The following is a 131,919-nucleotide window of genomic DNA, read 5'->3' as shown; positions in this document are numbered from 1 at the left end:
ATTGTTCCACTGAATTGGAAGTTGAGCCTACCACCTGGCTGTTTGGAACTCCTGAAAGGCCACTGTCCCCACAAGCAGAGAAAGGGGTCACTCTGCTGGCTGGAGTGACTGATGACCAAGGGGGAAGTGGGACACTGTACCCTGGAGGCAAGGACAATGTCGGCAACCCAGGGGGTTCTCAGAAGCACCTTTTAGCCCTGCCGGGTCCAACAGCACAGGTGGTGGAAGCAGCGGCCACAACAGCGACAGGGCTGTTGAGGGCTCAGACCCTCAGGAAGGAAGGATTAGGGCACTTCACCAGGTAAGGGCTTCTGGTCAGCTAAGGTTCTGGCTGAGGGTGGAAGAAATATGGAATGGTTAGCGGAAGAAAGAAGTTACAGATAACAACGATGGTTTGGGGACCAGTTGTAGAAATGAGGACTGGAGCAACCAGTTAGGGGGCCATAGACAACCATGGCCTGAGTCTAGGATTTGTGGTGATGGGTTAGAATGGCTATAAGTATACACCCGAACTCTTGTGTCTGGAGTTTCTGTAAATGTCTGTGTAGGTTGCATTTGCAGCCCTGGATTCCTCACCCTGGAGTTCAGTGGATTCTGGGCTCCACGACGGATGCTGGTGCCCTGCCTGCTGGAGAACCAGCGATGGGCTCAGCTTGGGGGAAGCAGGGGCAGTGTCCAGAGAAGAGTCCCTGTATTTTCAGGGTCGTCTGAGCCAAGGCTTCCCGCTGTCTGGCCCTTTGAACGAGCGTCTCTCCCACTGACTGCAGAGAGACCAATCAAGCCATCCTGAATCCGTGAAATCTGGTACCCACCGCTTAGCGTTGTTGTGCGAATGTGTGTGCTAATCCCTGTAAAGTACTGAGCTTCGTTCCTGGCCTTGATGCGCCCTCAGTAAATCTCGGCCATTATTGCTGAGATCCCAGAGAATGGTGTTGCTGGGACACAAGTCCAAATAGAAAGCCCCAGATAAAAAAGGAGAAACCAGGGGCCAGGACAAAAAAGAACTAAAAGCCTGTGCTTGTAGGGAGCTGTCGCACAGTATTGGGGAAGGAGGCCAAGGCTGTACAGGTGCCCTTACGCCCACCTTTTCAACCTCGGTGAAACTGCGCCATGACACTGGCCTCCCTCCGTGTGGCCTCATCCTCCCTTTCCTCCCATCGTCCACCTTGACTGTGAAGGGACCAGACTCCCGCACAGTTCCCCCCAGGCCCAGCCCCACTTCAGGCAGGCCTGCTGGGGCTCAGAATAGCCCAGCTGCTGTCTCAGCAGATGGCCAGGCTAATTTTAGCCATGTGGTACTCACCCGGGGACCAGGCTGGGCTTTTTAGATTTGAATAAGCCAGTGTGCAACTTTGGTTTGGAGCCAATAACAAAGCTTTGAGTTGTTATGATCTATGTGTCTGCCTAGCACTTTACAGCATTCCAGAAATATAATTTTTAAAGGACTTTGTTTCTCTGAACCGACAAGAGGCCAAGCTATAGAGCCAGCAGGCAGTCAAGTGTATGGGGTGCTGGGAACAAGCCAGGAGACTGCACGCTGATGGAGACAGTGACTCCGGCTCCTGCCTCGCTCCCCTGATCATGCAGCAGCAGGTCCTCCGTCTCCTGGGCACACTTACCTCTCATCACTCTCTTTGTCAAGTGAAAGAAGAAAGCCAGCATCTTAGCGTCCCAGTTCATCTTCTGAACCACTTCTGGATGATGGGCTACATTTTGATCCTGTGGAAGGACTGTGATCAGGAAGGACTTAACCACAGATGCCAGTGAGAACCTACTTTGGCACTTTCATATGCCGTCCCTCATGATAACGTAGCTGAAATAGCAGATGCAGAAACTGAGGCTCAGAGAGCTAAGAGACTCTGACCAAGGTCCCAGCATGGGTTGGAATTTAGCAGGTTGAGAACCTGTATTTTCCAGCCTGATGTTTCTTACTCATCATCCCTTTTCCCATCCCATCCCAATGAAAATTGCCTTTCATACAAATTCTCCCAGAAATTTAAGAGACAGCCCAATGTGGCTTGGGGGCCAGTGTTCCAGCCTCCCTTTGCCTTTCTCCAGGCTGATGACTGGTCACCGAAGGAAGGAAGGTCATCGAAGGAAGCTGAGGACCAGAGAAGACATCACTGGAATGAGACCAGTTCACAGCTTCCTAAGCTGGGTCTGTGAACTCTCAGAAGATGCTCGGCTGTCATCAGGGAAGCCACTTTGTCAACAGCTGCTTTCAGCTACATGAAAAGGAAAGCCCTACCAGCAACAGCTCCAACAAGAAGGATATGTATTATCTCTGTCAACAAGTGGACAGTGGCAAGATTGGTGAATTCAGCTCTGTATTTCTCTTGTCTTTCTCTTGCAAGATGGCAGATGGACTCCTAGCATCAACATCCAAAGGCAGAAAAGGGAGAGTTGCCCCCTCATTCTCCTCTTTTTATCAGAAAGAAAAACTCTTCTCCATTGCTCCCGGTGGACTGCTCTCCCAGTCTCATTGGCCAGGGTTGGGATGCATGCTCATGCCCCAGCTCCAAGGGAGGTTGGACATGGAATATTGGGCATTTTCAGCCTGTTTAGGAGAGGTGCATTCTACCAGTAAGGACGAAGGGGGTCAAGAACGGTGGCTGAGTGCATGTCACTCCCGGGAAAGTCTATGCAGAAGTGTAGGCTCAGGCACACTTTTTTCTGGGCAGCGGATCCATAGAACCCATCAGATGCTGAGCGGTCCGTTAGTGCAAGGACTTTCAGAACCACGGCTGTAGAGGACCGCTGAATCTCCCTCAGCTCCTGAACATTCTGCATTTGTCAAGAAAGATGTACCATCACAGAAATAGAAACAGTTGCCCAGAATAGATTAAATGGTGGTACTTAGTGCTAATCTCACAGTCAGGCTTCGATGACACTGCTGAGGTCCTTGTCAGACACCCCTAGGACAACTCAGTGCTTCTTTCCCTCAGCTTGATTTTTTGCTGTGAACTGCAGTGTCTTTGCCCAGAGGATCGTCCTGCTTGTCTGGAGTCCGAATCGTTTGCTTGAGCAGTTACTGGATTCCAGTTGTATTGATGGTGATTCCAGTCCTTCTGGGGGTTGGCAGCCACTGTGGTGCCCAGGACACCGGGAAACAGCTCCAACTAGCATGACAATCTCTGAGGAGATCTCCCTAAGGACGAGCGCCGGGTGGGCACAACACTGAGCCCTGGCATTGAACCACCCCCTGGTCTCCTCTGGCACCTCCCACATTATCCCCAGGGCAGGGACCATCTCCAGGCAGGCCTTGCCTGGGGACAATGACTGAGGAAACACATGTAACACCACTGCCAAACTCAGGGACGCTTGACAAAACACATCTTATCTACATTATGTTGAACAAGCACAACTTGTGATCAAAACCATTTCTTGAGGCCGGCCCCATGGCCAGGTGGTTGAGTTCGCAGGCTCTGCTTCGGCGTCTCAGGGTTTTGCCGGTTCGGATCCTGGGCGCGGACATGGCACCACTCATCAAGCCATGCTGAGGCGGCATCCCACATGCCACAACTAGAAGGACCCACAACTTGAAAAAAAAAATACACAACTACGTACCAGGGGGCTTTGGGGAGAAGAAAAAAGACAGATTGGCAATCCTTAAAAAAAAAAAATTTCTTCTTCCGCTGCCCTTTTAAAAAGAGCGAGGCACTCTTTCTCCTGCCACTGGAAGAAAATTCTGCAGGCAGCCTCTGTGACTCTTCGCTTCTGCAAAGACAGATGGCCTTTCACACCCCACGGTGACGCTAAGCTTCAAACACAGTTTCAACTCAGCAATTGGAATGCCCAGTCCAAGACGACAGTCAAATCTCTGAACTTGACTTAGCATCACCGGCTGCCCCTCCCTTCGCTCAGCTGGGCCTGCTTCTGGCTGAGGGCCTGCGGAGGAAAGGGATGCTCTATTTCCCAGCCTCTCCTCTTCCTGCCCAAGTTTCTAGCCCGTGTCAGGGCCCCGGGGAGGGAAGGGGGCAAAGGCATGGGATAGGAAAGGCCTCTCCCTGCAGTGGGCCCTGGTTAATCGGGCTCTGGCAGGAATGTGATGCTGGCTCACTCTTAGGGTGCTTTCATCAGCTTTTCAGGGGGTCCCTGCTGGGCCCCTCGAACCAGGCAGGTGTGTGTCTGTTGTGGTCACCTGTGCAGGTCCTAGCAATCAGGCATTCACCTCCAGCTTCCTGCGACCAGGCTCCCTCATCCCCATGGGCAGTCCCACTGGACAGGACCCAAGAGGACTCCTCGCTGCACTCCCCCTGGTCGTCCACACCTGGCCTGTGTGCGTCACCCACACAATCCTTGCCCTGACCATCTCTAGGAGCTTGGCCAATCCCAGTGCAGTGGCGTGCTCAAACCTCTCCTGCAAAGTAGTCAGTCGGTCCTGTGTCTTTGCCAAGTGGGAGACAGACACCGGTCCCCTGTGCCCCCACCGGAGGGGTTACAGAGAAACTCTCCGAGGAGACAAGCCACCTACTTGCCCTTCATGGGGGAAGAGGATGGGTCCTTGGCACAGCCTTCCTCTAAGACAGCCTTCTTATGAAATCTCTCTCCACGTGCTGAACCCCCGTTATGTCCCCGACCTGGCCGAAGGGTCTAAGAGTCCTAGAACTCCTCTCAGACTGTTTCCTTTTCACACCTGTGGTATTTCAAAGTCACCATCAGAACTTCACTCTTATCCTATTGCACACTAATTTTACTCTCACATCAACTCTGTGAGATAGATGTTATTATCCATAGTCTACATAAGGGAAACTGAGGCACAATGAGCCTAAGTGACCTGCCCAAGGCCATACGTCTAGTAGAAGACTGTTCTAGACATGCCTTTCGTTGCCTGACCGACAGAAATCCTGCTGAATGGGTGGACTGAGTGAAAACCCCATTCCCCCAACCCAGGGCCAGCGGCGGATGACCAGTGTGTTCAGTAGTTTGTACAAAGAGAAAAATGATTGCACCCCAAGGAATCTTTTGGGAGTGATGGGAGTGTTGTGTATCTTGATTGTGAAGTCAGTCATTGAGCTGACACTTTAAAGAGATGCAGTTTATTGTAAGTTACACCTCCATGAAGTTGATTTTAGGGGCCGGCCCCGTGGCCGAGTGGTTAAGTTCGCGCGCTCCGCTTCGGTGGACCAGGGTTTCTCGATTCGGATCCTGGGCGCGGACATGGCACCGCTTGTCAGGCCATGTTAAGGCAGCATCCCACATGCCACAACTAGAAGGACCCACAACTAAAATATACAACTATGTACTGGGGGGGCTTTGGGGGAGGAAAAGGGAAAATTAAAAAATCTTAAAAAAAAAAAAGTTGATTTTAAAATACCAATAGATTAAATAATAGGAATAACCTTTGCCCGTCAGTGGTGAAAACTAGAGCTGAGATGTCATGTAGACCTGGAATTGGAGCCAAGTTGGACTCTGTGTGATGAGCTGATGGAAGTCATCAAAGGGAAGACAGGTGCCCAGCAGATTTCCAGAGAAGCCAAGCAGAGGAGACCATGTGGTCCCCACCCCCAGGCGGAGGAGCAGACTTCAGCTCCTCACTTCTGTTCCCACTTCCTGTTTCCCACAGGGCCCGATCCCCTGGTTCCTTCCTTTGGATCAAGGTCTCCATAACTTTATCCTAGGGCTCCCTCTTCCTTGAGCCAGTCCAAGTGGGCGTCTGTTCCTCAATCCAAGAGCCTTGACAGCACGTGCAGCAAGGGGACCCAAGTTCAGGCTCTTGGGCCCGAATTCTCTGCCAGTGTTCCTGTCACGTTTCTGCTGGGCCGGAACACGGGGCATGAGGCTGGCCCTCTCTTTCTGGGACCTGTCTACACATCCAGGAACCCTGGTATCTGACAAGCTCACCCTCACGTCCCTACAAACTGCCACCAGGGCCTCCTGGGAAAAGGGGCAATGAACAGTGAAGGTTATGATGGCCTTCCAAGGCCAGACAATCAGCCCCACGCAAGGGTGCTCCTGCTCAGAGACATGTGCCAGAGAAGCCACAGAGACTATCACAGCAGGTGAGCTCACGGGAGCATCTGAGTCTGAACCAGGGGACCAGAGGGACAGAGCCACTGATGCCTCTAAGTGAAGCAAGCACTGGGTTTGCCCAAAAGTAGGTTACTGCGAATCTTCTGACCTCCTTGTAGCTTGAAGGGCAGGGGGCCGAATGTGGCAAGCCCACAATCCGAAGCCCCGGGGGTGAGAGTGTGGACTTCAGCCAGACTGCCTGGGCTCCAGCAGCTGTGAGACGTAGGACAGGTTACTGAACCTCTCTGTGCCTCTTATTCTTGACCTGTAAAGGGGGGATTACAAGACCTTCTCATGGAGTTGTCCTGAGGACTTATGGGTAATTTTTCTCTCTAGTTTTCCTGAGTTACTAAGGGGTGAAGCACTTGGGTCAGTGCCTGGTACACAGTTAGTGACCTGTGTGGCCACAGCTGCAAGGACCACACGGCTTTGGAAAGTCTCCTGATAGTCGACACTGAGCTCTTCCCACCCGGGCGCCAAACACCCCTCCTCCCAGCTACCTCCATCGATGTTAAACATTTCAGCTATCGCACTTGCTCATCACACTATCTACGTATACTAATCTCATTAAAATGGAAATTAGACTTGAAGTCTGTTCAATAATGTTTATTAAAATTTTTTCAAACCCATATTATACAGCATGATGCAATTCTATGAGAAAAAAATTAAAATATACATTCATAGAAAAAAAGATGGAGAAGAAAATTCCAAAATGTGAAAGGAGCAGTGTCCAGGTAGTAGATTTATGGGTCATTTTTATCTTTCAGGTTTTTCACATTTTTCCATAAGAAGCCTTTATAATCAGGTGATAAACACAATAGACCTTTTTAATATGGCTGGGAAGTCTCTCTGTTTCCCTGTCACACTCTCATTATCCCTGCACTGGTCTTGAGTCCCCTAAGTCTTCTGAGGTTCCCCTTGACAGACCCTGAGTGGCCTTCGGCTGGTGCCTCCCCTCCAAGGCGGGTCATCTGCCGGCTTGTCAGGCACCTTAGCCGGGGCCAGGGCTGGTCATCTCCAAGAGGCTCCTGACCTTTACTCCCAGCACGCATGCCCGAAAGACTGCTGCTGGCCAGGGCTTCTGCGAAGACTTTTCCCAGGCCTCATCCCTGGGTGGGGTACCATCCCTCACTGGAGAGAGACAATGGGGCTCTCGTTTTCGTGCCTGAACCACTTGCAAAGGGCTGATTGCCTTTTCCGACTGAGAAGCTGGGTTCACAGAGGAAAAGGTCCAGTTGGTCAAAGGTGGATTCTGAGGGGAAGGGATCGGTGAGCTCTGCCAGCTGATGGAGGATAGGGAGAAAGATGTGTGGAGCGGGGGTCCCCGCTGTGAGAACGTGGTAAGGTTCTGGAACCTCGGGAACTTCGCCTCATCGGCCCTGACCGGTAACAGTTGCCTGCTCCCATAGTGATTAGCAGGAAAGCTCTTGAAATGAAAAAGGGTCTATTTGTTTGCCTTTAAGAGCAGCAAGGAAGAGGGAAGCGGGGCAGTCTGGGCCCCACTCTTCACCCTCTGAGGGGCTCACGGCCTCCGGCAGAGGGGAGAAGGCTGGGGGCGGCCTGACCCGGGGGGCTGGGGGCCTGAGCAGTGGGAAGCCCAAGTCTGAGACCCCAGAAAACCCCCTCACATAATAAATCCCACGTTCTAAGTGAACCCCAGAAGGCTGGCTAAGACCCAGGATGTCCCCCTGTAAGGTGCCAGGTGTCCAGTCACCCCACCGGGCCCCCTCCTTTCTCCCATTCGGCGATAAATGGTGTCCGCTGTGAGGACACATGGGTTTAACTTGTGAGCGGGGCTGAGAGGTCATCAGGTGGTACCTGCTTCCCCAGGAGTGGGCTCATCATTCATTTTCTGAGGTGCCTTCATGCCACAAACGCTGTCCATTCGCATCCACAGAGGGCCTGTGAAGGGAGGCCCCCTCTGACAGACAGACACTGTTTTGCCAGCACCTCCCGTTAACACTCAGATCTCTGCCGGTGCTGCCTGAGCCTGACAACTCTTCACAGCCCTGCTTGTTCCAAAGGTGATCAAAAGGGCAGCAAGAAGTAAAACGTGCAACGTTGCCAGGCCAGGAAAACACCTGGACCCTGTTTTTTAAAACCCTTTGCTCTGCTGATAATTTGCCCCAAGTGCTCAGCCGAGGCGTTTCAAGGGCAGGTAACCAAGAACATGAGAATTTTTCCCCTTTGATCCATCAAAGCACTGGACCTAGAAAGCCATTTCACATCCAGAAGCCTGTAAGCACTTCCCTCTCTGTTTTAAGAAGAGAAAATCGTTACCAAGAAGAATGATTTTGTAGAAAATCTTGAAAAACATCTAAGTACAAAAGTTAAGTATATTCTGTTCTTTCCTATTCCAAGGAACCCTCTTGGAACCACCATCTTGGAAACTGCTGGTATTTCATGGAAAGCAAATAAATTAAAGGACTGAAATTAAATAAGGCGTCAGGGAATGGTGAGTGGCTCTGAGCACATCCCTACCCCGCCCTTCACTTTCTCTGATGAGACAGAGAGAACCACCTTTGCCCGCAGCGTGAACAGTCCTGCTTGTATGACATCTCACGGTGAGGGAGGTCTTGAAACCTCAGCCAACCTTTCCCTTGAAATGGAGTCTTGATTCTCCAATCTGTAAATGTCAGTGGCTCAGCACCTCCTTTCTGCTCTAGCATGAAATACAGTGACACAGTAAGTTGCAAGGATCTTGGATTGAAAACCAAGGAGGAGCTAAGGAAAGGAACAGTGTGAGAGCAGGGGCTTGAACGAAGGCCGGTGTGGAATCCTGAGGGCTTTGTTGTTTTGTTGTGTTGCGCGATTTTACCTGTCCTTGCAGATTTCCTGATCACAGCTCATTAGATCATTCATATATTATAAGGCTGGGAGGAACCTTAGGGAGTATTTAATTTAGGGATTCCACGGAGGGGCTGTGGAATCTGTGAAACCTCAACTTTGACATGTAAAATTTTGTTGAACATGGTGTATTCGTTTTTAAATTTGTCCACAAATTCTTTGATAATTCTCCCCTCCAAGAGTAGAAGCGAATTCCTCTCTCCTTTGGTCTAGGCTGTTTCCAGTGACTTGCTTCTAGCAAACAGGTCGTAAAAGGCATTGTGCCTTCCTCCTTGCCCTCTCTTTGTATGCTCTGGGGGAAGCCAGCTGCCATGTTGTGAGGAGCCCTCCCCAGCCACAGGAGCCTGCCATCTCAGAAAGGGACCCTGCTAATCCAGTCATGCTGTGGATCAGAGTTCCTGAACCTCAGCGCTATTTACATTTGGGGTTGGATCATTTTGAGGGGAGGCCCTCTCCTGTGCACTGTAGGAGGTTTAACAGCATCCCTGGCCTCCACTTATTTATTAGATGCCAAGAGCACACACACATCCCCTTAGTGACAATCAAAAATGCCTCCAGACATTGCAAAGTCACCCCCAGTTGAGAGCCACTGCCTCAGATGGCTGCAGCCCTGCTTGACATCTTGACTTGAACCTCATGAGCTAGAATCACCCAGGTCAGCTGCTTCGAATTGTGACCCACAGGAACTGTGAGGTCATAAGCCACTAAGTTCTTGGGGTGAGTTATGACACAGTCATAAAGGATCAATTCAACAGGCATGTGAATTTTTCAGAGGAAAAGACTTACCTTTCTTCAGGTTCTTGGGGGGGCACCTGACCCTTAAAAGATTTAAACCTTTTAAACCCCGGATGTAGTCCAGCCTCCTAGCCAAAGTAAAATCCTGTCCACAGCATCCTCAAGTGTTAGTCAAACCAACGCTGCTTGAATATTTCCAGCATTCCTACCTCATAAGGTCACTCAGTTACTTATTCAAAAATTTGGCTTGGACTGAGCCAAAATCTGCTACCTACTCCCACCCGTGTGGCTGGTGGCCTGTGTCTGTTCAGATTTCCCTTCCTGGCTCCTCCATCCCTATCAAAACTTAGCTTTTCTGTGCCCTGCTGCTGCTGCTTCTCTTTTTTTAAGGCCCCTGTTAACTAGTGAACTTACTCTTGCTTCTGAAAATATTGGCTAGCAAGACAGTGCATATTCTGTTTGGCATATTCTATTCTGGAAATGAGAGCGTCAGGAAAATCAGTTCCGTGAGTGTCCCCACTGGTGGAGGTTCAGGGCACCAGCCACTGCCAACTGCTCCTCCCTTCTCTCCAAGTCCCCTGACGTCATGGATGTGCTTCCACCAACTGAGTTTCTTCCCGTCAGTCAGTGCCCCTGGGCACAGTGTTTATGATTTCCTTCAATAAGTGGGAGGTGTCCCAGCGATCCTTGACCCACCTGTCGAGCCTCCTTTCCTGGACTGTTTCCTTGAAGGCCCCTTTAGTCTCTGTTGACATCCAACATGATACTTCTCCTTGGCTACTTTGAAACAGGTCCAGCCCTATTATTTCTAAAGTCAGCCATTGTGGGTCAGAACTACTTGCCAGAAACAAAATGGATGCAGAATGAAAGGCCATGAAGGAATGAACCTCACTCTTTCTAGAGCTCACTTAACAAAGGAGAATAGACAGGACGCTCTTTGGCAGAGAGCTTATGTGGTAGGAGGCACTTGCTCTTGCTCATTGGCTCAGGGTGCACAGCACAGCTTGCCTCGCTAGCTCTCATTGGCTGAGAGCTTATGCGTTAGGAGGCACTTGCTCATTCTCATTGGCTCAGGGTGCGCAGCACAGCCTACTCTCATTGGCTAAAAATGCGTGCACAAACAGTACTCTCAGAATAGAGGAAAGAAAGTTATTAACAGAGTACTACGAAGAATTGTGTTGGCTTTGCTTTTCTTTTAAAGAAAAATGTTTCTAGAGACAAATAACCTTAAAATGAATTGGTGCCAGGCAGGATGGCATTATATAAGGGTATGCACGTATATTCACTCTCCTAGTTAGAAAATAGGCTAAATTAAAAGCATTTGTCTTCTGAAAAGCCATAAAAATTTAACGATCAAACTTTAGATGGCTTCTGCTATCTTTGCCCACCCCTGATAAACTGTTAAAAGCAATTGGTATGTTTACCTGTGTGTTTCCCTCTTTCAGACTGAGGGCCTGGTAGGTGGGACCCATGTCCTGTTAATCTTTGTATTCTTTTCAGGCCTTCGTGTACAGTTAATGAGTCTGTACACTGCACAAGGATACCCAGCCAAGGGAGTGAATAAGGGCTCGAATCCAACATGCTCTTTCCTAATCAAGCTCCATGCCTTGGGGCTGTGCCTGCCCAGAGGAAGTGTACTTTTTCTATTTTATCTGACCTACAACTGCTTCTCATTCCCTAGCAGTGCCCTTTGACTTCTCAGCTCCTAAACACTGTGGGAGCTCAATAACTGTTTGTTGAAAGAGGAAATGAATCAGTGACAGAATGGACCTACTTCGCTTTCAATGGAGGTGATTGGGTGAGGCAGACACTATTTTTTTTTGCCAGCCCAATAATCATTTCCCTCCTTCCTGGCCCCATTTTTTTTTTCTGATAACCACCCCTTTCACATTCTCCCCACCCGCCCCCCCCCCCCAAACTCAGGATAGATCCTGAGGAGTCTAAGCCAGTGGTTCTTGATCTTGGCTACACATTAGAATCACCAAGGGAGATTTTCAAAATCCCTATGCCTAGGGCACATCCCAGGCCAATTAAAGTGGACAGCAAGGGGTGGGCATCAGCCATCAGTGGTTTTTAAAACTCCCCAGGTGATTCCACATACATGTGGCACCTGGTTGCTAAACTGACAACCCCTGGTCTAAGCCAATCATGGTGGTTCCATTCCTGTTGCCGACACATCAGTTAGGAAACAGCACATGGCCCAATTCTGGCCAGTGAGGCACAAGGGGACATCTGCCAAGGGCTCTTGGAAAAGAGGTCCTCAATGACAAGTAACAAGTGACTCCTTCCCCTGGGCGTTGTGATGTCTGGATGCCCATGTGCTGTAACCCTCAGTCACCATGAAAGGAGCTCCCCCCAGGATGAGCTGATTGCTGCGGAAGGCAGGGCGAGGAGAGAGAAGGGACCCAGGAGCCTCACTCCCTGAGACAATGCCATTTCTTAGTGTTTAAAGTCATTCGAGTGAGGGTGTTCTATTATTCAGAAAGGCATCATAACTAATACAGTTAAGAATTCGCAATACATAAAGGTCTCAATACGTAAAGGACTTTAGAAAGAGTTTCCTCATTAGAGGGTAAGTTCAGAGTGTGTGTATGTGTGTGTGTGTGTTTTCCCCTCAAAGGAACAGTGACGTGTGAGAAGCAAACGAAACAGAACATGAGAACAGAGGAGGAGAGGGGAGTAAAAAGGCAAGAGCTAAAAATAGACAAAAATCCATATACACGGTCTGGGAGGAAATTACACTTTAGAAGAGAAATTAGAATGATACAGGAAGAAATTAAGTAACAAGAGGTGCTAAATAACTTTGACAAGTTAAAACTGCTGATGATTCATGGAGATGTAATATGATTTGCTGAACACAGAGGCCCAGGGGAAGGGTTAGAATTAAAGAACTAAGGTAGCAGGAGAAAGAACAATGCACAAGTAGTTATTAAATACCCACTCGGTGTTTGCTCATGCAGGCAACCCAGTAAAGCCAAGAACACTTGCAAGTACAAGATTTGCTCTCAAAAAAGCAATTGGAGAGCAGTCTATCCTGCACGTAAGACACACGCAATAAATATTGGTTGAATCAACTGGGGACAATATATGATCAAGAAGCAGATTGTTGGGTCAGACTATTGCTGACTATTGTGGGCTCAGTCTTTGGAGTGTGGAGAGAGGAAAATGGGCGGAGTCGCTAGAGTGATTCTGGAAGGGACCATGGAATAAAGGAGCTGGGTTTTGAAATTTACAGAGGATTTATTCCGGTATAGAAAACGCAGAGAGATTTATGACATTTGGTGGGTGAATTCTCAATCATAGATCCCTGGCCGTTGCTACAAGCCAACTAATTCCTATGATTACCATCCAGGGATGAGCACAGTGTCAGCACAGTAGAATCTGATGTGAGGCTAATTGTTTTTAATTTGGAAAATGCAAAGTATTCCATTCAAACAGAAAAATGTATGAAAAAGCTTGAGGGTGACTAATATAATCTTTGTGCCACTCTTTTCAATGTTAGCAATTTTTCTATTTTTTAATTAATAAATGGGCACCATGTCGAAGCTTGACTGAAAGAGAGCCTTTGTGAAGCTTGGTGCTCATCTTTTTTTTTTTAAAAGATTTTTTTTTCCTTTTTCTCCCCAAAGCCCCCTGGTATATAGTTGTATGTTTTTAGTTCTGGGTCCTTCTACTTGTGGCATGTGGGACGCCACCTCAGCATGGCTTGATGAGCGGTGCCATGTCCGCACCCAGGATTCGAACCGGCGAAACCCTGGACTGCCGAAGCGGAGCACGCGAAGTTAACCACTCGGCCACAGGGCCGGCCCCCATGCTCGTCTTGTTGAGAAATTGGAGAAGTCACGGTCATTCCATGGTGAGGAGCATAAGTTGCCTGGCTCTGCCACTTGCTAGCTGTGTGACCCTGGGAAGTCTCAAACTCTTGGAACGTCAGTAAAATGACGATAATAATGGTGTCTCTTCTCGGCAGGTTCTGACAATTAACTAAGAAAATGCAGGTGATATTAACTAGTGACTGGTATGTAGTGGGTACTGTGTAAATAGTAACTACTAGTTATTTATATAAAAGCAAAATAATTACCAGAGGCATGCAAAATAGTCTAAGGGCTAAAATCAAATAGGCCAGGAAAAAAAAATAACCAAGAATTACCAAGTAATAACCAGTAACCAAAGCTAGTTACCATTAACATTTTGGTCTATTTCTTTCCAGTCTTTTTTCTATATAAAATGTTTTGGTTGTAACCCTACTATATATTTTGCATCCTACTTTTCTGGAAGGAATTTCTTATAATCTACGACCTTCAAATCAATCCACAGTCTATTTTGAGGTCTGTCCATGTACAGTTTTCTTTCTTTTTTGGAACACTCTTGGTTTTGCAGAAACGCCCACGTTGCTGGGAACTCTGAAGTGTCCGTCTCCCTTAGGCTCTGGTACTTCTTTACCCTGTTCTGTGATTCTGGAGGGAATGGGCACCATCTGATTCAACTTTGCACTCTCAGCTCCAAGCAGGCGCCTGGCTTCAGGGCAGGAATGAAGATGCATTGGCTGAATGAATGAATGAGGAAATGAGTTAACAGGGATGTAGGTTGCCTGAAGCTCATTTAAAGACTAAGGAGATCATTTTAAGGTCAGCCAGCTTCCTTCTGATTTGGATATTCTTATTCTCCCTCTCTCTCTCTCTCCCTCTCTCTCCCTCTCTCTCCCTCTCTCTGTCTCTCTCTCTCTCTCTCTCTCTCTGTCTCTCTCTCTGTATTCTTGCTTATGCACATGGAGCAAAACAGAATCATGCCTGGATTATGACACTCATTTTTATACAACTTTGGCTCTTTTCCCCAAAATGGACATTTTGGGTGCCAAATAGATGCACACTAGGGATCATAAGGCCTGGTTTGGCATCCCAGGTCAGCACTGACGAGCCGTGCCATTTCATAGCTCTTTCCCTTAGCCAGGAGTGCACTGCCCTCCCGCACTGACTAAGAAATCCTCCTTTACAATTCAGCTTAAGTATCATCCCCCCAGAAGCCTTTCCTGACCCCAGATCCACCCCCCGCCTGCACTGCACCCATTGCATGCCATGTTTCTCACATTCTGCCTGTCACTAGATTGAATACCTCTAGCAGAGCGGGACTTTGGTCTTCTCAGTGCCTTGTACTTAGGAGATGCTCAGTACATGTTCCTTGAAAGAACATGAATGTGATCTTGGGTAAGTTACTAAGCCTTTCTGAGCCTCAGTTCCTTCATCTATAACGTGTGATAATAAAGAGATGATGGATGTGAGTGTACTTAACATAAAATGTAAATTAGCTCATAAAACGTGAGAACTTCTGTCATGTAGTACCAGCATCATCTGGATCCAAAATGACTATCTTTCTCTCAGTGGTATTTATTGAGGCGCCAAGAGTATCAGGCAGTTACCAGGAACAGATGAGACCACAGAGCAGTCCTGTACGCTGACTAAGACAACCAGCCACCCTTTATAGGAGGTACAAGCCAGGCACTGTGCAAGATGCCTTACATGTCTTACTTTTCTATTTTCATTACAGTCCAACAGGGTGGGTTAAATTACAACCATCATTTAGCATGAGGAAACTGAGGCACACAGAGGTAAAGTCACTTGTCCAAGGTGACTGTGGTAGTCTTTTATATTGATGGCCCCCAATGAACCATGCCTCCCAGTATATACTCCCTTCCTCTTGCATCTGAGCCGACCCATGGCTCACTTTAAGCAATAGAATGTGGCAGAAGGGACACTGGGTCAGCTCCACGTCTGAGACTCAAGAGACCAGGTAGCTTTAGCTTTTGTGCTCTTGGAAGCCCTGAGGCACCACGTAAGATTTCCAGATATTCTGCTGGAGAGATCGAGCAGGGAGAGTACCTGGAGGATTAGAGGCCCTGAGACTACATGGAGAGAGAGAGAAAGGTTCTTATAACTTCACAGTCAAATGTATCAAAATATAATTTTACTTAATTCTACAAGAAACATGTACTTAAAAGCCTCGACTCTGAATTACAAAGGAACCCGGATGGAAGATCATCATTTTACTATATCAATAAACTGAGGACTGTCCGGTTTACCTGTCACTTTGAAAGCAGGTGTATCTACCTTGGGTACAGTAAATAATGGATATGGCCAGTATTTATTCAAGGATGAACATGAGTACCCAAAAGCAAAATGGAGATCTGACACATTTTGGAAAAGGTAAGCCCAAAGAAAACAAGTAGGGTTTACTTGAGTTGTCTTTTGTTTTATTCACTAATCAAATGTTTAGAAAAAAATAGGTACAAAAGAGCTAAAGGAAGGAAGGCTAACATCAACAGGGCATGTTAGTAGATGAAATGTTTAAAATTTCAATTATTGAGGGGTACTTCTGTTTCCCGCTATGACAGGGTAACAGGTATCAGACATGCTCTCCTGCTGTAATGAAACTGGGCCAAACTTATGAAACAGATGTTGTTAGACACTGTACAGTAGGCAATGCAAGACTGTGATCCTTGAGAAGGGGAGGGAATGAAATGAGCCCAGGGCTCACCTAGGCTGTCTGCCTGGAGAGACTTCCCAGACTGCCATGGTGCAAGAAGAGAAGCCCTAGAAAGAGTGGCAGTTTCACTGAGTTGAAGGACAGAGATTGGTTTCAGGAGGCTAAGGTGGCTGGAATTTGCAAAGCAGAGTAACAGAGAGAAAGATGCTCAGAGAAAGAGCCCAAGAAATCTGCCTGGGGTCCCCTTGAGTCTTGTGCTGGATACTAAGCTGTGTACATCTAACATGAACTCTACAAAGTCAGGTGAAAAATAATCATCGGGAAATGTAAGTTGGACAATTCTCAGAGCTCACACTGTGCTGAGAGATGTTTGAGTTCTATCTTAGTCTGTTCATGCTGCTACAACAAAATACCATAGACTAGGAGGCTTATAAACAACAGAAATTTGTTTTTCCCAGTTCTGGAAGCTGAGAAGACCCAAATCAAGGTGCCAGCAGATTCGGTGTCTGGTGAGGACCGATTTCCTAATTCATAGACGATGTCTTTTCACCGTGTTCTCACATGGCAGAAAGGGCAAGGGAGTGATCTAAGGTCTCTTTTAGAAGGGCACTAATCCCATTCATGAGGGCTCTGCCCTCATCACCTAATCACCTCCCAAAGGCCCCACCTCCTGATGCCATCACATTGGGGATTAGGTGTCTTTCTTTTAAAGATTGGCACCTGAGCTATCATCTGTTGTGAATCTTCCTTTTCCTCTTCCTCCTCTTCCTCTTCCTCCTCTTCCTCTTCCACTCTCCTCCTCCTCCTTCTCCTCCTTCTTCTCCCCAAAGCCCCCCAGTACATTGTTGTATATTCTAGTCGTAGGTCCTCCTAGTTGTGCCACGTGGGATGCTGCCTCAGCATGGCTTGATGTGCAGAGCCATGTCCATGCCCAGGATCCAAATTGGTGAAACCCTTGGCCACCAAAGTAGAATGGGTGAACTTAACCACTCAGCCACCAGACTGGACCCAAGGGATTAGGTTGCAACATTTGAATTTTGGGGAGACACAAACATTTAATCTATGGCAAATTCCAATCAATCAGAGTAAGGAGACCTGATTAAACACCCAGCATATTCAGTAGAGATCACAGAAGGGACACACCTTAGGAGCAGAGCTAAAATAGTTCTTAGAACAGTGCTTCTCAACTAGGGGTGATTTCATGCCCCAGGGGACATTTTGCAATGCCTGGAAACAGTTTTTATCTTCATGACTGGGAAGATGCTACTGATATCTAGAAGGTAGAATCCAGGGATGCTGCTAAACATGTTATAATACACAGGACAGCCCCATAACAAAGAATTATCCAATCCAAAATGTCAAAAGAGCCAAGGTTGAGAAATCCTGCCCTAGAGTAAGAATTTCTCTGGAGCCACCCTAACAAAGCTAAAAACAAGACCTGAAAGGATCAAACAAGCCCACAGGTAATATAATTACTTATCAAAACAAAATATAACATTCTTTAAGGAAGATGAAAATCCAAATGCTCAACAACATAATATGTACAATGACCAGCATCCAATAAAAATTACTAGACAAGCGAAGAAACAGGAAAATGTGACCCATGACCAGGGGAAACGTCAGTCAATAGAAACAGACCCAGAAATGACAGGGAAACATGAATTAAACAAGGACACTTAAAAAGCTATTATAAATATGTACAAAGATTTAAAGGAAAACATAGATATCATGCAGAGAACAATGGAAAGTATAAAAAACAACCAAATGGAATTTCCAGAGCTGAAAAATACAGTATCTACTGAAGAAAGATCAGTTAACTTGAAGACACAGCAAGAAAACCAACCAAATTAAAGCACAGAGAGAGAAATTACCAAAAGCATGAACAGAGACTTAGTGGCCTGTGGCACAATGTCATGGAGTCTAACATACATATAATTGGGGTCTGGGATGGAGGGCAGCAGGCAAAAAGTATTTAAAGAACTATTAACCAAAACTTTTACAAACTTGATAAACCATAAACCCACGGACCCAAGAGGCTCAACAAACCCTAAGCAGGAAAAACACAAAAAACACCATACCAAAACACATTATAATCAAATTGCTGAAAACTACTGATAAAGAGAAAAATCTTAAAAGCAGACAAGAGATATATTACATATAGGTGAACAAAGAATTTTAATCAGAAACAATGCAAGCCAGAAAGAAAAGGAATGCCATCTTTAAAGTGCTGAAAGAAAAAAAGTTACCAATCTAATGAAATAATGACATTTTTAGATAAACAAAAGCTGAGAGGTTCATTTCCAGCAGACTTGCTTTATAAAAAACGTTTTAAAAAGAGTTCCTCAGTTTGAAGAAAAATGATACCAGATAGAAAAATCAGACCTATACAAAGAAATGAAGAATGCTCAAAATGGGAAATATAAAATACTTAAAAAAAAAATGTCTCTAAAAGACACCTGACCATGTAAAGAAAAATGAAATATTTTGGCGGCTTTATAACATATGTGGAAATAAAATGTGTTAAAACAATAGCACAAAGGTTGAGAGGGGAAAATGGACATAAATTATTAAAAGATTCTTATATGTGAAGTAGAATAACAATATTTAAAGATAAGTGATAAGTTAAAGATTTATATTGTAAATCCTAGAATGAACGTTAAAGAAGAAAAAGAAACAACAAAGAGGTATAGCTAGTAATATAGAAGAAAAAATGGAATCCTAAAAAATAATCAAAAGAAGGCAACAAAGAATAGATGAGACAAATAGAAAACAACTGCAAGTGGTAGACTAAAATTCAACCACACTGATAATTACATTAAATATAAATGATCTAAAAATTTCAATTAAAGGCGAGATTGTCAGACTGATTAAAATGTTAAAAGAGTAAGACCAAACTATATCCTGTCTAAAGAAATGTGCTTTGAATATAAAGACACAGTCAGATTAAGAAAGAATGGGTGAAAAAAAAAGATATATTATGCAAAGACTAATCGTAAGCAATTTATATTAATATCAGACAAAGTAAACTTCAGAGTAAGGACTACCACCAGAGATAAAAGAAAAAAACTCATAATGACAAAAGGGGCAATTCGTCATGAACAGAAGAATCCTAAGTGTGTGTATACCTGATGACAGAGGTTCAAAGTACAAGAAACATGGGGCCACGACCATGGCGTAGTGGTCGAGTTTGGTGTACCCTACTTTGGCAGCCCAGATTCATGGGTTCAGATCCAGGTTGTGGACCTAAACTACTCATCAGCTATGCTGTGTCTGCGACCCACATAAAAATAGAGGAAGATGGGCACCGATGTTAGCTCAGGGCCATTATTCTTCAACAAAATTAATTTAATTTAATTTAATTTAAAAAATAAGAAGCAAAAACTGATGGAACTGAAAGGAGAAATAGACAAATCCACAATGATGGGTGCAAATTTCAACAATCCTCTCACAGTAATTGATAGAACAAGTAAAGAGAAAATCAATAGGCACAGATTTGAACATTATCAGTCAACTTGACCTAATTGATATTTATAGAACAGTCCACCTAACAATTGCAAAATACACATTCTTTTCAAGTGCAAATGTAACATTCACCAAGATAGTCCACATCCAGGGCATTAAACAAGCCTCATATTTAAAAGGACTGAAAAAATATAGAGTATGTCCTTTGACCATAAAAGAAGCTAGAAATCAATATCACTATACACCTATTAGAATGGAAAAAAAAAATTTAAGCCAAAAAACTGACAACACCAAGTGCTGACAAGGACATAGAGCAAATGGAACTCTCATACGTGGCTGGTAGAAATGTCAAATGGCACAAGTACTTTGGAAAACTATTTGGCAGATTCTTATAAAGTTAAACATACGCTACCATATGACCCAGACATTCCACTCCTAAGTATTTACCCAAAAGAAGTGAAAACACATGACCGCAAAATGACTTGTATGCACATATTCACAGCAGCTTTATTTATCCCAGCTCCACACTGGAAACAATCCATAAGTGCATCTACAGACAAATAGATAAGAACACTGTGATGTCCATGTAACGGAATGCTACTCAGTAATAAGAAGGAGCAAACTACTGATATGTACAACAACATAGATGAATTTCAAAACATCATTGCTGAGCTAAAGAATCCAGACCCAGAGAAGCATGTCTGTGTGTGTGTGTGTACATATATACACACACATATATATATTTATTTATATAAGGTTCTAGAACAGGTAAAAGAGTGACAGAAAGCAGATCAGTGGTTGCCTAGCCCTGGAAGCAGGTGGGATTGACTGCAAAGGAGTATGAGGGAACTTTTCTTGGTAATGGAAATTTTGTGTTTCTTAATTTTGGTGATGTATACACAGGTGTCAAAATTCATCAAACTGTACACTTGAAATGGGTTCATTTTATTATATATAACCCTTGTCTCAATAAAGTTGATTTAAAGAGAAAAAAATTGTCAAGATATGTATTTTTAAAATACACTTTACAAATATATGTTATGCTTCAATTACAAAAATCTTAAAATTGGTTGTGATGCAAACTATTTGTAGGATTAAAAATAAAGACCAACATTCACCCATGATCCCACCCCCCAAATAAATTACGCTGTTTTCATTTTTCTTCTTTGCCTCCCATCCTTTGCACGTCTGCAATTTAACTGAACTTCGGCATAGGAACATAGGCTAGTAAGGCCTCAGGTTGCAAGTAACCCCAGGGCAGGAGTGCAGCCAGGCCTCAGGAAGGAGGGCAATGGAAGCAGGCCTGGAACACTGCTGGGGCTCCCTCCCTCTCTACTGTCTGTGCCTCCTGTGAGTCCACCACTTTCTTTTCTTTGTAGACTGGCTTTTTCCGCTTTTTCTAGTCATAAGGCAAAAAACATAGGCAGAGGGGCTGGCCCCGTGGCCGAGTGGTTAAGTTCGCGCGCTCCGCTGCAGGCGGCCCAGTGTTTCGTTGGTTCGAACCCTGGGCGCGGACATGGCACTGCTCATCAGGCCACGCTGAGGCAGCGTGCCACATGCCACAACTAGAAGAACCCACAACGAAGAATATACAACTATGTACCGGGGGGCTTTGGAGAGAAAAAGGAAAAAAATAAAATCTTTAAAAAAAAAAAAAAAAAAACATAGGCAGAAGAAAGGACAAATTTGTACCTTATCGTGTAGCTGTCACCGACTAACTGCCCCAAGTAACTCAAAGGGGGTTTCTGAAGCACTTAATTGTTTCTTAAAGGTGTTTTTTAGTTATGCTAAGAGACGCAATCACCAACGGCCCTGAACCGGTCCAAACTCCACTACAAGAGTGGTCCAAACTCCACTACAAGAGTGGTCCAAACTCCACTACAAGAGCGGAGCCTGGGCAGACAGGCCCAAAAGTGTCCAAGAATTACCTTTGCATCATTGTAATGTTAAGGTCTCTGCCTCAGGAGCTTAGGCCTTATCACCATAACATACAACATATGTGGAGACATGTTTTCCAACTGCACCTGCACAAGTGAATACCCATCTCTACCTGTGATGACAAAGCCTCCCTTTTGAGTATTCATTCCCCATCCAAAATAAAGATACCTGTTTCCCCTTCCTCGGGGGCCGTGGCTTTGGAAGTGATTCCCTGTGGTCTCTTTATGTGCTGCAAATAAATTTTACTTTGTGTGACAACTACTTCTGGTGAAGGCTTTGATTTCAACTCACCAAGAAGCAAACCCACTTTGGTTGGGCAACATAGCCACTTAGAACGTGACTTAATCTACTCTTCTGGATCCCATTCCACAATCCCTACAGAAGAGACTCATAGATTTAGTTTCCCATCCTTGAACAAATCAACTGTGGCAAAGTATGAGAAAGAAAACCTTGGGTAGGAGTTGCCTCTGAGCCAATCGGTTGTGCCCTGCAGCCCCTGGAGGAGACACATTTTAAGCCTCACAGAATTTGCTTAGTTCCTGCTGTCTGACAACACCTTGGGACCCTCTGCTACAAGTAGAACAAGGATATTTAGGACAGAACAGTCACATGTTAGCATGCCTGAAATAAGTATTGACAATTTTGATGGGCAGCTTCAGTTTCTAGCAGTGATGTGTACTCTTATTGATGAAAATGACAATAAAATTGGACCTAGAACTAAAACGAACTGTCACTGGAATGAAAGCATTGCGAAAGGACTATTGCATTGAACCTTAAGTGTCATCTTATTCAACACAGAAAATAAGCTACTGCTACAGGAGAGGTCAGACACTAAAATTTCCTTTCTAGGTTTTTTTTTGTTTTTTTACTAATACTTGTAGTTATCCATTAAGTTATACAGGAGAACCTGAAGAAAATAATACAATTGAAGAGAAAAGGGCTGCACGGAAATCTTTAAAAGCTGAATTATGAATATCCATGGAGCAGGTTTCCCCAGATTACTTAATACAAATTCATTCAATCTGATGATATTTGGGGTGAACATGAAATGGATTAAATTTTTTGTTTGTTTGCTTTGGTGAGGAAGACTGGCCCTGAGCTAACATCTGTGCCAACCTACCTCTATTTTTTGTATGTGGGATGCCGCCACAGCATGGCTTGATGAACAGTGTGTAAGTCCGCACCCGGGATTCAAACCCATGAACCCCGGGCTGTTGAAACAAATTGTGCGAACTTAACCACTGTGCCACCAGGCAGGCCTTGTGATTGCATTTTGTTTGTAAAGATTGCATTTTGTTTGTTTGTTTGTAACTTTGGATCCAGATCCCTGTGAGATGAAGAGCTATTGTTATGTGTCAAAGGAAGAACTAGAAAAACTTGTGAGAAAAGCAGCCAATAGTGAAATCAAGATGCCTTCCTGGGTCAAAATGATTGCACAGACTTTTCTCTTTACATAGTGAGATAACTGTTCTTGAATCAATTTGTTGAAAAAACACGAACATGAAAGCATGGCTGAATGACTTTACAAGTGTGAAAAACGTGTCCATATTAAACTTAGAAAGATTTTAAAAAACCAAATCCGAGACCCCACGTCCTTTAGATCTTTAATGGTGGCACTAATCATCACCATCCGTCCCCCAGGATCTGATTTTGGTTTTGATTTAATATCTTGTGGGGGGAGGCAGAGGGAAGTCGCAGGGGCTTCCAGTTACCCTTTTAAGCTTCCCCACTACAGTAGCTCTTACCCCACAGGCCAAGGACCCAACTGCCAAGTTCTGCTCTCATGGCCTGCGGAACTGACCACCAATTGCATCCACAGACCCACGGGACCCGCTGTAAGCCAGACTTGAGTTAGGACTCCATTTATGACCTCCTGCCTCCACTCCGTATGCCTCAGCTTTAAAGGGGGTTTTTGATGACTTCAGGCTTATGACTATCAATGTCAACTCAGGCCCTGTGTTCAGTAGTCCTTGAAATGTCTGGGTATTCCTCTTTCCTCAGTGTCCAGTCACCTGAATAAATGGCCCCTTTGAGGAATGACTAGGAATCAGTACAGTGTACACTTGCCACCGTGTTCCAGGGTCCTTCCTCCTGGGACGTGGCCATCTCTTCAATCAATGAGTTCCAGATGTGAAATTTGGCTCAAGTCTGGGAACTGAGCAAGGCATCATGATTCTTTATTCGGGTGATGGCCCTCGGCCTCCTACTCCTCCAGTCATGACTTCTTTTGATTGTGGATATTCAGCAGCAGCTCTGCTGGCTGCCCATCTGTTTTGTCCCTAGAGACACCATGTTCTATTAACCATTTCTATTTCCACATGTCCCTATGAATCAACCTCCCTTGGCTGTCCCACCAACCTTGCTGATTTTTCATGATAAATGCAGCCTCCTACTTCCCCATGATTAAGCACTGCCACCTGCCTCTATTACTTTCAGTGGGGCCCCCATCATCCCCATCACTCTTAAGGAGCCCAGCCTGTGACTGCCTCTCCAACTGTCACCCCCAGCCTGCAGAGGAGAGCCACTGCTGAATTTCTTCTTGATACTGGTGTCCTCACCAGCACGTTCCTGCTGGCCTTGCTGAATGACGTTTCCTCTGAGCCTTCCCAAGTAGCATCACCGTCTGCTGGGTCTTCTGGCCTCATTGAATGTACCCATTCCAGTCTGTCACCTCCCTGAACCTTTTTATTCCTTCCTCTACCACCTGCCAGAGCAACTTGGGAACTTCCACTTCATTCAGTGCAACTCAGTGCTTTCTCCAGGCATCTCAGTGACACCCTGGCGTCCCTTGAGATCCTTGCCACGGCATTAAATCCTATGTCCCAAGAAAGGGTCCCCAAGTTAATGAATTCTTCCTTGTCCAGTTTTATATTCTGTTCTTCTTGATCAAAAACTCTCAAAATCCAATCCCAGAGGTACCCCCCCACCCCAGCTCCCACAGTACATGCTGGGTAAATCTGGCAGCTCCATTGGGGTATCATATCTCTCCTTGCTTATCAGGCCCAACACGTCCTCAGGCAGGTCATGCTGAGATTTAACCCTGGTTATCAGCCTGGCAGCCAAGTGAGAAGGTGGGGCAGCTCCTGAGCAGAAACCTGCTGTCTTGTCAGAGAGAAGATGCTGCAGTGTCTTCTTGCATGGGAGGAGAGCTGGCTCTTAATGGAAGCCTGGACACCTCTGCAACTCTGAGGGTTCAGGAGACTCCGCAGAGCCAGGTCCTTGGGGGTATCCCTCCAGGTGTCTCCTTCCCATGTGTCACGTCCCAGGTTTTCTCAACCAGGACTCTGACCCTGGTGTAACCACCTGGCCTTGGCAAAGCATTGAAATGTCTCTGGAGCTCAGTGACTCCAACTGCTAAGTCCAGCGTTTGCTCCTCAGCTGGTCCACTCGTCATGGTGGTGATAAGGGCCTCTTTGTAAGCTACCAAGAGGCCCTCTGGCTCTCCACTTAGCTCTTGGGTGGTCGTTAACTCCTTTTTCAGTATTCCTGTACAGGGCATCAGTACAACTTAGTAACAACCAGCCAACTCCACTGTCCTTGTAAGCATTGTTTCTCCCTATCTTTCACTGCCCGAATCATCACACCAGCAAAGATGCTACCCTCAGGACATTTTCCTGGGACACCACACGTGGAATCTTCAGTCACCCTGTGTCAGACATTAGCCATGCCCCACATTCCACTTGGGATGGGATGGTCCCTGCCAGGCAGGTGGGGAGTTACCCAGTCCCAAACCCCATTGTGCCACCTGCTTTTCCAGACTATTTCCCAGCACAGAGTGTTCCAGCGCAGGTTCCCTGAGAAGCAGATGCTAGGATGGAATCAGATATGCCGAAGATTTATTTGGGAAAACACTGTTGAAAGATAAAGCAGAGAGTACAACTGTAATTTCACAAGGTTGTTAACTATCATAATCTTAATTTAAAAAAAATAATAAAAAATTTTAAAAAAGATAAAGCAGAGAGGGAGCAAGAGAATGTGTGGAGAGCTCAGAGCAGAGTGCATGTCTGGCACCTGTAAAAGGAGCAAAGGGCAGGAAGGAGACGGGGCTGGAGTCCGGCCCTGAGGAAATCTTAGCCATGCCGGTGGGGAGGCTGTGTTAATGATGCTTGAATCACCTTCCATGTTTGATTGCTGAAAGGACACACAGGACTCCAACAGTTTACACTCATAGTTTTTTTGTTTTCTTTTGGTTTTAGACTTTTTTTTGAGCAGTTTGAGGTTCACAGCAAAATTGAGCAGAAGGTACAGAGATTTCCTCTCTAGCCCTCCCCACACTCATGCACAGCCTCCTCAGGTCAACATCCCCCACCAGAGGGGTACATCTGTTATGATGGATGAGCCTGCACAGACACACCTTATCACCCAGAGGCCACAGTTGACATGAGGGTTCACTCCTAGCACAGAACAGTGTTTATAGGCAAAGGATAAGGTACAGTAACAGCAGAAGTTCTGTGAGGAAGAGCGCTGGAGCTCTCAGGACCTCCCCTGCTCGGTAGCACAGGATGCGCTTTGTCTCCAGATCTCAAACCATCATCGACTATGCACTGAGAGTGAGCTGACCATGTAAGCATATTCCAGCTCCATGACCAGCCTTGATGTTTGAAATCCCCAAGGCTCCATCAAAGAAATGATTATTAAACAGTGCTGACAAGCTGGTATGTCCTGCTCCCCAAACGATCCACAGACCAGTAGCCATAAAATGTCATTTAATATCTTCCATGGTGTTGGCCAAGGGTCACCATCATGCTGCAGGCAGCTCTTTAGGTAAGCATGCAGCCATTCTGGACCATGCCACGCAGGAGCCCCAGAGCAAAGGTTGCTCATTGTAGGAGGCCCATATCGGGTAGAAATGGCCTGGCTCTAGCAGCTCTGCCATGCTCACTTAGCGGCTAGAAGCAGCCTGGGAAGAGCACGACACTGGCATGAATGCTGTGCTGTATCTTAGGGTGCAGCAGCTGGAAGCTGTCAGCCAACTACGCTCCTCACAGCTGGAGATCTGAGAGGCATGGCTAACAACAGGCACTTCAGGAAAAGTTTCTAAAATCTCCCCCCAACTCTTGTGTGGCCGCTGTTTCTCTCTCTAGTCTTACCTCTTGCATATCTTAAACTCTCCAGCCATCCTGAACTGCTTAAAGTTCCTGGAATAAAAGTCATGTGCTGTCTCACCTCTGGGCCTTTGCACATGACCCTTAGCCAATGATATTACTTTTTTCTTCTACTTCCTCTCCCTAACTTCTATTCATTCTTCAGGTTTCAGTTCAGAGGCCACTTCCATGAGAAAACTTTCTTGTTCCCCAGCCCCAACTCTATGCTCCTGTAGCATCCTGTCCTCAGCCCTAAGGTAGCACTCAACACACTATTGTAATAGAATTTGTCTGTGTCTTCCATTAGACCACAAAATCTGTAACGGTAGACACTATGTCACATTGAATTTTGCCTAGTACCTGCCACAGAGTAGATGCTTAATAAATATTTGCTGACCAACTACTGGATAATTGTACCCTATTGAATTGCTTAGAATACCTGGGGTTAAGAAGAGAAAGTAAAATCAATGATCATCCAACTCAATGTTTCCTTACATCCCATGGAGACATACATGTCCTGAAGGGACAATCTTTCTGGGTTAGAATCCACAAATCTGCTATGTTGAGCTGTCCAACCTTTCTGGTCTGGGCAGCTCTGATGACAAGGCACTCCTCCTTGGGTGGCCTGGTCTTTTGAGCTCCCTGGTTGATGTGCCCCAATTCATTTAGGAAATTCTGGACAAGGATTGAGTGTGCGTGGGGGAATACGTCTTTCTACTTTCCCTCCCATAAGATAATCTACCATAATTTTACCATAGTTGGTTACGCAAGATGCCTGGGGAAAGAGCTTGTCATTGCTTCTTCAAAGAAATCTTCTTCTTCCTTAAATTTTGCTCCATTTTGCAGACTGAAAAACAAAGAGCTCCATAAATACCCTGGGGTGCACCAGTAAATTTTGCTGAGCCTCATGTCTTTAGAAGTCGTGTCTCAGAAATACAACTAAAACATTTAGCTCCTTCTGGGTACAATTTAGGGAAAGAAGATATAGGAAAGAGTGGCAGAGAGCTGGTGTTTGTGGGCTGGGATGTGGGCCAGGTGTTTTACATAAGCGATCTCATTTAATTCTCCCTACAGCCCTAGGAAATAGGTTTAATGATCCCCTCCTGTTTTGTTTTTTTTTTTTTGGTTTGGTTTTTTGTTTAACCAAATGATACTCTTACCCGGGTCTCAGGAGAAACAAGTGCTTGATGACCCTCCTAGGGGTCATTCTAAAGAAACAGGGTCTGTCAGGAATTCAATTTGCATCTTCTTGTAGCCACTCGGGTACAACAGGAAAAGTAGCTCCTCTTTCCAGCATAGTTTGCAGAATAGTAAGTAGAACGTGTGGCAGAAAAGACAGAGTGGAAAGGAAAGCAGTGTGCTATTTTCTTTTGTTTGTAGCTATCATTTCAAATTGCCCAGCAGAGGGCTTCGACTTTGCATCTTCATTTGTGGCTTAGAAAAAGATTCTGTTAAGTGACTGCCAAAGATTTTAGATTGAGAAAAAACCCAAAAAGTCTGAAAATAAGGTTTTCCGTGTAACAGTTTTCTTGAGATATAATTCGTACATCATACAATTCACCCACCTAAAATGTACAACTCAGTGGTTTTTAGTATACAAACAGACTTGTGCAGCCATCACTACGATCAATTTCAGAACATTTTCATGAGTCCACAAAGAAACCTTGTACCCTTTTGCAGTTACTCCCAATTCCTGCCCCTCCACCACCGCCCTAGGCAACCACTAATCTACCTTCTGTCTCTATGGATATGCCTATTCTGGACGCTTCCTATAAATGGAATCATACAATATGTGGTCTTTTGTGATGGCTTCTTTCACTCAGCATAATGTTTTCAAGCTTCATCTATGTTGTAGTATGGATTAATACTTCACTTCTTTTTATGGCTGAATAATCGTCCATTATATGGATATACTTTTTTAAAAAATAGCTGCTTTTATTATAAAAGTAATGAAAATTTTACAGCAGAAAAATGATAAGTATAGACATAAAGAAAATAAAAATCACCCATAATCCCACCACACAGGAATAGCCACCATTTAGATATCTTTTGTTCTGGATTTTAGTCTATGCATATATATTTGTAAATGGGACCATACTGTGTGTACTGTTTGTGCAACGTGGATTTTTTTATTGTGGTAAAATATACATAATATAAAATTTACCATTTTAACAATTTTTAAGTGTACAATTCAATGACCACCATTCATCTCCAGAACTTTTTCATCTTTACAAACTGAAACTCTCTACCCACTAAACAATAACTCTCTGTTCCTTCCTCCCCCAGCCCCTGGCAACCACCATTCTGCTTTCTGTCTCTATGAATTTGACTACTCCAGATACCTCACATAAGTAGAATCACATATTTGTTTTTTTGCGATTGTATTATTTTATTTAGCATAATGTCTTCAAAGTTCATCCATGTTGTAGCATGTGTGAGGATTTCCTTCCTTTCTTTCTTTCTTTTTTTTTTTTTTTGGGTGAGGAAGATTGGCCCTGAGCTAACATCTGTGCCAATCTTCCTCTATTTTGTATGTGGGACACTGCCACAGCATGGCTTGATGAATGGTGTGTATGTCCACGCCCAGGATCTGAACCTGCAAACCCCGGGCCACCGAACTGGAGTGCATGAACTTAACCACTATGTCACCGGGCTGGCCCCTCCTTCCTTTTTAAGGCTGAATAATATTCCATTGTATGTATATACCGCATTTTGTTTATTCATCCATTGATGGACACTTGGGTTGCTTCCACTTCTTGACTACTGTGAATAATGCTGCTATGAACACGGGTGTAGAAATATTCTTCAAGACCCTGCTTTCAGTTCTTTGGGGTATATACTCAGAAGTGGAATCGCTAGATCATATGGTAATTGTTTCATTTTTTGAGGAACCACCATAGCAGCTGCACCATTTTACATTCCCACCTGCCATGGACAAGGGTTCCAATTTCTCCACAACTTTGTCAATACTTGTTATTATCTGTCTTTTTTATTACAGCCACGCCATGAGTGTGAAGTGATATCTCATTGTGGTTTTGATTTGCATTTCCCTAATGACTATTGACTGAGCATCTTTTCATGCGCTTACTGGTTTATTACATCTTTCTTGGGTCCTTTGCCCATTTTTGAATTGGGTTATTTGTGTTTTTATTATCAATTTGTAAGACTTCTTTATGTACTTGGTATATAAGTCCCTTATCAGATAAATGATTTGCAAATATTTTCTCCCAGTTTGAGGGCTGTCTTTTTGTTTGTTTTTTGTGGGGTTTTTTTGGTGAGGAAGAGCACCCCTGGGCTAACATTTGTAGCCAATCATCCTCTTTTTGCTTGAGGAAGATTGTTACTGAGCTAACGTCTATGCCAATCTTCCTCTATTTTGTATGTGGGATGCCACCACAGCGTGGTTTGATGAGCGCTGCTAGGTCCACACCCAGGATCTGAACCTTTGAACCCTAGTCCACCAAAGCAAAGCATGAAAACTTAACCACTACACCACGGGCTGGCCCCCTCTTTTTTGCTTTCTTGATAGTGTTCTTTGAAGCACACAAGTTTACAAGGAAGTAACTCAATATTTGATAAATGGGCCATAGGACTGGAAATCATCAAACCTGATATGCCTAAAATGTGACTGTTTGTTTTTCTTAAGATGTATTTTTATCTAGATTTTTCATGACTTACTGTCCTTGTCCAAATTTTAGGGCTTTTGTTTAAGGCAGACAATGACGTACAATCATGTCATCTTAAATTGAAATACACAATTTAAAATTTAGCAGTCCTGTGGTGGGTGTTGTCCTCACATCACAGAGGGAGAAACTGAGGCACTGAGAGTGGGCCAGATTCCCGATTCTAGCACCTGGTCGATGTTACCTTTAAGCAAGTTACCAGGTTGTTGGGAGAACCAAGGAAGTCAATGACTATAAAACCTCCATCATAAACAGCCAAGAAAGAACCTCACTGAAGATCACAGTGAAGGGCCTTGTTCCCAGTCACACAGCTAACAAGCCGTAGATCTGGGGCTGGGACATGGCTTCAGGCCTCAGAGACTAAGACTCATTTAGGGTTTTTGTTTAAAATGCAGATTATGAGGAAGGGCCTAAAAACACTTATTTCAATACAGCAGACCTGCCATTGTGAGTTTGTAAAAACTGCCTTAGGATAAAACGTGGCCTAATGATACCTTGACCATGGTTTACAGTCATAAAAGGCATCCTCCTCCCACTCCCCAACCCACCTTCCTGCCTACCCTACCTCGGCTGTTTCTTCCTACCCTTTCATTCTCAGAGGACAGACCTTTTCTTGAACTCATCTCCAAATTGATAGTGACCCACCCCGCAGGTGTTGACAACAGGACCAGTTGTTTTTCCTCTTCTTAGAAGGCAGATCAGATTGTGCTCAGAAGGCACAGGAGGGGTTAAGTTAGCTACGAAGGAGGGATGACTTTGTAAAATTGAATTTTTTACCCTCTGCTCAAACCCTGCTCCCCCTCCTACCTCAAAAGTGGCAGCACCTAATTATCCGAGGCATAAAGTTGGTATCACCAATGATATGAGAAACTGAGGCACAGAGAATTAAGAAATGAACTTGCTGGGCCAGCCTGGTGGCACAGTGATTAAGTTCACAGGTTCCGCTTTGGCAACCAGGGTCCGCATCCCAGATGCAGACCTACTCGCCACGTGTCAAACCATGCTGTTGCAGGCATCCCACATATAAAGTAGACAAAGATGGGCACGGATGTTAGCTGAGGGCCAGTCTTTCTCAGCAAAAAGAGGATTGGCAGCAGATGTTAGCTCTCAGGGCTAATCTTCCTCCAAAAATAATAATAAAATTTTAAAAAGAAATAAACTTTCCTGAGGTTATACAACCGGTAAGCAGAATCCCACCCAGGCCTTGGGGCTCCAGAGCCCACCCCCTGAAGCTCTAGGGTGGCAACTAGACCCTCTCTCCTGGCCTTTGCCTGCCTGACTGCCCAACAAGCTTCCTCCTCATTCCCAGGACTGCCATCTTGTCACACTCTGATCCATTTCCCACATTTTTGTTCTCCAACAAACGGAAACATGCCATCCCCATTAGGTAGAACCCAACTCCATCCTCCCAGGCTCTTAGCAAGCCCACCTGCTTAGCTTGGCCTCTGTGTCCTGCTCTGTCCTCATCTGGGTCTACCATCTCTTTACTTTTCAGTTCCTGGAATTCACCCATGTTGTATTTTCATTGCTTAATTACCCCCCTCCCCACCCTCCATAAATTCCTGGAAAGAAAGGATTGGAGCTCAGGAACATTTGTTAAGTGAATTATTGAAAAGCAACAGTGGTTTATAACTGCAGAGTGTTAGAGACAGGAGTTGTGAAATCTTTCCCCGGACTTCTTTCAAAACCGGATGAATCCTCATCCAGAGTCTCCTAACACTTCGATCGGGGTACTCGATCATCTCGTGGTGTCACTGTCGATTTCTGTCTGTGTCCCCCAGCGACTGGTTCTGTAATTCTCTCCCAGCTCCCTACACGGTCTCGGGTCGAAAGAGCTGAGCCGAACAGCTGAGACGCGGCCCTAAACGACTAACTTCGCGACCTCTCAAGGTCCCTCCGCCCAGCTCCACGCAGCCCCGGTCCTGACGTCCGGGAGGCGCGGGCTCCGCGGCGGGCGAGCGCCGAGCGATGGCGGGACGAGCTGCGGGGCTCCTTGGGCCAGCCCTCCGAGGAGGGAGGGGACGCCTCGCCGGAGCAGCGTAGGCTTTGCAGCCCTGAGAAACCGACTTGGAGCTGAGCCCCCTCGGGTAACGTGACCGCGCACCAGGGCTTCCTCCCGCGCCGGGCCCACAGGTGCCGCCTCCCAGTCCCGCCGGCCTCCCTCTGCCCCTCGGAACGAACAGCCTGCAGCGCCCGCAGCTGCAGCGCGGGCCGCGAGACGCGCGCCGGGAGCCGGGCCGCCGGGCCGCGGAGCCCGCGCTGCCCCCCCGCGCTCCGCCGCCGAGCCTCTCGGCGCGGCCTCCCTCCCCGCCCGCCCTCGGGCCGGGCCCGGGGCCGGGGCGGAGGGGCGCGGCGCCCGCGGGGCACCCTCCCCGGGCGGCGCCGCGCCGGGCCCGCCTCCGCCGGCCGCGCCGCGCCGGGCCGCGAGCTCCGCATTCGAACCTCCCTCGCAAAGACAGTCTCCGCCCCACAATGCACCGCGGCGGGCAGCCTTTGAAAAAGCGGCGCGGCTCGTTCAAGATGGCGGAGCTCGACCAGTTGCCTGACGAGAGTGAGTAGCCGCTCGGAGCACCCCCCCGCCGCCCCCGGCCGCCCGCCCCCGCGCTGCTGCGGCCGAACCGGGTCGCCGAGCCCCGCGCCGGGCACGGGGGCCGACTGGCAGCGCCCCCGCGGCCCCGGGTCCTCGCACCCCGGGGCTGCCGCCGCGTCGCCGCCTTTGTTATGGTGTCGGTGCGCTGCTTTCTGGGCTGCGGGAGCGCCGGGGCCGGAAGCCGAAAGCCGGGGCGCAGCCCGTGCCGGCGGAGGCGGCGCCGCGCCCCTGGCCCGCGCCGGGCAGGCCGAGGCGGGGGCAGAGCGGCCGCGGCCCGGGGCTGCCGGCGCGGAGGCGCCCGGCTTACGTAAGCCGCCGGCCGGGCGCCCCCCTCGGGCCGCGGCCCCCGGCGGTCCCGTCCCGGGCGCTGCCCTCAGGCACCCGGGAGCCGCGCCTGCTCCCCTCCCTCCTCTGGGTGTCCAGCCGGGAAGCGTTTCCGTGTCAAAGGGCTGGCCCCTTCCCCGGGGACCACAGGTGGCCACGGACCTTTGCGGGAGGGTCCGACGGGCACGCGAGCGCGCAGGCAGCCCCCAGCCCGCGCCTCCCGCCCGCGCGCGCGTCTGCAGGCGCTCGGGGGTCCCTGGCGGCGCGGGGGCGACCCTGCCGCGTGCATGCCCTGTCCCCTCCCTGACACCCACCCTGTCACTCCCCCTGCGTCTCGGACGCGGATGCTCACCTGGGTTTAGCAAGTGGAAGCACTCATCTCACAGCTTCAGGGCAGAGCGCGTAATTTTGTGATGTGCAGTGTTGTCGAAGGTAAACAAAAAAGGCGGCTGTCTTGGTTAATGACAGGAAGGTCCCCATCCACGCTCACTCTCCCGTTTACGGATAGGTGTCGTTTGTGAGAGTTTTAGTGTAACACAAGCAAGAGGGTCCATGTTCAATCCGTCCGTGCGAGAGGCCCGTCGACACTTTTACAGTGAGGGCTGAAGACAGCCGAGTCCGTGTTCTTTGTGGGGTCAGCCACTCTTCATGTGTCGTAAACTTGAACCAACAGCTGAAGTTGTTCAAGTTGGTGAAAAGTTGAATGGAAGGCGTTGGTGTTTTAAATTTGCTCTAGGCCAGCGCTGAGTTCCGGTGGACCTTTCCGGGGATCGAGCTGTGCTCTTTTGCAGTGTCCAGTACGGTAGCCACGAGGCCCGTGCGCTGTGGAGCTCCAGGTGAGCCTAGGGTGACTGAGGACCTGAATTGTAAGTTTCGCTTGGTCTTCGTTAATTTAAGTTTCAGCAGTCACGTGTGGCTGGTGGCTACTGTATGGGACAGGGCGCAGCTGGAGAGCGTCCGTGAGTTTGGTCGTTTCTTGTTTGGAGGCTCCCGCACGAGGGTGGGCCTGCTCAGCACAGGGCGCTTGTCTGGAAATCCTTGCTGTCTTGATCATGAAGACGTTTGGTCACCTCTCAGAAGTCACCGCCGCCAGAGCTTTATTTTGGTTGCTGTAGTCATTCTCTTGAAGGGAAAGGTGTTTTAAGTGGCTTTCTTATACCTGTCATTTGGAATGTTTGCTCTCACCATTGGGCGTTAATTGAGGACTTAGTGTGGTTCTTCGTGGAGGCTTAGGAGTCATACTAGGGTTCAAATTCCAGTTGCATTCTGAAACTGTGGAAGTCATCACTGATACTGCTTTGTAACATCTCTGGTAGTTGGGAGGGTGTGAGCGTGCATGTTTGTGTGTGTGGGCCTGCATGTTTGTGTGCTGGTGTCTTGCTGAGCTTGACCCCGGCTCATTGAAAGCAAGGATCACCTTACCTGGTCTGTCACAGAGTACCACAAATCAGGTACACGTAAATACTTACATGGAATTTAATGCAGAGTAAGAGGCTTTATTAATGAAACTGGAGCAAAGTCTTGAAAAGGGAAAGTGATTTCAATTTAATACCGGAAATAGCAACATGTTTCTTTGCCAAGTTTAGTCAAGGGGGCTACCTAATAAGCCAGTAGCCCGTATAACGTTATCAATGATAAAAGCTACCATTACTTGAGTACTTACTGCGAACCAGATGCTGTGCAAAGCATTTTACATACATTTGCTCATTTAATCCTCATTTCAGTTGAGCTAAGTCCTCTTAGGAGTCTGATTTTATAAATGGGAAACTGAGGCTGTCCTCAGCCCAGACCTTTCCTCCGAGCTCCTAGACGTGATATCTCTTGCCTGTTTCACATCTCCTCCTGGATGCCTCAGAGGCCCCTCAGACTTCCTGGGTTCTAGATCTCCCTCCTGGTCCCGCCCCAGGACAGAGGTCCTTCCAGTGGCTTCTGTCTTAATGAGTGTCTCCGCTGTGCATTCAGCTGAGACCTAGAGGGTGTCTTCAGCACTTGCCTCTCTTTCACTTCCCATATTTAAGTCTTTACTAAATCTTGTAACTTTTACCTCCTAAATGTCTCTCAGTTCTGCCTGCTTCTCACCATCACCCTAGCCCAGGCTGTTACCATCTCTTCTGTACTAATCACTCAGCCTCCTGTTAAGGCATCACCTCCTCCCCTCAACCCACACGCAGCCAGAGTGGTCCTTGCAGAATGTATGTGTCTCCTGCTGCTTAAAACACCTCAGTAGCTACAAGACCCTGTGTGGTCTGGCCACTCCCCACCTCTCCAGCTTCACTTTGTACCTCTCTTCCTCGCCTTCCATCCCTTTGAGCTAACTCAGACTTTTTTATTCCCTGCACTCACCAGGCTTTCTTTGTTATAGGGCCTTTGCACATGCTGTTCTCGCTACCTGGAGGGCTCTTCCTTCTCCTCACTTCCAGTTAACTTCTACTTACTCCTTTAGATTCCTCTGTAAGCTTTTTCAGAGAGCTATGTTCTGTCCTCCTTGACAACGGTTACACCCTCTTGTTAAATCTTTTCATACCACTCTAACTTCTTAGTGGTGGCTGTCACCGTGCAGCTTTGCATTTGTTAATGTGTGTTTGGTTAGCTTTGGTTAGAAGCCGCACAGAGAAGCACCATTTCTCTTTCTTCAGGCTTGCATTCCCCTTCCACGTGGAACCTCTGCTTGACTTCTCTCATGTGTTTTCATACCCCTCTTCCCGTGCCCCCGTCTTCCTTGAATATTCTAAATGTTCTCCCTCAGGGCTTTTTTACCTCCTGCTTCTTCCCAGCTTGGAGCTTTGGCCTGCTCTCTCCTGGCTGGTCCTTTTCAGGTGTGACCTCAGAGAAGCCCCCCTCACAGCCCTGCTGAAGTTGCTCCCCCACCTTGCCATCACCTTGTTTGTTTTCTTTATAGCCACTGCCCGAGTACAGTTCTCCTTTTATGGACTTGTTTATTGTGTGTCTCCTCCCACTAGAGGGTCAGCTCCCTGAGAGCAGAGGCTGTGTCTCTATTTTCCCTCGGGTAACCCCAGCTCCTAGAAGAGTGCTGTGGAGGCATTCAGTGAGTATTTGTTGAATGAATGAATGGACATACCCAGTTACAGCAGGATTCTAACTTAATGAAATTCACTTGCCTGTAAAATCTGTGTTCTTAACCTTATGGTGGTTTTTTTTTTTTTCCTTCAGGAAGTTTCGCCCTGAGCTAGTATCTGCTGCTAATCCTCCTCTTTTTTTCCTGAAGAAGACTGGCCCTGAGCTAACATCCATACCCGTCTTCCTCTGTTTTATATGTGGGATGCCTACCACAGCATGGCTTGACAAGTGGTTCATAGGTCCTCGCCCAGGATCTGAACCGGCGAAGCCCGGGCTGCTGAAGCAGAGTGCCTGAACTTAACTGCTGCGCCACTAGGCTGGCCTCACCTTATAGTTTTTTGATTGATTATAGTAATACAGTAAGCATGATATAAAAATTAGCCATGTGCTCTCTGCATTGTTCTCTAAGTGCTTTTACATAGATTAACTCATTTAATCCCCATTTTACAAATTAATCAGCACAGAGAGCTTAAAGTAACACAGCGAGAAAGTAGCAGAGCCAAGATTCAAACACAGCTCAGCTCGATCTGTGCTCTTAACCACTGTGCTGTGCTGTCTCTCAAAAGAGGAAAAAGGGAGTAGGTCAGAATCCCGAAGATATAGTTCTTGCCTTCATGGAGCAGGAATAGATGTCCTTGCGGCTCACGCCTCTTCTTTCAGATCTCTGCTCAAATATCACCTTTCAGAGAAGCTAATAGTGAGCACCTTATAGAAAAGTAGTCGTCCCTCCCTCAACCGCCACCCCACATTCTGTATCCTTATTACCCTGCTTTGTTTTTTCTGGTAACACTTATCACTTGATGTGTGTGTGTGTCTCCCCCCATAGAATGTAAATTCCCTGAGCGCAGGGACTTTGGCTGCTCTGCATGCTGTCTATCCCTGTGTCTAGAGCGGGGACTGGGATGCAGTCAGCGCTCTGCATACTCACCAGAAGAGTGAGTGCTTACTGCTTTTTCTCTGATGACCAGACTTCTCTTGGTCGCTTCATCGACATGTGCCCTGTCTGCTACTGCTGCTTCCCACTTGTGTTGTACTGTTGGAGGCTTTTTAGCAAGACTTCATGGCATCTCTCCCCCACGGCTCCCCCAGCTTTCCTGCTTTTAGTCATTAAACTTCCGTTTGCACGCAGAAGCTAAGGTGTCCTGTAAACCCTGCTCCACGTCTAGGCAGGAGGGTAGGGTGAGCCCATTCAGAGTGGCGTCCATGTCGAGGGGCATCTGCTCTACAAGCCTCTCACTGCCCTGCAGAGGAAAAGGCAGTTGAGGGTTAGGGATCCGAGATGCATAAAAATATTTCACAGCTGGAACTGTGTTACTTCATGTTACTCCTCATTTAAAATCCATTGTTCATTTATAAAGGAGAATTAATGTCTTCTCTGATTTTTGTTCCTGGTTCATGTTCTTTCTTACTTTATCCCCTGAGAGCATCCTTTCTTTTTGTGTTTTCTGTAATATGATATTGGGCTGGCTCCTTAAAGATATTTGCACACATTTTGAACATGCTGTTTAAAAATTTCTTTTCTCAATGCAAGTAAACCAACCTTTCAAATAACATCACTACTGCCTGATCATAGATTATATTCTTTCAAACATAAATGGATGTCACAGTAACTGAGAAGTAGCTGGTTCTAAAATAAAACAAATTTTAAAGTGAAGAGTGATATGAAGTAATAATTTGACTATAGTAAAAGAAAAAGTGTTCAAAACGGTTTTTTAAAGTTAAAAGAGGGAGATTTTACTCATCTATAATTCCATGAATAATTTCTATTTTAGAGCATAGAAAGGGTTTTTTCTGTTAACTTCTTTTTTATTGAGATACAATTAACATGTAACATTGTGTTAGTTTTAGGTGTACCACATCATGCTTTGATATATGTATATATTACGAACTGATCACCACAGTAAGTTTAGTTAACACCCATCACAACACAGATTTTTTTTCTTGTGATGAGAACTTTTAAGATTTACTCTTTTAGCAACTTCCAAATATACAATACAGTATTGTTAACTGTAGTCACCATGCCGTGCATTATGACATCCCCAGGACTGACTTATCTTATAACTGGAAGTTTCTATCTTTTAATCCCCTTCACCTGTTTTGCCCACCCTCCTACCATTCGCCCCTGGCAATCAGCCAATTTGTTCTCTGTATCTATGAGTTCGTTTTTGGGGGGGTTTTTGTTAGATGCCACATATAAAGGAGAGAGATCATTCTTTATTATTTTTCAAATGACTTGAACTTCTTTGCAACATACGTGTCCAATCCTGAGATTTTTCAATTTAGTGTTCTCCTTCTTTCGTAAAAACTTCTTTCCCTATCCATTCTTTGACTTCCCCTCACCCCTAGATCCTACCCTTTATTCGTACCGGAACATGTAGCCTGGTGTTTCTCAAAGTGGGCCTGAGAGTTCCTTGCAACAGAATCTCCTGAGGGCCTTTGTTAATCGTACAGTTTCTGTGCGTCTGAGGAGCTTCCTGCTTATTCTGATACACTATGGTTTGCTTTAGTCAGTGCATCCCTTCAGCTGCATGCCAGCCCATCTTGGCTGTTCTGAACTCCCCTTTCCAGCTTGGATCTTTAAATGTTGCACATGCCTGCATTCTCGACTTCCAAGGGACTTCTTTCTTGCTGTGACAGTGCCTGGGTCATTTCCATTTTCTCTTATCCCCACTATATTATCCCCTTCTCATCTTTGCCTCAATAAATATCAGTTCACTTTCCCTTCTCCAGTGCCAGCATACTTCTGGATGAGGATCTAAAATTGTTTCTGTCCCTTACTCTTTCTTTTTCTTCTCTGTCTACATTTTTCTCTCTGGAAAGGTCTTTGGTTCTCACAACTTCAACAGGACTTCCAAATGTCTCTCTCCAGTTTTTTGCCGTATCTGAGTTCTGGTCTATAGCTTTAATTGTCTACTAGTTATTTCTGATGGAGCATCCCACCATCACTTCAAACTCAACACTGCTAAAGCTAAAAGGATGACTTTTACATTTAAACCAAGTTCTTTTTTTCTACTTTGATTGTGAAATAATATTGATTTGTTTTAATTGCAGGCTCTTCAGCAAAAGCCCTTGTCAGTTTAAAAGGTAAGAATCATAGCATGAATCTTTAGGTATGGCATAAGCTAGAAACTTAATTTGTTAAATTAATTTGGATACAGTGTTTCTCTTTTCTTTCTGAGTTATGATTCATTATATCTTTTAAATATTGATTTTCACTGATCGTAACTTTAAATTCATATGGAGAATTGGTCCTTGTTTTTTTCCTTAGAATTATTGATTGAAGAACTTTCTAACTAAACGTTCCTGACAGATCTTTGTAGAGTTAAAGCATTTATTAAACAAGTGTGCTATGCTATATTTTGCATAATCATTTATTTTTTAAGAATCTTGCCTTTTAAGTGATCATGCAAGTCTCTTGAAATAAAAGAATGATAGTTCTTTTCTTTTTCTGAGAAAAAAGTTAGACATGTTCCTTGGTCTTGCTGTCTGTTTCTGGAAGTACATTAGACCAACCCTCTCAATGTAATTTATTTGGAACTTTTACCTCTTGAGCAAGATTCTACTGGGTGAATAAATTTGGAACCAATCTAGATATTTTCAAAGGTTCATTAATACTTTGTTTTTAAAGCTACTGTGTGGTGCTTTCAATGGGTGGTTTACCAGAGTAAGTCCTGAGTACGTATCTTCCAGAATTACCCTAATTTATTTGCCTAGCAAGATCAACCGGTACATAGTACATAGTTGTGTATTCCAGTTGTAGGTCCCTCAGGTTGTGCTGTATGGGATGCTACCTCAGCATGGCTTGATGAACGATGCCAAGTCTGCACCCAGGATGCAAACCGCTGAAACCCTGGGCCACCAAAGCGGAGCACGAAAACTTAACCACTTGGCCATGGGTCCGGCCCACCACCTCTTTTCTTTTGTACTTCTTAAAATATATATCTGAAAAAGTATTCTGTTATTCTTTTTCTCCCAAAATTAAAACCATTCCTCTTTTAAAAAAAATATATACAAGTGATATAAATTTCTTATAGAAAAAAACCAAAATGCTGATGAGCAACTAGAAAGAAATAAAAATAACTATCTTGTCTATATTCCTCTCACTTTTCTGTCTCTATATAATTATATTGTTTTTATAAAAAATCTCTCCCTTATTTTCGTAATATATCTAATCAATTACTTGATGGGATTTTTTTCTAGTTGCATAGAACTCTGAAGACATTTCTTTGAATTAAGGAAAATAGAAACACCACACAGTTCATTTTTGGATATCAAGGGTTTCACATATCGAAGCAGAAAACATTGAGAAATTTGCCCTAAATTCAAGGTTAAAAGGAGCTTTTTCCATTGCCCTGCTTTCAGCCAGATTATATGTATGAAATAGTTCTCGGCAAGTTAGAATAGAGGAATTATTGAAAACCTTAAAGAAAGAAGCCACATGTTTTAATATGAAAATTTAGTACTTTCAAGATGTATTACCTTGTCACATTGTTTAGAGAGTTTGACCAAAAAATACAGAAGAGATTTTTCATTTGTAATAAACTAGAATTGTTATGGTCAGTATATTTTCTCCATATTGGTAAATATTTCAGGTATATTGCTGTCATTAAAAAGGCAATGTTCATAGTATGAAATTCTTTGAGCTAAACTTAAGTCTCATTAGTAATAATTATTTATTGCAGAGGGAAGCTTATCTAACACATGGAATGAAAAGTACAGTTCTTTACAAAAAACACCTGTTTGGAAAGGCAGGAATACAGCCTCTGCTGTGGAAATGGTAAGGAATTAGTTTTGTTTTGTTTTTTGACAATTTAGGATATGATAGCTAAATTATCTGTATTATTGTCATGTACAAGTTCTTACAGCATAGTAAAAATTTTCCAAGATTTTTCCACAACTCCAAACATGTGAGTCTTTTGGTGTCACTGAGCAATATTTGATCATATTTAGATAAATAATCTGTAGCCTGTAGAACCTAATCATCATTAAGCATTTGTTAAGTAACTGTAGTTTTTTTAAATAGGCAAAAACAGAAAAACAACCCCAATTCATACTTTTATTAAGTGTAAAAAATTTTACGTGGCTCTGATCCCTGCAAGAAGATATATAAATAAGTGGTAAGAAATTAAAATCTTGTGTAGGTCAAGGGAAAGTGCATTTAGAGGTGGAAAGTAGAGATAAGCATATAATTAGCATGGCTAATGATTTGGGGGGTGTCTGCTCCTCCCCTGCCCAGCTAGGTAGCCAGGATGTTTTAGGGGTCCATCATGGAACAAGCCTGGAGCTGGGATAGACAGCAGCCGTCACAGTAGCCAGGGCAGCTGGCCACAGTGACAGTGCAGGACTTTCCACACTCTGTCTGTTCTATCACAATCATTCTCTTCCTCCTCTCTGACCATGGTCAGGGCAGGGGAGCAGGATAGAGGGACTTCCTGTCAAGGCCATAGAGTATTGAGACTCTCAGTGGGTTCAGTTTCAAGGATCCATACCTCTAGCCTTGACCCAATTGGATGTTGCCCGTATATTGCTAGCCCTCTGCACTTGCTTCCCTTCCAACTAAGCACGAAATTCTGTCTTGAATGCTGGGAGAAGGATTTGAAAAAGATTGTGGGCACTATTGGGATATTGTTTCTCTTTTCCTTTATTAATTAAAGCCTCTGAACCTAGGATGAACTGTAAAATTTTTCATATTACAGACCCTTAAGTGTATGATGTACTTTGGGTACCTAAAAAAAAAACTTGGTTCTACAAGCACTTACTAAGTATCTGCTATAGGTATCTTGTATTTTTACTTACAAATGGAAATTCGGTTAACAATTTTTGACGGCAGATCTAGTATAATATTATCTACGTTTAGATTTACTCTCTAGCATGATGTAGTCACTTCATCCCAGCCCAGCCCTATGCAACAGACATATCGTGTGATGCATCCAACTGGTATTAATCCAAGCACCACATAATGAGAACTGGAATTTCCAGAACTTATTTTTGTCTCTTCACCGTTCAAGGCTGCTAGTATACCAAGGGTTCTAGTTTTAATCATCAGCTGGGTGTTTCATTTGTAAACAGATTGCATAAATATGTATCTTACTACTTTCTAAATCTGAGGTTATTTATATTTGACTTGGTGTGCTTTGTGTTACCCATACTTCGTCCTTCCACACTGCTGATAATCCAGAGTTAGCTGTGTTTTCCAAGTATAGAATTGTGTTTTGGAACAAAAATGGAAAGTGTTCAGCTTTTCATAAAATAAAAAAATTTCTGTCGTAGCCTTTTAGAAATTCAAAACGAAGTCGACTCTTTTCTGATGAAGATGACAGACAAATAAATACGAGGTCACCAAAAAGAAACCAGAGAGTTGCCATGGTTCCACAGGTATGTGTGTGCTAAAATTTTTGATTCATTGAAAGGAAGTGAGCAATTGCTCAGCATAATGAAGTTTATATTTATTATTCTATTACATTTTGAGTAACAAGTTCTTTTCTTTAAATCAGTGCTCCAGCTCAGCTCCTATTTTAGTTACCTAGAAAAGGCCATTATCTTATTAATGGACTTTAAACCAGAGTAGAAAGCCAATCCTCGGTCTTACAATGCTTGCTTTTAAGCATGGAGACAGTGGACATTAAGCAAATGGATTTGGCTATATGGAATCAGTTTGGAGTTTTGCGTGGAAATGAAAGGGGAAAAACATTTATTTTATCACTGAAGGAAATATATCGAAGACTTCCTTTATCCATAAGAGGAAAATACATAGCATGATATCATATCTTGTTTTTCCTTTTTGGTATATTTTAAAAAAATAATAGTAGACATGTGAGAATCAAAGGAATGAATGAAAATTGGGTAAGGAAATATTGACTTTAAGAATAACGTGATTTTTCTCCTATCAAATTTATAATTTTTGATATAATTATTCCCTACTTCCCTTTCATTTTTTTTCCCAAAAGTGTTATAAGATTTTCCAGTAGGATGGATCATAATAGAGGTGATTTTCTCAACCAAGGATTTGGCCTCAAATAAATTGAAGGTATGACTAGCAATATGCCCTACCGAAAAAAAAACTCTCCCAAATCTTACATACCTTTATGATCATTTCAAATAGTAAAATATATTCATATTCTGTAAAATGAACAGAAATGTATTTTGAACTTTTTAACATCAAGGACAAATGTACATAAGCATCTAAGGTTCAATTTAAAAATTTGACCCAGTTAAAACTAACATACAGTGTCATTGCTTGGTTCAGTAGGTGTTGGATACAAGGTTGGAAGAATACACAAAATAGTTAAATAACAGGAAATAGTTGTCTTGACTTTAGAAGAGCTGTGTTATTAGGATAGTTTGAAAGACTAACTCTGTTTAGATTATTTAAATTTCCAAAAGTGTGGGGTTTCTTTAAGTTCTTTTTTTTCTCCAGCTATTTATTAGGAAGATTTTAAACATACTGGAAACTCTGGTCTTTCTAACTGTGAACCCATCCTGCCCCAGCTCTATCCACTGTCCTCCCTCCAGGCACATCGTTCCTTCTAGAACTGTTCTACACAGCCCTTCCTTCTGAGCAATGCAAAGCAACTGTAACATAAGACACATGATAGAGACTTCAAATATGTGAGAAGGTTTTATGTCTTCTGAGTTTTCTCTTTTCTCGTCTTAACACGCCTAGTTCTTTCAGTCTTCATTTACATGATATGGCTTGTTCCCTTACCCTTGTAGTCACATCATCTAAATCTGCATTCTGTCTGTGTGTTTCTTTAAATAGTACAGTCCAGAGCTGAAAAATTATAAAAACCAGCTTTCGTTGAGTACTTAGTATGTGCCAGATCCTATTCTAAGCACTTTATATGTATTACTTTGACTTAGTCTTCAACAACCTTGATGAGATAGGTTACTATATTTCCCATTTTTTGGATGAGAAACAGACACGGAGAAATATCTTGCTCAAGATGACAAAGCTAGGAAGTGAAGACTGATACTAAACTGGCAGGCCGCCTGTCACCAAAGCCCTACTTTTTGTTGTCGTTTTAATAGCCTTATTGAGATATAATCCACACATCATACAATTCACCTATCTGAAGCGTACAATTCAGTGGCTTTAATATATGCAGAGTTGTGCAACAATCACCACAAGTCCCTTTTAGGACATTTTCATCATCTCAGGAGAAACCCTGTACCCAGTAACAGTCACTCTCCATTTTCTATTTGTTGAATAAACCCTTAGGAGTATAATTGCTACAAGAGTATTTACATTTAAACTTTGGGGGATGCTACCAAATATGCTATTCATAAAAGATGTAATAATTTGTATTTCCACTAACGGTTTGAATATATTTCCCCACACTCAATGGAGGGATCTTTAATACAGCTTTATATTGAGTGAGCCACCAATACCCTATTTAAAAATCTGGGTCAGTAACACGATAGAAAGAAAAATAGCACTTTTTCTGATATATTTTCTAGTAATTTGGTTGTTATTTATGCTAAATAACTCCTGGCATACAAAATTGTTTTTACATTAAAAGGTTAATTTTCTAAATGGGATGTGGTATCCTGAATTGGATTCTGGGAAAGAAAAAGGACATTAGTGGGAAAACTGGAAAAATCCAAATAAAGTCTGTAGTTTAGTTAATAGTATTGTACCAATGTTAATTTCTTAATTTTGACAACCATGATTATGTAAGATGTTAACATTGGGAAAAACTGGGTGACGGGCACATAGGAACTCTACTATCCTTGCAGTATTTCTATAAATCTACAGTTTTTCCAAAGTGAAAAGTTTATAATAAAAAATAAAAAGTTAATTTTGCCCTCTACCTACCCTCCAGATCCACTTCCCTCATTCACTGGGAACCACTGTAATTAGTGTGATTATCCTTTCAGACCTTTTTAATACTTCTAAAACTTTATGAATGTATTTGAGAAAATACATCGTGTTGTCTAATATATTTAGTTTTAGAATTACGTTTATAGTATTATTTTCATGATACTGTATCATGTACCATTCTGTAATTTTTCTCACTCAAAAGTCTGTTTTTGAGATCTGGCTATGCTGGTTGATTTAGATAGATAGATACGTAGGTAGATAGGCTTCAATATTTCATTTCTTTTTACCATTATATAGTAGTCAATCTTATACCATGATTTATTTGTAAATTCTCCTTTTATGGACACGTAAGTGGTTTCTGAGTTTTCACTATTACAAACAATGCTGTAGTGAGCATCCCAAGCATGTTTGTATAAATTTGCAAGTGTTTTTCTAGGACAGATGCCTAAAATGGAGAATTGCTGGATCATAGGATATGCAGATTTAAAGTTTTTTAAGTAGTGCCAAATTATTCTCCAAAGAAATTGTACTGGTTTATACTTTCTACCAACACTATATCATAGTGCCTATTTTCCTGAATGCTTACCAACTTAGTATATAACCAAACATCTAGCTTTTTTTTTTTTTTTTTTTTTTAAAGATTTTATTATTTCCTTTTTCTCCCCAAAGCCCCCCGGTACATAGTTGTATATTCTTCGTTGTGGGTTCTTCTAGTTGTGGCATGTGGGACGCTGCCTCAGCGTGGTCTGATGAGCAGTGCCATGTCCGCGCCCAGGATTCGAACCAACGAAACACTGGGCCGCCTGCAGCGGAGCGCGCGAACTTAACCACTCGGCCACGGGGCCAGCCCCCCAAACATCTAGCTTTTTGCTAATCTGATAATAGCATCTTACTTGTTTTAGTTGACACTTCATCTCTGAATGATGTTGAGATGTTTTTCATATATGTTTAAAACCTGTTTCTTTCCTTTCCTGTAAACTGTTGTCTTTTTCCCATTTTCCATTAGATTGTAGGTTATTACTAGTTTGTAAGAATTTTATATATATTAAGAATATTAGCCCTTTGGCTGTTTATATTGGTTATATGTTTTTTCAGGTTGTAGTTTGTCTTTTGACTTTGTTTCTATGTTTTTCACCATGCAGGATTGAAAAAAGTTTTAAGGGTCAAATATAACTCTTTCCTTTTTATGACTTCTTGAGTTTATGCTCAGAATGCCCTTCCCTAGTCTAAAATTTATAGTTTTAGAATTCTCTCATATTTCTTCTTTCTCTTTCTTTCTTTTTTTTTTTGATGTTTAAATCTTCAATCCATCTGGAATTTATTTTGGAATAAGGAATGAGACAAGACTGCAACTTAATTGTTTTTTCCGGAGGACTACTTAGTTGTCCTGGTAACACTTACTGAGGAATCCATTTTTTATACATTGATTTAAGATGCTACCTGCATCACAAGCTAAATTCTTGTATATATTTGGGATTATTACTAGGCTTTCTATCTCTTTAGGTCTAGTGTGTCACTATATTTATCAAATTGTTTTAATGTGACTTTATATTGTTAATGTCTGGTAAGACATTATTCTTCTTTTCTTTTTAGATTTTCCTAGGTATTCTTGCACATTTATTTTTCTATATGTACTTTAGAATCAACTTGACTAAGAAAAAAATCCTGTTGGGATTTTTATTGGTGTTCCACATTTGTAACATTGAGGCTACCTATCCAAGAATTGGTTGCAGTTCCCCTTATTCAAGCCTTAATGTCCCTCAGTAGACTTGAAAACTTTTTCCCACATCCATCTCGCACATTTCTTAAGTGTGCTCCCAGGCATTTAACACTTTTGTTCTTGTCATTTTAGCTGCCATTAACAGGATGTTTCTTCTGTTTTATTTTCTACTCAGTTCTTATTTATATATAGAAAAGATGATGATTTTTTTAAGATATTAATTTTTGTATATCAACTTTGTATTCACCTACTTTATTAAATTCTCTTATTTTTAATGGCTATAGTTGATTTTCTTGAGTTTTCTAGAGGAGTCATATCACCTCCAAATAATGGTAGTTTTATCTTCTTTACAATTTTTATTCCTATTATCTAATTGGCTAATGCCATCAAATCAATGGTAAAAAAAACATACTGGTGATACTCAACATATTTGTCATATTCCTCACTTTAATGAGAATGTTTTTAGTATTTTATCATTGAGTATGATACTGACTTTTGGATTGGAATGGGGAGAAATGTGTTTTACAAGTTAAGAAAGTATCCATCCATTTTTGTTTTCTTGGTCACTCTAGCTAAAGGTATGTCGGAACTTGTTGATCTTTTCAGAGAACTTTTGGTTTAATTGATTTTTGGCTATTGTTTTTCTCTTTTCTATTTCATTTATTTCTGCTCTAATCTTTATTATTTTCTTCCTTCTGCTTACCTTGGGTTTTCTTTGCCCTTCTTTTTCTAGTTTCTTAAGGTAGAAAGATAGGTTATTTTTTTCTTTTCTAATATAGACATTTACCCTATAAATTAGATTTCCCTCCAAGCACTACTTTAGCTGTATCATTTTATTTTTTTTATTTTTTTATTGAGTTATTGATAGGTTACAATCTTGTGAAATTTCAATTGTACATTAATGTTTGTCAGTCATGTTGTAGGTGCACCACTTCACTCTTTGTGCCCACCCCCCACCCCACCTTTCCCCTGGTATCCACTAAACTGTTCTTAGTCCATAATTTTAAATTCCTCTTATGAGTGGAGTCATATACAGATTATCTTTCTCTCGCTGGCTTATTTCACTTAACATAATTCTCTCAAGGTCCATCCATGGTATTGCAAATGGAATGATTTTGTTCTTTTTGCAGCTGAGTAGTATTCCATTGTATATATGTACCACATCTTCTTTATCCATTCGTCTGTTGATGGGCACTTAGGTTGCTTCCACGTCTTGGCTATTGTAAACAGTGCTGCAGTGAACATTGGGGTACATAGGACTTTTGGGATTGCTGACTTCAAGCTCTTTGGATAAATACCTAGTAGTGGGATGGCTGGATCGTATGGTAGTTCTATTTTTAATTTTTTGAGGAATCTCCATACTGTTTTCCATAGTGGCTGCACCAGTTTGCATTCCCACCAGCAGTGTATGAGGGTTCCTTTTTCTCCGCAACCTCTCCAACATTTGTTGCTATTAGTTTTAGATATTTTTGTCATTCTAACGGGTGTAAGGTGATATCTTAGTGTAGTTTTGATTTGCATTCCCCTGATGATCAGCGATGATGAGCATCTTTTCATGTGCCTATTGGCCATCAGTATATCTTCTTTGGAGAAATGTCTGTTCATGTCTCCAGCCCATTTTTTGATTGGGTTGTTTGATGTTTTGTTGTTGAGTTGTGAGAGTTCTTTGTATATTATGGATATTAAGCCTTTGTCAGATATATGACTTGTAAATATTTTTTCCCAGTTAGTGGGTTGTTATTTTGTTTCAATCCTGTTTTCATTTGCCTTGAAGAAGCTCTTTAATCTGATGAAGTCCCATTTGTTTATTCTTTCTATTGTTTCCCTTTTTGAGAAGGCATGGTGTCCGAAAAGATCCTTTTAATACTGATGTCAAAGAGTGTACTGCCTACGTTTTCTTCCAGAAGTCTTATGGTTTCCGGTCTCACCTTTAGGTCTTTAATCCATTTTGAGTTTATTTTGGTGAATGGTGAAAAAGAATGGTCAATTTTCATTCTTTTACATGTGGCTTTCCAGTTTTCCCAGCACCATTTGTTGAAAAGACTTTCTTTTCTCCGTTGTATGTCCTCAGCTCCTTTGTCAAAGATAAGCTGTCCATAGATGTGTGGTTTTATTTCTGGGCTTTCAATTCTGTTCCATTGATCTGTGCACCTGTTTTTGTACCAGTACCATGCTGTTTTGATTACTGTAGCTTTGTAGTATGTTTTGAAGTCAGGGATTGTGATGCCTCCCGTTTTGTTCTTTTTTCTCAGGATTGCTTTAGAAATTCGGGGTCTTTTGTTGCCCCAATTTTAGGATTCTTTGTTCTAATTCTGTAAAGAATGTCATTGGGATTCTGATTGGGATGGCGTTGAATCTGTAGATTGCTTTAGGTAGAACGGACATTTTAACTATGTTTATTCTTCCAATCCATGTACATGGAATGTCTTTCCATCTCCTTATGTCGTCATCCAGTTCTCTCAGAAAGGCCTTGTAATTTTCATTATATAGGTTCTTCACTTCCTTAGTTAAATTTACCCCAAGGTATTTTATTCTTTTTGTTGTGATTGTGAATGGTATTGTATTCTTGAGTTCTTTTTCTGTTGGTTCATTACTGGAGTTTAGAAATGCTACTGATTTATGCAAGTTGATTTTATACCCTGCAACTTTGCTGTAGTTGTTGATTACTTCTAACAGTTTTCCAATGGATTCTTTGGGGTTTTCTATATATAAGATCATGTCGTCTGCAAACAGCGAGAGTTTCACTTCTTCCCTCCCTATTTGGATTCCTTTTATTCCTTTTTCTTGCCTGATTGCTCTGGCCAAAACCTCCAGTACTATGTTAAATAAGAGTGGTGATAGAGGGCATCCTTGTCTCGTTCCTGTTTTCAGGGGGATGGGGTTCAGTTTTTGCCCATTGAGTATGATGTTGGCTATGGGTTTGTCGTATATGGCCTTTATTATGTTGAGGTAGTTTCCTTCTATGCCCATTTTGTTCAGAGTTTTTATCATAAATGGCTGTTGGATCTCGTCAAATGCCTTCTCTGCATCTATTGAGATGATCATGTGGTTTTTATACCTCAGTTTGTTGATGTGGTGTATCACGTTGATTGATTTGCGGATGTTGAACCATCCCTGTGTCCCTGGTATGAATCCCACCTGATCCTGATGTATGATTCTTTTGATGAATTGCTGAATTCTGGTTGCCAAAATTTTGTTTAGAATTTTTGCATCTATGTTCATCAGTGATATTGGCCTGTAGTTCTCTTTTTTCGTGGTGTCCTTGTCAAGTTTTGGTATCAGCGTGATGTTGGCCTCATAGAATGTGTTAGGAAGTGTTCCATCTTCCCTAAGTTTTTGGAATAGCTTGAAAAGGATAGGTATTAAATCCTCTCTGAAAGTATGGTAGAATTCCCCAGGAAAGCCATCTGGTCCTGGGGTTTTATTCTTTGGGATGTTTTTGATTGCTGTTTCAATCTCTTTCCTTGTGATTGGTCTGTTCAAATTGTCTGCCTCTTCTTGAGTGAGCTTTGGGAGATTGTAGGAGTCCAAGAATTTATCCATTTCCTCTAGGTTATCCATTCTGTTGGCATATAGTTTTTTGTAGTATTCTCTTATAATCTGTTGTATTTCTGCAGAATCTGTTGTTATTTCTCCTCGCTCATTTCTGATTTTGTTTATTTGAGCTTTCTCCCTTTTTTTCTTTGTAAGTCTGGCTAGGGGTTTGTCAATTTTATTTATCTTCTCAAAAAACCAGCTTTGTCTCATTGATCCTTTCTACTGCCTTTTTCGTTTCAATAGTATTTATTTCTGCTCTGATTTTTATTATTTCTCTCCTTCTGCTGACTTTGGGCTTCATTTGTTCTTTTTTCTCTAGTTCAGTTAGGTATGCTTTAAGGTTGCTTATTTGGGATTTTTCTTGTTTGTTAAGATGTGCCTGTATTGCGATGAACTTTCCTCTTAATATAGCTTTTGCTGTATCCCATATGAGTTGGTATGGCATGCTATCATTTTCATTTGTTTCCAGGTATTTTTTTATTTCTTCTTTAATTTCTTCAATGATCCATTGCTTGTTCAGTAGTGTGTTGTTTAGTCTCCACATCTTTGTGCCTTTCTCAGCTTTTTTCTTGTAATTAATTTCTAGCCTTATAGCACTATGATCTGAGAAGATGCTTGTTATTATTTCAATTTTTTTAAATTTGTAGAGGCTTGCCTTGTTTCCCAGCATATGGTCTATCCTAGAGAATGTTCCATGTGCACTTGAGAAGAATGTGCATTCAGCTCTTTCAGGATGGAGTGATCTATATATGTCTATTAAGTCCAATTGTTTTAGTTTTTCATTCAGTTCCACTATTTCCTTGTTGATTTTCTGTCTGGATGATCTGTCCATTGATGTGAGTGGGGTGTTGAGGTCCCCTACTATTATTGTGTTGTTTTTAACATCTTCCTTTAGGTCTGTTAATAGTTGCTTTATGAATCTTGGTGCTCCTGTGTTGGGTGCATAGATATTTATAAGCGTTATTTCTTCTTGATGAAGTGTCCCTTTGATCATTATATATTGTCCCTCTGTGTCTCTCTTTACCTGTCTTATTTTGAAATCCACTTGGTCTGATATGAGAAGTGCAACACCTGCCTTTTTTTCCTTGCTATTTGCTTGAAGTATTGTCCTCCACCCCTTCACCCTGAGTCTTTCTTTGTCCTTGGGGCTGAGGTGTGTTTCCTGGAGGCAACAAATTGTTGGATCGTGTTCTTTAATCCATTTTGCCACTCTGTGTCTTTTTATTGGAGAGTTCAATCCGTTCACATTGAGAGTGATTATTGATGCATGTGGACTTAATGCTGTCAATCTATCACTCATTATCTTGTTTTCCTGTGTGCTTTAGACTACCCATTTAATACTGCAATTTCTTATGCTGGGTTTCTTAGATTTTTCCTTATTTATGATTTGTGACTCTGTTCTGTACTTTATTTTAGTGTCTACCTTGAAGTTTGTATTTAGAATCTCGAGTTTAATATAGTCTGTTCTCTGGTGGTCTCTTACCTACTTGACCAATACTGCTTTAGACCCTTTGCTCTTCCCCTCCTAAATAATTATTTTCATTTTTTATTCCAACTCGTCTTATTAATTTGTAGTTAGAGTGCTAAGATCGTCCTTGTTTTGGTAGTTTCCTTACCTTTACCCTAATGCTATAATTGAATATTTGCTATCCTGTTCTGGTTCTGTCCATTGGTCTCCCTAGTCTGTGGATTGTGTCCCCTTTCTCCCTTTTTTCTTTTTTCAAGTATGAGAGCCTTCTTGAGGATTTCTTGTAATGGAGGGCTTTTAGTTACAAATTCCCTTAACTTTTGTTTGTCTGGAAAAGATTTAATTTCTCCCTCATATCTGAAGGAAATTCTTGCTGGATAGAGAATTCTTGGCTGAAGGTTTTTATCTTTTAAAGCTTTGAACATATCACTCTGTTCTCTCCTAGCTTGTAGGGTTTCTGTAGAGAAATCCGCTGACAGTCTGATAGGGGCTCCTTTATAGGTTATTCTCTTTTTTTTCCTTATTTCCCTGAGTATTCTTTCCTTATCATTCCTATTTGCCAACTTTACTATTATGTGCCTTGCGGTGGGTCTTTTTACATTGACAAATCTAGGAGATCTAAAACCCTCCTCTACACACATTTCTCCATTGATCCCTAGATTTGGGAAGTTCTCTTCAATAATTTCGTTAAGCACACTTTCTGCTCCATTTTCCTTTTCCATATTCTTGGGAATTCCTATGATCCTTATGTTTTTACTCCTCATTGAATCCATTCTTTCTCGGAGATTTTCCTCATTTTTTTTAATTCTTAGTTCTCTTTCTTCCTCTGTCTGGCGCCATTCAGCCTGTCTGTCCTCGATTATGCTAATTTTCTCTTCTATGTTGTCTACACTGGCATTCAGGGAATCTGTATTCTGTTTTATCTGGTCCATTGTGTTTTTCATCTCAAGTAATTCTGTTTGATTCTTCTTTATGATTTCAATCTCTTTTGTGAAGTAACTCCAGAACTCGGCTTGTTTCTCTATCTTTCTCTCTACCTCATTGAGTTTTTTGATTATAGCTGCTCTGAATTCATTATCACTTAGTTTACCTCATTCCAAGTCCTCAGGACTTAATTCTGTGTTTTTATTGTTTTCCTTCTGGTCTGGGGCTTTTATAAATTGCTGGATGGTAGAGGAGCAGTTTTTTCTCATGGTGGTAGAATTCAGTTGCAGTTACAGCCTGTCGCCACTAGATGGGGGTCGAGAGCGGCTGTTAGCTCTCCGCCTTGGGGCAAGATGGCTGCGCCCACTGGCTTTGCTGGGGGTGAGGGGCTGTTACTCACACGCACTGGTCTGGGTTCAGATCAGTTCTGTTCTCTGGTCTCCCAAGGCCCTTGATTTATAGGGTCCCCGTGGACGGAAGCTTTCCCCCATCAGCGGGTTTCCACTGAATCAGCGGCAGGAGTCCTGGATGATCCCCCGGTCGTGCGGCCCCTCCCCCGATCCTTCCTGACCCGCGCCGCAGCGATCGCAGACTCTAGGGGAGGGAGCGATGTTCTCTCCTACCATTCCGGCGCCTCCGAAGGTGTAAGCAAGGTTTATGATCTCCACCTTCTTGGTATTGTAGGTCTCGAACGAGCTGGCATTATGTTTATTCTCTGAAATTCAGTTCTTCCAATCTTTTGTTGTATTTTGGAGGGGAGAGAATCCCGGGTCAGCTCACCCCGCCATTTTGCTCTGCCTCCTTCCCCACCATTCCGTATCATTTAATTTTTGGTATGTTTTTTCATTTATTTCTATTAAGTTTTTTTTTAAAAAAAAATTATTCTATTGAGGTCATAATAGTTTATAACATTGTGAAATTTCAGTTGTACATTCTTATTTGTAAGTTACCATATAAAGGTCCCCCTTCACCCCTTATGCTTACCCCCAACCCCCTTCCTCTCTGGTAACCACTAATCTGTTCTCTTTGTCCACATGTTAGTTTATCTTCCATATATGAGTGAAATCATCTGGTGTTTGTCTTTCTCTGTCTGGCTTATTTCACTTAACATAATACCCTCAAGGTCCATGTGCTGGGGTCCCGCCCCGGCAGAGTCCAGGTTCCCGAGGGATAGATGGCGTCGGCGCGATGACGGAGGGGGAAATAAAGGGGACGTGAGACTTGGGTTGGTGTTAGCAAGTCCGCCTTTACTGTGCACAAGTGTCGTTTATATATTTTTCAGGATTAGTACAGAAATAGTTCTACAAATATTCTCAGAGAGATAAGGAAGTAAAAAACGAGCACAAGAATATTTATTAGCATTCCATTCTATATAGCATAAGGTTAATGATCATCTTCTCTGCAATTAACTGGTGTTTGTTGTCTCTAAGCTAAAGGAGATAGGTACCTAGGCATCTGTTGTAATTCATGGTAAAGTTAAATCAAAGAGAGAAGGTCCAGGCCTCTGGACAGGACAGCAGTCTGTCTGGTTACATCCTGGTGGAGCCATCCCTGCCTCCCTCAATCATTTACATCATTCGTGTAGATGGTTAATGGGAACAAAAGGTGACTCCGGGGTGTCTTATCCCCAGGGCTATCTGCATTCTCAGTGGGCAGTTAAACATCTTTACATTTTCACGCCCTTTAGGGGGTGGAAGCATTCCTTTGTCTTTTAGATTGTGGAGCTAACAGTCCCTTAAGTACACTGCTGGAGAAAGTATCATTTTGTTAGTAAAGTAAAGGGCTGAAAAGCTAAGCTAAACTATATATCTTCAAGAATAAAAAAGAGAAATAAGTATACACATAACCTTGATAGAAAGCATGCATATAATTCAGAAAATATCAGGGGTGTCGGCCGGCCATTCTTCACCGAGGGGCATCCCTGCAACCCTCGGCCCTTCTACTCATCAATTAATTATTATTTATTGCTTTTAGGAGAAAACCTCTATAACATTTTAACAGAAAGCAGAAGGTCAAGAATAATATGTAGATACTTCTTGATCATCCAATTAACCAGCAAACTTAGAAGGATGATGCATATATATATTTAGACAAAGAACTGGAGGGAGAAGGAAACATTAACCAGACAGAGGCCATAAACCTAATTCGACATCTTATCTGGGCAGGATTCCTTTCTGATTGTCTCAAATGGGACTGTGTGCTCCTCCAATAATTAACTGAAAAATATCTTGAAAGTTACCTGCAGGTGGTCACATTCTCTTACGATATCTAATTTTCCCAGGAGGTAGTGCCTCCCAAGCAGCCACCCAAAGGAGTGAAAACTGGAGGTTAAGAAAGGAAAAGGAATGAAGGGCAATTAGAAGCAGCACAGGTTTCAGAACTATGTGAGGGGCTGGCTGGTTATTCTTCACCAAGGGGCGACCCTGCACCCCTCGGCATTAATTGGCTGGACCCTGTCAAACAGCTGATCAAATGATGTAGCCACGGCTCCCAGCATCCATCCATGTTGTGAATGGGACAATTGTGTCTTTTTTTATGACTGAGTAGTATTCCATTGTATATATATATATACTATATCTTTATCCATTCATCGGTCAATGGGCACTTGGGTTGCTTCTGCTTCTTGCCTATTGTGAATAATGCTGCAATGAACATAGGGTGCGTAAGTCTCTTTGAATTCTTGATTTCAAGTTCTTTGGATAGATACCAAGTAGTAGGATAGTTGGGTTGTATGGTATTTCTATTTTTAATTTTTTGAGAAATTGCTGTACTGTTTTCCATAATGGCTGCACCAGTTTGCGTTCCCACCAGCAGTGTATGAGGGTTCCCTTTTCTCCACATCCTCTCCAACATTTGTTATTTTTTGTCTTGGTGATTATAGCCATTCTAACAGGTGTAAGGTGATATCTTAGTGTAGTTTTGATTTCCATTTCCCTGATGATTAGTGATGTTGAACATCTTTTCATGTGCCTGTTGGCCATCTCTATATCTTCTTTGGAAAAATGTGTGTTCATATCCTCTGCCCATTTTTGATAGGGTATTTTGTTTTTTTGTTGTTGCGTTGTGTGAGTTCTTTATATATTTTGGAGATTAACCCCTTGTCAGATATATGATTTGCAAATATTTTCTCTCGGTTGGTTGTCTTTTCGTTTTGTTCATAGTATCCGTTGCAGAAGCTCTTTAGTCTGATGAACTCCTACTTGTTTATCTTTCTGTTTCATTTGCCCAAGTAGACATGGTATTTGAAAAGATCCTTCTAAGACTGATGTTAAAGAGTGTACTGCCTATATTTTCTTCTAGGAGTTTTATGGTTTCAAATCTTACCTTCAAGTCTTTGATCCATTTTGAGTTAATTTGTGTATGTGGCAAAAGATAGTGGTCTACTTTTCTTCTTTTCCATGTAGCTGTCCAGATTTCCCAACACCATTTATTGAAGAGACTTTCCTTTCTCCATGATATGTTCTTACCTCCTTTGTCAAAGATTAGCTGTCCGTTGATGTGTGGTTTTCTTTCTGGTCTTTCAATTCTGTTCCATTGATCTGTGTGCCTGTTTGTGTGCCAGTATCATGCTGTTTTGATTACTATAGTTTTGTAACATATTTTGAAATCAGGTATTGTGATGCCTCCAGCTTTGTTCTTTTTTCTTGGATTGCTTTAGCTGTTCAGGGTCATTAGTTGCCCCATAGGAATTTTAGAATTCTTTGTTCTATTTCCGTGAAGAATGTCATTGGGATTCTGATTGGAATTGCATTGAATCTGTAGATTGCTTTAGGTAGTATGGACATTTTAACTATGTTTATTCTTCCAATCCATGTACATAGAATATCTTTCCATTTCTTTATGTCATCATCAATTCCTTTCAGTAATGTCTTAGAGTTTTCATTGTGTAGGTCTTTCACCTCCTTGGTTAAATTTATTACTAGATATTTTATGCTTTTTGTAAATGGGATTGTATTCTTGAGTTCTCTCTCTGTTAGTTCATTATTAGAGTATAGAAATGCAACTGACTTTTGTAAGTTGATTTTGTACCCTGCAACTTTTTTTTTTTTCTTGCCTAATTGCTCTGCCCAAAACCTCCAGTACTGTGTTGAATAAGAGTGGTGAGAGTGGGCACCCTTGTCTTGTTCCTGTTCTCAGAGCGATGACTTTCAGTTTTTCCCTGTTGAGTATGATATTGGCTGTGGGTTTGTCATATGTGGCCTTTATTATGTTGAGGTACTTTCCTTCTATAGCCGTTTTATTGAGAGTTTTTATCATAAATGGATGTTGGATCTTGTCAAATGCTTTCTCTGTGTCTATTGAGATGATCACGTGGTTTTTATTCCTCGTGTTGTTAATGTTGTGTATCACATTGACTGATTTGTGGATGTTGAACCATTCCTGTGTCCCAGGTATAAATCCCACTTGATCATGGTGTATAATCTTTTAAATGTATTTCTGTATTCAGTTTGCCGATATTTTGTTGAGGATTTTTACATCTGTTCATCAGTTATCTTGGCCTGTAATTTTCCTTCTTTGTGTTGTCCTTGTCTGGCTTTGAGATCAGGCTGATGTTGGCATCGTAAGATATGTTAGAAAGTGTTCTGTCATCTTCAACTTTTTGGAATAGTTTGAGAATGATAGGTATTAAATCTTATATATATCTCTATTAAGTCCATCTGGTCTGGTTTTTCCTTTAATTTCACTATTTCCTTGTTTGACTTTCTATCTGGCTGATCTATCCATTGGTGTAAGTGGGCTGTTAAGGTCCCCTACTGTTATCATGTTGTTGTTAACATCTCCTTTTAGGTCTGTTAATAGTTGCTTTATGTACTTTGGTGCTCCTGTGTCGGGTGCATAGATATTTATGCTTTATGTCTTCTTGGTGGAGTGTCTCTTTTATCATTATATACTGCCCCTCTTTGTCTCTCATTGTCTGTCTTATCTTGAAGTCTACTTTGTCTGCTATAAGTATGGCAACACCTGCTGTCTTTTGTTTGCCATTAGCTTGGACTGTTGTCTTCCACCTCTTCACTCTGAGCCTGTGTTTGTCTTTAGAGGTGAGATGTGTTTCCTGGAGGCAGCATGTTGTTGGGTCTTGTTCTTTAATCCATCCAGCCAGTCTGTGTCTTTTGATTGGAGAATTCAATGCATTTACATTGAGAGTGATTATTGATATATATGAGGGCTTACTGCTGCATTGTATCACTTGTTTTCTGGTTGCTCTGCATTTCCCTTGTTTCTCATCCAATGTATTTCAGACTACCAGTTTAGTTTGGTAGTTCTCTATCATAGTTTTCTCAGTTTTCTGTTTATTTATCATTTGTGTCTCTGTTCTGATGTTTGTTCAGTGGTTGCCATGAGGTTTGTATAAAAAAATCTCATAGATGAGGTAGTCCATTTTCTGATAGCCTCTTATTTCCTTAAGCTAAGCTGATTCCATCCCTGTCCTCTTTCCAAGTTGTTGTCACAACTTATTTCATCTTGTATAGTGAGTTTATGGTTAAAATGATGAGATAGTATTAATTTTTGATGTTTTCCTTTCCTTTATTATTATAATTGTTTGCTAACCTGTTCTGATAGAGAGCTGCAATTTTCTGATTTTTTCTGCATATTTGTCTCCTTGCTCAAGGCTTTGTAAGCCATTTCCTTTCTTCTCGGGTATGAGGGCCTTCTTGAGCATTTCTTATGGGAGATCCTGTGGTGATGAACTCCTTTGGCTTTTGTTTATCTGGGGCACTTTTCATTTCTCCATCATATCTGAAGGATATTTTCACTGGATAGGATATCCTTGGCTGAAAGTTTTGTCTTTCAGATTTTGAATATTATCATTTCACTCTATCCTACCCTGTAAAGTTTCTGCTGAGAAATCTGATGAAAGCCCGATAGGGGTTCCTTTGTAGGTTATTTTTTACTGCCTTGCTGCTCTTGAGTTTTTTCTTTGTCATTGACTTTTGCCAGCTTTGTTTCTGTATGCCTTGGAGAAGGTCTTTTTACATTGATATAATTAGGAGTTCTATTAGCTTCTTTTATTTGTATTTGCAGCTCCTTCCCCAGGTTTGGGAAGTTCTCAGCTCTTATTTCTTTGAACAAGCTTTCTGCTCCATTTTCCTTCTCTTCTCTCTTTGGAATCTTTATGTTGCATTTCGTAATTGAGACGGATAGTTCTTAGGGAATTTTTCATTTCTTTTTAGTCTTAGTTCTCTCTCCTCCTCCATCTGAAGCAATTCTATATTTCTGTCCTCCAGACTGCTGATTCTGTCTTCTATAATATCAGCTCTGTTATTCAGGGAGTCCAGATTTTTCTTTATCTCATCCATTGTGTTTTTTATCTCCAACATTTCCAACTGGTTTTTCATTATGATTTCAATCTCTTTCATGAATGATTCCTTCTGTTCATTAATTTTGTTCCTGATTTCATTGAACTGTCTATCTGTATTTTCTTGTAACCTGTTGAGTTTTTATATGATATCTATTTTGAATTCTCTATCATTTAGATTATAAATTTCTGTGCTTTCAGGATTGATTTCTGGGTGCTTGTCATTTTCCTTCTGGTCTGGAGTATTAAGATATTTCTTCATACTGTTTGATGGCATGGATTTTTGCCTTCACAGTGATAGTATCTGGTCACAGCTTCCACCTGCTGCTGCTGGGTGGGGGTCAAGAGCAATGTATTCTGAGCCCACCATGACCCCTGGCATCAGTGCCTTAGACTCCATGCTGACAGGTCCCATTTGCAATTTCCAATTTCTGGTTTGGTTGCTGACAGCTGCTGCTTTTCTAACCTATGCACAGCACTTGGGCCAACTGTCTGAGCCAGAGGGCTGGGCAGGCAGAGGGGTGCTTTCTCTTGCCTGTGCAATCCTGGAGGCTTCTTGCTCTGCCCTCACTGTCTACCCTCCTGGGCTGCTGGCTTGATGAAGACACCCTTGCAATAGCTTAGCCACCTCTGTGTGGGGCTTTTCCTCGGGCTGTGAGGGGACTTGGAGAGCGAAGGTGTTCCTGCAGAGAACTGCCCCTCCCCCCTCTTTTCTCAGAGATGCTCATGGTCCTGTGCCCTTGGTTGCTGCCATTTGGGAGGGTGAGACAATCCTCTTACCTCCTTCCAGTTCCTCCAGGGGTCTAGCACCTCCACCTTCAGACATATGGCTATGTGGGTCTCTTAGACGTCTTTTGTGTTGTGTGACTGTCCTCTGTTGTTTTATGAATGTCCTTCTCATTGTCTCTTAAAGGGGAGAGTCTAAGGGAAGAGCTCACACTGCCGAGATGCTGACGCCACTTACTCAAGAGTTTTGTTTTGTTTTCAAAGATTGGCCCTGAGCTAACATATGTTGCCAGTCTTTTTAAGTTTTTTTCCTTCCTTCTTCTCCCCAAAGCCCCCCAGTACATAGTTATAGATTCTAATTGTAGGTCCTTCTACTAGTTCTGCTATGTGGAACGCTACTCAGCATGATTTGATGAGTGGTGCCAGGTCCGTGCCTAGGATCTGAACCACCGAAGCCCTGGGCCGCCAAAGTGGAGTGCGTGAACCCAACCACGCAGCCATGGGGCCGGCCCCTGTTTTGTTTTTGATATTCAATTTTATCAAATGTCTTTAGCATCAGTGGAAGTGATCATATGGTTCTTATTTGGATTTATTAATAATAGGAGATTATATTAGTAGTTTTCTAATAGTGGACCGTCTTTGCATTCCTAAGATGAATTCTGCTTGGTTGTGTTCTCTTCCTTTGATGTTCTTTTTCTTTTTGTTGAGATATAATTGACGTATTAGTTTCAGGTGTACAACATAATGATTCAGTATTTGTATATATTGTGAAATGATCACCACAATAAGTCTAGTCTAGTTAGTGTTCATCGCCATAGTTGGAAAATTTTGTGTGTGTGTGTGATGAGAACTTTTAAAACTTACTCTCTTAGCAACTTTCAAAAATACAGTACTGTATTATTAACTGTAGTCATCATGCTGTACATTACATCCCCTGGACTAATTTATTTTGTAACTGGAAGTTTGTACATTTTAAACTCATTTCATCCACCTCTCATCCCTCACCTCTGGTGATCATCAGTCTGTTCTCTGTATCTATGAGTTCAGGGTTTTTGTTTAGAATACAGATATAAATGAGATCATACCATGTTTGTCTTTCTGTGTCTGACTTATTTCACTTAGCACAATGCCCTCAAGGTCCATCCATTTTGTCACAAATGGCAAGATTTCCTTCTTTTTTATGGCTGAATAATATTCCATTGTATATACATACCACATTTTCTTTATCCATTCATCCATCAGTGGACACTTAGGTGGCTTCCAGGTCTTGGCTATTGTAAATAATGGTGCAGTGAACATGAGGTTGCGTATGTCTTTTTGAGTTAGTGTGGTTTTTTTTGTTTTTTTTTTTATTAATGTTATGATAGATTACAACCTTGTGAGATTTCAGTTGTACATTATTGTTAGTCATGTTGTGGGTACACCACTTCCCCCTTTGTGCCCTCCCCCCACCCCCCTTGAGTTAGTGTTTTTTAATTTGGATACCCAGAAGTGGAATTGGTAGATCATATGGTATTTCTCTTTTTAATTTTTTGAGGAACCTTCATACTGTTTTCCGTAGTGGCTGCACCAATTTACACTCCCACCAGCAGTGCACAAGGGTTCCCTTTTCGCCACATCCTTGTCACCACTTGTTATTTCTTGTCCTTTGGATAATAGCCGTTCTAGTGGGCGTGAGTGATGTCTCTTTGTTGTTTTGATTTGCCTTTTCCTGATGATTAATGATGTTGAGCATCTTTTTGTGTACTTCTTGGCCATTTGTATGTCTTCTTTTGGAAAACGTTTATTCAGTTCCTCTGCCCAGTTTTTAATTGGATTGTTGGGTTTCTTTTTTCTTTTGCTATTGAGTTGATTGAATTCCTCACATAGTTTAGATATTAACCCCTTATCAGATGTATGATTTGCAAATGTTTTCTCCCGTTCTATAGATTGCCTTTTCATTTTGTTGATGGTTTCCTTTGCTGTACAAAAGCTTTTTAGTTTGGTGTTGTCCCACTTTTTAATTTTTGCTTTTGATGCCTTTGCGTTTCAAAAGTATCAAATCCAAAAAATCATCGCCAAGACCAATATCAAGCTTACTGATAGCCTATATTTTTCTTCTAGGAGTTTTATGGTGTCAGGTTTTATGTTCAAGTTTTTAATCCATTTTGAGTTAGTTTTTGTGTGTGGTGTAAAGTAGTGGTCCAGTTTCATTCTTCTCCTTGTGACTGTCCACTTTTCCTAACACCATTTATCGATGAGACTATCCTTTCACTGTTGTTGACTCCTCTGTCGTAAATTAATTGACTGTATGTGTGTGGGTTTATTTCTAGGCCGTCTATTCTGTTCCATTGATCTGTGTGTATGTTTTTATGCCAACACAATACTATTTTGATTATTATAGCTTTGAAATATTGTTTGAAATCAGGGAACGTGGTGTCTCTAGCTTTATTCTTAAAATTGCTTTGCCTATTTAGGATCTTTTTTGGTTCCATACAAATTTTAGGGTTGGTTGTTCTATTTCTGTGAAAAATGCCATTGGAGTTTTAATAGAGATTGCATTGAATCTGTAGATTGCTTTGCATATTATGGATATTTTAACAGTATTAATTCTTCCAATCCATGAGTATGGAATATTTTTCGAAGCATTTTGAACTTCATACAAATGAGTGATATTTTCTGGGGTTTTTTTTTATCATGTATACTATGGCAGATTTTGTTATCTATGTTATGCTGTCTTTATAAAACCAGATGGGAAGCTTTTTTTCTTTTTTAGTAATTTGAAACATTTTAATAACATTGGCACCCTCTGGTTTGATATAGAATTCACTGGTAAAACCTTCTGAGCCTAGTGCTTGCTTGCATGTTCTTTCTCTCACACTCTCTCTCGTTAGTCACAGAGTTCTTGCTGGTCTTTTTCTGGCTCAAGAACTCTAGGAATATTTTTCACAAGTATCTTCTTCCTGTGTACCTAAAGTGAAATTGTACTGCAGTGCAAACATGGTGGGGGCAAATAGTTCACCTTCCTTTGCAGAGTTTTTTATGAAACTGGAGGTGTTAACTTTGTAAGGAATAATCAGAATGTTTATTTGTTAATGACAAGAAAAAATTCCATGTTGAATCTTTTTGAGTACTTGACTGAAATCTTTTTACAAATGTATTCACTGTCATAGATGTTCATTTTTATTTATTGAAACTGAAATTAATCTCTATTTTTTTTTTACTGTATAGAAATTTACAGCAACAATGTCAACACCAGATAAGAAAGCCTCACAGAAGATTGGTTTTCGATTACGTAACCTACTCAAGCTTCCCAAAGCACATAAATGGTGCATATATGAGTGGTTCTACTCAAATATAGATAAGTATGTATCATGGCTTACATCATGAATATCACTTGAACCAGAAATTGAAGGTTTTCAAATGTTATAAGCCTCAACCTTTTCTAGACATCTATTTTGATTCTGTTTTTTTTTTCCTGAATTTCTTTTCCTCTTCCTCATTCAAGTTTGATCTGTTTCATTTTCTCATAGTTTTCTTCCCCTTACCCCCTTTTGGGGAAGAAGTTGTTATACATTTTTGTGAAAAATAAAATGAAAGTATATCTCTATATTATAATTTCCAAAGACTATGGAGTGGAGATACCCTGAAACAAAGCACCATTATTTGCAATGAATGAGACTTGTTTTATAAATTTTGGGATTTTAAATGATAGTATAATAGTAGAGAAACAATTGCTAATGGTAAATGTGATTCATTAAGACTTAGAAGGATAGTCTTTCTATTTGGGGCATAGAAATGCTCTTTAGTTATATGTGAATGGTTAAGTAGAACATAGGAAGAGATTGGGTGAAATCCAATTATTCAGCAATGGAATTTACTTAGGAAAAATTCTGACTTCTTATCCCTCCTAATCTAATCTAATCCATGGCAGTCATTGGTGCTTGCTTTTTCTAGCTACTTATCTTTACTTCCCTTCTCTGCTTTCCAAACCAATTGGCTACTCTAAAGTTTGTGAGTCTCATGAATATTCGTGTTTAAGCCCAAGACATTCACGTGTCATTGCTAAGACTGGTTCCTGATTTCCCAAACTGATGAATAAAGTTGTCTTATTTTTATCCACAGATTTTTTTCCATAGGCTTAAGAGAGCTCTCAGGGTATCATAGTGTGATCTGAGTTCTTCTGGAATTCCCAAGAACTAATCTAACCCTCTAGAGTCATCCAGTTTTCTAAAACTGATTTAATCTCAAGGAAGACTCCTTGGTGATGGCATTACCTTTGGGACAGAGATACTTTGTAGCTAACGTTGTTTATCCTCACCAGATATGATGATAGTGCTAGAATAGCCTCCCAAAGGGTATACTTGTATAGGAGATTTAACAGAATCCAGTGTCTCCTAGAATCTGAAGCAGTGTTTTCTAAGTAATTTTTTTATGTTATTTGTTTCACAAATGCCAAGGGTTTAGTTTAGTCTTAGTCCTTTGAATTTGTGCCTGTTTTGTCTAAAGATTGGCATCTGAGCTAAAAACTGTTGCCAATCTTTTTTTTTTTTTTTTCTGGCTTTTTCTCCCCAAGTTCCCTCAGTACATAATTGTATATTTTAGTTGTGGGTCCTTCTAGTTGTGGCATGTGGGATGCCGCCTCAGCATGGCCTGACGAGCAGCGTCATGTCCGTACCCAGGATCTGAACCAGTGAAACCCTAGGCCACCAAAGTGGAGCACACAAACTTATCCACTCAGCCACGGGGCTGGCCCCTGTGCCTATTTTGTATATGTTTTGAGTAGGAGTGAAAGTTTGGCATTTTGTGATTGGTATGATGTTGAAAATTGGATGCATATTTTGAATTTTTTGTCTCTTTAGTAACACATTAAAATACCATTTCTATTTTACAGACCACTTTTTGAAGGTGATAATGACTTCTGTGTATGTCTAAAGGAATCTTTTCCTAATTTGAAAACAAGAAAGTTAACAAGAGTAGAATGGGGAAAAATCAGGCGCCTTATGGGAAAACCACGGAGGTAAAAATCATGTTTTTCTTTAAAATAAAATCAATAAATTAGTTGGTAGTACCATTACTACATGGATTTTTTTCATCTTTAAAAGGACTAGCACCAAAACAACTTTTCAGAATAATTAATTATATGTTAAACCAACTTTAATGTAGGCACTTTTTATACTTATGCATCTTATAATTAAATGTATGATTTCATTTTTTTTTGGATCATAGGCTTTAAACATAATTTTTTATATTATCTATGCCCCACTTTGTCCGATTTATATTCAAGAATGCACTAAAAAGTATTTAATGAATTTAATAAGGTTAATGAGGTTTTATAAGTATTTAACAAAGTTTAATAAGTATTTAATAAGGTTACACATACATTATTATTATTTTTTGTAAAACTCTTGTTATCACCTCAAGAGCCTTCCCACAAGTGCATATTTTACTTTATATAAAAACAGAAATCAAGTGACTATCCAGTATGTTATTTTCTGAGAATTACTTTTCAGGTGGAATGACTTTGCCTATTCCAGTGTTATCATGCTTTCTAACACTTGTATTACTTTTGAGTGAAATTTTGAAGTATATTAGATCATTAGTTCTCATATTGCCTGTTTGCCTAGTTAAGCCTGTGCAAGACTTTTTCATTTTAAATGGTCGGAAAATTCAGGGAAGGCCTAGAAATATAAAGTGATTTGGACAAATAGAAATGGAATTTAGTTTTAACGATTTCTGTAGACAGTGATGAAATGCAAGGAGAACTTTTAATAGAGCTGGTAATATTTTATTTCATCCCTTGTATTGAAAGATGACCTTGCTGATGATGTTTTTAATATTCCCCTCATTTATAGGAACAGAATTGAAATGTGATATTTAGTGTGTTTCATACTGGTAATTCATGGTCTTTGATAGTGAGGCTATTTTGGGGCTTTTTGCCGTGACTTTACATGTTTGCTTAAATTGAGCTACACTATTTCTAATTATTGTCCATCAGAATGTGATGTTAGTCACTGTTTCTTGTTTTGTTATAATTCTGCAATTTAAGAGTGTCATTGTAGTATTTCTCTTGTTAATTTATCCTCTGTTATCTTAGCATATAACATTGCTTAATCTTATAGTCCTTTACTTCATCAAAGTTAATTAATGGTTGAAATGAAATCTTTATTTTTGACAAAAGTTTGTAGTTTTTCCTTTTTCTCGGGAAGTCAAGTACAGTACAAATTATTGGTACAATACACTTTTTGAAATATCCTAAAAAACAAAAAGATAAAATACCAGGAAGGAACTTAACAGGAAATACGTAAGATACAGATGAGAAAATGGGACGACATACATGATCTTGCATAAGAATAGTCAGCATCCTAAGTTAATCTGTAAATTGAAATCAGTCACAATAAAAAGATCGGTAGACTTTTTTTTTTTTTTTTTTTTTTTACTAAATGAACTACTTCTGAAATTCACGTTTAAGAGAGGAGAAATTAAGCAAGAAGATCCAGGAAATTTCTGAAGAAGCAAAGTAATGAAAGGAAACTACATTTATGAGATATTAAAGTAGATTATAAAGTGACCATAATTAAAACAGTACCATAGTAGTACATAAATAGAAAGATGAATTCAAAAGATGAGAAAGTCCAGATAGGATCACAGACGTCTATAGGAATTTAATACATGATAACAGTGGTTGCATCTCAGGTACATGTGGGAGAATGAGGTTAGATTATTTATTTAATGGATATTGAGACCACTCTGTAGAAATGTAGAGAAAAATCAAGTTGGTTTCATACCTCACAGCTTACACTAGGAAAAATTTGAAAAGGATCAAAGATTTAAATGTTTTTAAAATGAAACCATAAAACTTCTAAAGGAACCTATAGGAGAGTTTTGCTTAATCTTGAATTGGAGAAATTCTTTCTAAAGGCCCTAAAGCTAGGAGCCATAATAGAAAATATCAATAAATTTGACTTCATACAAATAAGATTTTGCATTACCCCTCCCACGCAAAAAAAAACCTTAAAGTTGAAAGACAATGACAGAAATATTTATAACTCTTATCGCACAGGGCTAATTCCCTAATATGTAAAGAATTCCTATGAATCAAGAAAAGTCAAATAACCCATAATAAAAATGATTAAAAATGGAATAGTACATAGGAAAGGAAAATAAATGGCTGTGTAAACATATTAAAAGAGTTCAGTCTTCCTCATAATGAGAAATGCAAAATCAAACTATGCTGAGATACTATTTTAACTAGCAGGTTGACAAGGTTTATAAAGTTTTAATATGTTGGGTTGGCAGTGGTGTGGTGAAATAGTCACTCTTGCTGGTGAGATATTAAGTTAATATAATCTCTATGGAGGAAGATTTGGTAATATCTATCAAATTTACAAATTTCCATTTCCTTTGACCTAGTACTTCTGTGGATTTATATCACAGAAATACTTGTGCTTGGGTGAAATGACATGTACAAAGTTAATTATTGCAGTGTTATTTGTAGTAGCAAAAGATTGGCAAAAACCTAAATGTCCATAAATAGGAGAATGATTAAAGTGTGGTACCTCAATACAGTAGAAAACTCTTAAGCCATTTAACATAAAGCAAAATCAGAGGAAGTTGCTTATGTACTGATACAGAAGTGATTGCTAAGATCTATTAAGAAAAGAAAGCAAAATACACAAGAGAGCATAATGTAGCTATTTGAGAAAAATAGGAAGGGTACGTAAGCATTTTTTGCTTGTGTATGCCTAAAGTATCAATGAAGGACATGGGATAAGAAACTTATAATCATGGTCCTCTGGGAGGTAAACTAGGAAACTGAGGGACACAGGTATTATAGTTTTCAGTCCCTTTTGGACCTTTTAAATTAGAAGCCATGTGAATGTATTAACTATTAAAAAATAGCATTTGAAGAAAATTTGATTGCTGAAAGTGTATATTATATCCAGAATGTATAAAGAACTCTGAAAATTCAGTAATAAGAATCAAACAGTCCAATTAACAAATTGGCAAAAGATTTGAATAGATGATTCACCAGTGATAGAAGGATGTCACATAAGCATTTAAGAAGATATTCAACATAATTAGTCATTAGGAAAGTGCACATTAAAACCACAATGTCTAAAGTTTACAAGACTAAGCATACCAAGTGTTGATGAGGCTATGGGGAAACTTGAACTTGTCTGCTGCTGATGGAAATATAAAATGGTACAACCACCTTGGAAAACTGTTTAGCAGTTTCTTTTTTTTAAAAGACTTAATTTTTTTAGAACAGTTTTAGGTTCACAACAAAATTAAGAGGAAGGTACGGAGATTTCCCGTATACCCTCTGCCCCCACACATGCATAGCCTTCCCATTATCAATATCTTCCACCAGAGTGGTGTATTTGTGACAACTGAGGAACCTGCATCAACACATCATAATCACCCAAAGTCCATAGTTTCCATTAGGGTTCACTCTTGGTGTTGTACATTCCATGAGTTTTGACAAATGTATAGTGACATACATCCACCACTGTAATACCATACAGAGTATTTTCACCACTCTAAAAATCCTCTGTGCTCCACCTATTCATCCCTCTCCCCACCCCTCGAACTCCTGGCAACCACTGATCTTTTTATTGTCTCCATAATTTTGCATTTTCCAGAATGTCATATAGTTGGAATCATACAGAACGCAGCCTTTTCAGATTGGCTATTTTCACTTAGTTATATGCATTAAAGTTTCCTCCATGTCTTTTCATATCTTGATAACTCATTCCTTTTCGTGCTAATATTCCCTTCTCTAGATGTACTACAGTTTATTTATCCATTCACCTACTGCAGGACATCTCAGTTGATTCCAAGTTTTAGCAATTATTAATACAGCTGCTATAAACTTCCAAGTGCGGGTTTTTGTGTGGACATAAGTTTTCACCTCATTTGGGTAAATACCAAGGAGTGTGGTTCCTGAATTATATGGTAAGAGTATGTTTAGTTTTGTAAGAAACCACCAAATTCTTCCAAAGTCTTCCAAAGTGGCTGTACCATTTTTCATCCCCATCAGCAGTGTACAAGAGTTCAAGTGTCCCCACAACCTCACGATTGTTACTTAATTTGCATTTCCCTGATGATATGTGATGTGGAGCATGTTTTCATATGCTTATTTGCCATCTGTATATCTCCTTTGGTAATATTTGGATTCTTTGTTTCTTAAAAGGTTAAACATACACTGACCGTATGACTCATCCATTCCACTTCTGGGTATTTAGTCAAGAGAAATTAAAGCATATGTTTATAGAAAAACTTATACACAAATGTTCATATCAGCGTTGTTGTAGCAGCCAAAAGTATATGTCCACCAACAGATGAATAGGTAAACAAATTGTAACACATCTACAGAATAGGATACTGTTCTCCAGTAAAAAGGAATGAACCATTGATACGTGCAGCAACATGGATGAATCTTAGAATAATTATGCTGAATTAGTACGTACTAGATGATTCCATTTACATAAAATTTTAGAAGATAGAAACTATAACAACAGAAATAACTTAATGATTACTTGAAAAGTGAGAGTATTGAAGGGGGAAGAATACAAAGGAGGGATAATAAAGTGGCACAAGGGAACTTTGGGGGATGATTTATGTCTTCATGTGTTTATTATGTGGTGTTGGTTTTACAGGTATTTATGTTTGATGCCATGAAAACTATGTTTAAATACCTTTGGTTCATCCTAGAATTTGAAAATAGAAGACACGCCCTAAAGATGAGAGTAGATTCAGTATTCATACTTCAAGGCAGGAATTATGATTAAAAGTTTACACAGTGGCAAATCTCATCTTTAATTCCTCTATTGGTGCGCTCACTGGGTCACAGGAAAAATACCATGTTCTTCTGAATATTGAAGTTGAACTTTGTCCTTAAAAGGAGACCTGGGATCCAAGTGCAATTTTGACAAAGAATGGTGAACATATCCTCCTACTTTGTAGGAAGGAATAATCTAGACTTGCTTATATATCTTTGAGTCTTGCAAGGTCCTATTTTAAAAAGATATAAAGGTAATTTGCTTTGAAGAGAAACAATTATTATTTCTAAGAATCCATTTTTAAATACAGTACCCTAAAGAATGAAAGGGAAAAAGAGAACAGTGATATGGATGGTCTGATTTGAAGTTTTTATACAGTATAGTTATCAGTTTATATGATTTTTATAATTTATTCTAGATGTTCTTCTGCATTTTTTGAGGAAGAGAGATCAGCGTTAAAACAGAAACGGCAGAAAATAAGGCTCTTACAACAAAGGAAAGTTGCAGATGTTTCGCAATTCAAAGATCTCCCAGATGAAATTCCTTTGCCTCTGGTTATTGGAACCAAAGTTACAGGTAAGTGAAGATAAGCTGATTACTATTTTGACTTGTAATTTTTCATCCAGAAAACCGCTATTAGAGAAATGGCGTTTAAATTTAGAAAGCTTAAACTATAACTCTACAGTAATATATGTAGAGGTTACTTTTTCTTCATATGTGAAGTCTGTCTTTACAGTAATTGGAAGGAAGTATACTGGTTCAAAGCAACGTCTACTACAATGTAAACTAAAGCAAACTGCCACAAAGACGAGACTTAAAATTCCCTGGAGTAAATATAGCTATGTATTGTTTAAATCTTTAAAATTTTAAATTATTCTGTCTTGATTCCACATTATTTATTTTCCTTTCTAACCAGTCTTATCTAGTTAGTTCACAACCACCAATGTTCTTGTCATCTTTGGGTCTAGAAATAGTCCATTTCTAATTACTGAATAAAACTTAATTATTCAGTACGTAGTTGGTTCAAAATTTTGTAAGGGTGTAAATTCTGTCAGTTTGTAGATTTGAGTCTGCGTATTCGCTTCTGTTATAATGTGGAGGGAAAGTGCCACCCAAACCTCAGGTTTAAGTTAATCCTTAATAATTTGGTGAATTAAAATTACAATTTATGTAATGCAAGAAATAGAAAGTTGTTAGGTGGGTAGATAGGGTAGTAATTGTACTGAAAGGGTTTGAAAAAATGACTTGATTAATTGAGGAATATTTTCTGGAGGAAAGGGAGCTTTGAGTTACATATTTATATTATTTTTTTGGGGTTATGTTACGTGGTACATGTTTCCATTATATTGTAAAAATGAGTAATTAAGAGGAAAGGTAGATAATAGGAAAGAGATTATGTCGTGCATATGGAATGTAGACCTATGCATTTAGTCCTAACTTACCATGTACAGAAGTTACAGATGATATGGTCTCTCTATGAACAAAACTAGTCTGAGAATGGGAGTGGAGATGGAGTGAGGGAGAGATAACATTCTTGAAAAGATAAATTAGTTCTAAAAGCCCCATATAAATAAGTACAAAGTCTATAGTGTAACTACTAATCAGAGAAATGCTGGCATGAATAGAGTGACTCACAGACTCAGATAGGAAATCCTTAGAAGTTAATTGCTCTAGAATTTTAAGGACTGGGAATATTATGTGATAAGACTAAAAATTTTATAGAAGATCTATAAGTAGGTACTCTTGTTACAATGGAGAATAGGTAAGACTGGATGTATCAAGATATGAGAGGAGTTTATAGGAATCAACTACTAGAGATTTTTAAAGTTCTATGTGGTCTAGAGTAGGACTCAGCAAACTATGGCCCATGGGCCAAATCTAATTTGCCACCTATTTATATATGATCTATAAAATAAGAATGATTTTTACCTTTATAAGTAGTTTAGAAAGCAAAAGAATAATATTTTGTGACACATAAAAATTATATGCAATTCAAAGAGTCTCTTTAAGGAGTAAAGCTACTCTAAATTAAGTTCGTAACTGAAGCAGACCAACCTTAGCAATAAGAGCAAGCATGACAGGGTGAAAAAGATTTGCCAGTAATTTTTTGTCTACCATAAAAATTCTGACATAGAATAAAAAATTACTAGACCCATAGTAGAAGCCTGAAATCAGGTTCTGTAATCAAGAGAAAAAGCCATCAATAGAAATAGATGCTGAGATGACTCAGATATTGGAATTAGCAGACAATGACTTCAAAATATTTATTATAAAACATGTTTAAGAACTTAAAGGTAAATGTGGTCATGATGAATGGGAAAATCTCAAAAGATAAATGGAAATTATTTAGATAAACCAAATCTAGAATTGAAAAGTACAATTTCTGAAAAAAATTCTCAGTGGGCTTACAAGCAGATTGGAAAAAACAAAAGCAAGAGTCAGTGAATTTGCGAGTACATCAGTATAAGTTATCCACTATGAAAAGAGGGAGAAAAAAAATGGAAAAATCGTTAATAGAGCCTCAGAGACCTAGGGGACAATATTAAGCAATATGGTATATGTGTGATTAGAGTCCCTAAAAGGAGAGGAGAGACACAATGACACGGGGAAAAAACGAAAAAACAGCCAGAGAAAATAAAGGAAAAAAGTTCCCAAATCTGATTTTTTTAAAAGTACGGATCAAGGATACTCTGAATTCCAAGCCAGATAACCCACATGTATACAAAACTCATAGTTAGAGACAATACAGAAAACCTACAGAGAAAATCTTGAAAGCAGTCATAGAAAGACAACATGTTACATAAGGAACAATGATATGAATGACAACTGACTTCTTAGAAGGAAAAATGCTACAAGTAATTCCAAATAAAATTCTTCAGATTGAGGGGAAATGATACCACCCAGAATCTAAAATCTACAGAAAGAAACAGAGAACACCAGAAATGGTAGATATATGTGTAAAATGGAACCATTGTGTTGCAAGATTCTTAAATTTGTTATGAGAGCATACAGTATAGTAGAGTGTACTAAGAGTGTATATTATAATACCTAGAGTATTAAGGTTCATCAGAATCGGAATTACCTGGAGGGATTGATAAAACACAGATTATTAGACCTCACCCCAGAGTTTCTCATTCAGAAGGCTGGGGGTGGGGCCTGAGAATTTGCATCTTTAAGAAGTTTCCAAGTAATGTTGATGCTGCTGGTGTGGGACTATACTTTGAGAACTACTAGAGGAATTACTTTTTTAAAAATGCTAAGAGGTATACATACAAAGCCAGTAGAGAAATTAATTTTGAAATACTAACAAATACCCAATTAAGTGAAAAGATGACAGGAAAGAAAGAAGAACAAAAAACAAATGGGATAAGTAGAAAATAAATAGCAAGATAATAGACTTATGTCTGGTCATATTTTAATTAAATTATTTTCGTTAATTAAATTTAAATTTGAATAGTTTACTTTGAATAATTAAATTATATTTTAATTATATTAAATGTCAACCAAACACTACACTTAAAAAGTAGAGATTATCAGACTGGATTTTGGGGGCAGGGGGGAGTAAGAACCACTATACGTTGTCTTCAAGAGTTGTACTTAATATATACTTACAGAGTTGTATTTAAAATATAAAATCACGGGTAGGTTAAAAGCAAAAGAGTGAAAAAGGTAGAAAATCCAAATATCCATAGAAAGTTGAAATGGCTCTATTAACATTAGATAAAATAGATTTCAAAATGAGGAGTATTACCAGAGAGAGAATAATATTTGATAAGGATGAAAAGGTCAATTCATTAGAAACACACAACAATTCTAATATATATTTATTAGTAGGCCCTTAATAACAGAACTTCCAAATACTTAAAGCAAAAACTAAGACAACTAAAGGAAGAAATATACAAATCAACAATCAGAGTTGTAGATTTTAGCAACTCTCTACAAGTAATTGAGAACAGGGGAAAAAGTCAATACAGAAAAGAATCCGAACAACACTACCAATCATGATGATCTAATTGATATTTTTAGAACACTATACCCCAAAACTGCAGAATACATATTCTGTGCACACGCGCTTACTTTGTTTATCAAGACAGACCATATGCTGGCCCATTAACAAATGTCAATCAGTCTTAAAAGAATGAGATCATACACACAATTTCTTCTAGCACAACAGAATTTAATTAGAATTTGAAGCTGAGAGAGCTCTGAAAACACGCAAATATTTGGGAATTAAGCATCATACTTCTAAATAACTTTTAAGTAAAAGGAGAATTCTCAAGGGAAAATAGAAACTATTTCTTTCCTTTTTTTTTTTGAGGAAGATTAATCCTGAGCTAACTACTGCCAATCCTCCTCTTTTTGCTGAGGAAGACTGGCCCTGAGCTAACATCCATGCCCATCTTCCTCTACTTTATATGTGGGACACCTACCACAGCGTGGCTTTTGCCAAGCGGTGCCATGTCTGCACCCGGGATCCAAACTGGTGAACCCCGGGCTGCCGAGAAGTGGAACATGTAAACTCAACTGCTGCACCACCAGGCCAACCCCTAGAAACTATTTCTAATTGAAAGGTAATAAACATATGACATATAAAAATTTGTGGGGTGCAGCTAAAGCAGTCCATAGAGGGAAATTTGCAGTTTTAAATACTTACATCAGAAAAAAATGCTTATGTATTTTTCAAAGGTTTAAATTTTCACCTTGGTAAGCTAAAGAACAAGCCCACAGCTAACATCATACTCAACAGGGAAAAGTTGAAAGCTTTTCCTCTAAGATTAGGAACAGGACAAGGGTGACCACTCTCACCAACATAGTACTGGAAGCCTAGCCAGAGCAATCGGGCAAGAAAAAGAAATAAAAGGCATCCACATCAAAAGGGAAGAAGTAAAATTGTCTCTGTATGCAGATGACGTGATCGTATATGTAGAAAACCCTAAAAACATCTGTCAGAAACTGTTAGAACTAATAAACGAATTCAGTAAAATTACAGGATACAAAATCAACATACAATAATCAGTTGCGTTTTTATACGCTAATGATGAAATATCTGACAAAATAAGAGAATGGTCCCATTCACGATGACATCAAAAACAATAAAATGCTTAGGAATAAATTTAACAAAGGAGGTGAAAGATCTGTACACTGAAATCTATAAGACATTGATGAGAGAAATTGAAGAAAATACAAATAAATGGAAAGCTGTTCCATGTTCCTGGATTGGAATACTTCATATTGTTAAAATGTCCATACTACCCCAAGTCATCTATAGATTCAGTGTAATCCCTATGAAATTCCAGTGGCATTTTTTACAGAAACAGGAAAACAATCCTAAAGTTCATGTGGAACCACTAAAGATCCTAATAGCCAAAATAATCTTGAGAAAGAAGAACAAAGCTGGAGGACTCACTTCTTGACTTCAAACATATTACAAAGCTGTAGTGTTTAAAACAATATAGGACTGGCATAAAAACAGACACACACACCAGTGGAACAGAATTGGGACCCCAGAAATAAACCTATGCATATACAGTCAACGGATATTTGACAAGAGAACCAAGAATGGGGTTGAATGGAGGAAAAATAGTCTCTTCAATAAGTGGTGTTGGGAAAACCAAATATCTGCATGCAGAAGAATAAAACTGGACTCCCAACTTAACACCACTCACAAAAGGTAACTCAAAGTTGATTAAAGACTTAAATGTAAGATTTACAACTGTAAAATTTCTAGAACAAAGCATAGGGAAAAAGCTCCTTGACATTGGTCTTGGCAGTGATCTTTTTGGATATGACATCAAAAGTAAAGGCAACAAAAGCAACAATCAACAAGTGGGAGTATTTCAAACTAAAAAGCTTTTGCACAGCAAAAGAAATGGCCAAGAAAATGAAAAGACAACCTACAGAAAATCATATATCTGACTAGGAGTTAATATCCAAAATATATAAGGAACTCATACAATTCAATAGCAAAAAAACCCAAATAATCTGATTAAAAAATGGACGAAGGACCGGAATAGGCATTTTTCCAAAGAAGATATCCAAATGGCCAAGAAGTACATGAAAAGATGTCTTACTCAACATCCCTAATCTTCAGGGAAACGCACATCAAAACCATAGTGAGATATCATCTCATGCCTGTTAGAATGACTCATCAAAAAGACAAGAAATAACAAGTGTGGTTGAGAATGTGGAGAAAAGGGTGCCCTTGTGCACTGCTGGTAGGAATGTAAATTGGTGCAACCACTATGGAAAACAGTATGGAGGATCCTCAAAAAGTTAAGAATAGAACTACCATATGATCCAGCAGTTCCACTTCTGGGCATTTATTCAAAGGAAAATAAAGTTATTCTCTCGAAAAGATATATGCACCCCCATGTTCATTGTAGCAGCATTTACAATAGGAAAGACATGGAAATAACCTAAGTGTCCATTGATGGATTAATGGATAAAGAAAATGTGATATATATGTATCCAGAGGAATATTATTCAGCCATAAAAAGGACATCCTGCTCTTTGCAACAACATGGATGGACTTAAGGGCATTATGCTAAGTGAAGTAAGTCTGTCGCAAAAAGACAAACATTGTATGAATCCACTTACATGAGCTTCTTACAATAGTCACAGTTGTAGACACAGAAAGTAGTATGGTGGTTGCCAGGGGCTGGGAAGAGAGATGAATGGGGAGTTATTGTTTAATGGATATAGGGTTTCAGTTTTACAAGATGAAAAGAGTTGTGGATATAGGTGGTGGTTGCACAGCATTATGAATATTTAATATCACTGAACTGTACATGTAAGAATGGTTAAGATGGTAATGTTTATGTGTATTTTACCACAATAAAATAGTTGAAAAAATAATCACTGTCAAGAGAATGAGAAGACAAACCACAGACTAGGGGGAAAATATGTGCAAAAGATATATCTGATAAAGGACTGTTATCCAAAACATACAAAGAATTCTTAAAACTCAATAATAGGAAAACTAACAACTTGGTTAAAAAATAGAGAAAATATTTGAACAGATACCTCACCAAAGTAGATATACAAAGGGCAAATAAACATATAAAAAGATGCTCCACATCATATGTCATCAGGGAAATGCAAATTAAAACAATAAAATACCCTTCCACACCTATCAGAATGGTCAAAATCTGGAACACTGACAACATCAAATGTTGATGAGAATGTGGAGCAACAGGAACTCTTATTCATTTCTGGTGGGAATGCAAAATGGTACAGCCAGTTTGGGAGACAGTTTGGCAGTTTTTTACCAAACTAAACGTGTTCTTACCATACAATCCAGGAATCATACTCCTTGGTATTTATCCAAATGAATTGAAAACTTATTTCTACACAAAAACCTGTACATGGATGCTTATTGCAGTTTTATTCATAAATGCCAAAACTTGGAAGCAACCACTATGTCCTTCAGTAGGTGAATGGATAAACAAACTGGTATATCCAGACAATGGAATATTATTCAGTGCTAAAATAAAATGAGTTATCAAGCTGTGAAAAGACTTGGAGGAACCTGAAGTGCATGTTACCAAGTGAATGAAGCCAATCTGAAAAGGTTACATACTGAATGATTCCAACTATATGACATTCTCGAAAAGGCAAAACTGTGGAGACAATAAAAAAGATCACTTCTTACCAGCCGTTGAGGAGGAGGAGGATGGAGCACAGAGGTTTTTAGGGCAGTGAAACTATTCTGAATGATACTGTAATGGTACATACCATTATACCTTTGTCAAAACTCATAGAATGTGTAACACCAAGAGTGAACCCTAGTGTAAACTATAGACTTTGGGTGATAATTATGTGTCAATGTAGGTTCATCAGCTGTTACAAATGTACCACTCTGGTGTGGGATGTTGATAGTGGGAGAGCCTGTGTGTGTATCATGGGGGAGGAGCTATATGGGTTGATGATGATGGTAGGGGAGGCTCTTAGGAAGAGGAGAGTAGGGCATGTGTGGGAACTCTGTACTTTCCAGTAAATTTTGCTATGTACCTAAAATTGCTGTAAAAAAGAAAGTCTATTTTTAAAAATCCACTAATGTAATTCACCATATTTAGTAGCATATAGGGCAAAAAAATCACATGGTCCTATCAGTAGAAAAGCAAAAATCATTTGACAGTAATAATGCCCACTCATGATAAAACTCAACAAACTAAAAATAGGAGGGAACTTCCTCAACCTGACAAAGTTCATATATGAAAAAACCTTTGTACAGCTACATACTTAATGATGGAATTTTGAATGCTTTGCCTCTAAGATGAGAAACAATGCAAGGACACACTCACCCTTTGTATTCAACATTCTGCTAGAGTGTAAAAGACAAGAAAAAGAAATAAAAGTCAGAAAGATTGGAAGAAGTAAAACTGTCTCTTTTCACAGATGACACGATCACCTGCAGAAAGCCCTAAGGAATCTACAAATCAACTACTAGAATCAATAAATGAATTTTTTTTGCAAGGTCTTCGGATATAAAGTCAACATGAAAATTAGCTCTATTTCTATATAATATAAGGAAACAACTGGAAAATGACATTTAAAAAAATGATTCTGTTGATAATAATGTAGAAAGCCTAAATAATTGGAGAGAGAAAGCAGGTTCATGGATTGGAAAACTTGGTATTATTAAAAATGTTAGTTCTGCCAAGATTGAGCAGTAGAGGTAAACAGTCCAAATCACAGCAGGCATTGTTTTTTTTTTTAATTGAAATTTACATGCTTATTATAATGTTTATATGGAGATGAGAAGCCTAATCCAGAAATAAACCCCAGACATACGTGCAGTTGATTTCCTAAAGGCACCAAAGCATTTCAATGGAAAGGAAGGGCATTTCAATAAATAATCATTGAACAACCAGATATCCATATGGAAATAAGATGAACCTTGACCCTTCCTCATACTAACTAAAAAACTTAATCTAAGATTGACCAAAGGGCTGAACATAAAGGCTAAAATTATAAAGTTTCTATGAGTAAATACAGGAGAATATCTTTGTGATCTGTAAGTAGGCGGAGATTTCTTGGATCTGTCAAAGAAAATAATTATCAAAAAAGGAAAACAGGGACCAGCCCGGTGGTGCAGAGGGTAAGTTCACATGCTCTGCTTTGGCAGCCTGGGGTTCACCGGTTTGGATCCCAGGTGCAGACCTACCCACCACTGCTCAAGCCATGCTGTGGCAGGCGTCCCACATATAAAGTAGAGGAGGATGGGCACGGATGTTAGCTCAGGGCCAATGTTCCTCAGCAAAAAGAGGAGGCTTGGCAGTGGATGTTAGCTCAAGGCTTAATCTTCCTCAAAAAAAAAAGGATGATTTTTAGGTTTAACTTAAAAATAACTTCTCACTAAAAGCCACCATTCAGAAAATAAATAGGCAAGCCATATACTATGGGAAAATATTTCCATAACATACCTGAGAAAGGACATATCTAGAAAATAAAAAGAACTATAAGTTAGTTGGGGCCGGCCCAGTGGCCTAGTGGTTAAGTTCATGCGCTCCGCTTCAGCGGCCCAGGGTTTCACTGGTTCAAATCCTGGGTGTGGACATGGCACCGCTCTTCAAGCCATGCTGAGGTGGCATCCCACATGCCACAACTAGAAGGACCCACAACTGAAAATACACAACTATGTACCAGGCGGTTTGGGGGAGAAAAAGGAAAAATAAAATCTTTAAAAAAAAAAAGAAGAACTATAAGTTAGTAATAAAAAGATAATGCAACTAAAAAAACCCCAAACACTTGAATAGACACTTCCCAAAGGAAGAAATATGAATGGCTAATGAACACATGAAGAAGTACTCAACATCATTAGTTATCAGGGAAATGCGAATTAAAAGCATAATGAAATACTGCTACACACACGGCAAAATAGCTAAAATTGAAACAACTGATAATATAGCTACCATAATTCCTGTACACTGTTAGTAGGATTATAAAATGGTATACCACTTTGGGGAATAGCATAGCAGTTTTCTAGAAAGTTAAACATATGCCTGCCCTGTGATCCAGCAGTTCTGCTCCAAGGTATTTACCTAAGAGAAGTAAAAACAGCTGTCCACAGAAGGATATGTGCAGGAGTGTTCATAGCATCTTTGTTGATAACTCTATAACCAAAACTCAGAATCAGCCCAACGACAGGAGAGTGGATAAACATAACGTGATATTTTCTTACAATGGAATACAAATAAGGAATTAAAAGGACATAACTATTGACATATAGATTAACTTCAGACAATATGCTGAGCAAAAGAAGCTGAAAACTAAAGACTGCATATTGCATGGTTCCATTTATATGAAGTTGTAGAACGGGCAAAATTAATTTATGGTGGAAAAATATCAGAAAAGTGGTTGCTTCTGAAGAAAGGATTGACTGGGAAGGGGAATTTCCTGGATGATAGGAATATTCTGTGACTTGATAAAGGTGTGTTTTACATGGATGTATTCATTTCTCAAAACTTAGAATTACACTTAATGTTTCATTTTACTGTATGTAAATTTTACCTAGAAAGAAAAAGTACTAGTAACAAACAGAATTGTACATTCCTTACTGGGAAAAAATTTTTAGTAAACAGGGAGTAGTAGACAGATGCTTTCTCAAAAAGAAAAACAAAAGGCATTTAGAAAGTAACTATAGGGGCCGGCCCAGTGGCCCAGTGGTTGAGTTCTCGTACTCTGCTACGGCAGCCCAGGGTTTCGCCGATTCGGATCTTGGGCGCGGACCTAGCACCGCTCATCAGGCCATGCTGCAGCAGCATCCCACATGCTACAACTAGAAAGGACCCACAACTAAAATATACAACTATGTACTGTGGGGCTTTGGAGAGAAGAAGGAAAAATAAAATCTTGAAAAGGTAACTATATTAGGGATTTTGCAGTAGGAGCAAAGAAGGCAGGTAAAAAGTAACTAAATGATTCTTAGGTACAGAGTAAAGAGCACAGAAGTTTTGACAAACACCAAAATGATGGAAAATTTGAATAGTGGAGAAGTTTTGGGGAAACGTTTAGATATGATACTTTGGCCACATTATACAGGAAGATGTTCATCGGGTGCCTGTTACTCTGAATAGTTCTAGAACTCTGTGTAGTCAGAGAAGTCAGAGTCTAACAAGGAATTTTAAAATCATTGGTTTGTTAAGAAATTGTAAGAATCTGAACTGTCCTAAAAGTAATGTAGGTTATCTGAGTTAAGGGAGTAAAGGGAAAAGAAATCATCGAGAGACATGAAAGATGCCACTCATCTCAGCCAGGACTACACCTTGAGCTTCCAAAGTTTCAGCTTTTTCTTATTCTTTCCTGATTGAGTTCACCACTTTTTTTTTTTTTTTTAAAGATTGGCACCTAGGCTAACAGCTGTTGCCAAATTTTTTTTTTCTGCTTTATTTCCCAAACCTCCCCCCCCCCCGCCCCGGACATAGTTGTATATCTTAGTTGCAGGTCCTTGTAGTTGTGGGATGTGGGACGCTACCTCAACGTGGCCTGACAAGCGGTGCCATGTCCGCGCCCAGGATCCGAACCCTGGGCCACCTCAGTGGAGCGCGCGAACTTAACCACTCGGTCATGGAGCCGGCCCCTGAGTTCACCGCTTTTAACTAGCACAGTCACGGGTTTTTACCCACCGTCCACATCAAGTTTGCCCCCTCTGGCAGTGAGACTGCTGGTGTTCATGACCAGCCATACACTAGAAAAACCATTCTCACCAACCAAGTTGGTGGTGATGGTGGGGATGTGAATAGCCTCATGAAAAAGGCCACTGACTTCATCTGTCCTTACCTGCAGCTCTCGCAGTTTTTCAACAGTAAACATTTCTTAATTGTTTTCAGCATTTGGTCCATTTCCGATACCATGAATGGTTGTCTTTGACAGTCTTGCACAGGTTTATATTTATCTTTTGCAGAGAAGAATCACCAACCTCTTCACGCTGCCATAACTGGAAGTCCTATTCTGTATATATGTTTGTTTACTCAACTTTATTTATTATTCTTACCTTGTATATGCCTGTTTAATTTTCCCGTAATTCATCTGGCAAAGACTGAGAATAATACGTTAGGTTCTACAATTGTGGTTTTATCAATTAATCCTTTTAAACAGTTTTGCATTGAATATTTGTGTTCTATTAAAATGATAGTGTGTATTGTATGGTTTTTTCCTGCTTTTTCTCCCAAAAGCTCCCCAGCACATAGTTGTATATTTTTTTAGTTGTGAGTCCTTCTAGTTGCAGCATGTGGGACGCCACCTCAGCATGGCCTGATGAGCCACCCAGGATCCAAACTGGTGAAACTCTGGGCCGCTGAAGCAGAGCGCACGAACTTAAACCACTCAGCCATGGGGCTGGCCCATGTACTTTTTTCTGTATAAAATGTGTCACTTTGCCTAGTTTAATGCCTTAGGTGCTACTGTTCTTATATTTTTCACTCACGCTGGATGTTTGCTTGGATTTTCCTGGTTTTATTTATTTATTTAATTATTTTTTATTTTTTCTCCCCTCTGCTCCATGTGCATATTTTCCTGGTTTTATTTCAGACTGAATTTTAATAATGGTGACACAAAAATTCATCTATGTGAGAGGTCCCCAAGACCACCCTAGGTTTGGTGATTCACTAGAAAGGCTGAGAGTACTCAGCACATAATTGGACTCACAGCCATGGCTTATTACAGAGAAGGATACAAAGCAAAATTAGTAAAAGGAAGAGTACATGGGGCCGAAGTCCAGAGGAAACCAGATGCAAGCTTCCAAGAGTCCCTCCCTATAGTGTCACTCAAGACTTGCTCAATTCCTCCAACAACAAGTTGGAACAACACTTGTGAAATGTTGTCTACCAGAGAAACTCATTAGACTCAGTGCCCAAGGTTTTCATAGGGGCTGTCACATACGCACTTTCTGCCGAGTACATACAGGCATTGGAAAGCAGGTCTCCAACATAAACCGCATTGTTCGTACAAACAGTGTTGGCACTGTAAACCACATTTATTAGTATGGGAACACTCTCAAAATTCAAGTTCTCAGATGCCGACCTTGCAGGCAGGCCTTTCTGAGGATAGCAGTCTCAGACCTAGTGTATTAGTTCCTGTCTGCACTGCACCCTTGTCTTTTTTTTTTTCAGTTGAACTACTCCTAGTGTTTTGTTCATGATTATAATGACCAGAGTTCTTCTGTTGACTTTTAAAAATATTTTCCCCTTGGTTTGGTAGATATATGATTTCATTCATATATCAAATTAGGGATCACATTTATAGTTTTGTGGTTTTTTCAAAAAAATTTTTTGTCGTAACGACACCTAACAGAATTCGAAAAAGAACAAGCAAAGCCCAAAGTCAGTGGAAGGAGGGAAATAATAAAAATTACAGCAGAAATAAACAATATTGAAACAAAAAAGACAGTAGAAAGGATCAATGAAACAAGGAGTTGGTTCTTCGAAAAAATTAACAAAACAACAAACCCTTAGCCAGACACACTAAGAAAAAAAGAGAGAAGTCTCAAATAAATAAAATTAGAAATGAGAGAGGAGAAATCACAATGTATGCCAAAGAAATACAAGGGATCATAAGAGGATACTATGAAAAACTATATGCCAACAAATTGAACAAACTAGAAGAAATGGACAAATTCCTAGACTCTTACAACCTCCCCAAACTGAATCAGGAAGAAACAGAGAATCTGAATAGACCAATCACAAGTAAAGAAATAGAAACAATAATCAAAAACCTCCCCAAAAAATAAGAGTCCAGGACCAGATGGCTTCTCTGGAGAATTCTACCAAACATTCAAAGAAGATTTAATACCTATCCTTCTCAAACTATTCCAGAAAATTGAGAAAGATGGAGCACTTCCTAACACATTCTGTGAAGCCAACATCACCCTGATCCCCAAACCTGACAAGGACAACACAAAGAAGGAAAACTACAGGCCGATATCACTGATGAACATAGATGCAAAAATCCTCAACAAAATTCTGGCAAACAGAATACAGCAATACATCAAAAAGATTATACACCATGATCAAGTGGGATTTATACCAGGGACACAGGGATGGTTCAGCATCCGCAAGTCAATCAACGTGATACACTACATTAACAAAATGAGAAACAAAAACCACATGATCATCTCAATAGATGCAGAGAAAGCATTCGACAAGATCCAACAGCCATTTATGATAAAAACCCTCAATAAAATGGGTATAGAAGGAAAGTACCTCAACATAGTAAAGGCCATGTATGACAGACCCACAGCCAACATCATACTCAACGGACAAAAACTGAAAGCCATCCCTCTGAGGACAGGAACAAGACAAGGGTGCCCACTGTCACCACTCATATTCAACATAGTACTGGAGGTGTTGGTCAGAGCAATTCGGCAGGAAAAAGAAATAAAAGGAATCCAAATAGGCAACGAAGAAGTAAAACTCTTGCTGTTTGCAGACGACATGATCTTATATATAGAAAACCCCAAAGAATCCATAGGAAAACTATTAGAAACAATCAACAGCTACAGCAAAGTTGCAGGGTATAAAATCAACATATATAAATCAGTAGCATTTCTATACGCTAACAATGAACTAACAGAAAAAGAACTCAAGAACTCAATCCTATTCACAATCGCAACAAAAAGAATAAAATACCTTGGGATAGATTTAACCAAAAAAGTGAAAGATCTATACAACGAAAACTACAAGACTTTCTTGAAAGAAATTGATGACGACATAAAGAGATGGAAAGACATTCCATGCACATGGACTGGAAGAGTAAACATAGTTAAAATGTCCATGCTACCTAAAGCAATCTGCAGATTCAACGCTATCCCAATCAGAATCCCAATGATACTCTTTACAGAAATTGAACAAAGAATCCTAAAATTCATATGGGGCAACAAAAGACCCCAAATTGCTAAAGCAATCCTGAGAAAGAAGAACACAGCTGGAGGCATCACAATCCCTGACTTCAAAACATACTACAAAGCTACAGTAATCAAAACAGCATGGTACTGGTACAAAAACAGGCACACAGATCAATGGAACAGAATTGAAAGCCCAGAAATAAAACCACACATCTATGGACAGCTAATCTTCGACAAAGGAGCTAAGAACATACAGTGGAGAAAGGAGAGCCTCTTCAACAAATGGTGTTGGGAAAACTGGACAACCACATGTAAAAGAATGAAAATTGACCATTCTTTTTCACCATTCACCAAAATAAACTCAAAATGGATCACAGACCTAAAGATTAGGCCTGAAACAATAAGTCTTCTAGAAGAGAATATAGGCAGTACACTCTTTGACATCAGTTTCAAAAGAATCTTTTCGGACACCATAACTCCTCAGATGAGGGAAACAATAGAAAGAATAAACAAATGGGACTTCATCAGACTAAAGAGCTTCTTCAAGGCAAGGGAAAACAGGATTAAAACAAAAAAACAGCCCACTAATTGGGAAAAATATTTACAAGTTATTTATCTGACAAAGGGTTAATCTCCATAATATATAAAGAACTCACACAGCTCAACAACAAAAAATCAAACAACCCCATCAAAAAATGGGCCGGGGACATGAACAGACGTTTCTCCAGAGAAGATATAAGGATGGCCAATAGACACATGAAAAGATGCTCATCATCACTAATCATCAGGGAAATGCAAATCAAAACTACACTAAGATGTCATCTTACACCTGTTAGAATGACAGAAATATCCAAAACCAAGAGTGGCAAATGTTGGAGAGGTTGTGGAGAAAAAGGAACTCTCATACACTGTTGGTGGGAGTGCAAACTGGTGCAACCACTATGGAAAATAGGATGGAGATTTCTCAAAAAGTTAAAAATAGAAATACCTTATGACCCAGCCATCCCACTACTGGGTATCTATCCTAAGAACCTGAAATCAGCAATTCCAAAAGTCCCATGCACCCCTATGTTCATCGCAGCATTATTTACAATAGCCAAGACGTGGAACCAACCTAAGTGCCCAGCAACTGATGATTGGATAAAGATATGGTATATATATACAATGGAATACTACTCAGCCATAAAAAAGGACAAAATCGTCCCATTCACATCAACATGGATGGACCTTGAGGGTATTATGTTGAGTGAAATAAGCCAGATAGAGAAGGACAATCTCTGTATGACTCCACTCATAGGTGGAAGTTAACATATAGACAAAGAGAACTGATTGGTGGTTACCAGGGGAGAGGAGCTTGCGGGGAGGGCACAGAGGGTGAAGTGGTGTACCTACAACATGACTAACAATAATGTGCAACTGAAATTTCACAAGATTGTAAACTATCATAATCTTAATAAAATAAATGAATAAATAAAAAGAATACAATCACATTTACAATCATAACAAAAAGTATAAAATATCTAGGAATAAATTTAGCCAAGGAGGTGAAAAACCCATACAATGGAAACTGTAAGACATTATTGAAAGAAATTGATGATGACATAAAGAGATGGAAAGATATTCCATGCACATGGATTGAAAGAATAAACAGAGTTAAAATGTCCATACTACCTAAAGCAATCTACAGATTCAATGCAATCCCAATCAGAATCCCAATGACATTCTTCACAGAAACAGAATAAAGAATCCTAAAATTCATATGTGGCAACACAAGACCCCAAATAGTTAAAGCAATCCTGAGAAAAAAGAACAAAGCTGGAGGCATCACAATCCCTGACTTCAAAATATACTGTAAAGCTTTAGTAATCAAAACAGCATGGTACTGGTGCAAAAACAGGCCCACAGATCAATGGAACAGAATTGAAAGACCGGAAATAAAACCACACATCTATGGACAGCTAATCTTCGACAAAGGAGCTAAGAACATGCAGTGGAGAAAGGAGAGCCTCTTCAATAAATGGTGTTGGGAAAACTGGACAGCCACATGCGAAAGAATGATAGTAGACCATTATCTTTCACCATACACAAAAATTAGCTCAAAATTGATCCAAGACTTGAAGGTAAGTTGTGAAACCATAAAATTCCTAGATGAAAATATAGGCAGTACGCTCTTTGACATCAGTCTTAGAAGGATCTTTTCCAATACCATGTGTACTCGGGCAAGGGAAACAAAAGAAAAAAATAGACAAGTGGGACTTCATCAGACTAAAGAGCTTCTACGAGGCAAAGGAAACCATGAAGAAAACAGATAGACAACCCACCAACTGGGAGAAAATATTTACAAAACCGATATCCAACAAGGGGTTAATCTCCAAAATATATAAAGAATTCACACAATTCAGCAACAAAAAAACAACCAACCTGATCAAAAAATGGGCAGAGGATATGAACAGACATTTTCCCAAAGAAGATATACAGATGGCCAGTAGGCACATGAAAAGATGCTCAACATCACTAATCACCAGGGAAATGCAAATCAAAACTACATTGAGATATCACCTTACACCTGTTAGAATGACTATAATTACCAAGACAAAATATAACAACTGTTGGAGAGGATGTGGAGAAAAGGGAACCCTCATACACTGCTGGTGGGAATGCAAACTGGTGCAGCCACCATGGAAAACAGTATGGAGATTTCTTAAAAACTTAAAAATGGAAATACCATATGACCCAGCTATCCCACTACTGGGTATTTATCCAAAGAACTCAACAATTCAAAGAGACTTATGCACCCCTATGCTCATTGCAGCATTATTCACTATAGCCAAGAAGTGAAAGCAACCCAAGTGCCTATTGCCTGATGATTGGATAAAGAAGATGTGGTGGATATATACAATGGAATACTATTCAGTCATAAAAAAAGACAAAATTGCTCCATTAGCCACAACGTGGATGGACCTTGAGTGTATTATGTTAAGCGAAATAAGCCAGACAAAGACAAACACCATATGATTTCACTCCTGTGGAAGATAAACTAATACATGGACAAAGAGAACAGTTTAGTGGTTAACAGAAGGGAAGGGGGTTGGGAGGATGGGCATAAGGAGTAAAGGGACACATTTATATGGTGACTGATAAATAATAGTATACAACTGAAATTTCACAATGTTATAAACTATCCTGACCTCAATAAAATAAAAAAACCTGTCAGCTCCTACAAAAAAAAATTTTTTTTGTCCTGTCTCTAAACTTAAAGTGCATGCTTTTTTTGAAACTAGAGTAGACAACAATACTGTACTTTCTACATTTTAAATTAGATACTGGGAGCAGTTTTGTAGTTGACAATTCTTTGTATCTCCCAAACATCATAATGCCTTTTTGTTTCTTTTCTCAGCACGATTACGTGGTGTTCATGACGGTCTGTTCACTGGACAAATAGATGCTGTAGACACTCTTAATGCTACTTATAGAGTAACTTTTGATAGGGCAGGGCTTGGAACTCATACCATCCCTGACTATGAAGTTCTTGTAAGTATTATTTCATAATACATATGTGTTTTATGCTTATTAAATATGTTTTGTAGAGTTTTCTTAGAGTTTGTATTTTATGACACTTGAGATTTCAGGTTACAGAGGAAGAGATCCTTAGGGGTTCCCAGCCTTGCCTACTAGACCCCTGGAGCAGAACTATACTTGAGTCTTCCACATTTTCCAGAAGCTGGCTTCCCTCTATTGTACCTTACCCTCAGAGCACTGAGTATGACAGAAACTGATCACTCCTAACTAAATAATCTTGTGGAGTGAGCTACACAGCAGTTTCATTCCAGCTGTTTGTGTAGTTCCCTTGCAAGTATGAAGAGACTTTTCATACTTTTAAAAGTATGAAGTAACATAACATCTTGCACTTCAAAATATTTGTTTCCATATCTTCTATGCTATCCTCAGAGTTCTGCAGAGTGGATGTTAATGATCCCCAGTTTTTGCATGCTGAGACTGAGACACAAGTACATTAAGTAAATTATTCAAGGCTCTCGAGCTGGTTTCCTGCCAGGCTGAGACTAGAATCCACATCTTTTGAATTTCTGATACAGTCCATTAAACTACTGGACCATCATTTCATGATCATGCTTGGTTTAGCAATGTCATGGAAATACACCTTTCTAATAAGTTAAAATAATTTTAGGAACTAATATAACTCTCTAGTAAAGTTTTTAAAAAGTGAATAATGAGCCTTTTTTTGTTGTTTAAAGACTGGCCCTGAGCTAACATCTGTTGCCAATCTTTTTTTTTTTATTCTTCTCCCCAAAATCCCCCTAGTACATAGTTATATATTCTAGTTGTAGGTCCTTCTAGTTCTGCTATGTGGGATGCCGCCTCAGCATGGCTTGATGAGCCGGGCTAGGTTCACGCCTGGGATCCGAACTGGCGAAACCCTGGCTGCTGAAGTCGAGCACGTGAACTTAACCACTTGGCCACCGGGCTGGCCCCAGTAATGAACTTTTTATAACAAAATTATTTGCCTCTAAGCATCATGAAGATTAAATTGTTCACCTTTAGCCACCCTTTACCCATTTCTTTGTTATAAGCTTGATTTTTAAGGATTATGAACTTACAATTAAAAATTAAAATTTCTTTATCTCTTTAGTGTAAAAATAGGAGAATCTTCCTTTTCTGATCTGTTTAAAAACTATGACTCTCTGTTTATTGTGAGGGTTTCCTTATCAAACATACTTTTTAGAGGGGAGAAAGAAAATTTGGACTAAATATAGAGCAAAGTCCACCAACCTTAAGTTTTTTCATTAAAGGATGAAATCTTTAAACCTTTCCTTTCAAAAAAGGAAAGTTGCTTTTCTGTTTCATTAATATAATTTCTTTTATGAGATCACCCAAATATTTCTCCCTGGCCAGATAAGAGTTGACTTGAATTAAAGTGACTATATTTGGATAGTCTTTAACACACAGACAACCAAAGATGGCCATAGAACACTTTAATATTAATCTTTGATTCTCTGATTTGATCCTTGGTTCTTTTTCTTTTCTTAATTCTTCTGTTTTGTGGGTTCATTCTTTTGCTAGGAAAGTAGTATTTTCACGCCATGACTTAAATTCTAGCCCTTTGATCTTTGTAGGATAATATATACTATGATAAAGCATATCATATGAGCTAGTGTATATATATCTCAAGCTGAAAAATAATATTTATAAAGCTAAAATGATTGGTAAAGTTCCTCAAGTCTTGTGGACTATTCTCTTTTCCCAAAGAGTAATGAGCCTCATGAGACAATGCCAATTGCTGCCTTTGGACAAAAACAGCGGCCTTCTCGTTTCTTTATGACTCCACCACGGTTGCATTATACTCCTCCTCTCCAGTCGCCCATTACAGTGAGTAATACTTTCTTCATGTCATCAGTGATTTAAATGATTATTATGGATGTGAACTCTGTTCTTGTGAAATAGACATCTGTTACAGCAACTTTATGAAGTACCCACATTATTTTGAGTTGTCAGATACTAAATAAAATAGGTAAATAGTTGTTTAATATAGTATTAATTATAATAGAATTTACTCTTTATCTAAAAATAAGGTAGTTCCTTTTGAATAGTCAATGATGAAATGATTCCCTTTTGTTCCCACAGGATAATGATCCTTTGTTAGGACAGTCACCTTGGAGAAGTAAAATTTCTGGCTCTGAAACTGAAACGTTAGGTGGTTTTCCAGTAGAATTCCTTATCCAAGTGGTAAGAATTGCTCTATCTTGGCTGTTTGTTAAAAACCTCAATGTCTTTTGTGTTATTAAAGTTGAAAAGTTTTCTAGGACTAAATATTTTTATTTGTATTTTATTGAGGTCGTAATAGTTTATAACGTAGTGAAATTTCAGTTGTACATTATTGTTTGTCAGTCACCATATGTGTGTGCTCCTTTACTCCTTATGCCCACCCTCCAACCCCCCTCCCTTCTGGTAACCACTAATCTGTTATCTTTGCCTCCATTTTTCTTTTATTGTTTTTTTTTTAAGAATTCTTATTGCCAACAAGGCTTGAAAATAAAAGCTGTAACAGCCGAAAAAGTCTTAGAGATCTTTTTTGTTGGGCTTTTCCTGGATTTGGTTCTTATTGTTTTGCTATGTTAAGGACTCTAACGTAGCATATGCTCTGTGAAACTCTGAATGGTTAGCTGTTAATAACTTGTATAAATGTAAGGCTTTTATTTCATAACCTCAATGTGTCTTGCCATTATCAGTCAACTCAACAGTTATGATGTGTCAGCCAGCTCCATGGTTAGAAGGAACTTTATTTCTTTTCTGAAACTAGAAGTAGCTATTCACTTGCTAAGTACTTAGTGATTAGACACTAAGAAATCTAAGCCTAGGGGCCAGCCCCGTGGCCGAGTGGTTAAGTTCACGCACTCCGCTACTGCGGCCCAGGGTTTCGCCTGTTCGGATCCTGGGCGCGGACATGGTACCGCTCCTCAGGCCACCTTGAGGCGGCGTCCCACTTACTACAACTGCAAGGACCCACAACTAAAATATACAACTATATACTGGGGGGATTTGGGGAGAAAAAGCAGAAAGAAAAAAAATGATTAGCAACAGTTGTTAGCTCAGGTGCTGATCTTTAAAAAAAAGAAATCTAAGCCTAAATTGAAACACGTGTAGAATTATTATACAGAACCGTTTTCCTGAATAGCCTGACTCTTAAGAATATAATGAACTATTTGTTTTGAAAATTAGATTAAATAATTTAGTTTAAATAATAGTATAATAATGTTTGATTTGTTTCTTTTCCTTTTTTTGAAAAGAAAAACTACTTTGGTTTGGGATAGATAAGAGTTTTTATAAATAAAAATATAACATAATCCACTAAAATTTCAGTGTTACCATTTGCAATTGATGTTATTTTGAGGAAAAGTCTTCTTTGCACATTTGTGTGCATGTGTATAGCATTTCGTATTCCTCAATCATATGTTGTTAATTATCCTTGGAATACAGAAGTTCTTGTGCCTTTTGGCTTCCAAAGATAGGTAAGATATTTTTATATGAAAAGCTGAAATTATGAAAAGAGCCAAGGCTTATCCTTTTCACGAATAGGATACTTGTTTTTTTGTTAAGAAATTTTCTTTCAACAAAATCATTCCATTCACAATAACATGGATGGACCTTGAGAGAATTATGTTAAGTGAAATAAGCCAGCGAGAGAAGGATAATCTGTGTATGACTCCACTCATATGAGGAATTTAAAATTATGGACTAAGAACAGTTTAGTGGATACCAGGGGAAAGGTGGGGTGGGGGGTGGGCACAAAGGGTGAAGTGGTGCACCTACAACATGACTGACAAACATTAATGTACAACTGAAATTTCACAAGATTGTAACCTATCAATAACTCAATAAAAAAAAAATTTTCTGTCACTGGTGAAAGTAAAAACAAAGCTAATATGTCATATTTGAACAAGTCGTGTGTGTCAGAGAGAGAGAGAGAGAGAGAGAGAGAGAGACACCCTCCAGCAGAGGGAGCCAGCAGTTCAGTGCTACTGCGCTACTTGTAAGGTATTGATATATTTATTGATGCTTAGATGTTTGATTTCAGTGCTTAATTTTAACTTCAAAATCTATGTGTAAAGCCTAGTTAAAACACTACTTTCATTATTATTTTAAGCTATCTCATAGGTAAAAATAAGTCTTTTTACGTACTTTTGTAATCTGTAAGTTTTGTATGCAACTCAAGTTTGCTCTTGTTGGTGTTATGCCATGAAGTAGATGGATATGTTTTTTATCTTTTTCTGTTTCTAATATTTTTTTCTTATGAAAAAATAAATACCATTAAAATTTTTTTGCAGGTTTCATATTTCTTAGTTTACAATTAATTTTCTTTTTGAGGGAACTTTTTATTTCCTAGGGTTAGGGATTTTGAAAAATCTAGAAAGACTGATCTACTTTCTTAGAGAGGACTCAGTTTTGAAAAGAATTAAAAGGAAACAGCATGATTTCCCATCAGAAACAAGCAACACAAAACTGAAATAGAAACAAAAAAGGGGAGAGATCCTGTTGCCTTCATCCCATCTTTTACTGGTTCCAACTCTAAAGAATCACACAAATTTTTGTGAAAACCCAACAGCTTAGAGGAAAAAGGAGACCAGACCAGGGTTGTGGACCTACTGAGCACTAGATAAAGTCTGAGTGAAAGAGTCTGTAACACAGCTCACGAGACCCTCTGCTTGCATCAGCTTAGGTCAGTCTTTTAGATTTTTTATTACCTAAAGTTTAAGGCATATAAAAACAGATAGAATTGTATAATACACCCTGTGTACTCATCATCCAGCTGTCGCAGCTGTCAACAACTCCTGGCCAGTCCTATTTCATCTATACTCCCACCCACTTTCTCCCTTTTGTTTGATTTGGAAGCAAATACTAGACATCACATCTGTAAATATTTTATTATATATTTCTAAGAGATCAAGGCTCTTTATTCTAAGAAACATAATACCATTATTACATTTAAAAAGTTAACAAAAATGTTGTGATATCATCAAATATCCAGTTAGCATGCAGAGTTTTCAGTTGTCTCAAATGTTGAATGCTCTTTTTCCCTATGCAACTTATTTGTTGAAGAAACTGGATTATTTGGCCACAGAGTCTCCCACAGTCTGGATACGCTGATTGAATCCTTGTGGTGTCATTCAACATGGTCTTCTGACTTTTGTATTTCATGTAATTGCTCATTGGGTATAGAGGTTTGAGTAGATTTGGATTTTTTATTTTATTTTTATTTATATTTTATTTGCTTTACTTGTTTTTAGTGACTCCTTTTATTGATGGCTTTGTGTTCTGATAGACCCATACTATTTTGTCTCCTTTTTTTGTATAGTTATTACATAATTAACTGCCACTGATTGTCAATGCCTAGATTCATTCGTTCATTAGGATTGAAAACTGGTACTATTCTTGTTCTATCATTCTTTCTTCGTTTATTAGCTAAAATAGTTCTATAAAGTCAAACTTTCCTTAATCTGTTTATTTGGTTACCTGATGGTATAGTTTGTATAGAAAAGGCAGGATAAATGCTTGATTCTTTCTCTGTGTTTTCCACTTTATAAAATAATGAGTTTGGTCACTAGCATTCTTCGAAGTGGTTAATTTTTTTAAAGTACCAATATGAACTCATAGATTTTAACATATTTGTTCTTCAATCTATTGCAGTTCTTATTCTGGTTAGTTCACAAGTTGTCCCATTTTAAGCCAGTGAAAACTTGACAATTAGTATTGTCAGATACACAGCTTGATTCCTTAGTTCTTTTGACATGTCCTGGTTACAGTGGATTTTACAACAGTATTTTCATGTCAGGCAATCAGACTCATAAAATAAAATGTGCTATGTTTATATTGAAACATCAAAATCCACTGCTAAAATAGTGAACAAGTGGAAATTTGATGTCTCGCTGATATACTTAAATGCCTCTGTTTATTCCAAAACATCTCTTTTTTGTCTGTAGACCAAATTATCAAAAATTCTCATGATTAAAAAGGAGCATATCAAGAAATTAAGGGAAATGAACACAGAAGCAGAAAAGTTGGTAAGGATGTTTTTCTTTTTTCCTTGTTTGCTTGTCTAATTTTAAAATGGTGGGGACTTCTATATCTAAGGATTTAAAAATACTTTATGGAAGAAAATCTTGAGATGAATACTAGTTTTAAATCCTTATTTGCTGTCACTATCTCTTGTTATTACTGAAAACATGCTAAGTAAATTAACACTGCATTGCAGTCATTACCCCAGGCCTCATTATGCCATAGACTGTGCAGTTGAATAGGATTAATGAATATATTAGGTTCTTTCACAGTTTGCGTGAGTGTAGAATCCCTAGCATTGGTGCCTCTGACTATGGCAGACATGTTAACAGAACTTATTAAAAATGATTCCAAATAAATAAAGCAGGAAATATATAAGTTGGCATCTTCAGGTTATCTTGACACAGTTTATATCCCACTTTGTTTGGTGAGTCCGAAAATATGAGAGTTAATTTTATTCATAGGAGAAAATTATCAGAGTTTTAAAAAATGTAAAAAATATTTATTAGGAAAGTTTTTGAATTGTATTGAAAGTCATATCTTGCTTATGGATTTGTAGGATGGCAAATAGACTTCATCTCAAGTACCATCTCCAGTTGATTGAAAATGGCTGCATGGAAGAATGAAAGTCAGAGAGAGCTCAGTGACTGGACTCAGGGGGTGAAGTGCTGTAGCTAACTGCCAATAGCTGTCATGAGTGCAGGAATAGGGAGTCACAGCAGTAGTCGTCTCTGATGTGGAATGGTGTGAGGGCTGGGTGTGGGTAAACAGCTGGACAAGTAGATACCTGACTGAATGGGGAACAGTCCTCTTTTAGGATTGTGGAATTTTTTATCTGTACGTGACTTTGAATTATGGCCTCATTTAATCCTAATTATGTCATTAAAAACCCTATCTCTAAATCCAGTAACATGGCGGGGGTTAGGGCTTCAACTTATGAATTTTGGGAGGACATAATTCAGTCCATAGCACAATATCCTCCTATGATCTGTTTATTGTCTGTAGGCACTGTAGTGATGTCCTTCTCTTTCTTTTTTTTTTTTTTTAAGATTTTATTTTTCCTTTTTCTCCCAAAGCCCCCCAGTACATAGTTGTGTGTTTTTAGTTGTGGATCCTTCTAGTTGTGGCATGAGGGATGCTGCCTCAGCATGGCTTGATGAGCAGTGCCATGTCCGTGCCCAGGATTCGAACCAGTGAAACCCTGGGTTGCCAAAGCGGAGCATGTGAACTTAATAACTCGGCCACGGGGCCAGCCCCTCTTTCTTTCTTGCTATTAGTTATTTGTACCTTTCCTGATTGGCATTTCCAGAATTATCAGTTTTATTCTTTCAAAGAGACAACTTCTGACTTTGTTGATCATTTCTATTCTAAATTTGTTTTCTATGTTATTACCTTTCTCTTTGGATTTAATTTATTGTTTTTATTCTAACTTCTTGAGGTGGATGCAGAACTTACTGATTTTTCAGTCTGTCTTCTATTAAAACATGTTCTCTTATTCTAAAATAGCCATGGCTGCATCCTAATGTTCTGATGTATATAATTTACTGTATCATCCAATTCAAAATGTTTTCTGAATTTCCTTCATAATTCATTTTTTGATCTACAGTTTATTTAGCATTGCGTTCTTTAATTTTCAAACATGAGATTTTTTTCTTGGTATCCTTTTGTTATTAATGTCTAAGCTTATTTGCACTGTGATCAGAGAACATATTCTGGAGAATTCTCATCACTTTGAAATTTGTTGAAATTTGATGTAGGGCCAGCATACAGTTAACTTTTGTAAATATTCCACGTGGGCTTGAAAATAATAGGTATCCTGCAGTTAGTAGGTATAATATTATACACATGCCAATGAGATCAAGTTTGTTAACTAGGTTTTTCATTTCTATTTCCTTATTGGTTTTCTGATTACTTGTTTTATTAGTTACTGAGAGGGCTATCAAAATTGCCCCACTGTAATAGTGGATTTATCTTTTTCCTTTGAGTTTTGCCAATTTTTGCTTTCTATATTTGGAGGCTATTAGGGATATAGAAATTTTAAATTTTTACTTTGAAATTAAATCTTTCATCATTAGAAAGCATACCTTTTTATGTCCAGTAATAACTGGTGAATTAAACTTTTCATCATTAGGAAGCACACATCTTTATATCCAGTAATATCTATTGCCTTGAATTTATTCCATCAGATATTAATATAGCTGTAAAACCTTCTACTGTTATTTTAAAACTTTGCATTATATATCTTTTCGTACATTTTAAATGTTACCCTTTAAGGATCCTTTTATATTAAATGTGCCTCTTGCATGCATCACAGATTTCGATTTTATTTTTCATTCAGACTGGCAGTCTTTGCTTTTAATTCAGAAAACTTAGTCCACTTATATTTAATATTGTTACTGATATATGTAGATTTAAATCTACCATCTTACTGTTTCCCTTATATTTGTCCCACCTGTTTGGTGTCATTTTTTTCTTTCCTCTCTTGTTTTTTTGGGGACTAATTGACCATTTTAACTGTTTCATTCTCCTACCTGCCTCCCCCTGACTAAATTGGTAGTTATTCCTCTTTTTACTATTATTTTAGTAAGTGCGTTAGAGATTAAAATGTACATCCTTGATTTATCTAAGTTTGTATATATATACACACCCTCTACCCGGACCAATAGGCAATTTTTAGGTTGTATTTTTAGTTCTTTATATTTTAAATGCCACAAGGTATTATTTTATATAGTGTCACTTAAATTAATCCACGTATTTATCCTTTCTGTTGCTTTTCATTCCTTTCTGAAACTTCAAGTTTCTTGAAAAAACTGCAAGTTTTTTTTTCTGTTCGAACAAACTCTATTGTTTCCTTTGGTATGGGTATTCTGGTAACAAATTCTATAACTTTGTCTGCAAATATCCTTATATTAACTTTATCCTTAAAGGAATTTTCATTGGGTACAGAAATCTAGGTTGGCAGTGATTCTGTTTCAGCCCTATGGCGACGTCATTCCATTCTCCCCTGTCCTCTGTTGCTTCTGTGGAGAAGTCAGCTGTCAAGCTCATTGTTGCTCTTTGGAAAGTACTCCCTCCCCCACACTGCTCTGGGTACTTTAAACATTTTCCACTTGTATTTACTTTTCAGAAGTCTTACCAGGATGGGCCTAAGAATCATCATCTTTTTATTTATCCCATTGGGATTCATAGGGTTTCTTGAATCTGTGGCCTGTTGTCCTTTGACAGTTTTGGAATGTTCTCAGTCATTTTCTCTCAAAATATTCCTTCTATCTCATTCTCTCTTTCTCTTCTCCTTTTACTCCATTAGACATGTTAGGCTCCTCACTGTATCCTCTATTTATCTTATCCTCTCTTCTGTGTTTCCCATTCATTTTCTTCTCCATACTTCAGTCTGGATATTTTCTTCTGATCTGTTTTCAATTACTAGCTATCTCTTCAGCTGTTTCTAATCTGCTGTGGTTATATCTACTGGTTGATTTCTTAATTTTGATTGCTGTAGTTTATTCCTAGAGTTTTCATTTGTTCCTTTTTGTTGTTTTTTTCCAATTCTCCTCTAAAATTCTCAATTTTGTGTCATTCATTTCTTTAAATAAATTAAACATTTAAAATCTATGTCTAAAGATTCCATTATCTGGAATCTGCCAATTGTTTATTGTTAGGGTTATCTTGTCTCCTATTGTGTTTGGGATTTAAAATTGAATGTTAGATACTGTATATTAAAAACTGTAGAAATAATTTGAGGCCTAGTATAATGCTGTATTCCTCTAAGAGGACTTATATTTACTTCTGGTGGGCTGCTTAATACCCTAGAGTTTCATAATCATTTTAATTCAATTTCAGAGATGATTTGAAGCGAGGCCAGTGTAGCCTTTTTGGGGTCCAATCCAGAGTGTGGAAGGTTTTCTAGCTCCCCCCAGCCCTTGGTGGGTCTGTGTAATTTTTGTCCTCTCCACTCTTGTAAGCCTTTCAAGAATGCCACTCAGCTTCTCAGCCACATTTTCTGTAACCTGCAGAAGCCACTAAGGAAAAAATAACCTTAAATGCCAGATTCCCCCTTCTGAGTTTACTTCTTTTCCCAGATCCTATCTCTATAATTCTTTGATGCCTTGTTGATGCTCTAATGTCTTCAGCTAGGCTATTTTCATATTTTATTGCAGAGGAAATAGTTCTTCTCAACTATTTGGATTAGGAAGGTTAATCCAGATTATCTAGTCTACCATTACCAAGAGTAGAAGAAGCCTTAATTTTTCTCAAACAGTGTGTTCAAATTCTTTAGGGGAGTGTCTGTTTCTTTCTCTCCTTTTGATGTGGGTAATGCCACATTTTAGTTCTGTCACTGGGATGAAGAAGGGGAATGACAAAACAGACATTGAATCAAGTCCTTTTTTGTACTGCATCTCACTTTTGTGCTCCTTCGTCTTATTTGCAACTCTTGGCCTGGAGCTTCTTCAGGGTTTCAGTGTGGGTTTAGTTCCATCCAAAACCTCATTAGACATGGTCTTAGACATAGTTTTTGTTTCATCCAGAAACATGTCAGGAAATTTTTAAAAGTCTTTCATACATTGTTAAGCAGTTGGCTTCCATTTATTCTATTTATTTCTTTTTGTACTTCTTATTTTTTGTGGAATTGTAAGGGATAGGAAGACAACATGTTCAGCCTACTGTCTTAAATTAGAAGTTCCATTAAATCTTTAAAATGTTCATACACTTTGACCCAGCCATTCTACTTTGTAAGACTTTATTTTACAGATAGACACAAACAAATATACAAAACTATATGGACAAGGATAGTTACTATGGCAATAGTTTAGTAAAATAATGGAAAAACCCAAATATCCATTAATAGATTATTTATATTATGGTACAATACAGAAATTTTGAAAGACTGGGATAAATCGACATAAAATGACATAATTCCATTTTTGTTAGAAAATAATTTTCAAAATCACATGACAGTATATGCATAGAAGAAGAAACCCAATCCAGTAAGATAATCCAGTAAGATTGATGTCCTTATAAGAAGAGGAAGAGACACTGGAGATTTCTTTGCATGTGCACAGAAAGAAGGCCATCTGAGGACACAGTGGGAAGGTAGCCATCCACAAGCCAGGCAGAAATTTCTCACCAGAAACTAATCCTATTGGCATTTTGATCTTGGACTTCCAGCCTCCAGAACTGTGATAAAATTTATTTCTGTTGTTTATCCACCTAGGCTGTGGTATTCTGTTATACAGTCCAAGTAGACTAATACATTTTATAGACAACTTTATGCAGATGTGTTTGAAAATGACATGAAGTAGACAAATTCATAGAAGAATACTTGTCAACATTGATACAAGAAGAAATGGAAAGTCTGAATAGTCCTATCACTACCTTGTAAATGAATCCTTAATTTAAAACTTGACCACATGCCCTGACCGGAGGTTTCAAAAAGCACACCAGCACTGGAGACCAGAGGCAGCAGGAGCAGCAAAGGCACTCATGGCTTGGCCCCTGCCCCTCCCCCAGCAGTGGCAGGTGGTGCCTGCAAACTGATGCTTCAGGAAACAGCAGTGCCAACGACCCAGTCCCCTCCCTCCCCCAGCAGCAGCAACTCTGACGTCAGTCCTTCCAGCACCAGTGGCTGCGTCCAAAATGTGGATACTCCGGAGAAAGCACACTGGACCCGAAGACCAGGGGCTGCAGGAGCAGCAGCAGTGCTCACAGCTCAGTTGCTACCCCTCCGCCAGCAATGGCAATGGTGCTAGCAACCTGAGGCTTCAGGAGCACAGCACTACCTGTGATCCAGCCCCCCGTGGCAGCATCCCTGACATCAGCCTGACCAGCAGCAGGGACTGCATACAAGACCCTGGGCCCTAGGAGTGACACTCGTGAACCCAGCACCCCCAGCAGCAGTGCTGCCAGCACCCCCAGATAACCCAGGAGCAGCAGCACAGGTGGTGCACATGGCAGCAGCACCCAAGCCCATGGAGAGGAAGTGGGGAACACGAGACCCAGGCAACCCTGGAAGCCGCAGAGGTGCTTGCAGCCTGGTGACCCCAGCGGTGACACCCACGACTGCAGTGATGCCATAATTAGTAAGGCACCAGCAACCTCAGAGGCACAAGCAGCATGAGGAGGGCACTGATGATGCCTCTGGCAAAGGCATTTGGAGGGTAGAAAGTACAGGCTCTCATTCAACCAGAAGTAACTGAAGCCTTACCCAAATAAGAAAGGTGGTTAATACCACAAATGCACCAGCAGAAGAATAATTCATCAAGCACCACGAAGTACAGTAACACAGTAGCACAGAGTCCAAACTTAAAGTCACAGATGTTTGCATCTAACTGACCGAGAATTCAAAATAGCTGTTATGAAGAAACTCGGCAAGTTACAAGAAAACTCAGAAAGACAGTTCAGTGAGCTCAGGAATAAAATTAACAAACAGAATGAGTACTTCACTAAAGAGATTGAAACTCCAGGAAAAAAATAAAAAGCCAAACAGATTCTGTAGATGAAGAACGCAATTAATGAGATGGAAGGTAAAGTAGAAAGCATTGGAAATAGAGCAGACCATATGGAAGAGAGAATTAGTGGACACCAAGATATAAATCTAGAAGTGATTCAGGTGCAAGAGGACAGAGAACTAAGGTTTTTTTAAAATGAAGAAATTCTACAAGAAATATCTAACTCACTTAGGAAAAGCAACATAAGGATAATGGGTATCTCACAAGGAGAAAAAAGGGAGAAAAGAGCAGAGAGCTTATTTAAAGAAATAATAGGGGGCTAGCCTGATGGTGTAGTGGTTAAGTTCACGTGCTCCACTTCAGTGCCCCAGAGTTCACAGATTTGGATCTCAGGCATGGACCTACACACCACTCATCAAGCCACACTGTGGCAGCATCTCATAGAAAATAGAGGAAGATTGTCACAGATGTTAGCTCGAATCTTCCTCAAGCAAAAAGAGGAAGATTGGTAACAGATGTTAGCTCAGAGCCAACCTTCCTCACCAAAGAAAGAACGAACGTGAGAATTTCCCAAACCTAGGGAAGGAACTGGATATACAAGTGCATGAAACTAATAGAACTCCTAATTATCTCAACGCAAAAAGACTTTCTCCAAGACACATCGTATTAAAACTGTCAAAAGTCAATGACAAAGAAAGAATATTAAGGGTGACCAGAGAGAAGAAAAGAACTTATAAAGGAACTTCCATCAGGCTATCAGTGGATTTCTCAGCAGGAACTCTACAGGCTAGGAGAGAGTGGAATGATATATTCAAAATATTGAAAGACAAAAACTATCAGCCAAGAATACTCTATCTGGCAAAGTTATCCTTAAGATATGAAGGAGACATAAAGGCTTTCCCAGACAAATAAAAGCTGAGGGAGTTCATCACCACTAGACCTGTCTTACAAGGAATGTTGAAAGAAGACTTCTTACCTGAAACAAAAAGGCAAAGGTATACAAAGTGTTGAACAAGGTGATAAATAGACAGAATCAGAAAATTGCAAATCTGTATCAGAATAGGTTAGTAGACACTTAATTTATAACATAACGGCAAAAAAGAGAACATCAAAAATAACTATAACCACTTCAATTTGGTAAAACTCACAATACAAAAAAGGATAACTTATGACAACAAAAGCATAGAAGAGGAAGAGGAAAAGGATGAAACCTGCAAATGTTGATGGAGATAAGATGTTATCAGAGAAAAAGGGCTGTCTCATCTATGAGATCTTTTATACAAACCTCATGGTAACCACAAAACAAAAAATCAGAGCAGAGTCACAAAACATAAAAAAAGAGGAAACTCAGAAACACATCACAGAAAACCACCAAACTGAAATGGCAGGCAGAAATACAAGGAAAAAGAAACAATGGAAATATAGAACAAACAGTAAACAAAAGATAAAATGGCAATATTAAGCCTTCATATATCAGTTATCACTCTAAATGTAAATGGATTGAATTCACCAATCAAAAGACACAGATTAGGAGCCAGCCCTGGTGGAGCCTAGTGGTTAAGTGCAGTGCGCTCTGCTTCAGTGGCTGGTTCAGTTCCCAGGTGCAGACCTACACTGCTCAGCTGTTAGTGGCCATGCTGTGGTGGCGGCTCACATTCAAAAAGAGGAAAATTGGCAGCAGGTGATAGCTCAGGGAAAATCTTCCTCAGTGAAAAAAAAAAAAGCAGCTGGATGGATTTAAAAAACAAGACCCAACAATATGCTGCTTTCAAGAGACCCATTGCAACTCTAAAGACAAATAGGCTCAGAGTGAAGGAATAGAAAATGATACTGCGAGCAAATGGCAACCAAAAGAAAGCAGGTGTAGCTATACTGATATCAGACAAAGTAGACTTCATGCCAAAGAAGATAACAAGAAACAAAGATAGACATTATATAATGGTAAAAGGGACATCCCACAAAGAGGACATAACATTTATAAATATATTTACACCTGACATAGGAGCACCAAAGTATATGAAGCAACTGTTAACAGACCTAAAGGGAGAAATTGACAGCAACACAATAATAGTCGTGGACTTTAATACCCCACTTACATCAATGAATAGATCAACCAGACAGAAAATCAACAAGGAAATAGTGGCCTTAAATGAAAACCTAGACCAAATGGACTTAATAGATTTATGTAGAACATTCCATCCAAAAGCAGCAGAATACACATTCTGCTCAAGTACACATGGAACATTCTCAAAGATAGACCATATGTTGGGAAATAAAACAAGCCTCAGTAAATTTAAGAAGTTTGAAATCATATCAAGAATCTTTCCTGACCACAATGATTTGAATCTAGAAATCAACTACAAGAAGAAAGCTGGAAAAGTGACAAATATGTGGAGACTAAACAACATGCTACTGAACAACTGTTGGACCAGTGGAGAAATCAAAAGAGAAATTTTAAAAATACCTGGAGACAAATGAAAATGAAAACACAACATACCAAAACTTTATGGAATGTAGCAAAAGTGGTACAATTCAGGCCTAACCTGAAGAAACAAGAAAAACCTCAAATAAACTATATGATATTGTACCTAAAAGAACTAGAAAAAAGAAGAAATGAAGCCCCAATCAGTAGAAGGAAGGAAATAATAAAAATCAGGGTGGAAATAGAAACTAAAAAAAACTATAGAAAGGATCAATGAAATTAAGAGCTGGTTCTTTGAAAAGATACACAAAATTGACAAACTCTTAGCTAGACTCACCAAGAAAAAAAGAGAAGGCTCAAATAAATGTCAGAAATGAAAGAGGAGAAATTACAATAGATACCACAGAAATGCAAAGGATTATATAAGAATACTATGAAACACTGTACACTGCAAAAATGGATAGCCCAAATGGATAAATTCTTAGAATCATATATAACCTCCCAAAATTGCATCAAGAAGAAATAGAGACTCTGAATAGACTAATCACAAATAAAGAGATTGAAACAATAATCAGAAACCTCCCCGAAAACAAAAGTCCAGGACCAGATGGCTTCTCTGATGAATTCTACCAAACATTCGATGAAAATCTAATACCTATCCTTCTCAAGGTCTTCCAAAAAAATTGAAGAAGATTGGACACTTCCTAACTCATTTTGCAAGGCCAACATTACCCTGATACCAAAACCAGACAAGGACAACACAAAAAAGGAAAATTACAGCTCACTATCACTGATGAACATAGATGCAAAAATCCTCAACAAAATATTAGCAAATCAAATGCAACAGTATATTGAAAGGATCATATACTAACAATCAAGTGAGATTTATTCCAGGCATGCAGAGATGGGTCAGCATCTACAGATCAATCAATGTGATACACCACATTAACAAAATGATGAATAAAAATCACATGATATCTCAATAGACGCAGAGAAAGCATTTGACAAGATTGAGCATCCATTTATGATAAAAATTCTCAATAGAATGAGTATAGAAAGAAAGTACCTCAACATCACAAGGGCCATATGTGACAAACCCACAGCCAACATCATGCTCAATGGGGAGAAAGTGAAAGCTATTCTTCTAACAAGAACAAGGCAAAGATGCCTACTCTCACCACTCTAATTCAACATAGTATGGGAAGTCCTAGCCAGAGTAATTAGGCAAGAAAAAGAAATAAAAGGTATCCAAATTGGAAAGGAAGAAGTAAAACTGTCACTATTTGAAGATGACATGATTCTGTATGTAGAAAACCCTAAAGAATCCACCAAAAAACTCTTTGAAATAATTGACAAATACAGTAGAGTTACAGAGTACAAAATCAACATGCAAAAAATCAGTAGCATTTCTATACACTAACAACAAACTAGCAGAAAGAGAAATCAAGAATACAATCCCATTTACAATTGCAACAAAAAGAATAAAATACCTAGAAATAAATTTAACCAAGGAGGTGAAAGCCTACATAACTGAAAACTATAGGACATTATTAAAAGAAATTGAAGAAGACATAAAAAAATGGAAAGATATTCTGTGCTTTTTTTGTTTTTCTTTTGTCCATGAACTAACATCTGTACTGGTCTTCCTCTGTTTTATATGTGAGATGCTGCCACAGCATGGTTTGATGAGCGGTGTGTAGGTCTGTGCCCTGGATCCAAACCCACAAACCCCAGGCCGCTGAAGTGGAGTACACGAACTTAGCCAGTAGCCACCAATAAATAAGGACTTGTTAGTATATTTAAAAAGGGACATCATCACTGCCAAATAGAGTTTATTCCAGGAATGCAAGGCTAGTTTTACATTCAGAAATATTAAATGGAGTCCAGGGACACAGAAGATGATGATGGTCCCCACAGACAAATTATGAAAACAGAATATAAAGCCCGGAAGCTAGAATGACCTGAATATTCAGAAGCTCCTCCATTAGTTAGATTTGTAAGAAAATTTAATATGGATAGAATATTTCCAGTTGGATGGTGGATTCACAGAACATACCGGTGTTAGCAAAGTGGCAAACTTGATACAGCATTAGAACATTACTTTAGGAACTAGGAAGTCTAATGATGTCCAAAGAAAACATGAAACTTCCACAGGCAGGAAAAGAACAAACATACAACACTCGATTTTAGAAGATCTCCAACTTGTCTTAAATCAATAAACTTCTACTCATTCATGTTATTGTCTTGATTGTTACAGTACAAAACACTCAAAGATTTAGTAAAATAATTCCAACTGGTAAACATGACCTGGTCATTTGTAATAAAATATTTAAAACATGTACACTCATTATGTTTTCAGACAGCAGGAGGAAAAATGTACTACAATATTTTTTCTCATATTAAGGCACTGTCATTTAAACATAAACCTGGAATTCAGGTTTACAGGATAAGATCAAGGCAGGAAGTATCAGATTGCTGTGGAATAATATACATTTCCAGAAGAAGGAAAAGATAAATCACATGCTCGCTTAGTCAAAGAGTTGAAATTTTAATTGTTTAAAGTAGCAGGTGAAATGAATGCTGTTGCTAACCCTGTTGATTTTTGAAAAGATGCTAACTACTAGTAGTATCAAAAGTATGTTCAGGATTGTTTTGATGCCTGTATTTATTAAAAACAAATGGTGGATGACTTCACTTGTATATGGAATCTAAAAAACAAAACAAATGAACAAACAAAGGAAAACAGAAACAGACTCGTAGATACAGAGAACAAACTGATGGATGCCAGAGGGGAGGGAGCTTAGGGGAATCGGGCAAAATAGGTGGAGATTGAGACATACTAACTTGCAGTTATGAAAAATGTCATGGGGATGTTATGTACAGCATAGGGAGTATAGTCAGTAATATTATAATAACTTTGGTGACAGACGGTAACTAGACTTTTTGGGGTGATCATTTCATTTCGTAACATATATAAATATCAAATCACTATGATGTGCACCTGCAACTAATATATTGTATGTCAGTTATACTTGAATAAGAAAAAGTTTTTAGAAGAACTAGGTAGTAGAAAGGGATGGATTTCTATTCAGAGTAGCTCCTTTTTATTACATGTAACAACATAGTAAATATTTGTTTACAACCGTTGTTTAACAAACCATACCTTTAAGTGGGATCATCAAAAAGGAAATAGTTGTGTGATATGTGATTTTGAAATTAGTCTTAAAATGTAAATAAAATGTAGAAAATATCCTCAGAGACTGTGCCATTTCTATCATATTGATGTGATTTGTGTACAACAATGCCTTGTAGAGATAGTAAACATCAAATTATGTCTTTTGATCTTAACACACCTATTATTTATCTTATTTTGTATATTACTTGTGAATTAGAATCTTCCAAAGTATTTCAGGGACAAATACAAATTATTCACCTAGTTTAATTCCTTCTTTGCAGAATGAAGAATCCAGGTTTTGTAATATGAGATTTTATTTTTAATATCTCCAGAACTATTATTTAAAAAAACCTTCAGAAATAGTGCAATTCTTTCAGATTTATGGGTTACCAATTTTCTTGGTATACTTTCCATTTATTCCTCATAATGTCTTTTTCCTTATTTTTCTGTGACGCTTCAGGTTAATGACATTGGACAAATTGAACATTTACATTGTTAATCCCAAGTGTTTTTAGCACTAACTAAGAGTAATTTTATCTACCCTATCCACCTGGCCTCCGTCCTAACAAATATTTAATTTTATTTGATTAATTTAACTTAACTTTGACGTTGAAAGCTAATTTATGTTCTCTCTTTAGCAAAATGACCTGAGTAGTTCACTGCTTTTGACCCAAAGGGACTGGACGTACTACTTTGTTCAAAGTACATTTCCTTATGGAATTAATAAAGAAAATAGAACATTGGTCTAATAAAGTCTCCTTTTAGTTTTGGAAAGCTTAATTATTTATCTCATACTTTACCCACGAAAAGCAAACTAAAGTCAAAATATGAAATGAGATGTTGAGACTTTGGATTTGTAAAGTGAAGGGGGGCTACTTTAGATTACATGACAGTGCTCTCATCGCTATTATGGCGCAACAAGGACAAAAATAGTCAAAATATGAAATTAGATGTTGAGACTTTGGATTTGTAAAGTGAAAGGGGGGCTACTTTAGATTATATGACAGTGCTCTCACCGCTATTATGGCGCAACAAGGACAAAAATAGTCAAAATATGAAATGAGATGTTGAGACTTTGGATTTGTAAAGTGAAGGGGGGCTACTTTAGATTACATTACAGTACTCTCATCGCTATTATGGCGCAACAAGGACAAAAATAGTCAAAATATGAAATGAGATGTTGAGACTTTGGATTTGTAAAGTGAAAGGGGGGCTACTTTAGATTATATGACAGTGCTCTCACCGCTATTATGGTGCAACAAGGACAGATTTCTCAGTCATGTACCTAGAAGTTTTTATTAAGTCCTTCAGAGTCAAAGCTTTGAACTACCTTTTCTTGGTCAAATTATAGAGTATATTAAAGTCAATGAAAGTTTGCCTAAGCTTATTAATTTTAGTATGCCTTTTCTATTTGGATTATTCAAATATTTTTAAAATATACATACAGAGCATTCACATACAAATTAATAGTGCATGTGGAATTTATCAATGTGGATTTGGATTGCTCCAGCGCTATATGAAAGTAGATAATGACCTCTCAGTCTCTAATTGCTTCTCCACTTCGAAAATGTGTCTTGTCATACATGGACATTAATAATAATTCAAGAATAGGAAAGGGGATTTATCCCTGAGAGTTCTGTCTTATCGATTGTTAAAACCATATAATAGCAATTCTGGGAAACTCTGGTCACTCTGCTCTCTGTGCTCCTGCCTTCTTCTATCTGCCACTGTGAAAGTTGGTCTTCTCTTGCCCTGAATATTTTGTCTTCATCATGTGTGTTAGTCCTCTTTTATTTTGAGAGTTATGGATCCCTGCAGAAATCTACTTACCAGTTAACTAAGCTTCAAGGTAGAATCCATTTTGTATGTCACACTCAACCTGTATGTGGCAACCTAAAGCACACTAATTGATTATAGGAGGGATAGAAAACTATGCCTACGTACAGTAACATATTTAAAAGGACAGCTTCTTTTTATAGCAGCTTTACTGCAATATTATTCACACACAATTCAGCATTTACAGTTAAGTGGACAATTCAGTGGTTTTTAGTTTACAGTTCAATTCACAGCTTTGCAGCCATCATCGCAGTCAATTTTAAAGCATATTCATCATCCCCCAAAGAAACCCCCGTACCTTTCTTTTAGCGATCATTCCTCATTTCCCTCATCCTCCCCACTACCTAGGCAACCGCTCGTATAATTTCTGTTCACCTGTTCTGGACATTTAATGTGAATGGAATCATGCAATATGTGATTCTTTGTGACGATTCTTTCACGTAGCATAATGTTTTGAAGACCTATCCGTGTTGTAGCGGTATCAGTACTTCTTTTTATTGCCAAATACTATTCCATTGTATGGTTATACCTCATTTTATTTATCCATTCATCAGTTGATAGGAATTTGGGTTGCTTCCACTCTTTGGCTGTTATGAGTAAGACTGCTGTGAACATTCACGTACAAGTTTTTGTGTAGACATATGTTTTCATTTCTCTCAAGTATACACCTAGAAGTGGAATTGCTGAGTCATATGGTAACTAATGTGTAATCTTTTGAGGAACTGCCGGCTGCTTTCTAAAAAGAAGACAGATCTGATGCAATTTTTATGTTTTGTAAAGTGGGCAAGCTTATGAAAGTGTGGGTTATTAACCTTTAAATGAACTACAAAATTGTCTTAGATATTTGATTAAAACACCAGCTGGTAAGTCTGTTGAAGTTTTAACTGTAATTTCCCACAGTAAGAGAGTAAAGAAAATCCACGAGATCATCTTAACAGATGCAGGAAAACCATTTTACAAAATTAAACGTCCCTTCGTGGTAGAAAAGCACGCTTACGAACTAGGAAAAGAAATGAATTTTTTTAATCTGATAGAGAATATTTAGCAAAAAACTTACAGGAAATATCGTACTTCTTAGTGACATGTTAAAAACTTTCTCTTTAAGATTGGGAATGAGATCAGAGTGCCTACTGGGCCCAGCCCTGTAGCACAGTGGTTAAGTTCGCGTGCACCACTTCGGCAGCCCAGAGTTCACCAGTTCAAATCCCAGCTGTGGACCTAACACCGTGTATCTCAAGCCACGTTGTGGCAGGTGTCCCACATATAAAATAAAGGAATATGGGCACGGATGTTAGCTCAGGGCCGATCTTCCTCAGCAAAAAGAGGAGGATTGGTAGCAGATGTTAGCTCAGGGCTAATCCTCCTCCTCCTCAAAAAAAAAAACGAGTGCCTACTATCACAGTTTCCATTCAGCAGTATACTGGAGGTCCTAGCCAGTGTAATAAAGCAGGAAAAAGAAGTAAGAGCTGTAAAGTTTGGGAAGGAAGAATAAAACTGATTTTATTCACAGATGATGTGGATGTGTACATAGAAAATCTAAAAGAATCTGCAGATAAATTATTAGAATTAATAAGTGAGTTTAGCAGAGTTCTTAGATTAAAGGTCAGTTTTTTTAAAAAGCAGTTGTTTCTATGTATCAGTAATAAGCAGTTAGAAAATGAAATTTCAAAAAATACCATTTAAAATTATGTACTTTGATATAAATAACATAAGATGTATTAAATTTCTATATACAAAACTATTAAATGTTGAGAAAAATTAAAGAAGACCTAAATAAAAAGAGAAAGGTATCATATTCACCATTTCAGATACAATACTGTAAAGGTGTCAGTTTCCCCCAAATTTATCTGTAGATTGAATGTAATCTCAAAGTCCCACTGGGTTGTGTGTGTGTGTGTGTGTGTGTGTGTGGCGTGCGCACACATGCATGCATAAGTGTGTACAAAGTGACAAGCTGATTCTAAAATTTATGTGGAACTGCAAAAAGCTGAGAACTGCAAAGTATTCTTGAAGAACAAGGTGGGATGACTTACTCTCCTGGATAGCAGAACTTATTACAAAGCTAGACTTATTAAAGACTGTGGTACTGGCAAAACATAGACAAATAGACTGTGGAACAGGATGAAGAGCCCAGGAATAGACTTACACACATATGGACACTTGATCTGTGTATGACAGGTGGTTCTGCAGAGCAGTGAGGAAAGAAAGGTCTTTGAAATAATGGTGCTGAATCAATTGAGTATCAGTAGGGGGGAGAGGGGAATCTCGACCTCCTACTTCACACCATAGACGAAATGACTGTTTTGTTATTTTTTTAAATTTATTTCTTTATTTTCCTTCTTCTCCCCAAAGTCCCCGAGTACATAGTTGTGAATTCTAGCTGTGGGTCCTTCTAGTTGTGGCATGTGGGATGCCGCCTCAGCATGGCCTGATGAGCAGTGCCATGTCTGCGCCCAGCATCCAAACCAGCGAAACCCTGGGCCACCAAAGCGGAGCAGGCAAACTTAACCACTCGGCCACAGGGCCAGCCCCGTGACTGGTATTTTAGATCTAAGTGTGAAAGGCAAAACTATAAAGCTTCTAGAAGATACTATAGAATATTTTTAAAACCTTGGGATAAACTCTTTTATTTTTATTTATGTATTTATTTGTGAGAAAGATTGGCCCTGAGCTAACATCTGTTGCCAAACTTACTCTTTTTGCTTGAGGAAGATTGTCACTGAGCTAACATCTGTGCCATCTTCCTCTATTTTATGTGGGATGCCGACACAGCGTGGCTTGACGAGCGACACTAGGTTTGCACCCCGGATCCAAACCTGTGAACACCAGGCCGCCGAAGTGGAGTGCACAAACTTAACCACTACACCACCAGGCTGGCCCCTTGAATAGATATTTTTTTAAAAAGAGGATATTCAAATGTACAAAAGAAATTGTTTGAAAGATACCCAATGTCATTAGTAATCAGAGAAACGCAGATTAATGCCACAATGAGATACCACTCACAGCCTCTAAAGTGACTAATACTCAGAGACTTACAATATCAGAGATTGGCGGAGATGTGAAGCAGCCAGAACTCTCTCATTCTATCACTTTGGGAAACTGTTTGGCTCTATCTACTAAAACTAAACAAATTCCACAATGTCATAGCAGCACTATTCATATTCGCCAAAAGCTAGAAGCAACCCAAATGCTCAGCAACAAATAGAACGGTAGAATGACTGAATATATCATATTTCTACAGAGGAACGTTATACAGCGGTGAATGAACTAACTACGGATATACAGAATAGTGTGGATGGATCTCACAGACTTGACGTTAACTGAAAGAAGCCAGGAACAAAAGAACATATACTGTATGACTGCATTTTATATAAAGTTCAAACACCGAACTCTAATGTTTGATGTCAGGATAGTGGTTACTTTGGAGAGAAAAGAGAACACTGATTGTAAGGTGACACCTGGGGGGCTTCTGGGGTGCTAACAATGTTCTATTGTTTGATTTGGGTAGGTTTTTCCCATTATTATTTTCCCCAACTTCATTGAAGTATAATTGATGTCCAATGAATTATACCTGTTTAAAATGTTCAGTTTGATCAGGTATATGTGTATATGTATATATACACATACACGCCTATGAAACCATTACCATAAGCTAGATTAAAAATATTTCCATCTTCTCCCCTTCCCCTCAAATTTCCCCAAGCTCTTTCTAATCCATCCCTCCCTCTACCCCAGGCTCCAGGCAACCACTGATCTGCTTTCTGTCATTATAAATTAGTTTCTATTTTCTAGAATTTTGTATAAATGGAATCATACAGTAAATACTCTTTTTTTGCCTGGCTTTTTTCAGTATAATGATTCATCCACTTGGTTAGTGTTTCAAAGTTCACACAACATGCTTCCTTCCTTTTTATTGCTCAGTAGTATCTCGTTGTATGAATCTACTACAGTTTGTTTATCCACTGACCTGTTGTGGACATTTGGATTATTTACAGTTTTAGCTATTGCAAATAAAGTTGCTGTGCGCGTACCTGTACAAGTCCTTGAATGCACGTTTTCATTTCTCTTGGATCATATGGTAGTGTATGTGTTTAACTCTTTAAAAACTGTTTTTACACAGGTGTTTGCTTTGTGATAATTCATTGAATTGTACATTTATATTTTGTGCACTTTTCTCCATGTATGTTAAACTTTTCAATTAAAAAAAAATGCTAAGGCTGGCCCAGTGGCATATGCATTCTGCCTCAGCAGCCCGGGGTTCGTGGGTTCAGATCCTGGGCGCAGACCTAGCACCACTCATCAAGCTATACTGTGGTGGTCTCCCACATAAAATAGAGGAAGATGAGCACAGATGTTAGCTCAGTGACAACCTTCCTCACCAAAAAAAATAAAGTTATGTTTGGGGCCGGCCTGGTGACACAGCGGTTAAGTGCGCACATTCTGCTTCGCTGGCCCAGGGTTTGCCGTTCGGATCCCGGGTGCTGACATGGCACCACTTGGCATGCCATGCTATGGTAGGCATCCCACATATAAAGTAGAGGAAGATGGGCACAGATGTTAGCTCAGGACCGGTCTTCCTCAGCAAAAAGAGGAGGATTGGCAGCAGATCTTAGCTCAGGGCTAATCTTCCTCAAAAAAAAAAGCTAACTTTTCTAGCGTGAAGTTATTCCTGATAGGTCTCATTCTGGCATTTAGGGAGCCATGGCCTGAGGTACCCCTTCTCCACTCACCCTAAAGCACAACCTGACAGTTGACATACCCCATTATATACATAATTATATTTGCCTCTCACAAGAGCCCTAGAGAGAGAGAAACACCAGGGAAACCCACAGAGGCTGCCCATTCCTTTAGTAAATGTGAATAAACCACCAGAGAATACTGGCCATACAAGGAAAGTAGCGTGAAAGAGAAAAACCAACACCTAAGAAAACGTAATTCAGGGAATAGAAGATAAATTTTAAAAACTAATCTACTCAGAGATTAAAGAAAATATTGAGTCCATAAATGGGATGCTATTAAAAGAAGCAGTCAAAGAACCAAAAAGAGCTCATAGATTTAAAGAAGACCAAAACCTTCTAAGCATGACACAAAATCCAGAAGTCATAAAAGATTGATAAATTTGCCTACATAAAGGTAAAAACTTTCTGCAAGGCAAGAATCATCATGTGAGTAAAATCAAAAGACAACAGATTGAGGAAAGATTTTGCAACTCGTGTCACAAAGGGCTGATTTCTCTAAAATACAGAAGGCTCCCTCAAAGCATTAGGAAAGATCACCCGGAAGACAGTGAGCAAAGGCAGTGAGTAGACAGTTCATAGGGAAGAAATACAGATGACTCTTGGATATGTGAAAAGGTGGTCAAATTCAATCATAATGGAGAGAAATGATTAAAAATATACCAGGATCCTGTTTTTCACCCGTGAGACTGGCAAAAATAAAAAGTTGTAAGAAACATTATTAGTGAGGATGTGAGGAAATAGGCATTCTTACACATAAATTACTGCATCTCCAAAGGGTGTTTTGACAATACCTGTCCAGATTAAAACTGCACAAGCCCTTTGATTTAGCAATTGCACTTCTAGGAACTTCCCCTCTAGTGGTATTTGCCCTTGTCCAAAAGACATACACAGTTTGCAGCATTGTTTGCAAGGCCTGAAGACTGGAAACAACCTGAATGTCCGTCAGGAGGGAGCTGGCTGAATCTGTAATACAGTCTACAGTGCAACCCCACGCAACTCAAACAGGGAAAGTCTTTGTAAAGTATTTGATAGAGAACACTCCTCAAAATATACTGCCTAGTGAGAAAAGCAAAGTGCTGAACGTGTGTATGACATGTTCCCCTTTGTTTGAGAAAAAGAAGAGTGGGGTCAGGAGAGGAAAAAGTAGACATTTTTTCCTTGAGTATGTGTAGACTCTGGAAAGGTGCTGAAGGAACTGAGGATACTGGCAGCTTCTGAAGAGAAGAAAGCGAGCAGCTAGACGGCTGAGTTTAGGGGGAATCTTAACTTTTAAATTTTAAAACATGCAAAGGTATTTTCTATTCCAAAAAAATTTAAATATTTTCAATAGAAGGTTAAGAAGAAAAAGTTGAAGAACTTTCCCAGAATGTATGATTGAAAAATAGAGATGGAAAGTACGAGAGAAAAATTAAGAGACAGAGGACCAATTCCAAAAGATCCAAAAGCCCCAGTAAGATACCCAGAAAGAGAGGGCCGAGAAAATGGAGAAGAGGGAGTTATCAAGGCAGTAATAGAAGGAAGTTTCCCGAACCAGAGAAGTGGCCATTGTTAGTTCTTTATGTTGACTCTAACTTTCCTCCGTTACTGCTAGCTCTACTCTCTGAAAGTATTACCATCTTCTGTGTGGTAACTATTAAAATATTTGAAGACAATTTAACACCTCTTCTATGTTCTGTTCCTTTTAGATTAATTATTCCTAGTCCTCCCATCGATTTTGTAAATATTTCAAATAAAGTGTTAGTGAATGTGTGCAGAAATGGGCACACTCGTATACCATAGGTGGGATCTAAGTTGTTAGCGTCTGTGTGGAGAGCACCTTGGCCATATGGATGAGCCAGCAGTTCTTCTAGGGTATCATTCTGGAGAATGGATCATGTATATGCACAAAGATGTGCGTTCATGAATGTTCATTGCAGCATTGTTTGTAATAGCAAAAAAAAAGTAAACAATTTAAATGTCCGTCTAAGGAGGACTGGTCAGATGAATCATGGTTGCAGCCATTCTGTTGGAGCACCCTGTAGTTCTTAAAAGGAACAAGCTAGATCTGTCTTATCTCAACGTGGAAAGCTCTCCAGAACACGTTAAGTAAATTGGACAAGTTGTAGAACAATATTTACAGCAGGACCCTATTTTTATGAAAAGCTGTACGTATATGTGTATGAAATGCCTCGAAAAAGTACTGGACAGCTGCACTCCGAACTTTCCAGTGGTTGCCCTGGACGGGCAGTGTGGGGTGGGCACAGATACGTGACTAGGGACTTGCTTCTTAGGCTCTATTTTTATATTGTTTTATTCTGTCGCAATGAGAATACATCCATGAACTACTTGTACAATAAATATTTTCCAATTTATGTTGAAAGGTCCCTTTCCCTTGAGCTATTTTTTATATTACATGATTTTGAGTCCCTTCACAATTCTGTGTCCTCTCCTCTGCATGTTATTGTGGTTTGTCTTAAAATGTAGAGCCCAGGTGGGATATTATAATCCAGCTTAGGTCAGACTAACATTTAATACAGTAGAATTGCTATTATCCAATGTCTGGACAGTGTATGCTTGCTGTGTAGGTTGACATTGGCCTTATCACAATGGTGGCTTACATAAATGTACGGCCAGCTAAAACCCCCATGCCCTTACACATGAACTGCTCAGTCTGGCATTTTCCATCTTAAAAAGCACGTCTATATAATGTTTGCTTTCAGCATCAGCTTATAAGCCACCAAGAAAATCATTCATTACTCTATCATCATACCTTGTTTCTGACCAAAAGTTGTATTAGGGATTAAATTACTTCATAGGCTTCAACCTAATATCTGACTTTATGCTTCACCTTATTTTGCTTTTAAAAAAATTTTTAATTATATGTGTAAAACCTGAATGTATTGTAAAAACTTGCCATTCTTATTGAATTGTATGTGTATTTTTTCCTTTTATTTACTTTTGTACATATAAGTACCTATAGAATATATACTATTGGGGTTTCTCGGGTAAGGGTACTTTTTTAAAACAAATGTTATACTAAGTTATATTCTGCTTTTCACTTCACAATATCAGTAAATGTACATCATCCTCTCCAATCCTAGATATTATAAGATTCTTAAATTATTAGCAATTATGGGTGAAAAACAAATAGCGCATTGATTTATTTTGCATTTCTAAGGCTATTAGTGGAATTAAATATCTTTTTATATGTTTGTTGGCTATTTTTTTTAACTTTGCTCTTGATGTTATAGTGTAGAAAATTAAAATTTGGATGTAGTCAAATCTATCAATATTTTTCCTTTTCTAGTTTTTTGTTCAAAATGGCTTCTCTACTTCTTGCTCATACCCATATTTTTTATTTCCTGTAATACTTTTATAGTGGTTTTTAAAAATTTAGATCTTTAGTCCATCCTAAAATTACTTTTCTGAATGATATGAGCTAGAGATCTAACTTTATTTTTTTCCCAAATAGCTAACAGTCCCAATTTATTAATAGTTCATCTTTCCCACTGATTTAAAAGGACTTTATTATATACTAAATTCCCATGACATATATATATACACATAATATATACACACACACAAGCATATGTGCCAGGCACATATATACATATATTTGGGAATTTACTGTGTATTAAAGACTGCCCACTGTTCTGTTCATCGATGTATTTGTCACCCATGCCAGTACCACACTGTTCTGTCTGACATCTACTGATACACATTCCCCGTTTGTCTTCCTTTTTCAAAATTGCTTTGGTCATTCTTGTATATTTGCTTTTCTATATTAATACTTTAGAGTTTGAATATATAAAGACATGAAGGAAAACATTTGCCATCATTGAGGATATTCACAAAGATGTCCTGAAGACGTTGAGAACAGTTTTAGAAAGGGTGGCTCCAAAAGTATTTTGAGAAATTGGAGATATAACCTGATGACAATTTTGAAGGGGGTGATAGCCATTTCACTGAAGGGTTTTTTTTTTTAATGGATCATTTGTCCCTTCACTCTGTTATCTAACAAAGTAGCCATCTCCCATGTACATTTTGATGTACATATGTAAAGTCATTGTATGTCTTTATTTAAATAACTCATAAGTATGTGGAACACGAAAGTTGAGGATCAAGGCTTTTGACACCCTCTGATGAATTCTGTGCAGGATGATACAGAGACTTAATAATTTTGATTTTGATTAACTAGTTCTTTTTTTTTTTTTTTTTTTGAGGAAGATTAGCCCTGAGCTAACATCTGCTGCCAATCCTCCTCTTTTTGCTGAGGAAGACTGGCTCTGAACTAACATCCGTGTCCATCTTCCTCTACTTTATAGGTGGGACAGCTACCATAGCATGGCATGCCAAGTGGTGCCATGTCTGCACCCGGGATCCAAACCAGCGAACCCCGGCTGCTGAAGCAGAACGTGTGCACTTAACCGCTGCACCACTGGGCCAGCCCCATGATTAACTAGTTCTGAATCTGCCAAAATATGCACTTATCCCTAAGAAAAGACTTGATGAAATGCTTAAACTCAACACTATGTCCTCAGTAATCTCCAATCCAATCCAACAGGGAACCAAAGTTAAATTCACTGTATCCTGTTGATTGCTTTCTTGCACTCATAAAATACTCATCTTTTGGTTAGTGCAGTGGGCTTAACTTCACAGAACTGAGGCTTAGGAAGAGGAAAACAGTTCAGGAAACAGCAGCGGTAAACTAAAAGTAGGCTGTCCTGGAGGGTTCCAGGCTTGCAGAGAACTCAGCCGTTCCCTCCTCTGCCTGTGACATTCTTCCCCTCTCCGCTCTCGCTGCCGCAGCCCCACAGTGGTGGAGGAATTCTGACTGATGCACTCTGGCTTCGGATCCCACATGCTGCTTGGCTGTGGTGCGTGGGCCTCAGATTCCTCCATAGGTAAAACGGGGATAAGGACCTATCGTACCCTTCTCGCGGGGTGGTTGTGAGGATTCAGTAAGAGCCCGTTAAACGCTTAGAACCGCTCCTGGCACGAGTCCGCTCCAGTGAGCCATGTTCATTTTTATCATTGTTAAGTCCTCGACGCATTATTGACGGTGTGTGCATTAAACAGACATTTAACTGTCCTCGGCCGCAGTTTTCTCATCTGTAAAATGGCAGGGCAGAACTAGATGATCTCTAAGGTTTCTGTCAGCTCCAACAATTAGAATTCTGTGATTTGGAGCTTGCATAAGTACTCTGTCCCCATCCAGCCTAGGTGTACTCGCCTTCTTACCTGGACTTCCTAGAAGGAGCAGTTGTGCTCCCCCAGGGTATGATGATCGGCCTTCTCAGAAATCCTCTGGGAGAAGAAATGTGGTTAAATTTGGCCTAACTGGAGAAGTCTCATTGTAGCATTTGTAGCTGGAGTGGAATGGATAGTGTAATTTATTGGTGGCTTTGTGAAGAGGAAAGGAAACAGCATCAAAGTCCATTTAGGCTTTCTGGTAGGATGCAAATATGGAATGGTGGCAGTGATGATAACAGTTAACATTTATTGAGCACTTTCTGTGTGGGAGGCAGTATGCTGGTACGTATTATTCCATTTACTCTTTGCCATAATCTCATTAGGTATATATACTAATTATCCCCATTTTGCAGATGAGGAAACTGAGGCACAGAGAGATTAAGGAACTTGCTTAAAGTCACACAGTTAGTAGGTGATAGAGTTGGGATTTGACCATATATAATCTGATTCTAGCACCCATGCTTTTAACCATTATGCTTTATTGGATTGATTCCAGATGGAGAATCAGTTGTTTAAATGAGTACATACAATTTTATACCAACTTTTTTTTTTTTAATGATAAACTTATGAAAGAATTGAAAGACTAATATAAGGGACATGTATATAGATTCAACAATTTTGCTTCACTTAATTTCTCTCTATATATAAGATCTCCTTTTTAAAAAAAGTAAATGGCAGACGTCATGACCCTCCGAAGAACAAAGACAATCTCCCAAGTCACGGTAATACTGTTATCACACACGAGAAGTATAATATTGAGTACAGACAAGTTTAATAACCTTTAGTTTGTTTCTGATAAGCCACATCTCCTAATAGATAACTGAAATTGCACTGCTCAAAAAAACCTTTATCAAAATCTGATTTTCTTTTCTTCTCAGAAATCATATTCCATGCCCATCAGCATTGAATTTCAGCGGAGATATGCCACAATTGTTCTAGAGCTGGAACAGCTGAACAAGGACTTAAACAAAGTTTTGCATAAAGTTCAACAGTACTGCTATGAGGTAGGCAATCCGTATGAAGTTACCTGGAGGGGCTGTGCCCTCCATTCTTATTTGAAGCTTAATACTGTTACCTTCACATTTTAGAAAATGTAAGCGAGTATTTGTGTAAGGCCCTTTAGCTGAACTAGATTTTATATATTTTACTCCTTTACAGCATCAGTGTTGAAGAATAACTTTTCCACAGTAAGCTATCACTCCTGTTGACTTACGCTTGTTTGAATTACACATGATATCGCTCTCTCAAAAAATTGAGAGAAGGATTTACTCTTATTTCCACTGCCCCAAAGCCTATATTTTGGTATTTCACCTCAGCTTTTTTTTGAATATACATGCTTTTCCTCACAAAGTTATGATCATGGCGAGTATACAGTTTTGCTTGCTCCTCCTTTAAACTTCACATTAGAACTATGGATTCTCGAACTTCAAACACAGATCATACGGTTATTTGTGACTTATCATCATCATGCATATAAAATTATATATATGGAGGTGATTCAATGGTTTCACCTAAAACTGGAGTTTTAATTAAATGATTGAGATGAATTTAGAATGCTCCTGCGTTTGCATGCTTAGAGGTTTTTGATTTCTAGTAAAGCCACCTGTTTGTGATATGAGATTCTTAAACAGTTAGCTTTTCGTGATGCTGGCCTCATAGATAAATCCCAAGATCTGCCAGAGGTGATGCTCTCAACCCACTTGAATTGAACTGAGGGGCATGAACTGTGGTTACTTACAACTAAACTCTCAGTATGTTTTGCTCATCCCTCCAGCTATCCATTATCATTTATTTTTATTTTCCTGGTAGTTGTCACTTACCTACTTAGCAAACGTGTTGTCCTAGCAAATAGATTTCTTCCTCTGGACTAGCAGCTGTCCATGAGAGGTGCAAGCAAGGTAATCCAAGTATGTAGCAAAGGTGAGGATACATGCAGCAGCGGGTTGCTCATCGATCTGTTTGTGTACATAATTTCATTATGTACATAAGTCCCTTTGTGATAGGTGCATTTTCTCAAATAAAATTATTTAATTTTCACAAAGCTCTTGTGGAAGTACAATATTGATTTTAAAATAAGAACATATCAGAGAGAACGCTATGACTAAGCAATTCTACTCCTAAGTATGTACTAAACAGATATGTGAACATGTATTCACCAAAAAATATACACTGGAATGTTCATAGCATCACTGTTTATTATAGCCAAAAACTAGAGATTACCCAAACACCCATCAATACTATAATGAATCAATAAACTGTCAGATAATTATATAATGGAATACTACTCAGCGATGAGAATGAACTCAACTACACACAACACTATGGATGAACTCACAAATATAATGTTGAACAGATAAAGTCAGACACAAAAGACTATATGATGCATGATTCCATTTATATACAGCTCAAAAGCAGCCAAGCTAATCTGTGATGCTAGAAGTCAGGATGGTGGTTACCATTAGGGTGTTACCCTGGAAGATGGCACTAGGGTGTTATCCTGGAAGATGGCGCTAGGGTGTCATCCTGGAAGATGGCAGTAGGGTGTCACCCTGGAGATGGTGCTAGGGTGTTATCCTGGAGATGGCGCTAGGGTATTACAATGGAAGATGGCGTTAGGGGCCTTTGAGGGGCCGGTGATGAATGTTCTGTTTCGTAATCGAGATGCTGATTTCTCAGGCATGTTTGATTTGTGAAAATTCATTAACCCATACACTTTATGATTTGCAGACTTTTATGTATTTATATATACTTCAATTAAAATTTTTTTAAAAGTGTTAGAAGACAGGGTTGCTCATTGCAGCATTACTGGTAATTGCAAAATATTAGTAAAAACCTAAATGCCAATACATAGGGAACTGGCTAAATAACTCATGGTGCATGCACACAGTGGAGCACTGTGCTGCTACAGAACAAATAAGGAAGCTCTCTATTTACTGATGTGGAGTGGTTTCTAGGGTATGTTAAGTGGAAAAAGTGAAGTGTATAAGAGTATGTATAGTATGTTACCTTTGGGGTAAGCAGAAATAAAATATGCATGTATCTGCTTAGTTTTTCAAAAATAAACACAGGAAGGATAAACCAGAAACCAAGTTGGTAATGGGGTATGGATTGGGGAGCAAGGAGGAGTGACTTTTCTCTGAATGTTTGTTTTCCCAACAAATACGGGTAAACTCTAAAATGGAATACAAACAGAAATAAATGAACCTAACTGTATTTCAAAGGAATAACATAAACATACTGAAGGGGACAGAAACAAGTCCAGGTCACTGGAACATACTGTTGACTATAGACCCTTAGTCTAAAGATAAACCGAACTTTAAACAAATACTGAGCTCTAGTTGGGAGGACTTTTTCTCATAGTGGTGTGGATTAGCAATTCTGAAACTCTGTATTCTAGGATCGCGCAGATGAGTCAGGAGGATATTGAGGCTAAGGGGAGCCAGGTCTCTGACGTTTGGAGAAGGGGAAGACTAGAGTCACCCAGTGGTGTTAGGTGAGCACAGCAAGAGTCAGTATGAACTCTGTTCATCTTCCTTTTACCAAACAGATGTCAGGAAGTGTGTGCGTCTGCTGAGAGAGCCTAGAAGCAGTGACAGCTGACAGCAGTGAACATACCCGGCACCCACATGCGAGTTTCTAAACACTTCTCCAGTAGGAGTCAGGGCTTCTGGAAAAAGAGACTGATTCCAGAGCTAGGGCAGGTGAAGTCGATGAGCCTGGACCATCTTATTGTGCAAGGGAAGTGAAATCTGCCCCCAAAATTATGCGGTCACGGGTCAGGTCAAAAGAATGCAGCTTGACAGGGGTCCCACTGGACAAATCTGGGACAATTCGAGCTTCAGCATAAGTAATTATAGTAAGAGATTATAGCCCCTTGAATGAAATAAGAATTCATGAGTCCATAATATTAACTAATTAATTTTTAAGGAAAAGTTCTTATTATAAAAATGCCAACTAATAAATGTAGAAGGGATGGTAAGTAAGTAAAACAAAATTTGGCAATCATAGTAATAACTGGTAAGGGCAAGAATCATTAGATGCTAAAACTGCTAAGTAAAAGTTTGATGAGGAACAGAATCTTTACAGAGCCTCAAAATATCTCTTCGTAAATACCAGTTACAAAGGGGGAAATCTTTTACTGTGGGAAAATCTAGAAAACACTTAACTTCCTTAAACCAGTGATCAAAGATAACATCACCAGTAATGGGACAGATCAACATTGCGTGCCTCCTAATCACGATGCACTGAGAACTCAGCACCACCTTTGTGGTGTTGCCGCCAAAAAGGCATAACCTCCGTCTAATCCTGAGGAAACAGACCCACGCTGAGGGGTATTATACAAAATAATGGGCTGGTTCTCTTCAAAAAGATCAAGGTCATCAAAGACTAAGGAACTGGTCCAGAATAAGGGACTCTAAAGAGACATGACAAACAAATGTATTTGGGGGGAAAGAGCTATGTGTAGGACATTTTGGGAAGTTGATGAAATCTGAATAAGGACTGTTACGAGGTGGTATTATATCAATGTTAAATTCCCTGATTGTGATAGCTGCACTGTGGTTCTATAGGAGATATCATTGTACTTAGGGAGTACAAACTGGAGTTTTTAGGGGTAAGAGCAACTTATTCTCAAATAGTGAAAGGGAAAAAATTATATATGCACAAACAGAGCCATCAGATGTTAATGAGTGAAATGGAATAAACCATAAACACTTAGTGAATCTGGATAAAAGGTTATCAAGAGTTTTTTTTTCTATTATTTTTTAGAAGTATCAAATTATATCAAAATTAAAAGTTACCAAAATGTAAAACAAATCAGGGAAAAAAACTGTTAGAGGAAAAAAAATTTCTAAGGTAAGAGTTAACATCATCTTTGTTATAAATGCTAGTTTTGGTGAAAATCCAAATCTGAAAACAGGACACACACACACAGAACTTATCATGGCCTCATGAATGTCCATCTTATGTTTCCATCATCTCTGTCCAGCTCGCTCCAGACCAGGGGCTCCAGCCTGCAGATCAGCCAACAGACATGAGGCGAAGGTGTGAGGAAGAAGCACAGGAAATCGTTCGGCATGCCAATTCCTCAACAGGACAGCCCTGTGTCGAGAATGAAAATCTGACAGACTTAATCTCCAGGCTTACAGCTATTTTATTACAAATTAAGGTAAATTTCAGAGAAAATATTTTCTTAATTTTGACACCTATACAAACTATGTGAATTTGTTGCTAAAAAATTATAATCCTTGGCCTGGCCCCGTGGCTGAGTGGTTAAATTTCTGCACACTCCATGCTGAACTTGAGCAGCCCAGGTTCAGATCCTGGGCACAGACCTGCTCCACTCACTAGCCGTGCTGTGGCTGTGTCCCACATACAAAATAGGGGAAGATTGGCCCAGTTGTTAGCTCAGGGCCAGCCTTCCTTAGCAAGAAAAAAAGAAAGAAAAATATAATTTATAGATTATATCAGGTATTTTTGTCTGTATTTGAACTATACTTCAATTAAAGTTTGAATTCTTTTTCCCTTTAGTGTCTAGCAGAAGGAGGAGACCTGAATTCCTTTGAATTCAAATCACTTACAGATTCATTAAATGACATCAAAAGTACAATAGACGCTTCTAATATCAGGTAATTCATAAGCCGCCTCCTGGTCACTTTATATTAATTCATAGTGGTTTCCAGCACAAGTTTTAAGAATTAGGCATATTTGTGAAGTACTCATGTGATTTTTATCCTTCAAATAAATTATGAAAGAGCGTTTCAGTTATATCCAGTCTGTTGACGATACAAACTTCACATGGATTTTTATAGAAGATATATAATATGTAGGTTTGGGTTTGGCATGAAAGTCGACTCAGAAATGGAGCTTCCCCGTCAGAGATGCATCCTCGTCCGGGCGCTGCTGTGGCTCCTTCGCTGCTTCACAGACTTTCAGCTCCTCCCGCAGGGGATCACGGCTGCTGTCAGGGCAGATAGACGCCTTTGTAAAAATCGTCTTTCATAACTTTGTGAACTAAAGTAGTTAACCATGTTTCCTTCTTTCTTTAGCTGCTTTCAGAATAACGTGGAAATCCATGTTGCACACATTCAGAGCGGCCTGAGCCAGATGGGGAATTTGCACGCCTTTGCAGCAAATAACACCAACAGAGACTGAGCAGAAGATTTAAGTACTCCACCTGCTTAGGACTTTGTTTTCGAGAAGTTCTTTTCCTTTATATAGGCTTCCAACACCAAATAACCCAACTGCTGGAAAATAAGGGAAATTTAAATCTCCAAATAAGGCATTTTAATATACTGTACTGCTTCTTAAACCAGCATTGCTGACCAGCATTATATTTATTTTTCTTTTATTATTCAGCTGCAGTAGCATTGCTTATGTTACATGTTTATTAGCAAGTGTTTTTAAACTGAATATGTCTGAACATAATATAATTTCATGGAAGAATATGTTGACCATTTTTTTAACATGCATGAATTCAGCCCAACACATACAGACAACTACTGCAATGGAGAACATGAAGAAACGTGGCCTTTGTGTGTGTACGTGTGGCAACGTGGAAATTCCATGTAGAAATTGACAACTCCGGTTCATTTAGTTGCTCACCATCTCAGTCTTCAAAAGATAACATCATGAGATATGGGAAGTCCTGGTTTTAAGGAAGCCACTGGAATGTAGATGGGAAATATGGACTTGACAAGTATATATGACATATACTTGCAATGTGACATGGTTCTGTAGATCATTTTATAATAATAAATATTTTAATTTATCATAATTTATAAAAGAAACCTTTGTTGTTTGTCTGTTGAAAGAAAATGAAGGAGCAGGAAAAAAACATTACTGCAAAATGCTAAATTTCAGCAAGTGGATTTGGCATGTCTTTTCCCGTCAATTCAGGGCAAAAAGTGCTATTGTGAGATTTATTAAAGAAAAAAAAGACTGATAACACACTATTTTCATATTTTTTGTTTATTTGCACAACTTTTGAACCAGATTACTGGTTAAAATCCAACAGTACACAATTTATAAAGTAAAAAGATTTTATAAGGATAACAAATATAATAACCAGTGCTATGAAATGCAGAATAAAGGTTTGTATTCGGTTGTGGGGTTTTTTTTGTTTTTGATTTTTGGTTTTTTTAAGGAAAACCCTGCCTAAAATGTTAATCTTGTAAAAAAAAAAAAAAAGTGTGTATTTGGAATTTTCTTTGTTTTAATGTAGAATATTATAAAGTCAAAATATAATAAATTGTTTTCAGATTTGGAGTTCAAGATATAGCTGTAGAAGTGGCTTTCTTTTAGATGTCTCATAAAATGAGGCTTTTTATATGTTAATGTATAATAAAACTGAAACAAGATTATTTTCCATTTGAAATTTTTGTATAGTTTAAAAATGCTTCCATATTCTTGGTTGGTATTGTGCCACTGCAAAACTTTAGCGCAGAGTTTATATTTAGCTAAACTGTTATGTTAATTAAGAAATGCATAAATCTTTTATTCTTAATATTTGTAATTTTAAATAAATTGATCTATGAAAATTAATAGTCTACATTTTCTTTTAATTAATACAAGTTGATAGGTATTTCCTCTATTTAAAAAGTTTTAAAGAATTGTAATTTCCACTAAATTATATTTTTAGAGGGAAACAGCGCAGATTAATTGCCAAGTCATTTTGAATTACAATACCATCCACTATTATTTTAGGGAGGGTTTTTTTTTTCCATCTGAGTAAATCACTGTGGAAAACACTAAGCAAGTAAGTGACTCGGCTTACTATAGACCTAGTGAAAGGTTGATTTTCATATATTCTGCCTAGAATTAGGTAAGCATTTTTTGCATTTTTTCTTTTACATTTCTTAAGGCTTCCTTGTCAAACTTAAATTATACAGACCCCGTTTTGCACATGCAGTTGGCCCTCTGTATCCGCGGGTTCCGCATCCACAGATCAGATCAGGGACTGCATTCATGACACACGAGAGTTGAATCTGCGCATGCAGAGCCTGCTCATTCAGAGGGGGCCAGCAAAGGGACTGGAGCGTCTGCGCGGGGTCCTGGACCCCATCCCCGCTGGCACCAAGGGACAACTGTATTAATTAAGCACTCTGTGTCTTTCAGTGCCATCATGTGTTGATGGCAGTAACTGTGCCTAAGACTATTTGAATTTTACTTCTGTTTAAGGAAGAAGAAATCTATATAATTCAAAGTAGTCATTTTGGGTCAACTGTACCTTAATTTGAATGTTGCTGCCACTGCTTAACACATTTTTGGTGCTCTAAAGAAAGCTGTCAAAGCCAGACTGAGCAAAGAAACAAGCCCATCATGTGTCATGTAGATTTGGTTCTGAATTACTTTTAGTTCCAAAAATCAGATTCACTTGCTACCAATGAGAATCTACCAAAAGATTTGCCTATTAAATTTTTTCTCTTGAATTCACACACCTTTCTCCTTTATCACCTCTACTCTCATCTCAGCCCAGCTACCATCATCACTAGCCTGGAACAGCGCAGTGGTCTCCTAACTTACCTCCCAGTACCCACTCGGCCCTCCTGAAATGCAGCCAGAGTGATATTCTTAAAATGCAGATTTGATCATGTTATCCCCGTCTAAAGTCTTATGGCTGTCAGGACAAATTCAGAACTGTTTTGCCCTGGGATAACATCTGCTGCCAATCCTCCTCTTTTTGCTGAGGAAGACTGGCCCTGAGCTAACATCCAAGCCTATCTTCCTCTACTTTATATGTGGGATGCCTACCACAGCATGGTTTGATAAACAGTGCCATGTCTGTACCCGGGATCCGAACTGGTGAACTCCGGGCCACTGAAGCTGAAGGTGTGAACTTTACTGTGCCACCAGCAGGCCCCCAGAACTCTTTACAAGACCTACAAAGCCACGCATGGTCTGGCCTCCCCTACCAATGTCTCCATCTTGCTCCTTACTCCACAGGGCCTTTGCACATGCAGTGCCCTCTGTGTTCCCTCTCCTCTCCTCTTTGGTAACTCCTGATCATCCTACAGATCTTACCTTCAGCATCACTTTCTGGGGAAACTGTCCTGGACCACAACACATCTCCAGGTGCTCACCTACCTCTCCTTCCAGCAACTGTCACATCTACAATTTTGTATATCTTCTTTTGTTTCCATACTGCCTCTTGGCTCCATGAGGGGAGGGACCGTTTCTGGTTTTGCTCACCATTTTATTTCCAGGCCCTGATAAAGTGCCTGTTCATAGGCACCAGATAGTTGTGGAATGAACAAATAAGAGGTTCTAAAGAGCTCTGAGCAACATTAGCGTTCCTGGAATAAGAGTATGGTCTTCCATGGCGATTGCTTTGAAAGATGAGACAGTGCTCACCAGGAGGTAGAAACTCTGATTCGGGGGTGCCTTTAAACCCATCACACTATCATTAGTCCCCACTAAAAAGGCAAGACCAAAATCAAAGGCATTCTCTGGTGGTGGATAAATGGATGGACTGGGTTAGTCCTGGGTTTGAGTCCTGGCTGTCATTTACTAGCTGTGTGATTGTGAACTGCTGCTTAACTTTAGTTTGTTGATCTTTAAAATGATAATAGTCCCTACCTTCCACGGCAGGTGTGCAGATTCAACGTAAAACCCCTGTAACACAGAGGGCAGGGTCTCTTAAGAGTCTCAGAGAGGTGCAATCTACTGGTCTTAGAGGATCCCACAATTTTAAAATGTTAAAAATGTGACAAGATTTAAATACTTGTAGATTTTTAAATTGTTCACTGGGGAAAACAACACAACACGATATAAATGCAATAGTATAATTAATCAGCTAATTACAAGATTTACATTGAAACGGGATCCTTAGTGGACTGTAAGTTTAAAGTGTCCTGTGTCTTTCAGTCTTATGAATGTGTTTGTATCATTTCATTTGGCCATGTCACAAGTCTAAATGCGAACGAGGCTCTGACCGTGAGACCTCCTGGCCACGCCCACGGCAGGCCTGAGCACAAGGCTTGGCACACAGTAAAAATGGTGACAGCTAATGCTGATCATCTCATTGTTGCTTTCAGTTTTCAAAGGTTCAGAAGTCAGGTCGCTACTCTGCGAGCCATTTGAATACCACCTCGGAAAGTTAGGAAACTGGCATGAATAATCTCCAAGACATTCAACACAGCTCCAACTCTTCTAGAACCATCAAGACGTGGGTCCTGGCCTCGCAGTGAGGCCCTCCCACAGGCAGTTTACAAAGAAATCTCACCTACAAACAGTTTCCTTTCACCTCAGGAGTTTGAGAACCCTCAACACATCAAAACAATGTTTTATCTCAGGCCAATTTAGAAACAAATTTGCATACCTTCTTAATGGATAAATTGAGAAAAAGAAGTCTCCTGAAACCAAAGGACTCGTAACTCAACTTTGACCAAGCCAAAGACAGGCTGTGAACCAACTTAAGTTTCTCAGCACAGCGGCCTGCTGCTACGATGATTACCAGCTATGAACAACATTTGCAGAAACGTGTTTCTTTTGAAATGTCGTTCACGGCCAGATAATACGTCCTGAGTAGTCATGGAATGAAGCACGGTGCCAAGTGCTGTAGGACAGAATTCATTTAATCAGATTTAACAGAGAAACATCTGTGGAGAACATTTAATAACCCACTCAAGTTGCACGGATGTACAGTAAGAAGTGCTAAGGGGACTGCTGGGCGATTGAAGTAACAGGTACAAAATCAGGATCAGAGAAAGCTTCAGACTTCAGACAGAGAGAGAGCTCGAGTATTTTGAAAAAGAGAGGTATTCATTTGCTTCCAAAACTGAAAGCAAGTGGCTTTGAGACAGAGGCCCCTATTGGGGATGGGTGACCTTAAGATCTGCATAACTGTCCCATGGGCTACGGATGTCGGTCATCTGGGAGAGTCACCAGGAGCTTTTTATAATGTGGTAGCCACTGGAGGCTATGACAGATTTCTCAAGAGAGTAATTTTTTAAAAGTTAAGAAGCTAGAGGCATGGGGCTCTTGAAATAAATAATCTGGATGCACAGTCACTCGAGGTACGAAAGAGTGTAAAGATGACAGGCCAAACGTAAAACTAGTAAATCTTAGTGAGAAGATGAGGACTGAAGGAGATGGGTTAGACGGAGTTTAAGGTTAGAAGGTAAGCTTAAGCTTCCTCCACTTGGAGGAACCATGAGAAAACAGCAGCTTGTCAAGCACAAAGGGAAACCGAGTCAAGATGAGGCATTCCTGTGAAGAAGATAATGGGTTCTGAAAAACTAGTCCTAAAAATGAGAACAGGACTAGCAAGAAAGAGTAGGGATGCAGGCCAAATCGGATGTGCAAATTTGGAGACAGGTAGGTAAAAACGAGTGCCAGAGCTCCTAGGGGGTGTGAGCTACAGAGAAAGAACTGGGCATGGGTAAATGTTCATAGGTGAAAGGGCAGGAAGCTTCGCAGGTGAGAGATGACTGTCAAAACCATCCGAAGGTTGACATGGATGTGTCCTTAACAAGGAAGCCAGAAAGAACAGGATCCTGCTGTGTCTCCCTGGCTGTCAGTCACAGCTCCTCTGAGCTGATCCTGAATTCTCCCAGAATCCTCAAGAGTTACCAAAGGCAGAAAAGATGTGTTCCTCCCAGGAGTCCAGCTTTGAACCAATGTCTTCAGAGAAAGAATAGGTTTCAAAATCCTGACCTTGGGAGCGAGAGTCAGAGATGCCCCCTCCAACCCGACTGGGAGCCGGCAGGCAGCTCACGTCCACCTCGGGAGGCAGCGGGGGCTTCAAACATTTCTCTCCGGTGTCTGGAGCAGAGTGGTGGAGGGAAAGCCCGGGCCTGGCTGCCGGCTGAAAGGATTTCCCGCTCTGCCGCCGTGACTTGGCCCGCCTGTTCTGGAACCACACCTGGAAGAGGGGAGGGAGAAACTGCCTTGGGGTGGAGCCCTGGTGCTCCTCTCACCTTCATAGTTCACAGTCAGTTCCAGTTTCACACGCCCAGGCTCTGCTCCAGAACGGTATGGTTTCAAGAAAGCACTTGGGCTGAGGGTCAGAAGTTCAGGGCACCTGGCTTTCTCTGCCTCACCATCCCCAGGGGCACAACTGGAATAAGGCCTGGTTCTATCGAGGCATGTTAAGGGACATTTGTAATGAAAGATAGGGTCACAGAACTAGAAGCACTTAGAATGTGAGGGGAAAATGCTACCATGCTGAAAGATGGCAGGCGTCAAAATTAGTGTGAAAACCGGTTTTTGAACGTGTACTGCCTTGTCAGATTAATCCAGGAGGTGTTTTGCTCAGTGGACTTCACCTCTGTGAATAAATTTTTCTGCTATTTCCCCACAAATACTGAGGGCGTCCTGCTTAGGAAGCCTCTGGGCCGGCTGTGGAGACTGACAGCTGTCTTCCCCAGGGATGCAGAAGAAGAAGTCCACTTTGATGGGGTGGTAAAATGAAGGCTCCTCCCTAAAACTGCGCTGGGACACAGACCAAGGTGCCGCAGACTCCCAAGGGAACACGCCGGCGGCTTACCACCACCGAGCTCCAGGATTCTGATTTAAATTACTTTAGGCAACACACGCGCCTCGCACTAGATTTTTCAAACTGTGACAAGAAACTCCGTGTGTTTCAGGCTTTACCCCAAGATGCTACATCTTTTCCAACCAAAATTCCAGACCCAAAACCTGCCAAGACAGGGGCCTGGGGCCCAGGGGGCGCTCGGTGAGGGAGCCCGGCCCGGCCTCAGCTACCATTCTCAGGCCAGGGGAAGACACCAGCGGCGCCTCCGCCGTCTCTGCTTCCTGGATAAGGGAAAACTGTGAAAATGCTTCCTGTCACCCTCCTGCAGAGGATGCACTTCCAGACTGTTTCAAGGGACCAGCGAGCCTCCCCAAGGGGCCCTTACACTTAACCGAGAGAGTCGAAGTCACTGAGTGCGTGCCTGAGTTGTTTCATGTCAGCACCATCACGTTATGCACCAGGGACTGACATCCCGTCTATTTTACAGCCCAGGACCCTGAGGCTCCAGGGCGGTGACTTGCCCAACGTCAGGCAAGTAGGGGCGCCGGCTGTCGCCCTGGGGATCCCTGCCGGGGCCCCCCGGCGCCTCCGTCCCGGGGCGCACAGGCGAGCGCGCCGGGCGGGACTCACCTGGATCCGGGACTCGGGGAGCAGGGTGAGCGCGGCCAGGCGCTCGCGCAGGTGGATGTCGGGGTACATGGTCCGGCGGAAGACGAGCTCCAGCAGCCGCAGCTGCTCGGGGCTGAACGACGTGCGCTTGCGGCGCTGCGGCGCCGACGGGGCGGCCGCGCCTTTGGGGGGCGCAGGCGGGCCCAGGCCGGCTGGGGGCGGCGCTGCTGGCCCGGGACCCCTCCCGAGAAAGCCCGCGAAGGCGGCTGGGGCGCGGCACTCGGGGCCGGGGCCGGGGCCGGGGGGCGGCGCGGGGAGCAGGGCGGCGGCGGGGCTCGGGGGCGGCGGGAGCGCCCCGCCGGCGCGCGCGGGCCGGTACGCGTGGACCCCGGCGCGCGCCCCAAACTGGAGCTGGCTGGGCTCCGCTGCGGCCATCGCTGCCGAGCCCCTGCACCGCCGGGAGGGGCGCAGGCTCGGTTATACCGACCCGGGGCCGAGGGAGGGGGCCGGGCGGCGGCGCGATCAAAGCGGGGGACGGGAGGAGGCCCGTGTCTCTTGGGGTGCGAGCCCGCCTCCAGCCTCGCCAGACGCCGGTGGGCCATAATCGCTTCCGCCGACCGTGGGACGCAGGAGGGAGGCGCGAACTTGGGCCCGGGTCCCCCACCCCCATCCCCATCCCCACCCCCTCCCCGGGCCATCCGCCCGCCGGTCCCGCCACCGCAATCCACATCTCGGGGGAAGGCTTGCTCCGAGAGGGGCTGCCTCGACCGAGGGGCCCGCGTGCTCGGGCGGAGCGCGGACACACCGCCCTCCTCTGCGGTCCGCGCGCCCACTCGGGGCGGCGTGGGCCTGGGGCCGCCGATCTCCTGCATGACCAGGCCAGGGAACCTACCCGCGGTCGCGCCTATGGTCATTAAAGGTGTTTGTTTATCCCCCCCTGCTATGTGCTAGACCCTGTACCAGGCTGGTCAAACAGCCCAGCCCTGCCCTCCGCCAGCCTCCCTAACACATCCTGAATCAGAGGAGGGAGGCAGATAAGGGGACCTCAAAGGCAGGCGGTAAACTGATCCTGAGGAAGCGGG

The 131,919-nt window shown here is 40.0% G+C and overlaps 2 protein-coding genes and 1 pseudogene across 6 annotated transcripts; 2 read left to right on the top strand and 1 right to left on the bottom strand.

Annotated features, from left to right (window-relative positions):
• Window positions 1-21,940: 21,940 nt before the first annotated feature.
• LOC106846376 (isopentenyl-diphosphate Delta-isomerase 1 pseudogene) lies at window positions 21,941-22,931 on the top strand (annotated as a pseudogene).
• Window positions 22,932-32,665: 9,734 nt separating this feature from the next.
• LIN9 (lin-9 DREAM MuvB core complex component) lies at window positions 32,666-125,295 on the top strand. 5 transcript variants are annotated; one of them, XM_044762789.2, is made up of 16 exons: window positions 32,768-32,792; window positions 33,892-33,991; window positions 39,285-39,317; window positions 40,916-41,010; window positions 42,504-42,608; window positions 62,938-63,071; window positions 64,601-64,726; window positions 69,910-70,067; window positions 87,731-87,864; window positions 89,599-89,718; window positions 89,974-90,075; window positions 93,828-93,908; window positions 118,632-118,757; window positions 122,741-122,920; window positions 123,283-123,380; window positions 123,801-125,295. In XM_044762789.2, exons 4-16 carry the CDS (start codon window positions 41,008-41,010, stop codon window positions 123,904-123,906), a joined length of 1,473 nt encoding a protein of 490 aa, XP_044618724.1. In that variant the 5' UTR covers window positions 32,768-32,792; window positions 33,892-33,991; window positions 39,285-39,317; window positions 40,916-41,007; the 3' UTR covers window positions 123,907-125,295. The 5 variants fall into 5 exon arrangements, with proteins under 5 accessions (XP_070357753.1, XP_044618722.1, XP_044618724.1 ...); XM_070501651.1 differs by lacking the exon at window positions 33,892-33,991 and adding an exon at window positions 36,327-36,592 and having other exon boundaries at window positions 32,773-32,792; XM_044762787.2 differs by lacking the exon at window positions 33,892-33,991 and having other exon boundaries at window positions 32,667-32,792.
• A 4,018-nt stretch (window positions 125,296-129,313) lies between these two features.
• Window positions 129,314-131,751, bottom strand: MIXL1 (Mix paired-like homeobox). The gene is made up of 3 exons (XM_044762670.2): window positions 131,321-131,751; window positions 130,859-131,285; window positions 129,314-129,616 (listed from the first exon to the last, which is right to left on the bottom strand). The coding sequence occupies exons 1-3, from the start codon at window positions 131,749-131,751 to the stop codon at window positions 129,314-129,316; spliced, it is 1,161 nt and encodes a 386-aa protein (XP_044618605.2).
• Window positions 131,752-131,919: the final 168 nt, after the last annotated feature.

Source organism: Equus asinus, chromosome 30 (assembly GCF_041296235.1).
Source record: "Equus asinus isolate D_3611 breed Donkey chromosome 30, EquAss-T2T_v2, whole genome shotgun sequence".
Taxonomy (NCBI): domain Eukaryota; kingdom Metazoa; phylum Chordata; class Mammalia; order Perissodactyla; family Equidae; genus Equus; species Equus asinus.
This window is presented reverse-complemented; position numbering and strand designations above follow the sequence as displayed.

What these genes read in the sequence shown, in the direction of transcription:
- MIXL1 (XM_044762670.2), bottom strand. Translation starts at nt 131,751, where the DNA reads ATGACCATAGGCGCGACCGCGGGTAGGTTCCCTGGCCTGGTCATGCAG. An exon ending in CCTCCCTCGGCCCCGGGTCG is followed by an intron (nt 131,286 to 131,320) that starts GTATAACCGAGC and finishes CCGGCGGTGCAG; the next exon opens with GGGCTCGGCAGCGATGGCCG. An exon ending in TCCCCGAGTCCCGGATCCAG is followed by an intron (nt 129,617 to 130,858) that starts GTGAGTCCCGCC and finishes CCCCTCTTCCAG; the next exon opens with GTGTGGTTCCAGAACAGGCG.
- LIN9 (XM_044762787.2), top strand. Translation starts at nt 32,714, where the DNA reads ATGCACCGCGGCGGGCAGCCTTTGAAAAAGCGGCGCGGCTCGTTCAAG. An exon ending in GAGTTGCCATGGTTCCACAG is followed by an intron (nt 42,609 to 62,937) that starts GTATGTGTGTGC and finishes TTTACTGTATAG; the next exon opens with AAATTTACAGCAACAATGTC. An exon ending in CTATTTTATTACAAATTAAG is followed by an intron (nt 122,921 to 123,282) that starts GTAAATTTCAGA and finishes TTTTCCCTTTAG; the next exon opens with TGTCTAGCAGAAGGAGGAGA.